At 42.3% G+C, this 144,179-nt stretch overlaps 2 protein-coding genes and 1 pseudogene across 3 annotated transcripts; 2 read left to right on the top strand and 1 right to left on the bottom strand.

The window, feature by feature from the left end:
- The first annotated feature begins 37,697 nt into the window (after nucleotides 1–37,697).
- On the top strand, nucleotides 37,698–43,113 carry SPMIP9 (sperm microtubule inner protein 9). Its single transcript, XM_045883740.2, has 3 exons — nucleotides 37,698–37,724; nucleotides 38,446–38,538; nucleotides 41,370–43,113. Exons 1-3 carry the CDS (start codon nucleotides 37,698–37,700, stop codon nucleotides 41,796–41,798), a joined length of 549 nt encoding a protein of 182 aa, XP_045739696.1. The 3' UTR covers nucleotides 41,799–43,113.
- Nucleotides 43,114–62,374: 19,261 nt separating this feature from the next.
- On the bottom strand, nucleotides 62,375–131,104 carry EIF2AK3 (eukaryotic translation initiation factor 2 alpha kinase 3). Of its 2 annotated transcripts, none has more exons than XM_064572224.1 (17): nucleotides 130,348–131,104; nucleotides 118,803–118,932; nucleotides 96,597–96,791; nucleotides 92,789–92,919; nucleotides 90,941–91,175; nucleotides 89,344–89,506; nucleotides 88,213–88,353; nucleotides 87,166–87,288; nucleotides 85,369–85,589; nucleotides 84,910–85,022; nucleotides 80,972–81,094; nucleotides 78,350–78,499; nucleotides 76,539–77,316; nucleotides 72,789–72,956; nucleotides 67,913–68,014; nucleotides 65,028–65,090; nucleotides 62,375–63,575 (listed from the first exon to the last, which is right to left on the bottom strand). In XM_064572224.1, exons 1-17 carry the CDS (start codon nucleotides 130,650–130,652, stop codon nucleotides 63,375–63,377), a joined length of 3,342 nt encoding a protein of 1,113 aa, XP_064428294.1. In that variant the 5' UTR covers nucleotides 130,653–131,104; the 3' UTR covers nucleotides 62,375–63,374. The 2 variants fall into 2 exon arrangements, with proteins under 2 accessions (XP_064428294.1, XP_064428295.1); XM_064572225.1 differs by lacking the exon at nucleotides 130,348–131,104 and adding an exon at nucleotides 129,884–130,301.
- Nucleotides 131,105–138,398: 7,294 nt separating this feature from the next.
- LOC123850748 (eukaryotic translation initiation factor 4B-like) lies at nucleotides 138,399–142,389 on the top strand (annotated as a pseudogene).
- Nucleotides 142,390–144,179: the final 1,790 nt, after the last annotated feature.

Raw genomic sequence — 144,179 nt, 5'->3', positions numbered from 1 at the left:
AAACTTTCGCTACCCCATTTACACTTCCAGACAACTGTTGATGATTGATGACCATTTTAATCTGAAAATATACACACACACACCAGTTTAACAGAAAGGTTAGAAAATGAAGTGGAAAGAATTTCCCAGAAACTAGAACAAAAATACAAAATGAAAAATAGGAGAGGATAAGAAAATTCGAGCAGTAAGAAGGTCTAATGTCCAATAGTATGAATTCCAAAAATTGTCAAGAAAATGGAAGAAAGGTGTAAAGAAATAATACAAGAAAATGTCCCAGTTTTGAAGCCTCGGGGATCTAAATGACAAGGATCCCTTGAGCGGCCAGGACATTGGACAATAAATGGCCCACCAGGGCATCCCATCACAGAATTTTAGCATTAAGAATAGAAAGAATATTCCAAAAGATGATAGAGTAAAAGTTGGAAGTCACACACAAAGGATTGCATCAGACTGCAGTAATAACTGGTCAATAGGGGGAGATCCATAGAAGTGTCTTTCAAAATTCAGAGGGATAACCAAAAAAGGAGAAAGAAGCCAAGGACCCATTCATTGATGAATGGATAAATCAGTGGTATAGCGATACAAGGGAACCTTGTTCGGCAGTAAAAAGAAATGAAAGCGTTACATGCTACAACATGGATGAGCCTTGCAAGCATGATGCCCAAGAGCCAGTTACAATAGACCACATATTGTAGGATTCCATTTATAGGGGAGGGGAGATGAGGAGTGACTGCTAATGGATATGGAGTTTCTTTGGGGGAAATGAAAATGCTTTCCACTGGATTCTCAGGGCTATTCACTGTTCCAATTTGATCATTTGATTATTATACTCATTTGATCTACTCATTTGACCATTATAACTTTGTTGTTCTTCATGCTAAAATCTCTTGAAGAATCATCAGACTAAATGGAAGTGTCTCCTGGGATGGCTACACTTTATTATTAATAACACATCAGTTATCAGTTAGTCCCTTATTAGAGTTTAGCTGCCTGGTAGCATGTGAGAACCTCCCTGGCCCAAGCTGGCCAGTCAGGGATGCTCATACGTATTCACCTGTCCTTCAAAGGCCAATGATGAGTGGTGGGAAGGAGTCTTTTCAAGTGGCTGAGAAATGAGGTGGTAGGGAAGGCACGCAGCTCTCCCTGCAATGGAGGCAACAAAGAGGACAATGTTTCTTTTATCTGCACTTACAAAGACATTTGATTCATTTATCCACCCATTATTCTGTGGGCCACCAGCTGGATGCAGGTACTGTGCCAGAGGCAAGAATAGCGAGATGAATAAGCTATCAGCTGCCCCCGGGGAGCTCTTGATCTCTTGAGAAAAACAGGGGGATGCTTGAGACATGGTTCCTTGTATTTTTGCTCCTCCTATTTTTGCCAAACTTGGTCTATTCCAGTAAGAACTGATCACCCTTCCTCAACTCTACCCTTTTGGTGTCATTAAGTGAAAATGAAGGCAACTTCTTGTTTCATAGTAAAATCCATGGCATGGGGGCACCTGGGTGGCTCAGTCCGTTGGGCGTCTGCCTTCAGCTCGGGTCATGATCCCGGGGTCCTGGGATCGAGCCCCGCATCGGGCTCCTTGCTCAGCGGGGAGCCTGCTTCTCCTTCTCCCTCTGCCTGCTGCTCCCCCTGCTTCTGCTGTCAACTAAATAAATATAAAAAAAATTTTTTTTTAAATCCATGGCATGGCAGGATTACAGGGCTATGCTGCTGTGCCCCAAGAATGTCTGGGATGACTCATCCCAGCAGGCTGGCTGAGTCTGCATCAGTCAGCAAGTATTTATCAAGCTGCTTCTATGGGCTACGTTCATGGAACGAGACAGACGAGGTCCCTTCACTTCGGCTGGGGGAAGAGGGAGGTGAATTGGGGCTACTTTGGATAGAATGAGCAAGGGCAGGCCTCTCTCAAGGATGAGAATGAAACAGCCAGGCTATGAGGTGGAGAACAAGTATTTTCAACCACACTGCACCGGAGGCAGGCAGTATCAGTCCTGCTCCACAGGGGCGGGGGCCAGCTCCCAGAGGATGAGGTCGATCTTGGGTCCTGCGGCCTTTCGGCTGGCAAAATAGACTTTCAGCCCCACTCTCTCCCCGGCCAGCCTAGCCATTCTCTGTCTCCCAGCCCCGTGTCAGCTGGAGGTGAAACAGCAGAGGAACATGAAGTCAGACTGGCGAGGGAAAGAGACCCAAGTTGAATGTTAAGGGACAAGAAGGAAGTAGAGGTGGCCCCGAGGAACGGGATGGGGCTGTAAGCAGGGGTCTGCTTGCTTCTCTGCTGCTCACTCATCATCTTCCTGAAGCACCGTACCTCTCCAAAGAGTGGAGACGTATTCTTGCCCCAGGAGAAGGCTTGAATAAGACATTTTGCTGATTTGTGAACATTTGAGAAATGTGTGGGAATCTCCTCCACCCAGGCTGGCCAGCCAAGAATGCTTGTATCTCCTTACTCGTCCTTCAAAGGCCAACCTTCTATGACAGGTGGTAGAAACTAGTCTTTTCAGGTGGCCGAGGAGGGAGGAGGGAGGGAAACACACACCTCTCTCTGCACAGGAGGTAACAGATAGGATGGGCTCCCATGTTGTGCCTGCAAACACGAACGCACATTCATAAAAAGCTGGGCTTTCACAAAGCACGAGGCCCTCAGTCTGTCATCAGCCAGGCTGGGAAACTGGGATCCCACCTGAGCCATCCTTCTTCTTCTGGACACTTCACCAACTGGGCCTCTGAGAACCATAAATAAAGATCACTGCGAATGGCTTTTCTGTCTGACCCTTTAACCTGAAATAAAAATAAAGCTTGGAGAATGTAATCCTGACTCAAGTCTCCTTCATGGACTCCTCCTTCCCTTACCTGTTGACAGGTGCCTGCCAGACCTCACAGTTACCTTTGATTTAGCTGTAATGCCATCTCCACACTTAGCCAAGGTCTGCCCTATAATCCTTTCCAAAGCTTAAGTCAATTTATATGGTAACCTGAGAACCATTTCTTGCTTCCCGATGATGTCACTGTCTGTTAACACATACTGGAATGATCGCTAAACTCATGCTTAGGGCAACGGAACAGATCACTCTCGAAGCCCGAGCTGGGTTAAAACAAATGTTTGACGAATTTTCAAAATAAAAAAGAAGCTTCATTCCCACGTGCCTTTTTGTAAACTCCTACGATATTACAATGCTTCTTTTCAGAGAACTGAGAGTGGTTTTTCTGAATCAAAACTCGGCACCTGAGAAATTGACATGTATTTATGGAGGTAAAGTTGACAAATCTGAACCTGGAGCAGGGAATCACAGACATAATGATCAAAACCTCCAAATGAATTTTAAGCCACTTATTTTTTCCATTTGAGCTCTAGAATCAGTTTGCATTAATAGAAGTTAGCCCCAGCATTTGTTTGTTTGAGCACAGTTCTGGGTACAAAAGGGTTTAAGTTTCTTTGTTTCCAATTTATTCTGGGTCCTAGAGTGAAAAGTGTAACAATTTCTTTGTGTTAAAGGGTATCTGCTAACCATAGCAAAATTAGGACCATTTTGTCATAGGACAGATGGACTATATTGATTAAGTGGTGGACAGAGATTTGTGTTCGTGTACGTGTGTTCGCATTTTGCTTTGTTTTAAATGTACGAAAATGATTAAAGAGTCTTCGACTTTAAATTTTGTGAATACATCTATATCCAAAATACCAATGTTCTCCTTCCCTCCTGTATTACTTTCCTATTCCTGCTGTAGTAAGTTACTACAAACTTAGTGATTTAAAGCAATACAAATTTATTCTCTTACAGTGCAGGGAGTCAGAAATCTGAAATCAAGGTGTCACCAGGGCTGTGTTTCTTCCAGAGTTTTCAGGGGAAGAATCCGTTTCCTTGCCTCCCCCAGCTTCTAGTGGTCACCTGCTTTCCTAGGCTTGCGGTCCCTTCCCTCCACGTTCCAAACACATCACTCCAACCTCTGCTTCTGTTTTCGCTGCTTTTTCTGACTCTGACCCTCTACCCGTCCCCCTTCCAGGCAACCTTGTGATTCCTTTGGGCCTGCCCAAATAATCCAGGGTAATCTCCCATCTCAAGATCCTTAATTTAATCACACCTGGCAAAGCCCCCTTTACCATGTAAAGTAGCATATTCCCAAATCCCGGGGATTAGAACACCAGGCATCTTTGAAGGGGCATTATCCAGCCTACCACACCCACTTTTGCAAGTATTTCCAAACCAGGGAGCTGGAAGTCGGGCTTCCAGAAGGATAGCTGAGATGCAGATGAAAAGCTGTTTTTCCCCCTGGAGCGCCACTCCAGGAGAGAGCTTTCCTGTCCGCCCTGGACCCAAAGCCTTCTCAGCAACAGGTCATGGCTGCTCTCTGCGGGGTGGCCAAAAAGTCATTGGACTTGGTGGGGCTTTACATAAGACTCTTTAACCTCTCTGAGCGCAGTTTATTCATGTATACAAGGGAAATAACAACATACACTTCTCACGGTCTCAAGGGGTGAATGGGGCTGGTGCTAAAAGTGCGTCATAAACTATAGGACTTTGTAAGCAGTTACTCCAGCAGGACTCATTTTAAGGTATAAATACTGTAACCAAGAGGTCATTAGAGGAAAAAAAAGGCTTGAGATCCGGCGTTTCAAAACTTCATGACAGATATGACAGCTGGGGCTCATGTGGCTTCATCAGTCACACAGCTGGTCACCCAGGCACCCCTCAACTTTCTCTTTTTAGTGTTAGCATGGTATATATATTTGCATACTTTTAATTTATTGTATATTTATATTTAAAGTGGGTTTCTTATAGCCAACATCTATAAATAAAAGTTGCCTTTTATTCAGTCTGGTAGTCTCTGACTTTTAATTGTGATGTGTAGGGGTTTTCCTATATTTACATGTCAGACATTTAAAGTAGCTCTTTTGCCTGAAAGAAGGAATACCAATATACCATATATTGAGCAGAAGGGCTGGCCTTAAGTGGTATAAAAAAAATAAATAAAGGGGCACCTGGGTGGCTCAGTTTTTAAGCGTCTGCCTTTGGCTCAGGTCATGATCCCAGGGTCCTGGGATCAGGCCCCACAATGTGCTTCCTGTTCCACGGGAAGCCTGGTCTCCCTCTCCCACTCCCCCTGCTTGTGTTCCCTCTCTCGCTGTGTCTCTCTCTGTCAAAAGCAAATAAATAAATAAAATCTTTAAAAAATAAATTAAAAAAATAAATAAATAAACAAAATGTTTTCAAGAGCCATGTTTCATTCTTGGTGTATTTATTTCCTTGCATTTGTTCTTAAACTTAAATCAATGCAAAAACCACCAGGTTTTTTTTTTTTTATGATTTTATTTATTTATTTGAGAGAGAGAGAGAGAGAGGGAGAAGCAGACTCCCTGCTGAGCAAGGGGCCCAACATGAGGCTCGATCCCAGGACCCTGGGATCATGACCCGAGCTGAAGGCAGTCGCTTAACCAACTGAGCCACCCAGGCGCCCCAACCACCAGGTTTTTCAGTTTAGGTTCCTGGGCCCCACTCCCAAAGAGTCTGATTTGGGTCTGGGTCTAGTCCTGGAGGCTGTGCTTCATGACTCAAACTGCCCTGCTCTCTCTCTGCCATCCCGCGGTAACACCACCAAAGCAGGCAGCTCAGATCACAGCTGGAGGAATACTGCATAGAATGCAGCCAGACTCACTGGATGTACCATTCTTCTTTTGGGGGGGGGATTATCAACAATAGTGCACGATTGATTATGTTGGGATTTGCCTTCCCATTCCCAGCTGTGGGAAAGCATGAGCCAATTTCCTTTTAACTCAAGCCAATTTCCATTGACATAAGTTGAGCCCTTTAGGGAGGCAAATTAATTCCTCAGGGCTAGATCTCCATCCTTTAGCAGAACGTGTGTTACCCAGAAATGAAAGCGAAGAAGGAAGCTACTCAAATGAAATCTGAGTTATATGAAGACAAAAGGTTTTGATGATTTATTTAATTGCAACAATAAGAGCATATATATATCATGGAAGAGTATCCTGCATTTGCCAGTCATCTATTTTGAAATCTTCTGTTGTTGTTGTTGCTGCTGCTGGTGCTGGTGTTGGTGTTAGAGATTTTTTTGCTCCTGCTGATTTTCCCCTCTGGAGTGTTCCTTCCCACCTCTCCGCTATGATGGCTCACCTGAATCTTGCCCATTCTTCAGGTCCAGACCAAATAAGTCCTTTCCTACAATTCTGTCTCTTAGACTTAAGCTAGAGCTGATTATGAAGATTGGTCCTTTGGTAAACTGATTTTCAGCCTCTTGGTCTGCTGGGCCCATGACATTACAACAAATCCACTTTGGAAACCAGATGTCAAATGAGGTCCGTAAATTAGGGAAAGAAAGCATTGGTTCCCTGGGTGCTGGGATGGATCAGAGCAGGTGCGGAGAAGGAGCAACAGGTATGAAGGGAGAGTACCACTGAATGCAGAGCACTAAAGAGTAGAATTTTTTTCCCTGTGCTAGTAAACATGTATGTAAAGAAATTCAATATGCTTTTATCTAACATTCTAGCAGCAAAGAGTCATTTAGCCTCTCCCATACCAGAAGGTCTCTAACCTAGTCTCCGCCGATTTGGCACAGGAGTCAGGCACATGAGCGGACCTTGCTGTGAAAATCTGGGGCACCCAGAGGAGGCTTCTAGGGAAGGTGGCATAGGAGCTGGGTGCTCTCTAAAGGAAGAAGGGGCATTTTGGACGGGGACTTTTTTGGGGATGGATGGAAGCGGCAGATGAGGTTGCAAAGGTGGGAGGTTGGGTTGGGACCAGAACAAGAAGGTCCTTAGATATCAGAAGTCTGAGAGTCATAAGAAGCCTGGATCTTTCAGGTTGACAGTGGGACCACATCAACTCATCCTGGACCTTAGGGAACGGTCCAGAGACACAGACGCAATCTCTGGTATTGTATAGCAATTACATTTGCAGTTGATTTCTGTTGCTGTTGTTTTAATGCTCGTCGAGGTTCCTAGGCCATCTCCCCAATGATGGGCAGTGATCCGTGCACAAACCGAGCAGCACAAGAAGATAGATCACCCAGAGAAGGGGCTCTGTTTATCCACAAACACCTTGACAACTCGCCATGATGGAAAAGGAGACACAGGCAAAATGCCAGGTAGAATAGGCAACAGTCAAATTGGCAAATGCTTCCCTTACCTCTCTCAGCTTTGTTCTTTCCCTGGCTGTGTTTCTGCATTCTACCCAAATGATTCCAGTGAGGAGATATTTTCCAAGTATTGCTTTCTGCATGTGTTTATGTGCTGTCGAATATGATCTAGGCCCCAAGTGCCATCTAAAACGACGCCTGAGTCCTTTTTCATCCTCATGTAACTCCTATGTCTTAGAAATAATATAGCTGCTCAATATTCAATAGTAAAGGACTTCTTGTGGTGGTTGTTTGAATCTATGCCTGATGTTAGGATACTTCTCATGAAAATATAAAATAAGAAAGATTATGGAAGAGAAAACTAGCAGAATCGGTGTGTATTTTAAATATTGCACATTTTAAATATTGCTTGCATGTTTTTAAAACATTGGTTCAGATGATCAGTGAATTGCTTCTGATGATGATGATGATGATTTTAAGTAGACTCCACACCAAACATGGAGCTCGAACTCATGACCCTGTGATCAAGAGTTGCATGCTCTACCAACTGAGCCAACCAGGCGCTCCTGAATTATTTCTTTCAAAATGAAGTTGATAAATGAAGTATCATAAACTAACACAAGTACAGTATAGAAAACTTAGGAAATACTCAAATGTTGAAAGAAAAGAAATAATACATAGTTCCACCAATCTGATACATCTGTTGTTAACGTTTTCCTGATTTCCTTTCAGACTTTTTTTTTTACACACAGTTTTGACATCTTTCTTAAATAAGAAAATAAGCTTCTGTCAAAAGTGTCAGGGGAGCCCCTGGAATTTCTGAGAATTACTTTTTAAATGAGAGAAACACCCTTAGCCTGATGTCACCCAACTTCGGGATAGACCAATAGAAACATTTTGATATCCGAAGGCTTAAGATAAAAATGAATTTAGGCTGTTATTTCCTTAGCCAACACTGAGTCTGCATGGTGTTAGGAGCAAGGTAAGTTAAAAACTACCGAGTTCTCCAGCTGTCTGGGTGTAAAAGACAAGAAGGTGTGCTGAGTCAAAGCTCATGAGCGCTGGAATTCAGAAGTGTTCATTAGTTAAAGCCACTAGTTGACAGAGGATTTGAGTGAGAACAGGGACAATGACCAAATCTGGAAGACAAATGAATATTTTCAACTAAAAAAAAAAAAAACCGAGTATGTGGTTAATGCTCAAAGATCTAACAGGATTACATGCTGTAAGGACAGGACCAAATTGCCCCTTCAGGTAAACTTCCTTCAGCTTCTGGATAAAGTGAGGGGCAGGAGGATGTCTTAGGGGGGAGGAAACTGCCCTCAGAGGAACTCTGTTGCTTCTCGTGAAGAGGGAACAGTGTGGAAACAATGCAGCCCCATGATAAGTCATCAACTTTACTTCTCCCCCCAGCTACCCTGGACACGAATAATATTGCTCGTATTTATTAATGACAGCTGAAGTCCAGAGAGGTCCAGGAACGCCTGCGAGCCCACAGCCCAGAAAAGGTTGAAGCAGGGATTCAAACAGTCCTTTCTACTCTTGAAAAAAAAAGAAATGCCTCGTCTCTTTGAGTAAAGGGCTTGCACTGTTGGCCGGGCAGGAGAACTACCAATCACACTATCAGGTTCCCAAAAAAGCCCGTATCTACAAATCAAAGAGGAATATCGCCACGTCTTAGTCAGCTACATCTACAGTGAGTAGCTAATCAGTGTCACCTTCAGATCACAATGGCAAATATTTTATTTCATGATTGCCCAAGATAAGAAACAGAAACCTTGCGTTCTAGAGAGCCAGTGTCTTTGTCTGCAGGCACCTGCTTCTGAAGGATACTAGCGACCCCTCTGCTCATTTCCAGGATGTCTGATGTAGAAGATCAGGATAAAAGTACTTTGGGGCTTAGGCAAATTGGGGGAAAGATTCCTAGCATAGTAGCTCTGGTTCCACAGTGGTTTATCTCCGCCCTGGCTGATCACTTTGAAATTAATGGGGCCTCGGGGCCTTGCAGTTGGGGGGTGGCATAAAGATGCACAAAGAGAGAATTTCAAATTTTACTGCATTGCCAATGAATGGTATGAAGTCATAGGAGGGAAACAACAAAAAAGATAAGAAGCTTTAAGACGAGAAAAATCACTGGAGATCTTCAGGAGCCTTTCCCTCAGCCTCCCAAGTCAGATAAAAAGCCCTCTTTTGCATAACTGTGCTTATCTGTAGGATCTTCAATTTGTGGTAATATTCTTGGAATAAGGGACAAAGGGGCGGGCCGTAAAAGAAGGGTTAAACAAAATGCCGTTCCTTTAATTAGTATTATGATGATTATTTTCAATAGTACGGAGACATTGCATTGAGATTCTGGTACCAAAAAATTGAACCACATTTTAAAAAATTTAGAGAAACCTCCAAAAAACCCCACAACATGCTTCAGAGCGCACAGATCTCATGATATTTCAGAAAGCGCTGACTTCATCTTGAGCCTCTTAAAGTCTTGGGAAGAGCAGCTGACAATTCCAGGGCAGGCTCATTAAGGAACACAGAGGGTAGATTTTCAGGAGAGAGGAAGTGAGACGGGATGTCTGGGGAAAAGCAAACACTTCACACTTCAAGGTGGACTGAAATTTCTCTCTTGCCCTACCCCTCTTCTCCCATGACCCTTAAGATGCTTGATGCACCTTAGCTGAAGTACAGATCAAAGGGAGTCGGTGACTCTTGACACAAACTGAAACCATCCAGTTGTTTAATTATCTCTTGATGCAAACGGCCGGGTCTTGCTTTGCTTGTCCATCAAGGTAGGCAGGTGGTTGGTTAGTACCACGGCATTTATTTTCCGGGAGAGTTTTATGTTACCTAACAGTACAAAAGTGGGCCAATAATAGAAAATCGTGGATTTAATTATACATTCTGGAACGATTGAATTAATGACTCATTTTGGAACCAACAAAATATTTTTAAGCATATGAAATGTAGGCATTACACTTTAAAAAAAAAGATTTTATTTATTTATTGAACAGAGAGAGAGAGCACAAGCAGGGGGAGCGGCAAGCAGAGGGAGAGGGAGAAGCAGGCTCCCTGCCGAGCAGAGAGCCTGACATGGGGCTCAATCCCAGGACCCTGGGATCGTGACCTGAGCTAGAGGACCTGAATAGACATTTTTCTTTTCTTTTTTTTTTTTTTAAAGATTTTATTTATTTATTTGACACAGAGAGAGACAGCGAGAGAGGGAACACAAGCAGGGGGAGTGGGAAAGGGAGAAGCAGGCTTCCTGCCGAGCAGGGAGCCCGATGTGGGGCTCGATCCCAGGACCCTGAGATCATGACCTGAGCCGAAGGCAGTCGCTTAACCAACTGAGCCACCCAGGTGCCCCCTGAATAGACATTTTTCTAGAGAAGACATGCAGATGGCCAACAGACACATGAAAAAATGCTCAACATCACTCATCATCAGGGAGATACAAATTAAAACCACAATGAGATATCAGAATGGCTAAAACTAAAAAAGAAAAACAATAAATAACAAGTGTTGGCAAGGATGTGGAGAAAAAGGAACCCTCCTGCACCCTCCCTCCCTCCTGGTGGGAATGGGAACTGGCACAGCCACTCTGGAAAACAGTAGGGAGATTGCTCAAAAAATTAAAAATAGAGCTACCATATGATCCAGTCATTCCACTACTGGGTATTTACCCAAAGAAAATGAAAACACTAATTCAAAAAGGTATATGCTCCCCAAGGTTTATTGCAGCATTATTTACAATAGCCAAGATAGGACCAAATGTCCATCCATAGATGAGTGGATAAAGAAGAGATGGTATATATACAATGGAACATTATGCAATCATAAAAAGAATGAAGTCTTGCCATTTTCAACAACATGGATGGATCTAGAGGGTATGATGCTAAGCGAAAGAAGTCAGTCAGAGAAAGACAAACACTATATGATTTCACTCATGTGTGGAATTTCAAAAACAAAACAAATGAACAAAGAAAAAAAGACAAACAAAAAACCAGACTCTTAAATATACAGAACACACTGGTGGTCACCAGAAGGAAGGGTGGGGAATGGCTGAAATAGGTAAAGGGGATGAAGAGTACACTGATTTTTTTTTTTTTTTTTAGATTTTATTTATTTATTTGACAGAGAAAGACAGACACAGCGAGAGAGGGAACACAAGCAGGGGGAGTGGGAGAGGGAGAAGCAGGCTTCCCGCCAAGCAGGGAGCCCGATGCGGGACTCGATCCCAGGACCCCAGGATCATGGCCTGAGCCGAAGGCAGATGCTTAACGACTGAGCCACCCAGGCGCCCCAAGAGTACACTGATCTTGATGAACATTGAGAAATGTATAGAATTGTTGAATCATTATATTGTGCACTTGAAACTAAATATAACACTATGTTAATTATACTTGAATTAAAAAATTTACTGAGAAAAAAATAGAATCTGAGGCTAACTGAATGTTTAGGCTTAAAAAAAAGGTCTACAATTAAATTGTCAAATTCCTTACTCTAATATGAAACTAGAATATTCTCTAGTTCTGCTTGAGCATCCCCTTTCCCTCTGTCAGCTTCAAGTTTTAGGAACATGAGGAGTTTCAGTATAGGCAGCCCTATTTAAGGATAAAGTGAACATTTCCACTTGCGAGGGCGGGGAGGGTACTTTATAAACATGGGTCCAAGTCCAAATTGAGGCTAAAAAGGCAATGTGATAGCTGAAAAAGAGCGGACAGGCTACTTTCCAGCTGTGTGATCTTGGGTTTCAGTTTCCTTATCTGTAAAATTGGTGTTCTGATATATTCCGGGATTGTTGTGAGGATTAGTGATAAGACACATGGAGTAGGAAGCACATGATCACTTTCTTTTTTTTTTTTTTTAAGATTTTTATTTATTTATTTGACAGAGAGAGACACAGCGAGAGAGGGAACACGAGCAGGGGGAGTGGGAGAGGGAGAAGCAGGCTTCCCGCCGAGCAGGGAGCCCGATGCAGGGCTCGATCCCAGGACCCCGGGACCATGACCCGAGCTGAAGGCAGACGCCCAATGACTGAGCCACCCAGGTGCCCCACATGATCACTTTCTAAGTGACCTTGGGAAAATATTATAACAATGGTATATTAAAGTTGTGCCATATTATACCATATTATGGTTCACCAATTAGTACCCTAATTTTAAAATGCAAGTCCAGGGTGCCTGGGTGGCTCAGTTGGTTAAGCGACTGCCTTCGGCTCAGGTCATGATCCTGGAGTCCAGGGATCGAGTCCCACATCGGGCTCCCTGCTCAGCAGGGGGTCTGCTTCTCCCTCTGCCCTCTTCCCTCTTGGGCTCTCTGTCTCTCATTCTCTCTCTCTCAAATAAATAAATAAAATCTTTAAAAAAAAATGCAAGTCCAATAAATTTGAGAATCACAAGAGTTATGCTATCACATCAAATTTTGACCCACTAATGAGATATTATGCCAGAAGTGAAGTGTGTATGAAGCACTTTTAAATCCAAAGTCCCCTGCAAATAGTAGCCAGAAGAAATGACTGCATTGTCAACAGTTTGTACTTCTCTTAGAAAAATAGGTGTATAACCCATCCCAACTGCTCCCTCCAATGGATCTCATTTTTATAACCCTGGAACTGTAGCAATACTGAAAGTGTACTGCAGGAAATCTGCAAATCAGGTCAAAGGCAAGTTCAGATTGAAAATTAAAGGTCTTCACATTAGCTGCGGCATCGGTTCAGCCAAATGACGCAGCTACAATTTTGTTTATATTTTGTGAGATTGAAGGGTTTGTTATAATAACATTTGTTTGAAACGTAGAATATAAAGAAGAAAAAACTGCTCTGTGATTTAAAAAAAAAAAGGTTGATGGTGCCAGCTCACGAGACAATATACCGTGAGATGTGTGTCTGGAGAGGGAGAGACAGAGAGAGCAGAGAGAGGCCAATAGTTATAAAATGCAAGTCAGAGGAAGAACATGTGCTTCACAAAGGATTCTCCATTTGTAAATCCAAAAAGCAACTTATCACTGGAGTCAGTGGATGGGCCTCCAGGGCTTTGGAAACTCCTAAAAGGTGCAGGTATGAGTTCTTGCATGTAAATATCCACGTTTCTGGAGAAAGTGTCCATGGCTTTCATCTGATTATTAAAAAATAATAATAATAAAGAAATGTGGAGGGTAGGCAGTAACGGTTGCTTTAAATATTGAAACTTTATTTTATTTTTTATTTTTTTAAAGATTATAAAGATTTTATTTATTTGACAGAGAGAGAGATAGGGAGAGCAGGAACAGAAGCAGGGGGAGTGGGAGAGGGAGAAGCAGGTTTCCCGCGGAGCAGGGAGCCCGATGGGGGGCTCGATCCCAGGACCCTGGGATCATAACCTGAGCCTGAGGCAGACGCTTAATGACTGAGCCACCCAGGCACCGCTATTTTTTTAAAAGATTAAAAAAAATTTTTTTTAAGTAATCTCTACACCCAACATGGGGCTTGAACTCACAACCCTGAGATCAAGAGTCACACGCTCTATCAACTGAGCCAGCCAGGTGCCCCTCAATATTGAAATCTTAAAAACATTTCAAGCGAGTTTTGTTACCTATTTATGGGAAAGGTTAAAACTGATTGTAAATAGTCCTTGTATTATGGTTCATCAACAAACACCTTAATTTTAAATGCAACTCAAGGGAATTTGGGGACCATAAGAGTTGTGATTTCATATCATATTTGACCCACCCATTGGCTATAATGCTGTAAGTGAAAAAGAGAAAAATAACAAAAATAATGTAATAATGGTTTCCATTACTGCTGATGATCCGTAAGATGCTATATGCAGAACAAACACACTTTTTTCGGGCAGTGATACGGTAAAGTGATCAAGACCTAAAGAGCTGAGATGAAATCCTGCCTCTGTTACCGTTGTGATTCTGGACAGTGACTTGACCTTGCTAGGATAAGGGTTGCTGCTTTTCCTGGGAGAGTACTGTGAGGATTAAATAGGCATGCAGATGGATTCTTAGAACAGTTTCTGGCTCAGAGAAAATACTCACGATGTCTGCTGTGGTCCTGTAAAGCATCAGACAGGTAAAACCTCATGAGGACATCTCCCAGAGAAACAACGGGGCATTTTCCTATTAATATCCCCCATGAGCATCTGGGTCTGTGAAGCTGGGCCTTATTAGTTGTTTTAGGTTGAACAAATAAAATTCACTAAGTGGTATGTAAAATATAAGTGTCCCTGCCTGAGTGGGTACCCCCATCAGCAGTCTTGGAAATGTGCCTCTCAGCTGCATTACACCGGCTCCCGACCAACCAGCACAGAGCTGCTTATCTACGCCAGCTAGCAGAACCCCGTAACGGAACTGAATTCCACAGTGGTGTTGGAGGGCACAAAGCAGAGGGAAGTCACCTGAGTTTGACACTCAGTGTGACACTTCATTACCTTTGTAACTTAGGGCAACTTTCTTAACTCTTTGGGCCTCAATGTCCTCATTTGTAGGATGGGCGTGATAATGGGAGCTCTCCCCCTTAGTGCTGTCATGAGGGTGAAAGGAGGTAAGCCTTACAGGGTGTTTTGCACAGCGTCTGACACCTACTACATAGTGAATATTAAGTTGTGTGCGGTAAAAAGTGCTTACCGCATGTCTGGCCCCATGCTGAATTTTTAAATCTGAATTAGCTCTTGTAAAGTATCTCTGAGGTAGGTGCTAGTAATATCCCTATTTTATAGATGAGGAATCTGGGCATCAAGTGTTTGAAAACGTTGCCCAAGATCAAGTGGCTAGGGAAGGAGGAAGGCAGATTCGTCTCCAAGGATCCCCACCGTACCCACTGCCCTCTCGGGCAGGTCTTTGTTAGATCAGGAATCCTCCGTGCTTGCCCCTGGCCTTGAGCTTCCAAGTCCCTCCATGCTCAAGGTGGTGGGAAAGGAGAAGGGGGAGCAAATCCCTTGACCCGGAAAGCTGTCCCTAGATCACTCAGATCCCACAAAATGTACCAAATGGACACAAAACAGTGATGTCTTGGGTTTGTCTAGCATCTTCTATACGCGGGCACATAAAAATCTGTGCATAAGGTCTTTGCGTGTTGGAGGAACCTGGAGGAATGCAATGCTTTAAGCAGTGTTGGGGGGGGTGGCTGGAGAGGGGTCTGAGCACTCAAGGAAAAGGATCACCTGCAGCCTTTAGGGGCGGGCCTCTCTTCAAGGTATGGTTTGCCTAAGGCAGGGTCTGAAGGAAGTTTTAAAGAAGTTGCCTCATAATTGCAGGATGACTCCCCACCCTGTTCTGCAGCCACAGAGGCTCTGCTTTGCCTTTTTGGCCCAATCAGTGTCCTCGGCATTAACAGTAGGGGGCGTGGCCTTTGTGACACTCCCCAGCCCAGCGATCCTATCTCTCTGGCCATTAGAGGCAGTATCAGCGTAAATGCCTTCCTTCCAGGGAGCCCTTCCTTTGGCCACCTGCGTGGGCCTTGTCATTTTAATGAGATGGAGGCCCGGGTTGAAATAGCATTCCATTCTTTCTTTTTTTTTTTTTTAAAGATTTTATTTATTTATTCATGAGAGAGGGAGAGAGAGAGGCAGAGGGAGAAGCAGACTTCCCACAGAGCGGGGAGCCCGATGCGGGACTCGATCCCAGGACTCCGGGACCATGACCTGAGCCGAAGGCAGACGCTTAACCATCTGAGCCACCCAGGCGCCCCGAAATAGCATTCCATTCTATTAGCTGTTCACATCTCCCCGTCTTAAGAACTAGAAGAACATATACTTTTGCTGAGATAGATGTTCTGCACACCCACTGATGGCTTGAATCATGTTCAAGTTATTTTTCTGGAAATACGTACGGCAATAAACTTGATATTTCAGACTTCACAAGGGGTCAAAGGAAGCAAAGGGAATAGCAAGCACAAAGGACATCGGTGCAGCAAGAAGGTGGTAAAGTCTTCTTCAAATACTTGTAATATCGAAGCGTACATAATGGTGTCGTGGCTGTCTCTCCTTCCAGCCTCAGGGAGGGATTGGCTTTAAAGGATGTGAAGAACTGGCTGTATTCAAAAGCTGCCTAAGCTGTTAGAAGGAATTTTAGAAATCTTGGAATTCAAACGTTCACTCGGGCGTGTCACGCCATGTTAGACTGACCCTGGCCAATGCATGCTTGGGGAATAAACTAGGAAGAAAGTCAAGGTGGCAATATGCTAAAATCAGGGTATCAAATCAAATCAAGGTATCAGTTACCTCAGTGGGGAGGGATATTTGTGATCAGGAAGAACCTTGGAAGACTGCAGGGTTCTATTTCTTGACCTGGGTAGAGGTTATATCCATACAATGTGTTCAAATAATTCATTAGACAGTATGTATATCTCTTAAGCATTTTTCTTTATGTGGACTTTTTTACAATGACCAAAAAAGGAACATGTGACTCACACAAGCCTAGGCCTCCCTCTACTCTCTACCATTTCAGTGATCCTTGGCAGCACCATTGAAGATCTAAGACCTGAGCATTATTCTTCACTCGCTTTCCTTGCCTTTCCTTCTATGCCTCCATCCATCCCATCAGCAGCCCAGAAAGTTCTCTCCTCGCTCCAGGCCTCAGCACCTCCACTTCTCCCACACTGTCCAACTCCGCCAAGCCTTGCATGGATAGCTGGTCTCTTCTCATCCACTCATCCTCCCCATACAGGCAGTGAACTTATAAAAATACCTTCTATTTGAAATGATTATAGATTTACAGGAAGTTGTAAACATAGTAGAGAGGTCTCATGTGCGTCCGGTTGTCCCCAGTATTAACGTCTTCAGTAACTATATTGTACCATTAACACCAGGAAGGTGATATGGGTATAATCCACAGAGCTTATTTGGATTTTACCATCTTTTTTTTTTTTTTTAAGATTTTATTTATTTATTTACTTGACAGAGAAAGAGAGAGAGAACACAAGCAGGGGGAGCGGCAGGCAGAGGGAGAAGCAGGCTCCCTGCCAATGTGGGGCTCGATTCCAGGACCCTGGGATCATGACCTGAGCTGAAGGCAGACGCTTAACAACTGAGCCACCCAGGTGCCCCTGGATTTTACCAGCCTTGCTCTCATCTGTGTGTGGAGTATGCGTGTGTGAGTGGGCAGGTGGGTCTCTGTCCATGTAACTGTATCACGAGTGTAGAATCATGTAACCACACCACAATCAAGATACAGAACTGACCCGTCACCACAGACATCTTCCCCCTGCTTTCCCCTAAAGTTCTGCCCAGGCTTCTCCCCTTCACCTAGTGCCTAAGCCGTGGCAACCACAACTCTCTTCTCCATCTCTAGAATTTTGTCATTTTGAGAATGTCGTATGCATGGAATCATGCAGTATGTCACCTTCGAGACTGGCGTTTCTTTTTCACTCCGCATAATGCCCTGGAGATCCATTCGTGTCGCTGTGTGTATCGGTAGCTGGCTCCTTTCCATCGCTGATTAGTATTCTATGATACGAATGTAGAGTAATTTTTTTAAAAACAAAACCTGTGACTTCCATGTTCAAATAGGGCCTTCCCATTGCACTGGGACCAAACTCCACACTCCCTGCCCGGCGGGCCTGCTGCCTTGTCTCTGTCTTCTCTTGCTACCCTGCCCCTGCCCCTCACACACGCTGGCCTTCGGTCCCTCCTAAAACCCATCCAGCTTGTTTCTTCATGCCCCCCACTCCTCGGGTGACCTCCCCTACCTTCCTTGTCCTCCTGGTCCCTGCTATGTGTCACCGCCTCACACAGGCCTTCCCAGCACTCTCCTATATAAATGCTGCCATCCCCACCTTTTCTCGCTTATTTCTTCCTTTGCACTAATTACACCTGGTAACATTTTTTTTTCCTTGTTTACTTGTCTAATGTTTGTCACCCTGCTAGGAGCGTGGCCACAGTGTAACAAACTCTCACAAGGGAATGAATTGAATCAAGGAGTTGATTGGTCTCTGAAAGACAATGCTGATAATTAGTAATGTACTTGGCCTCAGATCCAATGGGAGTCCTGACAAGGGATACGCCCCACGCAGAGAAGACAGCCAGGTGTGAACACTAGGCAGCCAGAGGTGGGAGTTACGCTGCCACAAGGAACATCCAGGGACACCAGAAGGTGGAAGAGTAAAGGAAGGGTTCGCCCCTCGAGCCTTCAGAAGAGGGAGTGTGGCCCCGCAGACATCTTGCTTTTGGACTTCTAGCCTCTGGAACTGTGAGTGAGTACATTTCTGCTGTGTTAAGCCAACAAGTTCGTGGCAATTTGTTCTGGTGGGCTGAGGAAACTGTGAGACAGGGGACTGCCCACTGAAGGGAGTTTTAACTGCTCAGGCAACCACCGCCATATGTAGAAAGCTGGTTATGGCCAGAGGAATAAATTTGGCAGAGAGCTCTGAGAGAGAGGGTGGCCAGCTTAGGGGAGGGACAGAGGGTGACAGCACATGTCATGCATCCACCCATTAATAAGTGAAGCGGGCAGCCTCATTCTGCAAAGCTTATTGGAGAAAAGTAAAATTCTCTATGGAAATCAGGTGACTCATTACTAAAAATGGACTCAGTGTTTGTGAGGCAGTGGCCTAAAGTGGGGGTCATCAGGGCCTGAAGGAAGCCAGATACGGTTCAGCCCAGGGGAGGTGGAATGGGACCCCCCGGCAGAGGTGGGCCCACGCCAGCCGCGGAACTGCTCCCTCACCACATGGTTAAGGTTATTGCTGGGTCCTGCTGTGAGAAGAGAATGACTGACATGTATTTACTGAACACCTACTTAGAGGCAGGCTCGGGGGCAGCATGGACTATTGCGGAGACAAATGCTGTTCTCACCATGGGCTGGAGTTGGAGGCTGTGTGCTAATAAATCGCCAGCAGCATGATGTGTGGTAAACACCACGACAGAGGAAGTTCAGGTGTGTTAGGAACACAGTGGAGGCACCTAACCTGCTCTAGTAGGAGTCACGGAGGGCTTCCTGAAGGAAGTGACAAGCTGGAGAGGAGTTTGCTAGCTGGGTAAAGAGGAGGAGGGAGAGTGTACAGAGGCCTGGAGCCCAGAGATGGCTTGCCATGCCCAAGGGACCCCTTCAGTGCGATGTTGGAGGTGGGAGGCAGGGAGGGGTGACAGAGAGGTGGGCAGAGGCTACACCTAGAAGGACCCTGTGGACCAAGTGAAGAGGTTCAGTTTTATCCTAAGGGTAGTATGGAACACAGGGAGTTCTAATCCCAGGGCAAGGGTATGGAGAAAAATTTGAGGACTTGGTGATTAACTGGGTGGCTGTTGATTGTCTGGCTTGGCTGAAGTGTGACCTTCACAAAGATGAGAAAGAGAAGGTTTTGGGGGAGTGAAGCTCAATTTTTGACCTGATAAATTTAACAAGAATTTCAATTAATTGTATATGTAGGGTTTTTATTATTATTATTCAGTATAATTAACATAGAGTGTTATATTAGTTTCAGGTGCACAATATAATGATTCAAAAATTCTATACATTTCTCAGTGTTCATCAAGATCAGTGTACTCTTCATCCCCTTTATCTATTTCACCCATCCCCCACCCACCCCCCTCTCTGGCAACCCCCAGTTTGTTCTGTATATTTAAGAGTCTGGTTTTTTGTCTCTTTTTCTTTGTTTGTTCATTTGTTTTGTTTTTTAAATTCCACATGAGTGAAATAATATGGTATTTGTCTTTCTCTGACTGACTGCTTTCACTTAGCCTTATACCCTCTAGATCCATCCATGTTGTTGCAAATGGCAAGATTTCATTCCTTTTATGGCTGCATAATATTCCATTGTATATATACCATCTCTTCTTTATCCACTCATCTATGGGTGGACAGTTGGTCCTATCTTGGCTATTGTAAATAATGCTGCAATAAACCTTGGGGAGCATATACTTTTTTTTTTTTTTTTACGATTTTATTTTATTTATTTGACAGAGAGAGACACAGCAAGAGAGGGAACACAAGCAGGGGGAGTGGGAGAGGGAGAAGCAGGCTTCCCGCGGAGCAGGGAGCCCTATGCGGGGCTCGATCCCAGGATCCCAGGATCATGGCCTGAGCCGAAGGCAGACGCTTAACGACTGAGCCAGCCAGGCGCCCCAGCATATACTTTTTTGAATTAGTGTTTTCATTTTCTTTGGGTAAATACTTGGTAGTGAAATTACTAAGATCATATGGTGATTTTATTTTGAATTTTTTGAGGGACGTACACACTTTTCCACAGCAGCTGTGCCAGTTTGCATTCCTACCAACAGTGCAAGAGGGTTCCTTTTTCTCCACATCCTTGCCAGCACTTTTTCTTTATCATGATTTTGATTTTAGCCATTCTAACAGGTGTAAAGTGATATCTCATTGTGGTTTTACTTTGCATCTCCCTGATGATTAGTGATGCTGAACATTTTTTCATGTGTCTGTTGGCCATCTGCAAGTCTTCTTTGGGAAAATGGCTATTGAGGTCCTCTGTCCATTTTTAATCAGATTATTTGTCTTTATATATTTTGGATATTAATCCTGTATCAGATATATCACTTGCATAAACCCTTGGTGAAAAAAATTGTAGATGACACAAACAAATGGAAATATATTCTATGCTCATGGATTGGAAAAACCAATGTTGTTAAAATGTCCATACTACCCAAAGCAATCTACAGTTGTAATGCAATCTCTATCAAAATACCAACAGCATTTTTTACAGAACCAGAACAAATAATCTTAACATTCAAATGGAACCACAGAAGGCCCTGAATAGCTAAAGCAATCTTGAAAAAGAACAAAGCTATAGGTATCACAATCCCAGATTTCAAGATATACTATAAAGCTGGTACTGGCACAAAAATAGACATATAGATCAATGGAACAGAATAAATAATCCAGAAATAAACCCAGATTACATGGTCAATCAATCTTCTACAAAGGAGGCAAGAACATGCAATGGGAAAAAGTCTCTTCAAAAAATGGTGTTGGTAAAACCGGACAGCAACATGCAAAAGAATGAGACTAGACCACTTTCTTACACCATACACAAAAATAAACTCAAAATGGATTAAAGACCTAAATGTGAGCCATGAAACCATAAAAGTCCTAGAAGAGAACATAGGCAGGAATTTCTTTGATATTGCCATAGAAACATTTTTCTAGATATGTCTCCTCTGGCAAGAGAAACAAAAGCAAAATATGTAGGTTGTTTTTTTTTTAAATTCAATTAGCCAACATATAGTCCATTGTTAGCTTCAGATGTAGGGTTCAATAATTCATCAGTTGTGTATAGCACCCAGTGCTCATCACATCCTGCTTTCAGGATTTTCTCTTTATCTCTGAAATTTGCAAGCTTCACTATAATATGTCGGGGTGTCATAGCTTTAAAGATATTGATGTATGGTCCCTCCATCCCTACACTGTGGAGAGTTTTAATCAAGAAAGGATGCTGAATTTTGTCACATGCTCTTTCTGCATTAATTGAGAGGATCATATGGTTCTTGTCCTTTCTTTTATTGATGTGATGTATCACATTGATTGATTTGCGAATGTTGAACCACCCTTGCATCCCAGGAATAAATCCCACTTGGTCGTAGTGAATAATCCTTTGAATGTACTGTTGGATCCTACTGGATAGTATCTTAGTGAGAATTTTGGCCTCCATGTTCATCAGGGATATTGGTCTGTAATTCTCCTTTTTGGTGGGGTCTTTGTCTGGTTTTGGGATCAAGGTAATGCTGGCCTCATAGAACGAGTTTGGGAGTTTTCCTTCCCTTTCTGTTTTTTGAAACAGCTTCAGAAGAATAGGTATTAGTTCTTTAAATGTTTGGTAGAATTCCCGTGGAAAGCCATCCTACCCTGGACTCTTGTTTGTTGGAAGATTTTTGATTACTGCTTCAATTTCCTTGCTGGTTATGGGTCTGCTCAGGTTTTCTATTTCTTCCTGTTTCAGTTTTGGTAGTTTACAAGTTTCCAGGAAGGCATCCATTTCTTCCAGATTGCCTAATTTGTTGGAATATAGTTGCTTATAATATCTTCTTAAAATTGTATTTCCTTGGTGTTGGTCATGATCTCTCCTCTTTCATTCATGATTTTATTAATTTGGGTCCTTTCTCTTTTATTTATTTATTTATTTATTTATTTATTTATTTATTTAGATAAATCTGGCTAGGGGCTGATTGATCTTACTAATTCTTTCAAAGAACCAGCTTCTAGTTTAATTGACCTGTTCTACTGTTCTTTTGGTTTCTATTTCATTGGTTTCTGCTCTAATCTTTTTTCTCTTCTCCTGCTTGGTTTAGGCTTTATTTGCTGTTCTTTCTCCAGCTCCTTTAGATGTAAGGTTAGCTTGTCAACTATTGAAAGATATGAATTTAATGCCATTGAATTACCTGTAAAGTCCCTGTTTCTGTAGATTGTTCTGTTTCTTTCTGGTCTATGTTACTTTTGGGCCTCTCTTCAGTTACAGGATCCCCTTTAATATTACTCCTAGGGCTGGTTTAGTGATAACAAATTCTTTTACTTTTTTTTGTCCTGGAAGCTCTTTATCTCTCCTTCCATTCTGAATGACAGCCTTGATGGACAAAGTATTCTTGGCTGCATGTTTTTCTCATTTAGTACCCTGAATATATCATGCCAGTCCTTTCTGGCCTGCCAGGTCTCTGTGGATAGGCCTGCTGCCAGTCTAATGTTTCTACCATTGTAGATTAAGGAGCTCTTGCCTTAAGCTGCTTTCAGGATTTTCTCTTTATCTCTGAAATTTGGAAATTTCACTATTATATGTCAGGGTGTTGACCTATTTTTATTGATTTTGGGGGGGTTGTCTCTACCTCTTTCACTTGAATACCTGTTTCCTTCCCCAGATTAGGGCAGTTCTCAGTTATGATTTGCTCCAATATACCTTCTGCCCCTCTCTCTTTCTTCTTCCTCTGGGACCCCAATTATTCTAATATTGATTCACTTTATGGTATCACTGATTTCTCAAAGCCTCCCTTCATGGTCCATTAGTTGTTTTCCTCTCTTTTCCTCAGCTTCTTTCCTTTCCATCATCTTGTCTTCTATGTCACTGACTCTCTCTTCTTCCTCATTTACCCTACCTGTTAGAGCATCCAATTTAGACTGCATCTCAGTTAAGGCATTTTTTTTTTTAAGATTTTTTAATTATTTATTTGACAGAGAGAGATACAGTGAGAGAGGGAACACAAGCAGGGGGAGTGGGAGAGGGAGAAGGAGGCTTCCCGCAGAGCAGGGAGCCTGACATGGGGCTCAATCCCAGGACCCTGGGATCATGACCTGAGCCGAAGGCAGACGCTCAATGACTGAGCCACCCAGGCCCCCCTCAGTTAAGGCATTTTTAATTCTGGTCTGATTAGATTTTATTTCTGCATTAAGAGATTCTCTGGTGTCTTTTATGCTTTTTTCAAGCCCAGACAGTAACTTTATAATTGTTACCCTGAATTCCAGCTCTGACATTTCTCTTATATCCAAATTGATTAGATCTGTGGCAGAGGGTATTACCTCTGGTTCTTTCCTTTGTTGTGATTCCTCCTTCTAGTCATTTTGCCCAGAGAAGAATGGATTAATGAGAGAACAAAATCAAAAATATCAACCACAACCCAAGCAAAATATATACTGGACAAATCCAAAGAGGTCAGGAACCAAAAAAGAAAAGAAAAAGGGAAAAAAGAGAGAATATAATCTCCCAGGTTATAAACAGGGTGATCCACTTGGTCCTGGGTGTATTTGGTCTGTTTATTAGAAGACACTAAATCCCAAAATTGTAAAGAAAGCAAAACTTATATATATACAAAAATAAAATTGATTACAGTGAAAGGAAACCAAAAATGAAGAATACAATATATCTATAAAATGTAAATGTAAAAATGAAAGTTAAAAAAAAGGCTTAAAAACAAAGAGTTGATAAAGTAAGAAACCAGTTGAAAAAGAAAAAAGAAAAAAAAAAGAAAAGGAAAGTTTTAAACTGAAAGATAAAAGAATCGTGAGAAAAAACCTTTGAATTCTATATACTATTTTCCCCTAGTGCTGGAGTTTTGCAGTCCTGTGTGCTCTGTAAACTTGGTGTTCGCCTGTTGTTCCGACTGACCTGGGGAAGGGGCCTGCTGTGCTGATTCTCAGGTGTCTCTGCCTGGGTGGAGTTGCACCACCCCTTGCTAGGGGGCCAGCTCAGTGTAAGCTGTTTCTGGTTGCTCTGTATGGCTTTTGTTCCCTGAAGGCTTTCCACACCACTTTAGTGGATGAAAATAAAAATGGCCGCACCCTGATCTCCAGCCCTGGAGCTGAAAGATCACAGCCCCCTCTCTTCAGTAAACCCTCAGAGAAGGACAGTCTTCACTTTTGTGTGTGCCAAACTCTGCAGACTCCTGTGATGCCCACCCATGCCAATCCTCCCAGGGGAAGGCAGAGGGTCACTGTGTTTCTGCCCTTTGTGGGACACCCGCACGGAGAGGGGTCACCTGATTGTGCTGTGGTTCACGATTTATGGCAAACCAAGCTGAAAGCCCACTCTGGAGCTCACTCACTGTAGCCAGTTTTGCGGCTCCTGGGAACTCTGCTGGCTCAGGCACCCCCAGTGCTTTCTGTGACCCCAGGAATCCTGAGACCACACTGTCCCACCTAGGATTCTGCCCTGCTTTGCCACCTGAGCACCTTTCAGGCAGGGATATCTCTCACTGGAGCAGATTTCTAAAAGTTTCAATTTTGCACTCCAGGATATATCACTTTCTGGTAGCCGGCTTACAGAGGCTCCCTCCCCCGCTCCCTGTTTATCTTCCCATATATCCCCTCAGATTCACTTCTCCTCACCTTCTACCTTGCAGAAAGTGGTCGCTTTTCTATTTGTAGAATTCCAGCAATTCTTCTCTTACATCTCAGGTTGAAATCATAGGTGTTCAGAATGATTTGATAGTTACCAACCTAAATTCAAGGGACCAGATGAAATGAGGTCTCCTACTCTTCCACCATCTTGCCTCCCTCAAAAATATGTAGTTTAAAAAAAATATACAGGGTTGGAGGTTTTTTTTGGGGGGGATGGCTATCAGTGATTGTACTTTTACTGTGTACCAGGTGCTATATATATAATATATATATTTTTTCTAATGCATTCAACTACTCTATAAGGCAGGCATTCTTTTTTTTTAATTTTTTATTAAAATTCAATTTAATTAACATGTAGTGTATTATTAGTTTCAGAGGTAGAATTTAGTGATTCATCAGTTGTATATAACACCCAGAGCTCATTACATCAAGTGCCCTCCTTAATGCCCACCACCCAGTAACCCCATCCCCCACCCACCTCCCTTCCAGCAACCCTGTTTGTTTCCTATAGTTAAGAGTCTCTTATGGTTTGTCTCCCTCTCTGTTTTTGTCTTATTTTATTTTTCCTTCCCTTCATCCAAGTTCATCTGTTTTATTTCTTAAATTTCACATGTGAGGGAAATCATATGGTATTTGTCTTTCTCTGACTGACTTATTTTATTTAGCATAATACCCTCTAGTTCTATCCATGTCATTGCAAATGGCAAGATTTCATTCTTTTTGATGGCTGAGTAATATTCCGTTGTGTATGAAATCTTCTTCATCCATTCACCTGTCAATGGACATCTGGGCTCTTTTCATAGTTTGGCTATTGCGGACATTGCTGCTATAAACATTGGGGGGCATGTGCCCCTTTGAATCACTGTTTTTATCCTTTGGATAAATACCTAGTAGAGCGATTGCTGGGTTTAGGGTAGCTCTATTTTTAACTTTTTGAGGAACCTCCATACTGCTTTCCTGAGTGGTTGCAGCAGTTAAGGCAGACATTCTTATCTTCATTTTCTGTAAGAGGTTGCAGAGCTAAACAGCCTGCCCAGGAATCACACGCAGAAATGGTGGGGCAGCTGAGTTGAACCTAAATCTTCATTCCGTGCAGGGAGTCATGCTGCTTCCCAAACCACAACCATACTAGGCCTACTGTGAATCAAGTGTGTTCATGACTTATTTCTAATCATTTCTGTAGTTATACCTATGTGATTAGTTATGTCTATAAAACCCATCCCAGAAAGTAGAAAGGATAGGGCATGTCCTTTGTTCACTAATACATGCCCAATGCCAGGCATATATCAGGTGCTCAATAGATATTTGTAGAAAGGAAAGAATGAAGAGAGGGAGGGAGGATATAGTGAAGGTTCCGGGTATTGTTACACATAGGTGGTTAATTGGTTTTAACCAGTGAAACAGTCACATTCAAGGTTTTGGTAGGAAGAGTAGGGAAAAACAAAATTCTACCTGTATGTACTACATGTTACAAATGAATACAAATAGAAAATTTCTGGGAACTGAAGACAGGTTCTTTTATTTCACCAAGTTTTAAAACTTTTTATTTTTTCGTTACAAATTTTTGTATATTGCTCTGAGCTGTTTAATGTATGCTAATTAAGTGAATCAGTAAATGGCATGTATCTACACAATATGCCTTGAAGTCTTCTTATTTCTTGTCCTAATGTTGTTGTTTTTGGTGTTATGTCTCATATCGCTGGAATGTAACAGAGGTGACCACTTAAATCAAGGTTCATTTATTTTTAATTATTCTCTATACCAGGGGAATGGATTAGATATAGGGTCACTTGACTACTTGCAAAAATGCTTCACACAAAGATATAGTCAGTCATAATGGGATCCTGAAATACTTGCCTATGGGCAAAATACCACTAAGGTCTTCCTCAGTTGTCCCCAAAGTTCAGGGTACAAAAGAATTCCCCGAGAGTGAGTTTCACATGCTGATTCCCATGCCTGACTCCAGTCCCCCATCAAATTCTGATTTGTAAGATAGGCAGTGAGGTCTTGTTCTTAGCAATCACTTCAGGAGGTCCGAGGACCACACTTTAAGATCCACTAACTTATCTAGAAAGTGTTTGTAACCAGACAAGTCTTTCTCAACCTCACAGTGCCAGGTTGCATCATGAGGTGTGAAGGGGCTGACCTCAGATTGACTGGCCAATCTGTCAGCACGATTCCTAGGAAAGATGCTCCTCTCGGCACTTCATTCCAATGTGATGGCATGAAGGGAGATCCCCTTGCAGATTACGCTGCCAGTGCCAGGTCAGGCAGGGAGGGACAGAGGTGTGACTTACTGGTCACCTTGCCCTTTCAACATCTAAATGGCCCGACCCACCACTGACCCCAGACTCACGGCCCAAAAGGCATTTGAAAGAACTTAGGAAAGTTGACAGAGGTCCTAAGAGACAAAATAAGGGCTGCTAATATGTTGCTGTAACTGCTGGCAGAGTAAGGTCTCTAAGGGACAATATTCTTCTTCTAATTCTTTTGGGCAGAGAATCTTCACCATTACCACCTTCATCTTCATATCATCATCAACGATCACAATAACCAATAGTTACTGAGTACCCTTCTATAGAATGCATCTTAGATTTATGATGGGCAAGAGACCCTGGAGGTTATAAATTTCCATTCCATTTCCAGGCCTTTGGGTAAAAGCATTTTATCCAGCTATCTGCAAGGGTAACAAATCATTCTTTTGTATCTTCACAGAAATGGTTTCTCCTTCTCATGAACATGGACATCCTTCCATTTCAGCTCATCTGAAGATCTATTTATTTTTCTTTAAAGACGTACTAGTATTTCATAGTGTGGGTGGACCCATATCTATTTAATCAGCTCCTGCTGATATAGATTTAGCTTGTTGCAGGTATTTGTTATTTCAAGCAACGCCATAGTGAACATGTCATGCCTATCTTTGCACACGTGAGTGATCATTGATGTAAGGGCAACATCTAAAAGCGTAATTGCCAAAGGTCAGAAGGTACAGCCATTTAAATTTTTGGCAGGTACCTCCAATTGCCTTCGAAAAGATTATGGTAGCTTATACTCATAACAATAGTGAATGAGGAAGTGCCTGTTTTCCTCACACCAGGACTGCAAATTATATTTAAAACTTTTTTTGGTGCTCTGATAGATGGAAATTTCCTATGTTTGTTTGCATTCCTTTTGATTTGATTCCAATGATGTGTTTATTGGTCATTTGTGTGTTTTTGTTTTTGTTTTTTTAAGATTTTATTTATTTATTTGAGAGAGAGAGAATGAGAGACAGAGAGCATGAGAGGGAAGAGGGCAGAGGGAGAAGCAGACCCCCTGCTGAGCAGGGAGCCCGATGTGGGACTCGATCCCTGGACTCCAGGATCATGACCTGAGCCGAAGGCAGTCGCTTAACCAACTGAGCCACCCAGGCGCCCCATTTGTGTGTTTTAATTCTGAGAAATACCTGATCTTCTACTAAACATGTGAAAAAATTTTAAATTATTAAACAAGCTAATTTTTTTGAAATATGTCATTTTAAAAATAGTAAGCTTCATTTATTGAGAAAATGTATGATATGAGGCCACTGAGCACCTCATCCCTCACCTATATCACATATTTTGAGCCTTATTGTAATAAAATAGATAGAAGCTGATAATCTGGATGGATTTTTTAAAAAATGTTTTTGAGCATGACTGAAATAACAATACAATAAAACAAATTAAGAATTGTAGTTTGAGCTCTCTCCACCAGTCACCAGGCTAGATGTAGCCTAATGTCTTAGTATTGACTCTTCTTAACAATTCTTTGGTGTTGATAAGATTCTCATCCTCACTTCAATTGAGAATTCATCTCCCTTTCTATGGGAGAGATTAGAAAAACACAAAAATGAAGCAGCCAAAGATGAGGACAGTGACCCTTTCCGGGGCCTGACAAAGATTCTGCTTCTGACTGGGAAATGGCTCGCATGCTGAAACATTGGGATTTCCAGAGAGATGTCAATGACTTCCATCCAAAGACCATCAGGAATCTGCAGGGACTTGAACAAGTTGGGGTTCTGTCCAGTTGCAAAGAGGGAGGAGACACACAACGGGAAGCTGTTAGAAGAATTAGGTGTCAAAAAGTCTTTATTTCTAGGGTATTTGGAATGATTTGATGTTCTCTAGTTGTGTTCAAGGGACAAGACCAGCCTGGGGTCCTCCTACTATGCCGCCATCTTTCCCATATGCTTTCAAAAATTATTATAGGATTTGGGTTTGTATTTGGTGATTTGAGGGTGGGTTCAAGGAAGCGGGGCTTTGCTGTGGATTGGACATTTTCAGGAAGCAGGTGACTCTGTAATGGGGTATCTTAAGAAGTCCTGTCTATCATGCAGGAGGAATGAGTTCAGGCTTCAGAAGCAGTGGAGGCTCATTAGCCGGGGTAGGGCAGTGTTTGGTCATTTTTGGGTCTAGGACAATGCTCCTGGTTTGTGTGTGTTCAAACATAATTATCCAGTTGTCTTGCTTTTGTCATGATCCATCGTGATCACAGTGGTCTTGTCCAACATAGGTATTCTGTGAAATTGTTTATGTTCAACCGGAGAACACCATGTGCTCTCCGTATGGATGCCAGCCTCTAGATCTGCTTTTCACTGTCTTAAGGAATTCAGGACATTGTTTGAAATAAAGACCAGCCCCCAAATTCCGGCATATAGCATGCCCTCTTTAGAACCCCATCCTATTTCTCTCCAGGGGTGCAGAAGCCATATGGTCCAGTGATTGAAAACATGAACTCTGGCCTCAGGCAGCTGGGGCGAAAATCCTGCCTCTGTCACTTAATACCTGTGTGGAACCCTAAGCAATTCACTAATCCTTTCTGTGCCTCATTTCCCAAATGAGGATAGTAAGGAGGATCTATATGGTAGGGTTATGCTGGAGCTGTCGGGACAGAACCCAGCACAGAGGATGTGCTCTGTTGTTAACACTATCCCCAAATGTCCGGTCAATTCTCAAGTGCCTGGCTGGTGGTAGGAGCCTCCCACTGCTGTCATTTCTTCCCTGCCTTCTTCCTCCCTGTCTGTGCTGTGCCCTTCCCCCACACTGGTCTTCTTTAAAAAGTCCCCTTCATCATGTCCTGTTGAGCGGTATGCTCCACACTCGCTCTTGTTTATTGAGTGCATGCCCGGGGCCAGGCGCTGCGCTGAGCAGGGCATTTACAGTATTGTAGTCCATTCTCCTGCCAAGTAGGTGTTTTTAATCCCCATTTTACCACTTGAGAAGGAAACTGAGAAGATAATATAAGGAACTTGTGCAAGGACACCTGGTTTTAAGTGGCAGAGCTGGGTTCAAATGCAAAATCATCTGACTCTCAAACCCTTTGCTGTCTATACCCAGCCTCCCCTCTGAAAGTCCACACTCCTTAGCCCTGCATGGAAGGTGTTCAGTGTGTAGCCTGCGCCTGACCTTTAAAAAGCCCCTGAACAACCAAAGAACACTATTGGAGGGTTTAGCATTTATCAGCCTTGTCTGGCAGGCTCAGGAGAGGCCAAAGACAGTTCAAGTCTTTTGGGGAAGTAAAAAATGCATACCTAAATAAAGGCACGGAAATGGCATCAATTAAGTGACAAATCTCTGCCGGAGTGTTATAAATGTTCAGAGAGGAGGGATGTGGGTGAGCATGAGTGGGCAGAAAGTGGTTCCCACCAGAGGTCGAGGGTTGCCTGAACCTTCAGAGATGGGCCAGATTTGGACAAAAGGAGGTTCTTCATTTAAGACTTGATTTCGTCGCATCATCTCTGCCACATGTCTAGTCCCCTCTTACACCAGATGGCCCTCACTTCTGGACCCCCTACCTGTACTTGCTCTCTCTTTGGGCACTTCCTCCCTTCTCCCCCTCACCACTTTGTCAAGTTCTACATGGCAGGAACCTTGTGTTTTCCATCTTTTATTCTCACCCTGACAATGCCCGCTTCCTACTTCTACACCCGGGACACACGCAGCAACAGACGTACGCCTTGCTCACCTAAGGCCGCCAACGGTTGCATGTTGAACAAATGAAGCAGAAGACCCTACGGTCTTATCCCAGGTTAACAATTTCACAGGCTTTTTTGGTATCAGTTCTCGCATACTGTGCACATCTACCACCCATGTGCGCCCCAGGCCGGGGCCTGATTGGCTCTCTGCACTGGTACAAGTCCATGGAAGACTCTGGTCCTCACCTCCCTCCTCTATAAAGAGCTAGGGGTGGCCCGGTCATAGTTTCCTTGTAGGTGAGTTTAAGAATCATGGTAATTTCTGGTGAAGGTAGATTCTGGGCTTGGCTCCTTCTCCCAGAGTTTCCGACGCGGAAGGTTGTAGCAGCAATCTAGGTTTTAATATGTATCCAGGGGACTCTGAGGCAGGTGGTCCCTGGGCTGCACGAGGTGACCCAGCTATGGCTATGAATCTAGAATGGAAAATGTTGACAGACCCCGTGTTTGGGGCCGACAAAGGCATCTGTGTGAGGACAAACCCCTCTGAGGCACAAACAGGTCTTAATTTTCAGAGTTGTCCACTTGAAAGCTAATGACCCGGTTGTGTGAGTCCCCAGGGGAAATCTAGAAGAGTGAACCTGCAGGACAATCTAGCCTCCGGCCCCCTCTCCAAGATGAGGTCCTTCCGCTGGGCCCTCCTGCGGCCCTGAGCTGTAAGGCAGTGGCTGATTCTGATTAACCCCGAGGATCTGTTTTTGTTTGTTTGTTTGTTCTCCACGTGAAGGGGTGTCCATTTCTGTGGCCGGCCCTCCCAACTAAGGCACCCTGTTTGGGAAAGGCGACGTTTGCTAAGCCCTTTGGAGGCTCCTGGCTCCCGGAGAGGGATCGGTATCCCCATTGCTCTGGGAGGAGGCCTTTGTAGTGTCGACTTGCTGTTTGTGTTTCAGGCTCTAAGGGAAGGTTTGCTCCTAATTAAAGGCGTAAATGCTTTAATCCCTGGCCTGAGGGCTTCCCATAGCGCATTAGCCGTATTAGGAAGGAAATGGATTGTAATCCCTTTAATATAAGCCTGGAGGAACTCGAAGGCTTCTGGTTTGGGAAAAGAATTTCCTCCTGTGATTTAACAATGTTAACATGCCGAATTTGCATAGGCAGAAGCTTGGGGCCCAGCTTTCCCTCTAGAAAGAGCCAAGCCGATTCTCTCACAGAGGAATGAATGTTACAATAATTAAGCTCCTACAGCATACCAGACTCGATGCCAAGGCACTGTACATATTTTTCTCCTTTAGTTTTGTCATCCCACCCTGTCCATATGTATTTTGTCCATAAGGAAATGAAGGTAGAGAGGTGAATATTCTCACCGGAGGAAGGGGAGGAGGATCTCGGTGAGAGCCATTGGTGTGCCTTGTGCTTTGTATGGACTGCTTATGGACTGCTCTCCACGCAATGTTTTTCTGTGGGTGCTTTTAAACATTGACTTCACCCTAACCATGCTTTTAGAAACACACTCCTAGCAGTTTCTATTGCGCAATTTCGTTTGTCTTACCTACACAATCTGAACCCAACGCTTGTATTTAGGCTTAAAAAAAACACACACAAAAACCAAACAGGATTTGCTTTCTGGTTTATTTTTCATCCCTGACAAAATGTTGAAAAGATCCCCCTTGCGTGCTGCTAAAGGCGACAGCAAGAACCATGAGAAACTTAGCTGTGCTCCTTCAGAAAAAGAACACGGATCACCACGATAATTTAAACGCTGGTACATGATGGTTTTGCCAGGCTTCGGGCTGAGCTTACAAAAGTTCCTGACTATGCCGTAGTGCGGATGGAGGAAGTCTCGACGTTTCAGTTCTCAATGAAGAAATGAGGGCACTGAGGCTCTCGGAGTGGACCTGCCCACGACGTGTGGCCACGGGTGGCCCAGCTGAAGCCCTGCCAGGCTCCTGCAGTTTGTGGCATGGACACTGCTGCATTCGCTCTGAAGCCCAGAGGTTCTGCAGAAACCTGACCACGGCGAAATCGACAACACCGGAAACCAGAAAGAAGACTGAGTACGTGGACCCCTTCACCCTTTCCCTCCTGTGGCCGGATTTCCCTTCCTGCTGCCCTGGAGCACCCTTTTAGGGAGCCAGCAGAAAGTTCTTCAGGGCAACCTCGCACTGCGGGGCCATGTGGGAGGGAGGCTGTGCTCCCCAAATACCGCAAACCCTCTCTCTTAGCTTCAAATACCGCCTATATCACCAGCAATTCCAGAGTGTCCAGGGCTTTCTTCCCGGGGCTATAGATTCTCTTACCCAGGTGTGTACCCGCTTCTCCACCCGGAAGCCACGCAGGCCACACAGATGCCATATGGTGGTCTTACTCCCCAAGCTGGCTCCTCCGCCCGCATTTCCTACCTCACCAAAGAGCGACCGACCCCCAGTGGCTCATCCCAAAAATCTGGGAATCATCTTTGATACCTCTCTCTGTCTTGCCTCTGCCTCTGTCTTGCCCCTGCCGATTCCTGATAATGATTAAATTCTATAGAGTTTACTTCCAAAACGCCTCTTGAATCCACCCATATCTCCATATCGCTGCCATCTCCTCCAACCTGTCCCAGCCACCACCATCAGCCAGTGGCCCGATCGCCGGGATCTTGTCTCATCCTCCCCCCAGGCCATTGTCCACCAGTGATCTTTTTGATATGTTGCTTCATCCTTCTGCTTAAACTCTCCAGTACTTCCCGTTATTTTCAGGATAAAACCCACTGATCCTCCTGTACCCCGCTGGATGAACCACCCCCACCCCCAGCCTCACCTGGAGCCACACGTGCCCCTCTTATTCTGCGCTAGCAGAACAGCCTCTGTCTTCCACACAAGACTGAGCTCCCTTTAGCCCTACAGCAGTCACACAGACCGGAGCATGCTCCTGCCTCCCTAGGACTGAGGTAAAATGTCACTACTTGACACAAGTCTTCCTTCCCTCCAAGACCAGATCAGGTCCCTGCACCCCATTTCTCTTCCATGGCATTGTCACAGCTGTAATTAAAAACTCACTTGTATAAGATATTTATCTATCATCACCCTGTAACTTCACGAAGGCAGAGGTTACTGCTGGTTTTCCTCCCTACTCTGATTACGGGCCCTGTACCATGTCTGGCAGAGAGTGGAAACTCAGAAAATGTGGGTGAAGCCTGGCCTGAAGAACACCAACGACCATCACAGACACATCCGTTTGACTTTCTACATTCATTTCAGGTGGATATTACATACCCATTTTACAGATGATCATATTGACTTCTATTGAACTTACATGATTTACCCAAGGGCATGAAGATAGCAAGTATCAGGATTTAAAGTCAGGACTCCAAAATCTACTTGGTAATAGTTCCCTGAAAATATATCCTTGAGGCACAAAAATCACTTGTTTTAGCCCAACTGACCCTCCACTTTCAACTCCGTGGCCACTCTGTTCTTCATCCCATTCTTTGCCATTTCCTTCAGGATTATATTCACAAGCACTTCTTAAATCCCTGCATGTAAGTGACCACGCACTGAGCGATAAAAAAGTGACCAAGACCAAGTTCTTTACCTGAAAGATACCACAGTTTGTTAGAAGTAACCACTTTAGTTCTCCAACCTTGAATTTGTTGGAACTGCTTCAGCTGTAAGTTACATAAACTCAACTAACACTGGCTTCAGCAAGAAAAGGAATATATCGGCTCACATAAACTGCAAAGTCCGGATGTAGTTAAGCTTCAGGCATGGTTGTATCCAGGGGCTTAGTTAGTGTCCTCATGATGCAGTCACTCTCTGTCTTCATCTCTTGGGTCTTCTTTTCTCTACTGACTTTATTCGTGGCCAGGCTCCCCGCTTGGTGGCAAAAATGGCTTCAGACAGCTCCAGGCTCCCACAGTTCTTAGTGCCTACTATCACAGAAAGACAGAGACTCTGCCAGGAGCTGAGGGTGATGCTTATCAGCCCACTTCTGGTCATGAGCCTCTCCTTGCATCAATCACGGTGGCCTGGGGGATGGACTATTCTAGGGACAACACACTCATTTAGAGCTGGAGTAGGGTCAGTACCACACAAATCACATTTCTCCAAAGGGAAACTGGCATGCCCTTACAGAAAGGCGAAAGTCAGAGATTCCCAACACTCTTGCTCTTGGTTTCTTGCCCTCACCCACTCCTTTCCTGGGCCCCCCTCATTCCCCCTTGTTCCTGTCTTACAGGCTTTGCACTTGCTGACCTGTGCTGAGAAGCCCTGTCTTCCAGATCTTTCCATGACTGGTTCTTACACTTCAGTTCTCCACTCTAATGCCACCCTTTGCAAGAGGCCTTCTCGGACCTCCCTGAAGAGCCACTCAGTCATTCTCTCAGACTTCACTTTGTTTATTTGCTGGATCTAATGGAGCGGTTGAGCAATTATTACTTTGTTTACTCTGTGTTTTGCTCTCATCAGAATGTAAACTCTATGCAATCGGGGGGATTCCCAACTATTCTGTTCACTTGTTGAATCTGCACGGTTCAGAACAGCGTTCAACACGAAACAGTGCTCAATAAATATTGGTTGGATAAATGAAAGGAATCTGTGGTGGCATCTAGTGAGAGACCAAGGAGAGCTTCATGGAAGAGGTGGCCCTTAAAGAAAGTGAATAATTTTTATTGCGGTAAATATATATAACATAAAATTTTTACCATTTTAACCATTCAAAGTATACAATTTAGTGGTTTAAATATGTTTGCAATGTTGTGCAATCATCATCACCCATATCCTTTTCCAGAAAGTTTTCATCTTCTTAAAATGTTTCCCCTTTCCTCCCAGTCCCCTGGCACGGGGGGACTCTACTTTCTGTCTCTATGAACTTGATGAGCCTAGGTACCTCATGTAAGTGGAATCATACAATCTTTGTCCTTTATGGTCTTGCTTATTTCACTTTGCATATTTTCAAGGTTCATTCATGTTGTAGCATGTGCTACAATTTCTTTTTAAAACTGAATAATATTTGAACAAAGGAAAAAAAAAAAGACAAACCGAAAAAACAGACTCTTGACAATAGAGAACAAACTGCTGGTTACCAGAGGGGAGGCAGGTGGGGGATGGGGGAACTAGGTGATGGGGATTAAGGAGTGTACTTGCCAGTGATGAGCACTGAAAAATGTATAGAATTGTTGAATCACTATATTGTCCACCTGAAGCTAATATAACACAGTACGTTAGCCATACTGGAATTAGAAATTTTTTAAACTTTTTACAAAACAGAATTGTATTCCATCATATGTATACATCACATTTTGTGTATTCACTCACCTGTTGACGGATACTGGGGTTGTTTCCATCCCTTGGCCACTGTGAATACTGCTGCTGTGAACATGGTCGTACAAGTTTGTGTTCGAGTCCCTGCTTCCAGGTCTCTGGGGCACACACTCAAAGGAGGAATTGCAGGATCGTACAGCAATTCTGTGGTGATGTGTAATTTTTTGAGGAACCACCGTACTGTCTTCCAGAGCGGCCGCACCAATTTGCATTCCCACCAGCAGCACATGAGCACTCCAGTTTCTCCATATCCTCGTCGGCACTTATTTTATTTTTCATTTTTGGGATCATGGTCAGCCTCAAGGGTGTGAAAGAGGGTGCAATTCTGACAGACAGAGGAAGGACAAGCCAGCCTTTCAGGCAACAGAGGCCTGGAGGGGCTCCGGTGTGCAGTGGATTGAGTCGCCCGCGGTCTGATGTCAAAATCCATGTGGGGTTCTGTTTACCTCCCTCTCCTGGAAACGACCGATTCTGTAGAGTATTGGCAAGCCCCTGCCTCCCCGGCACCTTCCAATGCCACTGCCGGGGTTCCTGTTGGCTCAGGTGTTCTGGAAGCCAGCGGCTTGCCGTGGGAGGCTGGGCCAGGGACCTGAGCACTGCCGCACGGGAGGTGAGCCAGTCACCCATCACAATAACCAGGGACTGTGACCAAAGCAGCCTGCATCTCAAGGACAGGTGTGGCAGTGCGACAAAGTGGCGGGACTCTTCACGCAGTGGGGCACCTGGAGTGGGAAGGGCAGGAGCATCGTCATCCTCTTGGCAGAAGGAGGGGTAGGTGCTGTTTGCACTGAAGCTGGGTCCCAGCCCCAGGAGGGGAGCTGTCCATGCACAAAACGGAGGGGACATAGGGACTATTTGAGGTCTGGCAACTGCCGTGCTCGGCCACAGCGCACTGAATGGAGTGAGGCTCAGGGCGGTGTTCCGCGGGAATGGAGTGGAGAACCAGTCAAGAACTGGGAATTCAGATTGCTCCCCAGTGCCCAGCTGTGAGGCTCCCCACTAGGACTTCAGGGCTGGGGAGTGAGGGGCAGGATTGGACGTATCTGCTGCTATTGTTCAGCTGGGAAAGCAGAGCCTCACGACTTTCTTCACCTTGGATACTCCCATCCCCACTAGAAAACATGGTTGGTGCTTCTGAATCAGGGCGCCTCTAAGTCCTAAGCCCGCAGCCTGCTTCTCCAGGGCAGCTCAGAGCCCTGTTCAGTGGGACCCGAGTGTTGGAGTCAGCTCATCCTGGCTCTGGGAGCCCATTCTGTGTACATTTGCGCAACCCCACATTAGTGACATTATGTCGATAGCCTGAAATGGGCCGTGGTGGGAGCATTTACACCCCAGAAACTGGTAAATGCCACCAACCACTGCTTATTTATTTGCCTCATAAAGGTGGTTATTAAAGATTTACCAGCACACTCCCTGCCCTGCTTGAGAGGTGAATCTGATGTTCTCATCAGCTCTGATTCCTTCTGGGACCTGCTCCTGCCCCTTTGTCCCAGGACCCCTGTCCACCTGCCCATTGACCCTTGCTGCTGCCATCAACCCCTGATGACGGAGGGGCTGATGGCTTCTCATGGCCCGTGGTGGAAGCAGGGCTAACCAACCTGTCTGTGTCTAGGTTGTCTACTATGGCAGGTGTGGTGTACCCCAGACAGGTGAGTGTTGTGGGTTTCTGTCGCCTGTGACCACCTCAAGGTTGAGCAGCTTTAGCAGACAGGCCCAGGCACCTTGGGCTCCCTCTGGTTATCATTCTGGAATAATGTGTGTACGTGTGTGTGTGTAATAGGCAGAGGAAAGTAATGATGTATGGTTTTCTGGGGGCTCACTTATTTATTCAGCATGCATTTAATAGGCACCTGTGGTGTGTCAGGCCCTGTGCTGGGCTTCGAGCCTGCAGAGATGCCAAAGATTAGGTCCTAATCTAGTATACTTCATTAAATCAGTTACAATTACCATGGTAAGTGCTGTAGTGAGGGATGCAAAATGTGCTGTGAAAGCAGAGGAGAAAGAGTTTAATTTGGGGGAGGTGAATAGAAGGGTGGGATAGATGTTTTGGGGGAGAAATTTAATCTGGGTTTTGGAGGATGTGTAGGAGTTTGTCAGTCCATGAGGAGTACCACTAGCATTTCTAGCAGGAGATAAGAGCATGCGCATCTGTGAAAAGTGGAGTGTAGTGAGGCTGGAGTTCAGAAGGCATGGAGGAGAGTCAAGCAGGGTAAGATGGCAAAGGTCAGTAGAAGCCAGATCATGGGGCCTCTGAATGCCAGGCCCAAAAGTTGGTCTTGGTCCTATGGGCCATGAGAAGCCATCGAATGCCTTTAGGTGGAAGAATGGCAAGATGAGGTCTCTTGTTTTGTAATCTCCCTTGCCCTTCAGGCCCCTGTGGATTTAGACACATACAAAAGCTCCTACATGGTTGACTATCAACACTACGGGAAGCACAAATACTCCAGAGTCACACCACAAGAGGTAAGAAGTTATTTGGTCTTGTCTTCTGTTCAGTCGCCCACTGAAATCATCTTTACTTCATCTTTATTATGTGTGGATATTGGGGGCACTTATTTAGAACAATATCTGATGCCAGGAGAGCTAAAGAAGTCTTTTATGTGTGTGCTTTATGTGTACGTTTTATTTTTTTATTTTTTTTAAAAAAATTTATTGTTATGTTAATCACCATACATTACATCATTAGTTTTGATGTAGTGTTCCATGATTCATTGTTTGTGTATAACACCCAGTGCTCCATGCAGAACATGCTCTCTTTAATACCCATCACCAGGCTAACCCATCCTCCCACCCCCTCCCCTCTAGAACCCTCAGTTTGTTTGTCAGAGTCCATTTTCTCTCATGGTTCATCTCCCCCTCCGATTTGCACCCCCTTCATTCTTCCTCTCCTGCTATCTTCTTTCTTCTTCTTTTTTTTTTTTTTAAACATATATTGCATTATTTGTTTCAGAGGTACAGATCTGTGATTCAACAGTCTTGCACAATTCACAGCACTCACCATAGCACATACCCTCCCCAATGTCCATCACCCAGCCACCCCATCCCTCCCACCCCCCACCACTCCAACAACCCTCAGTTTGTTTCCTGAGATTAAGAATTCCTCATATCAGTGAGGTCATATGATACATGTCTTTCTCTGATTGACTTATTTCGCTCAGCATAACACCCTCCAGTTCCATCCACGTCGTTGCAAATGGCAAGATCTCATTCCTTTTGATGGCTGCATAATATTCCATTGTATATATATATATATCACATCTGCTTTATCCATTCATCTGTCAATGGACATCTTGGCTCTTTCCACAGTTTGGCTATTGTGGACATTGCTGCTATAAACATTGGGGTGCACGTGTGTGTACGTCTTAAAAGGTACATCAGCCCTAAGTCATGCACACAAGAGTGTAAATGATATACATTCACAGTTTAAATAACATTGACAAAACAAACACCAGTGTACCTGTTATCAGCCAGCTGAATGAAAACATAGCACATTAGAAGTACCCTAGAGCCCCCAGGGGACCCCTCGGTGCTCCCACTCCTCCTCCCACCTCCAGAGGTAGCCACTCTTCTGAATTTTGGGTTAATCATTCCCTTGGGGGTCTTTTAAAAAAACAGTTTTACTCTGTATGTATCCCTGTAAACTGTTGAGGTTTGCCTTTTTGAGCTCTGTTACACATTGGATCATACTATTTGTACTCTGTGACTTTTACTTTTTGCCAAACATTATGTTATTTATAATATATTATTCATTTTCTGCTGGTTGTATTACATTGCATGAATACGCCACCATATATTTGTCCCCTCTGCTGTTGGACATCTGGGTTTTTACTTGTCTGCTACTTCTCCTATTGTCCCATGCTGCAATGCGGATTACACAGCCTAAGGCGCAGGAGTCCCCGGCCCAGGAGGGGAATTGCTTGTCCCAGGGAACATCGCTATTGGCCAAAGTGGCTGCGTCACTGGAGCAGGGGACAGTCTGTTCTGTGGCTCTCCAACCTTGCCATCAACTTGGTATTGAAAGACTTTCCAATTTTGGCTAATTTGGTGGGTTTGAAAGAATATCTTCTTGTGCTCATAATTTTCAATTCACTGCTTATTAATGAGATTCAGCATCTTTTCATATGTTTATGGATATTTATTATTCTGTGAGATGGCTGTCATGTCTTTTGCCTGTGTTTTTATTTTTATTTTTATTTTTTTAATTTTATTTTTTAAGATTTTATTAATTTAAGGGCGCCTGGGTGGCTCAGTTGGTTAAGCGACTGCCTTCGGCTCAGGTCATGATCCTGGAGTCCCGGGATGGAGTCCCGCATCGGGCTCCCTGCTCGGCAGGGAGTCTGCTTCTCCTTCTGACCCTCCCCCCTCTCATGCTCTCTCTGTCTCATTCTCTCTCTCAAATAAATAAATAAAATCTTTAAAAAAAAGATTTTATTAATTTATTTGACAGAGAGAGAGAGACAGCAAGAGAGGGAACACAAGCAGGGGGAGTGGGAGAGGGAGAAGCAGGATTCCTGCGGAGCAGGGAGCCCGATGCAGGGCTCGATCCCAGGACCCTGGGATCATGACCTGAGCCCAAGGCAGACACCTAAAGACTGAGCCACCCAGGCGCCCCTTGCCCATGTTTTTATTGGGATGCTTGTCTTTTTCTTCTTAATTTGTAGGAGTTCTGTAAATAGACATGTTTCATTTGTCAGTTACAGAAATGGCAACACTCTTCACAGGCTGTGGTCTATCTTTTCACTCCTTTTCAGTGAATAGAAATTTTTACTTTAATATAGTTGGATGTACCAGTCTTTCCCTTTATCATTTGTCTTTTTAAAATCTTGTTCAAGAAATCCTTTCCTATCTCCACGTAGCTCCACTAAAAATAAGAAAATCTGTACAAACAAAGATGGAACAATTTCTGGGATATAGAATTTAACGGAAGCAAAATGCAGAGTGGGATCATAATGTGCATCAGTTGCATACAGGCCAGGCGGTGTAAAATTCATTGTGTGTTTATACAAACATAAGCTATATCTAGAAAGATAGAAAAAACGCTTACCTCGGTGGTTGCCTCTGGAGATGGGATCCAAGGGAGGAGGAGGGGTGGGAAAGAGACTGACTTTTCACTAGAAACCCTTTTCTACTATTTCAGTATTTCTCTGGGTTGTATATATCACCATTCAAAAACCAATTTAAATTTTTTTTAACTAAAGAGAAGTGTGCTCTGTCTTGGATGAGGCCAAAGAAGCTTGCTTGCTTCGCCTTTCACCTCTCTCAGCCATCCATTCCTGTGTGACTTATTTCCACAGCAAGCGAAGCTGGATGCCCAACTCCGGGACAAAGAATTTTATAGGGTCGTCCCCAGCTCCAAGCCCAGGCTAGAGGATGGATACCCCGCCTTCAGAAAACCCCACATGACCGCCAAAGACCTGGGACAGCCCGGCTTCTTCCCCGCGCAGGATCAGGACCGTGTGGCCGCAGCGGAGGACGAGGGCAGGTTCACCAGTATATGCCCTTCCGTGTACCCCGTTTCCCACGGCCTGTACCTGGCCCAGGGTGTCCCCAACCGGGTCCGCCAGAGCGCCGGCTTTCCGTGCCTCCTGGAGCCCGAGCTCCAGCCTGCGCCCGAGGAGGGCAAGGGCTACTTTCTGCTGCCTGGCTGCCTCTGTCCGTATCACCATGAAGTCAAGTTCCCCATCTTGAACCGATGGGGGCCCTTGATGCCATTTTACCAGTAGGAAGGGTGAGAGCGCCTTCAGGGGAGCCACGGACATCCCCCCTCCCCCAAGGAAGTCCGCGCTCGGCACTTGGAGAAGGGACAGGAGGACTGAAAATAAAACCCTGGGAAGACGTTCCAGCAGCACTGAGGGTGTTCTACCTTGTTCCCTGGCCTGTCCCGGGACAGCATCTGCACCCGCGCACCACCTGCCGAGGGGAGAGGCAGGGACGGCAGAGGGGAAGAGGGGAGGGGAGGGGAGGGGGGGAGAAGAGAGGGAGGACAACTGGTGTGTGTGGAGGCTGGAATGTGTGTGACGTCTCATGACAACGAAGAGTCCTGCTGGAAAGATTCTTGTTTTAGGCATTTAGTTACAAAACGGGACAAATCTCATTTCCCATAGTTGTCTGAACGTTGAGGGTGACTGTAAAATGCTGTTGGGTACCCTTCCCTCAGACACTTAGTTTGCTCACCACGCCCACCCCGTAGCCCATTTCCAGGGCATCATTTTAGACTTTCCTTCTTGCTCAGTGGAGCTTCTGTAACCATATCCACGTATGAGTGGGTTAGGAAGCAGGTAGAGCTGCCGAACTAGGAACTGAGGTGCAGTGGCTTGAACATCCTAGTTTCTCCCAGTCTAACAGTTTGGAGGTAGGCGGCCGAGGACGGTGGGGTGTCTCTCCTGTGGTTCCCATCTCTGCGTCCAAGGTGGCTGCCATAGACTAAACTGTGTCGCCCCCACCCCCCAGATTCATAGCTAACCCCCAGTGTGACTGTATTTGGAGACAGGGACTTCAGGGGGTAATTAAGGCCCAATGAGGTCATAAGGGTGGGAGCCTGTTCTGATAGGATTGGTGGTCTTCTAAATAGAGGAAGAGAAAGAGAGCTCTTTCTCTCCCTCTCTCTCAGCATGTACACACACACACACACACATACACACACACACACAGGAACAACCATGTGAGGCCACAGCGGGGAAGGCAGCCATCTGCAAGCTGGGAAGAGAAGTCTCACCAGAGACCAAACTCTGCCAGACCTTGATCGTGGACTTCCAGCCTCCACAACTGTGAGAAAATAAATTTCTGTTGTTGAAGCCTGCCGGCCTGTGGTATTTTGTTATGCTAGTCCAAGCTAAGAGAGTGACTCATTCAGTTATTGACATTTTCCCAGGAGCAGAAAGCAAGAAACGCCCAGAGGAATACAGGTGTCTTCCCTTTCAGGGGCACAGACAGATATGATATTCTTCTTCGCTACCAGTCCTGTCCTCTTGGCCAGAGCTCAGCACATGGTCCCACCAAACTACAAGGAAGGCTGGGAAATTCACCTTGGTCCTGGGTGGCCCTGTGCCCAGCAAAAAATGAGAAATTAGAAGAATAGAAGGAGAGGATTATTTGGATGGATGACTATTTTTGCCACAATACATGAGAAGGCTTTCCCGTTGGAATCATCCTATACACCATGCTTCCCTAGGGGATCTTGTTAAAATGCAGATTCTGAGTTGGTTGGTCTAGGCTGGGGGCAAGATTCTGCATTTCCAATAAGCTCCCAGGTGCGTGGTGCTGCTGGAAAGGAGACTGTACCTGAGTAATGAGGCTCTCTACACAATACTCTGCGTCTTCCTTTTCTCTTCACAAGTCATTACTTATAGGTCTAATTATTTTTAATGGCTGCCTGGTATTCCATTGAATTGATAGATCTTGATTTATTCAACTATTTCCTTATTGGGGGGCAGTCATGCTTTTCCAATTTCCTTCCTACAAATTATGCAGCAATAACAATTCATGAGCATATATCCTTACAAATGATGCTTTTATTTCTGCAAGACAGAGTCTTTTTTTTTTTTAAGATTATTTATTTATTTATTTATTTATTTGACAGAGAGAGATACAGTGAGAGCAGGATCACAAGCAGGGGGAGAGGGAGGGAGAGAAATAGGCTTCCCGTGGAGCGGGGAGCCCAATGCGGGGCTCGATCCCAGGACCCTGGGATCATGACCTGAGCCGAAGGCAGACGCTTAACGACTGAGGCACCCAGGCGCCCCATCTGCAAGACAGAGTCTTACGAGTGCTGGCTTTGTGCTGGGTCAAACGGGGTGGATGCTTGGTGCTAATAGATACCACCCGAACAGCCCCCTTCCTCCTTCCCATCTCCTCACCAGCACAGAGATATTATCAATCTTTTTTTGATTTTTGCCAATTTCATGAATAGAAAATGGTATCTCATCTCGGCTTTAATGTGCAATTACTTGGCCACTAGTGAGATACAAGATCTATTTTATCTCATTAGCCATTGGGTTTCTGAGTCGCATCTTTTTTTAAGATTTTATTTATTTGTTTGACAGATAGAGACACAGTAGGAGAGGGAACACAAGCAGGGGGGAGTAGGAGAGGGAGAAGCAGGCTTCCCGCCGAGCAGGGAGCCCGAAGCAGGGCTCGATCCCAGGACCCCGAGATCACAACCCGAGCCGAAGACAGACGCTCAACGACTGAGCCACCCAGGCACCCCTGAGTCACATCTTTTGCCCTGAATTATCTTTCTTCTTAGCAATTTATAGGGTTGTTTTTTTTTCACATGGCCATGTTAGCCCTTTATCTAGGACATGTTCCAAACATGTTCTGTCTTAACTTTTAAATATACAATTTAAAATATGTAATCTGAACATATTTTGTTCTAACATAAAATGCATACCTTCAGTAGAAAATGTTGCAAAGTGAAGAAGGTGTGAAGAAGGAAAAGAAATCACCTCAATCCCACTGCTCAGTCAAGAGACAGCTCCTGTTAACACTTTGATGCCCAGGCTGCCAGACAATGGTTAGATCCTTGGGCTGTTGAGCCAGACAAATCCGGGGTTCCACCCATGCCTCAGTTTACATCTTAGCAGCTGAGGGGTATTCTAGAAAGTTATTCCATGTCTCTGAACAGCAATGTCCTCATTAGTAGAAGCACTAATAACGCTCCTACCTTTTGAGTAAACACTGTTCTCACAGCATCTGAGATATAGTCAGTGTTCAGGGAGAACTTTTATAGGCGTTTTTACAGATCTCATACTGAAGATGTAATTTCAAATCCTGCTTGGTCTTTGTGGCATTAACTCTAAGCATTGTCACTCAACCTCAAACTTTATAAACATCCTTGCACGAACATACCATAATTACTATTGTTAGACATTCAAGTTGTTTCCAATTATGTATTTTTCTCTTGCAAGTTAGGCTACAGAATAAACTTTTTTTCTATAATTAGGGAGAAAAAGAAGCAAAGTTACTGTGTCAAGGTGTATGGATATATTCTCAATGAGTATTACCAACTCGTTTTCTAAACAGGTGTTATCTTTAATATTAAGGAATCATTTCTTAGGTGTGATGATGGGATTTTGGTTATGTTAGAGAGACTTCATTTTGAAATACTTACAGGAGAGATGATGTCTGAAATTTACTTTAAAATGCTGTAGCAAAGGGCGCCTGGGTGGCTCAGTCGGTTAAGCATCTGCCTTTGGCTCAGGTCGTGATCCCAGGGTCCTGGGATCAAGTCCTGCATGGGGTTCCCTGCTCAGTGGGGAGCCTGCTTCTCCCTCTCCCTCTGCTGCTCCCCCTGCTGTGCACTCTCTCTCTCTGCCAAATGAATAAATAAAATCTTTAATAACTAACTAAATAAATAAAATGATGTAGCAAAACAGTGTTATTAGAAAAAGGGAATAAGTAAAACAAGATCAGTGACAAAATAAAAGCTGTAGCTGGTGATGGGTGCACGGAAGTCCATTATACTACTCTCTCCACTTTTGTGTGTGTTTGAAATTTCCCATCATAGACATTAAAACAGGAAGGAAAGGAGGAAGAGAGGGAGGGAAAGGAAGAAAGGAAAGGAGGAAAAAAGAAAGATGCACCCCTTTAGACTACTGCTAGCCATTTATAAGCATGTCTAATTCACACTATCCTTGTCATCCTTCCTACTCTCAGTAAGAAAGAAAAAGAGAAAAGAAGAAGGAAGGAAGGAAGGAAGGAAGGAAGGAAGGAAGGAAGGAAAGGGAGGGAAGGAGGGAGGGACAGAGGGAGGGAGGAGAGAGAAAGAGAAAGTCTGTTAGTTGGATAGTATAGTCTCTGGTCCCTGGTGAAGTTAAATAATTTCACAAATGATCCTTATCTCTTCATCGCTTGTCAAATGCTTTCTTACCAGTGTGCATTCCCTTCTCCCTTACCTGTTACAATCCTTAGTGAATCTGTTTTATCCATAACACCTTCTACGATGTGTGTAAAAGAGTGTCTATGAGTGAAAGTTTACTACTTTTAAATAACATTTTTTCCAGTGCTGGGTCATGTGGATCAGCTGACAGTTTTGTTTTGTTTTGTTTTTTTAAAGATTTTATTTATTTATTTATTTGACAGAGAGAGAGAGAGACAACGAGAGAGGGAACACAAGCAGGGGGAGTGGGAGAGGGAGAAGCGGGCTTCCCGCCGAGCAGTGAGCCCGATGCGGGGCTTGATCCCAGGGCCCTGGGATCATGACCTGAGCCGAAGGCAGACGCTTAACGACTGAGCCACCCAGGGGACTCTCAGCTGACAGATTTAACACATAGTTACTTCCACAAAATGATTTAGTTGAGGTGAAAACATTCCTAACAATAGCTACCCTTTATAGAGCACTCATCCTATGCCAGGCTCTGTGCTGCACACATCACATGCATTATTTTGTTCTCACAAACTGATGAAGAAACAGAGGGTCAGGGAAGTTAAGTGCCCTCCCAAAGCCACATGTGGCAAAGCCAGAATGTGAATCCCAGATTTATCTGATTCTAACCCCAATGGTTCAGTCATTTTTAGAATGTTGCATGTCTTTTTTATTCTACATAAATGATGGAAAGCCCTTTAATATGATAGCTGTCTTGCTCCCTAATGTCCAAGTTTCCTGGATTAACCACCCCTTTGGGGGAAACAATGGCCCAACTAAGAAGATGGGTGGATTCAGAGCTCCCTCTGGATTCTGAATCCGAGGTGTTCAGGAAGTCATAACCCCCATCATAGACTCACAAAGGCTGCGACTCGCCGTGCTTAAGATCTGAAATGGGTCGGGGCACCTGGGTGGCTCAGTCGTTAAGCGTCTGCCTTCGGCTCGGGTCATGATCCCAGGGTCCTGGAATCGAGCCCCGCATCGGGCTCTCTGCTCGGCCGGCCGGGAGCCTGCTTCTCCCTCTCCCACTCCCCCTGCTGGTGTTCCCTCTCTAGCTGTCTCTCTCTCTCTCTGTCAAATAAATAAAATAAAATTAAAAAAAAAAATCTGAAATGGGTCACAGAGACAAGTCTGGACGGCTCCATGGGAGCCAAGGGACACAGCCGGAAGGCTAGCTGGGGCCTGGGCCCCTTGCAGCAGAGCACAGGGAGGGACTGGCTCCAGCCATGAGGATGAGTGGAGACCCCAACACGCTGCACTTGAGACGCTGGCCACCCAGTCCCACAGAGAGGCCTCAAGGTCCTGAGCTGGGTCTGGGCAAGAGCCACTGAAGTCCAGAGAGCCCGCCTCAGAAATCTCTCTCTTCGACTGGGCCCTCCATCAGTCCCTGCCTCAGCCAGCTTGCTCTGTCGGCATCCAGGAGCACCCCCTGCAGGCCCTCCCCATATCTCCCCACCCTCCCCACCCCCCGCCCCAGGGATCAGAAGGCAGATGTGATTATTCCTCATCTCCTGCATAACCTGGCTCTCTGGCCCTCCACGTGAGCACGACCCTTCCGACCCGGGCTCCCCACGCCTTCCCCATTGCCCACCTCTGGGCCTATGCACTTGCTGTTTCTTTCTGTCCGCTAGAAAACCCTTTCGTCTGCTTTCCCCCAGCTGAATTACTGTCTTCTTGGAAAAGCCTGTCTGGACCATCCCCTGTCCCTAAGTTTGCCATTCCTGTGAGTTCCCAAGTTCTGTCATTCCTACATCTCTCCGAGGGGTGCTGTAAGGATTACAGGACCCAACACCTCGGGCCTGGCAGAGAAGCTCAATACTTCCTAGAACTTTTTCATTTTAATTTTTATTGTCTTTAAAATTGTTACGGTTGTATTTGTGTCAGAGAGTCTTTTATTTCTCTTTGTTGCTCCTGGAAGCTGGCGTAGAGTAGAGGCTCAATAAATATTGAAGAAATGAAGGGGGTAGGGCTTTCTAAGGGGAAGCACAGCAATGAGGTGGCCCAGGCCTGACCTCCAGGCATTTTCTATGGCAGCTCTCCTAGCTCTTAGCCCGGCAGCTTCGGGCTCCCTGCAGGGTTGTGTGTCCACCTGGGGAAGCTCTCAGTACCCGGTGATGTCAGGTTACCTGAGTGACCTTCCTGAGGATGGCCCACAGCTTTGCCAACCGAATTCTACTCTTAACCAGATGGAGTCATCTTTGGGAAGACTGCCCGTCTGTGGGAACTCCAAATTGGGTTTGGGCCACCCCCTGTACGTTTCTAGTCTCAACTCTGGCCTAGTGCAATAAATGTATTTATTTATTTATTTTTAAATATATTTTTAAAGGATTTTATTTATTTATTTGAGAGAGAGGGAGAGAGAGCAGGAGCAGAGGGGAGGGGCAGAGGGAGAAGCAGGCTCCCTGCAGGGAGCCCGATGCGGACTCGATCCCAGGACACTGGGGTCATAACCTGAGCTGAAGGCAGATGCTTAACAGACTGAACCACCCAGGTGCCCCAGTATAACTGTGTTTAATCAGTAGATTCAGGAGAAGCCTGTTTTGGTCAGTGGACATTGTAATATTCTCAGAAGAAGATTCCTAGCTTCTTGTCCAGTTTATTCCTGGGGCGGAACATGGTTGCATGCCAGCAGCCACCCCATCTGTCTCCACTCCTCTTGCATTTTTTAAGGCCCCCTGAAACACCTCAACATGAGGGAGAAAGCACAGACTTTGGAGCAAGTGCCGTGGAGTGGACCCCTGGTGCCACCGGGCGTGCCAGCCCGAGTCGGGCTCAGCACAGACCTTATCTTATTAAAAACCTACCGTAAACGTGGAGTTAATACAGCTGCAACCCCATTTTATAGCTGAGAAAGCCGAGGGCTCAGGCGATTTGGCCAAATGTCACAGGATTTGGAGCTAGGCTTCTTCCGTGAAATCTCACTTCCATCAAAACCTTCAGTTTTATCATCTGTAAAAAGAGGGTAATTATGCTCATCTCATAAGGTACAAACAAGAATGTGCACGAATGAACTTAAAAAAAAAATTTTTTTTTAAGGTTAATAAAGTGCACCTTTCAATTAGTAACGTAAAAGACAAGGAGTTGACACCTGTTTTGTGGCACTTGCTTGTAGATTTGCCCCATTCCAGCACTGTGCCCCACCCCAGCGTGAAGTCATCCTGAAGGGTTGTTTTTGTCATTCCTTGGCCTGGGGAGGAGCCCCGATTCTGAGGCTGCAGAAACAGGATTGGGAGGCTCCCAGATAATGGTAGCAGCCCTTACATGTGTATATTCTTCAGAGTTTACAAAACACAGCCATAGATGGTATCTCCCTTCAATCTCATTTCATCTCCTGACACAGGAAATCTTACCCCCATTTCACAGAGGGGACAAGTAGCTAAGGCTGAGTGGGGGTGCAGACCCCAGGCTTGTACTGCCGTGTGCCTTTTCCAGATCAAGCAGCCATTCACCATTGATCCCTAGCTCTGAAAGAGTGCCTTGCATCTGAGCACCTTGGTAAAATGCTGATTCCTCAGCTCCACCAAGTCTGAATGGAGGGTCACTAGGTGTGGAGCCAACTCCAAAAATCTGTATTTTTATCCAGTTCATGTGGAGGTTGAGTCGCTGGTGCTCTGTGGATCACACTTTGAGAAGTGGCAGAAGAGGATGCGGAATTCTTGGAAGTCTCCGGGCAGACACCAGTAAATCGCTGCTGGCGATAAACATAACTGGGAGTGGGTGTGGGAGGGGTGGACATGTGGGCTGGGGGTAGATCAGAGTAGGTGTGCATGTTGAAATATCTCAAGAATGTTTGGGCCAAGTACCATGCCAGAATGTGTTCATTAATTTCCAAACATTGAAAAAATAATATATATTTATTTATATAAATATATATTTATATAAACTTTGGCCCAAATAAAATATATTCCACTTATGTGAAGTACCTAAAGTATTCAAACCCACGGAGAGATGGTAGAAGGGTGGTTGCCCACGGCTGGAGAGGGGATGGGAGGCACAAAGTGAATGTACTTACTGCTACTGAACTATACACTTAAAAATGGGTGGAATAGGGATGCCTGGGTGGCTCAGTCAGTTAAACATCTGCCTTCAACTCAGGTCATGATCCCACGGTCCTGGATCGAGCCCCGCACCAGGTTCCTGCTCAGAGGGGAGCCTGCTTCTCCCTCTCCGTCTGCCTGCCGCGTGCGCTCTCTCTTTCTCTGTCAAATAAATAAATAAAATCTTTTAAAAATGGGTGAAATAGTAAGTTTTAGGTTATGTGTATATTTTATCACAATACATACATATATATACATATGAAAGGGAGCTTCTCTAAGTATGACCTAAAACCTGGGAACTATCAATTTAAAAAAAACAAATGCATTGCCTACATAATAATCAAAATTTCTGCATGGAAAAATTACCAGACACAAAATCGAAAGGCAAAGAACAAACTGGGAAAATATTTCCAATACAAACGACAAAAGCATCTGAGTCCCTTATCTGCCAAGAAGAAAAAGACCAACGATGCAGGGGGAAAAAAAACCTTACTTTTTAATTCAATCATTTGCTCTTTTGGCAAATATTTGTTTAACACATATGTACCCGACACCATTCTAAGCGACGGGAATGTAGCAAAAAATAAATAAATAAGCATGATATTAAGATGAGGAGAATCAATACCAGTTGGGGGAAATGACAATAAACTAAACCAGGAAAGTATATAATGTGCTGGAAAGTAACTAGTGATATGCAGAAAAGGAGGGCGGGCCTGGAGGGCGAGACAGCTGTCCTGAGGGGCACAGGTTAAGTGGTTCTCGGAGCAGGGCTCACTGTGAAGGTGATATTTGAGCAAAGCCCCGAGGGGGAGAGAGATCTTCTCACGGTGATGAGTGGGGCCAAATGACCAGGAGAGACCCCAAAGCGTCAGGCCTGGGAGGCCGTGAGGGCAACAGAATGAGGTCAGGGAAGTCACAGCGTGCTGCACAATGGTCTACAGACGGGTGAGCAGGTGCAAAGGCTCTTAGTCTTCTTTTACAGGAGATGGGACCGCTGGAAGGGAATGAGCAAAGGGACTACATAACCCAATTTTTAGAGTTTTTTTGTTGTTGTTGTTTTTTGTTTGTTTTTAAAGATTTTATTTATTTATCTGAGACAGAGAGAATGAGAGAGACAGAGAGCACATGAGAGGGGGGAGGGTCAGAGGGAGAAGCAGGCTCCCTGCCGAGCAGGGAGCCCGATGCGGGACTCGATCCAGGGACTCCAGGATCATGACCTGAGCTGAAGGCAGTGGCTTAACCAACTGAGCCACCCAGGCGCCCGGGTTTTTATTTTTTTAAAGGTTTTTATTTATTCATTTGAATGGGTGTGAGCAAGTGAGAGAGAGAATGCGGGGGGGGGAGGTTCAGAGAGAGAGGGAGAAGCAGACTCCCCGCTTTCCCACATGGGGCTCGATCCCAGTACCCTGGGATCACTACCTGAGCCGAAGGCAGATGCTTAACTGACTGAACCACCTAGGCGCCCCCCGATTTTTAGGTTTAAAGACAGACTTTGGCCACTGGATTATGAAAAGACTGAGAGGGACGAAGGCAGAGGCGGAGAAGTGGATTAGGATAATCCAGGCAGGAGGTGCTGGTCATTGGGGCCAGAGCATCAGCTGGGGAGATAGTAAGTGGTTGGCTTTGGGACGCCTTTGAAGGGACAGCCAGTGGAATTTATTAACAGATTGGCTGGGGGGCACATGAGAGAAAGAGAGGCGTCAAGATGACTCCGTGTTTTGGGCTTGTGAGAGTGGAAAGGTGAGCTGCTTTTCTTTGAATGGGGAGATGATGATAGTTGAAATGGGTTTTGGGGGAAGATCAGTTTGGACCCGGCAGCATTAAGTTAGAAATGCCTCTAGGACATCCAAGTGCAGATTTGCCGAGACAGCTGGCTACACAGGAGAGGTCAGGACCAGCTGGTGATAGAAACTGGGCAGTTAAGAGTCTATGGGTGGTATTGAAAACCAGGAGACCCGACACCATTGCCAGGGTGTGGAAGTGGTCCAAGGACTGAGGTCTGGGGCCTGTCAAGGTTGAGAAGTCAGGGAGATGGGGAGGAGCTGCGAGGTGGGAGGAAAATCAGGTGGAAACCAGGTGAGGAGAGGTATCAGGGTGGGGGAGCCATCACAGGATCGGTGGGGTCAGCTGCTGCTGTAGGGTCAGGAGGCAAGAGCCCTGAGGATTCCTGCTGGATGCAGCAAGGGTATTGATGACCTGGCAAGGAGCCTCGGGTGGGGGAAGAAGGCTGGCAAGAGAGAATGAGACAGAAGAAATGAAAGCACTGACTATAGAGAACTGCTGAAAAGCTTTGTGGTAAAGGGCGGTAGGGGGGAGGGGAGCAGAACAATGGGCAAGGACATGGAAAGTTCACAGAAAAAGAAATACATGTGGCTTCTAAACATAGGGAAAGATGCTGTACTTCATAATCAAATAAACCAAATCAAATAAACCGAGATGTCATTTTATACCTATTAGATTAGGAGAAGTTAAAAAGTTTATATTGTTGGAAGGGCAGAGAAGCCAACCATCATCCCTTGTTTTAGGACTTCAAATTAGCACAGCCTTTCTGGTTGGCAAAAATGTACTTTCGCTTCCACCCAGTAATTCTACTCCTTGGAATGTCCCAATGCATAAAGTCACACAGATATTCAATGACTATGTACAGGTATATTCACATTATTATTTATAACATTTATAATAAAACCCTGGAAGAAATCCAGATGTCCATCACCGAGCCCCACTGTGCAGCATTCATTAATGGAACACGAGCAGCTGTATGTAGATGCGGCAGGATCGTTCTGGACCAGTAAACAAGGAAAGCAAGGGTATATGATCTCCCATTTGTGACGAAAGGGGATACCCATATACACGCCTGTGCAAGTCGGGGAGACTTCTAGGAACATACACAAGAAAACAGGGATGACCCTGGAAGGGTGGACCAGGGTTCAAAGGTGGAGACATATCTTACTTCCTATCCTTTTGCACTGTTGGAAATTTTGCCCACGAACATGTACTGTATTAAGAATTCACTTTAAAATAAAAACTTCGGGCGCCTGGGTGGCTCAGTTCGTTAAGCGACTGCCTTCGGCTCAGGTCACGATCCTGGAGTCCCGGGATCGAGTCCCGCATCGGGCTCCCTGCTCAGCAGGGAGTCTGCTTCTCCCTCTGACCCTCCTCCCTCTCATGCTCTCTCTATCTCATTCTCTCTCTCAAATAAATAAATAAAATCTTAAAAAAATAAAATAAAATAAAATAAAAACTTCTACAATGGGGTCATATCATGTAGAGTCGGAGGGGACTTTCAGGTGATCTAGCCCAGTGGTTCCCATAGCCCAAGTCCACGGTCGGGCTGTGTTGGAATCACCTGGGGGCTGTGAAGACGCAGAGCTGAAGTGCGGAGTCGCATCTCGTGGTCCCGTCTGGTGACGTGGATAATAGCTCCTGAGGCCATTGTGAAACACAGGCAGGAGAATGCGGTGGGCACCGTGCTCACCACAGGGTACAGTTCCCTGGAGACACTGAGGGCCTTACAAGTGTCAAACCCTGCTCTGGGGGCTGGTTATCAGTAAGAAGAGACCGTTGACAAAACAATATAACAGCCTGCATTAACCGTTTTACAGAAGATAACTAAAGCCCTTAAAAGCCCTAGGAGGGCAGGCACTATTCCTGTCCCCATTTTATAGATGAGAAAACAGAGGCATAGAAAAGTCACAAGCTAATGAGTGCCTAAGCCAGCAGTCTAGCTCTTAAGGTTATAAACGTAATGAAAAGAGAAAAGAAAAGGATTCGGACAGAGTGGAAGAGCACGTCTGGTACGGTGGTCCGAGCAGACCTCCCCGCGACCTGCTAGACAGGAGAAGCTCTGCGGGCTGAGAGACTCGTGGCAAACACGAGGCCATCTGATGAAGATGGCTGGGTGCACTCACGGGACAGGAAGAAGGCCAGTGTGACTGGCTGTGCCGATTGTCAAGGACAGACTGAGGGAATATCTGATCACCTTAAAGCAGCCTTTCTCTCCTGGTATGATTACTTCTTTAGGTGGCAGTCCTGTTCTTTAGGAAATTCTTCCTTGGGCTGAGCTTTACTGATTTCTCCCAATAGCTATTTTCTCTTCTGTATCAAGAGAACCTCTATTTAAATTAAAAGAGAGAGAGAGAGAACTCCTAAGTTTTTTAGTTGGGCCATGGCCACCTAGGTGAAAGACTACATTTCGCAGCTTCCCTTGCATAAAAATGAGGCCATCTAAGTTTCAGCCAAGGGGCCATCAGCAGAAGTGATGTGTGCATCTTCCCTTCCTCCAACCTGTAGCTTAGACAGATTGTGAGCCAGATGAGCCCTGTGGGTGGGAAGACCAGAGAAAAGGAGGCTGGATGCCTGAGTGGTACACAGCAGTCATATCAGCTCTGGAATGTCTCATGAGAGAAAAACAAACCACCGGTGGTTCTCAACCTTGACTGAACATTAGACTCACCTGGAGGAGCTTTAAAAATATATTCATTGGGGCGCCTGGGTGGCTCAATCGTTAAGCATCAGCTTTCGGCTCAGGTCATGATCTCAGGGTCCTGGGATCGAGCCCCGCATTGGGCTCCCTGCTTGACGGGAGGTCTGCGTCTCCCTCTCCCACTCCCTCTGCTTGTGTTCCCTCTCTCGCTGTGTCTCCTTCTCTCAAATAAATAAATAAAATCTTTTTAAAAAATATTTATTGCCTGTCCCCTCCTCCTCCATTTGATTTAATCGGTCTGAGGAATAGCTTGAGCATTAGATATTTTTAAAAGTTCCCAGCCACAGATGAGAACCAATGGTTTATGGCATTGTTGATTTGGGTTGGTAAACCTGTATCCTAACTAGTCCTCGCTAGGATGGGTTTTGGCTCTTAAAAAGCTGTGCCCAGGGGACAGTCACATTGCTCTTGCTGGACAGTTCTTCAAATCTGAAGTCAGATGACACTCCTCTTCCTAATGTCATCTTGTTCTGCCCTTCATTGGGCTGAGGGCTGATCAGGAGGAGAGTCAGACTGTATTCCTGAGATCTAATCTAGGAAGCAGGGGTTTTGGAGGAGGGGAGGGTTTGTGTGCACAGAGGGAGGAGAGAAGAGGTGACAAGCAGAGAAGCTGAGAACTAGGCAGCTTGAGGGAAGGCCAGGGGTCCGGTCATTATTCCTGAGCAGGGTGAGCACAGGGTGGTTATTCAGAGTTAAGGCTTGGCTGGTCAGCTGGTGGAGGGCCTTGTATGCCAAGCTCATGAATTTGACTTTTAAACTAAGGATGACCAGGAACCTTCAGAGGAGAGTAAGCAGGGAATAAATCGCATGGCCAGATTTGTGCTGTAAAACATTTTGTCCTATCAGTGTGAAAATCGGAGGTGGGGTGGGCAGTTTTGAGGTGCAGGGAAAGGTGATATATAGATGAATGCAACCTACTTGAGCCTGAAGTTTTACTAGACATGTTGTCGATTGACTTTAAGCTTTAATTGTCCTAGAGTTCTGACTGAATGCCCTGGTACTGTTTCTAGGCTGGTTCTCCCCCAACCTGCGCTGGCCCAGATTTTAGGGATCTGGAGGAGGGTTATAGGTCCCTCTAGAATAGCCCCTGCCCCTCAGGAATTGCCCCGGAGATACTAGCAGAATGACTCATGGCCCTACTGCTTTTTGTCTTGTTGGTGCCACCCAGAGTTCCAGCATGTTCTCTCAGCAATCTGGCTTGGGCTAGGCTACAGGAGAAGGTTGAAGCATAGCTAAGACCTCGCACACACTTCACCGCAAGTATTAGTGTGCATATGGATCACTTGGGGCTCCTGCTGAAATGTGGATTCTGACCGAGCAAGTCTGGGGTGGAACCTGAGATTCTGCATTTCTGCTGATGTTCCCAGTCCAGCAGCCACACAAGGCCCCACACAAAGCCTGCTCTTCTCAGCCTTAACTGCACCTGGGAATCACCTGGGAGCTTTAACAACTCCCAATACGTGGGCCCCACACCCAGTGGTTATGAGTTATAGGGCTGGAGTGTAGCCTAGCTAACAGCATTTTTTTTTAGAGGACCCAGCTTTTTAAAACTTCTGTCAAGATCGAGAAGAGGTGCTTTAGAATCACCTAGGGAGCTTTTTAAAATGTAGGTTCTAGGGTAACCATTACAGTTTAGTAAGCGCTGCTGGAGATACTGCTGCAGGTGAATGATACACTTGGAAGCTTCCCCCTAGGAAGATGCCTGAGGGCAGGGATTCCGGAGAAAAGGTTGTGGGGGGGAGGGGGCTGATTCTCAGAATTAGCAAGTGCCCCATTGGACCCCAGCCTTCTACAGCAGCAGGGCAACAAGGAGTAAATCACTTTTAAAGAAATAATCCCTTTACTTGCCTTTCCCACTAAGGTTAATATATCGGTGTGATTATTTCTGTAGAACAGACCCCAGAAGTAAAAGAAGAAGCTGCATGAAGAAGAATTAGCTTTCAGATTAAGACAGACACCGACCAAAAAAGTCATTGAAATGCATCCCAAGTAAATCTTTTTGCCATCTAGTATTGGAGAAACGAGATCCCGTTGTGGCTTTCATTGGTATTTCGCTGATGAGTAGCGAGGTTGAGTTCTTTTCATTCATTCATTCATTTAAACATATTTACGACTCACCTCTGATTTGCCTGATTATACCCATCGGGGGTAAATCTTTACACTTCGTAACCCCCAGTTGCCTCCTCTATAAAATGGGGGCGGTCACATCTCCCAGGGTCGTTGTGAGGCTTAGGTGCGACTTCATGAAAGTGCAGTGCGGGCTACAGGACTGGCTCTGCAGCAGGCGGCCCAGAGCCCCGGGCGCAGCCGCTCAGCTGGGGGGCGGCGGCGGGCAGCCGTCACCGACCGGCGGAGGACCCGCGGCTGCCGCCACCACCTCGGGCTCCCGCGCAGCCTCTGCCCCGCCGCACGCCTCCCCTCCCCACCGCGCTCGTGCCCAGCCCGCGCTCCCGCAGCGGCCCCACGAAGGGACCCCAAACCCGGAGCCCTCGCGGGGGGACGAGGAGCCCCAGCCTTCCCTCGGTGTCTCGTCGCCCCCACGTGGCCAGTGTGAGCGCCTCCTCCTCCTCCCGGGGCCGGTTCCGCCCCGACCTTTCCAGGCGCCGCTCCCGGCTGCGCGCGAGCCAGACGCCGGGCCCCAGCCTGAGAATCCCGGGCGCATCCGCATAGCTTTGATCTCCAAACCCCCTGGCCACACTGCGCCCCGGCTCCCCGCGGAGGCAATCGAGGGTAGACTCGCAGGCTGCCCTGTTGACCGGCAGCTTGGGGTCAAAGTCCTGGAAGAAAGCAGGAATTAGCAAACACTAGCCCCTCGCCTGGCCCCACAGGCAGCCCCAAACTGCTCAGGATAACAAAGGACGCTCCTTGGTTGCTTTAATAATAACCCCACGTTCACAGCTGCATCACACGTTATCCCCACGTGATCAAATGCCAGCCTCTCTAGTCCTTGTCACATGCATATTCAGTATCTACATTTCTGTGCAATGGTTTATCTTTCCTTCTTCATCTCCTGTTTCCTTCTTTTCTGCTCCTTGAGTACCCAACAGTAATAGCCAGCGGTTCTTTCTGTATCTTTCCCTCGGGGCTTATCATCATAGAATTGCATATATGCACATATTTGTGTGACTCTAACCCATACTGTCGTTTGGTCCTCGCAATAAGTCTTGCCCAAATATGCCCATTTTGCAAGTCAGGAAACTGTGGTCATGATTTCATTTACCTATTTACTGAGTGCTTACTACTTGCCAGGTGTTTTTTGTGTTGTTTTTTTTTTTTAAGATTTTATTTATTTGACAGAGAGAGACACAGCGAGAGAGGGAACACAAGCAGGGGGACGGGGAGAGGGAGAAACAGGCTTCCCGAGGAGCAGGGAGCCTGATGCGATGTCCAGGACCCGGGATCACTACCCCAGCCGAAGGCAGATGCTTAACGACTTGAGCCACCCAGGTGCCCCTACTTACCAGGTTCTGTGATAAACGTTGTATCTTTTACCTGAATCTTCACCACCTGTTATTTGCAGTTGAGGAAACTGAGAGCGCAAGGAAAATTGTAAACAAGTAAATAGTAATGTGGCCAACAGTGATGCCAAAGCCAGGTGAGGTCTTGTCACCTGTCACTCCTCCAAATGCCCTCTGGATTGAAGGGAACTCAGCGAGGTGGAATTGTTATGCTAAGAAGGTGGTGGGATGATGAGGGCATTATTACAAGCTCCCTCCTGTGTTACTCTAGTTATTTTGATAATTGCCTTCCTTCCTTACATGCAAAACAGCAATGAGAAGATCTGAGTTGCGGAGGTCCTGGTAGAATTAAACGAGACCATGTTAAATCCTTCTACACTATAGACCGGGATACAAAGATGAGATCAATGAACATACTGTAAATGCTGTTTATTGGTTTCCTTTTTCTTGTCTTGTTAATTTAATATTATTAATCCCTAAAATAGTGCATCAGATGGAAGAAGTCAAACAATACTGAAATGAAGTGAATTGAGGTGAATAATCTCCCCCAGCCCCCTCCCCCAACTCCAGTCTCCTGAAGTTAACCAGCGTGGCATTGGGTAGGGTGTGGGTACTTCTACACTTTCTGCCTTCAGAAGGACTTCATTTAGACAGATATAGAGGTTGTTGCATTTGGTAGCAGTTGTACTGGTCACATCCCTCTGCCACTTGCAGATTTGTCATTTATCTGCTTAATAGACAGTTTATGATTCCACTTATGCTGCTGACTTGTCTGCATAATACCCATAGTATGACTCTATCCTTACTTACGTAGCCATGACCCTGAGTGTTTCTTCAAACGGAGACAGAACATCCTTCCCCTGCATTGCTTCTCGGTATCAGACCCTCTCCCTGCCTCTGGGCAAGTGTGTGACCTTTCTGGAGAGTGAACATTTTCCCAGGGTCCTCCTGGAGGCCCCCGAGCTCTGTGCCAGCAAACGACACCGTCCCTTCTCCTCTTCCCACCCACACTCTTGCTGCTAGCAGGACAGGAACTGATCCCAAAGTTGCCGTCACCCTGACAATGTTCTGTGGGTGCTCTTTAAAAGCTCGTGTTATTTCATACAGAGGCAGATAGGGAGCCATGCACTGAAGCATCCCCTTTGGAGAAATCCTTCACGACGCAACATTACAGCCCAGTGGCACAGGGTCCTCCTCTGGGCTGTTGGGCCAGCACCACGGTAATGGCGTCTTTCAGCTCCCACTGCCCTGGCCCGGGGCCTCTTACTCTCGCTGGATAAAGGCCTCCTGCCTGGGTCTCTGTCTCCAGCTAATTCCCCCTCCAGTCAACCCTGGTCCTCACTTGCCACAGTGATATGGGTGATCTTCGAATAGCCTGATGTCCTTTTTCAGCTCAGCCACTTTCAGTGGCTTCCCATTTCCTCCAGGATAAAGCCCCAGCTTTCGACCACAGAGTCCTGGGAAACTCGTCATTTTTCAAAGGGCACCTCTGTCCCCAAACCACACCCTCGTTCTTCTGGATTCTATCCAAGTTCTGGCATCCGAAATCGGGGAGCCAGCTTCTCCTTCACCTATGTTCAGTCAATTCTAGGGTCCTGGCCTTTCTGCCTCAAAAATGATCCTCAAATTCATCTATTCTCCCCACTCTCACTACTGAGAACTCTCTTCCTCATTCCTCCCCTTCCCCACAAGCCTTCCCCTGGGCTGTTCTTGCTGCCTTCCCATCTTTTTAGTGCGCCCCAGCATGCAGAGGACCAGAGCAGGAAGCCACTCTGCTGCTCAGAAGAGGGGGTGCTCAAGGGAGGGCTTAGGGATGCCAAGACTGTTGGGAGCAGTCGGGCACATACTGCCCCGTGTTTATTGTTTTAAGTCACTGTCCACTTGAATTTGAAAGCGACCTATGACAAAAGCATTATGAGACGTAGTGGGGTTGAATTTGATCATATCTGGTATGTTCTTGTCAGTCACATGTGGATACATGCTTTGTTGTTCTCATAATGTGTTGTCTGTTTGGAGGAGGGGAATACCTTTACAGGTTAAAGAATGTGGTTGGTTTTTTTTATCCCAGACCGCAACTATTTCTTGAGGGGGGGAAAAGGTGAAAACGAGCCCCCTGGTGGCAGCTTCTGCAGTTGCATGGGTAGAATCTGGAGAGGGAAGTCTAAAGCAGGGCCTCCTAAATCTAGTTATGGAAAGAGCAAATGTCCCCAGAGGTGGACCAGAAAACATCCAGCGTTTCTGCTTAGCCCTTGACTTTTCCAGGAGTAGGACCGAGTCACTCTACGGCCCGTGGTTAGGTTGGAAACTTGTTCTGTCTCCCACTTTCTTGTAGAAATAGAATTGCTTTGGGTGCAAATGCATCCAGAGAAAAGTCATCTGTGAGAAACAATACGGAAAAAAGAAAACCACCCCCAACATCATAAATGTCTGCTTTTCAGTCTACTACTGGGAGGCAGAGGGCAGAATAGGTAGCTGGTTTTCGAGGTTCTCACAGTCCTCCTGACCTCAGGACCAGCACTCCCTTCAGTACTGGCGGAGCCTGGAACCTGGAAGATGTGCGTGTGCTCCCTCCTGGCACCGTGTCAGTAGGTGTGCGTGGCTCTCCCACCGCAATCCGTCCCCTGCAGGCCCGGTTGGAGGTGGTGGATGCCTTGCCCTCCAGGGACAGCTGGGGAAGGAGCTAAAGGGGGCCCCATGGTGCCAAGTGTCCCAGCCTGTTGCTCCTCTCATTTAAATGGAAGCATAAGGCCCCCTTCCTTTAGGAAACTTCTAGGATGTGAGACTTCCGGTTTTCGCATTAGGATTGTTCAACCGTCTTTTACCCGTTTTTGCCAAAAAGTTATTGCAGTCATGGGGACATTTCTTTCCCTTTTCATTTGGCCACCTCCTGAGGGTTGCAGCTGTGCCAGCCACAGCGTACATTCTCCGAATTCAACTCCACGGCCTTGTCATCAAGCACCAAGCTTTAGGCTAGATGCTGTTGGGATGACAGAAGGTGCGCCCCTACCCTCTAGGGCCTTGGCTATTAAGAAGGCTGATGTGCACCAGAGGACTGGCTCATCTGCAGCCTGACAATGCTAAGTGCTGGAGGGAGAGGCAAGTGTGGGGGCAGGGGGCTCGGAAAAGTGCCATAAAAGCAACAGCTTGAAGGGAGAGGTAGGGTGTGGCGTCAGGAGAAAGGGTTCTTGGTGAGGATGCAGCAGACGCTGTCCTGGCGATGCTGAGGACTTGCTGGGTCCCGCTGGCCCAGCCCCTACACTTCCCAGGCCTACTTTCCTACAGCTAGCCAGCAAAGGCACACGCAGAATTCAAATGACAGAAGGCCTGGGCGCCTGGGTGGCTCAGTCGGTGAAAGTTAAGGGGCTGACTCTTGGTTTCAGCTCAGGTGGTTATCTCAGGAGTTGTGGGATCGAGTCCCACACTGGGCTCCAGGCTCAGTGGGGAGTCTGCTTGAGATTGTCTCTCTCTTCTCCCTCTGCCCTCCCCCCCGCTCACATTCTCTCTAAAATAAAATAAATAAATCTTAAAAAGAAAAGGTCCAATTCTGTCATAAAAGAAATGTGCAAATCCTTAGCTTGGTACAAGGGAGTAGGCAAAACCCTGACTGGAAACTGGAATACCTGCATTTGGGTCCTGGTTCCGCTCTGGCTTTGTGGTCCTGGGCACATCGTAGCATCCTTTCTGGGACCCGAGTTTCACCAGAAGGAGAAGGGCAATAATGATGCCTGCCATGGCCAGCTCTCGGCGTGGTGACGGAAAGGGTCTACAGCTGGGACTGAGTGGCGTGCTGGGAAGAGATCAATAGGATGCCTTCCCCGGATGAAGAGGAAAGGGGTAAGGGGTCGGACGAGGCCGACCAAGAGATGAAGAAGAGAGAGGGAGATGGGCTGGCCGGGAGCCAAGCGGAACCCCGGAAGGAAGACCACATCCAAGCTGCACTGTGCAGTAGAGAGCACAAATACCTGTGACATGCTTTTCCAGCTTACACACTGCTCATAACTTCGGGGGCAGACATTACTTGTGTGTAAAATGGAAGCAATCACGCATTTTCCGCCCTGACAGGTTGTGTCGGGTTGGTGAGTGCCTCGTCCGCCCAGCAGGCCCCGCGCCTCCCCAGGGGACGTGCCAGACACACTGGGACCAGCACAGCCGGCACTGCCCCAGTCCTGGGCTCTGCAAGGTCTCCCTTCAGGGCGGGGTCCTCCTTCTGTCTCCGGTCCCCGGCACGGAGTAGGCATCGGGCGAATGCCACCTGGTTATGAGTCCGGTGACTTTTGAAAAAGACTTGGTTTTGTCACGTCTTTGGGAAAGAACAGAGAAGACACACCTGCTTGGAATAGGTTAGCAAAAGTTTTCTTGCAAGTAGGGTTATGACCCTTCCTAGACCCGTGATCCCATTTTATAAATTTGAAAAACTACCATTTGGGGCTAATTCCCCAAAATAAGAGTCAACTATAAATAATTTTTTGAAGTTTTATTAAATCACTTAGACTTGAAAGAAGTCACAATACTTAACACACTTAAGTGCGTTCTGTACACCACCAACCCAAATGGATTGAGTTCAGAATTTTTATAAATAAAAAATAAACATATTTACACTGAAAAATAAAAACATGTTAGCAAGTTAGATGATGAAACTGTTATCTAGAATCAGTTTTGGGGAAGTACCAACCTACAGGATTACACATAAAACATTTAAGATTTCATTATGTTTAAAAGTCCATAATTGAAGAAGTTAGTTGTAATATATGATTCATGTCTTACTACAGCTTTTTACTTCCCCAAACCAGAACTTTTGGCCAATTTACACAAAAAGCTTCATTTTCCCTTTATTGGAGGTAAAAGTACAAAAAAGCTCTTAAACTCTCCCTAGAACCATCTAAGGAATAAAGCTATGTAATGCTACAAATAACACTATAAAACTAGCTATGGACATAAACCATTATACAATTTGTGCTACTCGTCCTCCAAAATAGTGTGGATTCTTTCTTCATTTACACACCAGGACAAAAATGGAGTCAGCTTTTTTTGGAAATTAGTTTCAAAATCATCATCTTGTCTCTAGAAAGCATATTTCTAGAATACAGTTACCACACTGTAGGAACTCTCTTCTGTACTATAAAAATATTTCCCTTTTAATTCTCTCTTTATATTTTAGGGATTGTTTCTACCTCCCCAGGCAAAGGTGAGGGCTGTCAAGCTTGGCCAGCCAGTGTCAAGAGACCACTGAAGAGAAAGGACCACATATGATTTACGGATAGCCCTCTCCTGGAGTTTAGCAGTATAGAGTTGGCTCAAATTAGGTTATGTCCCTAAATCCAGTTTAAATACGACTTACAAAAAGTCGTCCCAAATAAAATTGAGCAAAGAAAAAAGTGTTCAAGTTCACAATTTTGGAGAGCCACATTCCTAAAAGGCTATTCTGGGTCACCTGTTAGGAGTGCAAATATAAGTGAAGGCTAACTGCTTGGCAAAGGGCTCCAGGAGTTGCTGGAATGTCTTGAATGTTTTGTTCCCGATGAACTCATGGAGCGAGACCTCTGTCTGAGTACTGTTTTTCCGGGAAGCCCCAAGTCTTCAAATACAGCATTTTCAATGATGGTGGTGGCCTCAGGCCGTTCCATGGGGGATGGAGAGAGCATGTCTTGAACCATCACATACTGAAATATAATAATCATTTTGAAATGAAGGGCCAGGTTTAGACCAAGAAACAGTCCACTAAATCAGGAGTCAGAAAAGTTTTTCTGTAAATATATTAAGTTTGCGGGCCAGTTTCTGATGCAACTTCTCAACGTTGCCATTGAAGTACAAAAGCAGCCATAGACAGTAAGTAAATAAATGGGTACGGCTGTGTCCCAATAAAACTTTATTACAAAATTAGACAGCAGGCTGCATTTGGCCTATAGGACATAATTTGCCAACCCCTGTCCATTTTGTGGTAATTGGTTCTTTTCTAACATATAATAAAGGGTCTTAAGTCATATCCTTGAAACACAGACATAATCTGACTTTAAAAATGATTCCATTTTATAATTGCATGTGAATGTACAATTATCTCAATAAAAATTTCAATTAAAAATAATCATGCCAGAGATCAGTACCTAATCCCTTTTCTTGATTTTTTTTTGAGCCCTTCTTAATGTAACATATATTCTTATAAGCCACCCTGGAAACTGATTCATCAGTTTTGCAAAATATATAACAAAGTAATTTTTAGTAAAACGTATTTCATTTTAGCTTAATGTATCTCTATATTATAAAGAACTTTTTTAAAAAAAAATTTATTTTAAGTAGGCTCCACACCCAATGTGGGGCTTGAATTCACAACCCTAAGATCAAGAGTCGCACACTCTATCGACTGAGCCAGCCTATAAAGTTCATTTTTTAATGCAGTCCTTCATTATAACTTACAATACTGACGGGTAAATTTAGACTTTTCCCAATTTGGTAATTAAAAGACAGTCTAACTTACTTCAATTTAATTATTTAAGAAAATTCAAGATGTATCCATGTGTAAATTTTAAAATGATGTTTGTGGACCAAACATATTATGGAATAAAAATGACAAAAGTAACAAAAACAAACTTCCAAGGCTCATTACACACAACTTTTATCATCAGGACCAGCTTAGTTTTTCCTTCCTACTCTTCTGAGCAATTTTACTGTGTCACTCACTCTGAGTGCTTTAACTCCAATCAATGGAAATTAGTGACACCCTGCCCCCTTTTTAAAGAAAGGAGCCAGTGTTTAAGATCCCTCCCAAATTCACTAAAATAAAGAAATTAGTGGCACAGTCACAGCAGTAGCTCTATTGCCCCGAGTGTGCCAGGAGTTCAGCCTTTCTGAAGGGGAAGGAGGCGAGCACGTACAACCGGAAGTCACCCGGCGAGGACCACAGAAAACCTGGCCAAAGACCCCGCCCAGGACCCCGGCCCGAGTTCCCTCCCGTCTGTGATTTTAACAAGTTGTGTGCTCTTGGGATCAGGTCCCTTTCCTCTCTACACCTCTGGCTTCCTCATCTGTAAAATGGGAAACTGGTGAATTAACTGTGAAGGACCCTTTCAGTTCTAAATTTGATTCTCCAGAAAATAAAAGATTAGAATTATACAAACCTCACGAGGATATTTCTGAGTAAATAGTGGTGGAAATTTGAGATTTCTTACATCAGTTAAGATCTAAAAAGAAAGAAAAGTGTTACTTGCTTTTAAATGTTTTGATATATGGATCCATTTATTTAAATGTATTTTTTTGATACTCTAATGAAGTGACGAAGAAGAAGGGTTGAATATTAAACAGATGGAAAACTTATCAACAGCTTTTCCTGACCTGATAATCTACACTGAAGTACTTCATGAGCACAGATCTACATGCCATCAAATTATCAAAATCTAGAAAACAATTCAGATATAATTATGCTTTTATTGTACATATTATACTGACATCTGGATTATAACTGAGAATGATTGATTTGTGTAAAAAATAACTCATTCATGAGTATACATTTGTGCCCTTAAGTGGGCAACTTTTTCTATTAGTATCTAGCCTCTGTATTTGATATGAAAGAGTATATTCTTTCTTCCTCTCTCTTTTTTTTTAAATAATCTCTATGCCCAACCTGGGGCTCAAACTCATGATCCCAAGATCAAGAGTCACATGCTCTTCTGACTGAACCAGCCAGGCACCCCTCTTCTTCTTCTTTTTCTTCTTTTTTGAGTGGGAAAAAAAAAAAAAAAAAAAAAAACCAACAAAACAAAACCAAAAAAGTCACTCAAGTCAATTGTGCTAATTACTGAGTATATAACTAAGCTTTTGAAAGTTCATTAGGAAATTTTCATACATATTATCACTCTCTTTATGTTCCAGAAGAGACAATACTTAAAGCATATAAATACACGAGATTCTCAGAGATAAAATACTGAATCCTAAAAAGAATGAAATGTTATAAAAAGGAACAATCTTGGACATTAAAAACTGGATTGTCAAAATACAAAATTAGGAAATTGGAATAACAAATTAAGGAAGTCTTGCAAAAAACAATACACAAAGAGACAAACCAATGGGAAGTAGGAGAAAAAAAGATTAGGCATTTATAGGATTAAGTCAGGAGGTTCAGAAAAAGAAAGTGGAGAAGAATTTATCAAAAACTAACACAAGAAATTTGCTAGAGGGGCGCCTGGGTGGCTCAGCTGGTTAAGCGTCTGCCTTCGGCTCAGGTCATGATCCCAGGGTCCTGGGATCGAGCCCCGCATCGGGCTCCCTGCTCCGCAGGAAGCCTGCTTCTCCCTCTCCCACTCCCCCTGCTCGTGTTCCCTCTCTCACTGTGTCTCTCTCTCTCAAATAAATAAATAAAATCTTTAAAAAAAAAAAAAAAGAAAGAAAGAAATTTGCTAGAACTGAGAATCACATCTTCTAACTGAAAGGACCTACCAGTTTAAGTACAATAAATGGCGGGGGGGAGAGGATCAATGAAAGGGCTAAATGTCATAACAGCACTGATAAAGGGAGAGCCCTAAGAGCTTCCAAAAAGGAAAATAAAACAGTTCCAAAGATCTCATGTCAAAGAATGAGGCACCAGCATTTCAGCAGCCTGAGTCGGGGGAGGAGCAGAGGGAGAGGGAGCAGCAGACTCCCTGCTGAGCAGGGAGCCCCATGCAGGACTTGATCCCAGAACCCTGGGATCATGACCTGAGCTGAAGGCAGATGCTTAACCAACTGAGCCACCCAGGCGCCCCTCTATGTTTGATTTTCTGAGTAACAGTAGAACTGTTTCCACAGTGGCTGCACCATTTTACATTCCTACCAGCAATGTACGGGGCTTCCAATTTTCTACATCCTTGCCAACACTTGTTATTTTCTGTTTTGTTTTGTTTATTATGGCTGTCCTAAACGCTATGAAGTAGTATCTCACTGTGGTTTTGATGTGTATTTCTCTAATGAATAATGATGTTATGCTTACTGGCCATTTGTGTATCTTCTTTGGAGAAATGTCTATTCAAGTCCTTTGCTCATTTTTTAATTGGGTTGTCTTTTTGTTGAGTCATAATAGTTCTTTGTATGTTCTGGATTACTAGAGCTTTATCAGATATATGGTTCACAAATATTTTCTCCCATTCTGTAGGTTGTATTTTTACTTTCTTGATAGGGTTCTCTGATGTAACTATATAAATTTTGATGCCATATGATTCTGATTCTTTACATATATTGGACCTGTTTCATATCCTTCTAGAAGCTTTTAGAATGTTCTGCTAGTCATTCAGGTTTTTAAATTTTCTTCCTTTTTTCCCATTTATTGTACAGAGTACTTGGTACGTCCTTTTGGTTAGGAACATCTGAGCCTTTTGGTTCTATGTGAGAACTACATCCTCTTCTACTATGGACAGAAGTCAACAGATAAGAAGTAAAATTGATATAGAAATGGCATGATAAGGGCATAAACTTTGTAAATATGGAGGTATGTACCTGGGACAATGGTTACAAATGCTGAGGGTGACAACCTATGAACGATGGGGAAAAATGTGACTGGCCTCCTTTTAAAGACTTCCAGTAGTCGTCCTTAAAAGCCATGGTCATGGTTTATTTTGAGAGGAAAAAAACACTAACTATGCTTATTTGCCAGTTTTTAAGTGTATGAGTGTATGGGCACTTGCCCTCTAGAAAATTCTTTTCTGATCAACTATCCAACCGTGTCACTCCCTCTCCATCCCCATTACCCTGCCGTCCCCCTCGCTTTGCAAGTATTACAAATTTACTGAGTGCAGGATATTGTTATGATATTGTTACAACAACAAGGAACATACAAGAAATTTTTGAAGACTGAGCTTGAGATGGAAGCAAATAGTCTACAAATCCTCCCTGTAATGCTCACGTTAACTTTTCTATTTGCAGTGAACTGCTCTGCTGGCATTAAGGGTAATTTATTCTTCTTTTAAAATGCTTTCTTACGTAAATTTAAGAGTATTTTCTTTTTCCACCTTTTTCGAGTAGGGGGGGAACTTACCCTGACTCTCTCCATCTGAGTGCCGAATGGGTACAGCAATTCAAACAGAATGAGGCCTAGAGAAAAGATGTCCACTTTATGAGAGTAGTTGTTTCCATGAATCTGAAATACCAATATAAAGAAGAAATCTTAGAAAAAAATTAACAGAGATCATAAAACTGGTAACCCGGCATTAGTGAATCCCAAAATTAACCTAGTCACTTCCTGGTCTAGAGGTAACTGTCCGGGTAAAAACGTTAGCAAAGAGTTAATGATCTCTGCAGCCTCTTTTCTTTAACTCACTACAGAAGAGTAATTAAACTACTCAGCATTACAGAAGGAAAGCCCAGGTACTGCTCGGAGATATGCATCAGTAAAAAAGGCCCCGCAGAAACCTGGAGCCTTGCAATGCTAAAAAAGTTTGTGGGAGCCAGTCAAAGCAGCTCAACTACCCCCGAGGTGAAGATTTTCAAAGCCAACACTATCTAAAGCAGATCTCTCATTTCTAATCATCTTAGACCTCACCCATTTTTATGAGAAAATCTTCATTACTCCAAACCACTAATCAACTGCGGTTAGCCCTCATTAACGCACTTAATTATGGACTGCTTTGCATTCTTAGTTGTATTTTACATGTGTCTATTTCTTATTGTTCACCACTAGATTATGAAGTCCTGGAGGGAAGGAACTGCCTCTTTGGTGTTCCCATCATCCGGCACTGGGCTAAGTATAGAGAAGGCCCTCAATAAAAACTTATTTGTCCAAATGAACAGAGGAATTGCAGCCCAACTACTCTATTAAACAAAGCCTCATTCAAATTAAAAGTGACCTCCTGGGACTCAGCAGAACCCTTTTATTTGTGAAAATTACCCTAGGCACATATTTGGCAAATGTTAGAGAAGAGCATCACTTTGAAACCGCTCCATAGAGGCATTTTTTTTTTCCTTTAAGATTTTATTTATTTATTTGACAGAGAGAGACACAGCGAGAGAGGGAACACAAGCAGGGGGAGTGGGAGTGGGAGAAGCAGGCTCCCCGCTGAGCAGGGAGCCCGATGCAGGGCTTGATCCCAGGACTCTGGGATCATGACCTGAGCCGAAGGCAGTGGAAGGCAGACGCTTAACCAACTGAGCCACCCAGGTGTCCCAAAATATATTTTAAAACAATGTCTTAGTACAGCTTCTGAAGCTCGGGTAAGACAATTCATACAAAGTATTCTGAGAGACTTTTAAAGGGACGTTTTATAAAGTGACAATTTCTATATTCTTATATATATATAAGAATGTAGAAAAATACAGAAGAATAACAAGCAAATTATTAAGAGAATTATGGCTGTCCATTTTTAACTACCATATTTTCACTACTGTGCGCTGTCAAGGGCAAAATTTCTCCAGCTATCCTTGATTTCCAGTATCTTCAACAACAACAAACATAGTATCACTTATGAACAAACATAGTTATCACTTATCACAGATCTCTCCCTTTCTCAGATGGCAACCCTTTCCTCCAACAAACACGCACCCACGTGTGTGCACGTGCGCGCACACACGTCAGCCGCAAGCCGTGATATAGTGAACACAGCAGTGTGTGGGGTGGCCAAGACCACCTAGTGTTTATGTTTTCGCTGACATTCACATTCACTCATCCACCAAACGTTTCTGCACACCTGCTGAATTCTAGCACCATTGCAGGTGTTGGGGATAAAGCAAAACAAGAGAAAAGCTAGGTCTCCTGATAGCTTATATTTTAGAGGGGAGGAAAAAACAATTTCAGAGAGTTAAAAATGCTGTGAAAAAAAATAAACAGTATAATGGGATCAATCCGGACTGGGAGTGGAGGGAGAGTCCTCTATTTCAAAGGGTGTTTGGGGCGGGGTGTGGGGGGCTGGGGGGGAGGGGCTCCCCACCTTCTCTCCTAAGCACCCAGATAGGAGTCCTTTTATTTAGTCATTCCCATTTTGTTTTCATAATACTTAAAAGTGTGAAGGTATACTCCCAGCCTCTTGAATAATTCCGAAAAAATAAAATAATGCTAAAAGCATTTTAGTATTAATTCTGATACATGCCTATGTAGAAAAATTGGAAAATACAAAAAAGTCCAAAATATTCAAAGCCCTCCACACAGAAGCAGTGGCTGCTGACATTTTCTGGCTCTTCCTTCTGATCTTTTTTCCTATGGATATGAGCATGTATTTACAGTATTTTCATATTTCATAGAGTTTTAATTTCCTCTTTCACCAAGTCCTGGCCACATCGTTTGACTGGAATGATTGAATTACTCAGGCCAATGGATTTCTTTTCCTCCTTAAGCCAGTTTGGATACCTTTGGTTGTGAATGATCAACTATGTATAACAATAGTCTCTTATAAATTAAAATCTCTGCTACATGTATCCTTGCTAATTTCTAAAGTTATTTGTGTTTTTTCCCTTTAAATAGATTTGCTAGAGAGATTATCTTTTTTATTTAAAACTCTAAAAATCTACCATCATGTTGTGACTTTATTGTTCCACTATTATCAGTTCTGGTATCAGTTCTTATTCGCGTTCAATTTGTAGCTCTTCTGCCTTTGAGGCAGAATACTGAATCATTTACACAGTAATGTGCTCATATAATGAAGGGCGTTCAAATAAAATAGAAGTTTGATAACTTCCTATGAATTTCCCTATTTTTCATTTCTTTCATTGTTTTCTTAATGCTTTGCATGAGCAGTTTTACCTTATTATCCACCAAACATTATTTAGGGAGGGTGTTTTAAATTTCCAGCTATCCAAAACACAAGCAAAACAAATAAAAACCCAAAATCAAATCACTATTATCTTTTTTTACTGCCTTGTGTTCACAGAAAGACATTTACAATGTCTGTTTTCAAATACACTCATGTTTCCTTGTGGTCTTAGAAGTTTGAAATCAAAGTAGATCTTATTTTAATTAGTTCATCAATAAATGTTCAAAGGCTAACTATATCTAAGGGCTAATATATATTTCATTTAGCTTCCCCCCCTTTTTTTAAAAGATTTTATTTATTTATTTGACAGAGAGAGAGACAGTGAGAGAGGGAACACAAGCAGGTGGAGTGGGAGAGGGAGAAGTAGGCTTCCTGCGGAGCAGGGAGCCGGCCATGGGTTTCGATCCCACAGGACCTGAGCCGAAGGCAGCCGCTTAACGACTGAGCCATCCAGGCGCCCCAGGGCAAATAACTTTTAAGAAACTATCACTTACAGGGGCGCCTGGGTAGCTCAGTCATTAAGCGTCTGCCTTCGGCTCAGGTCATGATCCCAGGGTCCTGGGATCAAGCCCCGCATCGGGCTCTCTGCTCGAGGGGAGCCTGCTTCACCCTCTTCCACTCCCCCTGCTTGTGTTCCCTCTCTCGCTGTCTCTTTCTCTGTCAAAATAAATAAATAAAATCTTTAAAAAAAAAAAAAGAAACTATCACTTACTGAGTTTTGATGCACTAACAAAGACGAATATGCACAATTACCTGAGGATGCTATTAAATATTCTTCCCTTTCCAACTATCTGTGCAAGGTCAGAATTTCTTCATTTACTTTAGCCAAAATAACATATCAACAGATTAAATGCAAAGGCAGATATGAGAATCTCTTTTTGTTGTTTTAAGTAGGCTCCATGCCCAGTGTGGAGCCCAATGTGGGGCCTGAACTCATGACCCTGAGATCAAGACCTGAGCTGAGATCAGAGTCAGATGCTTACCTGACTGAGCCAACCAGGCCCCCAGAGAATCTAGCTCTTTAAAATAAGATATTAAAGAGATTTGCAAAAATGTAAACAAATGTCACTCGTCTTGCTAATTTGTTTTTATTCTGCAGAATATTTTTCATAAAAATACCTTTAAGATGTGATAGGTTTAATATTGCTATTTTTAATACATAAAATTTTGGGGCACCTGGGTGGCTCAGTCGTTAAGTGTCTGCCTCGGCTCACGTCATGATCTCAGGGTCCTGGGATCAGGTCATGATCTCAGGGCCCTGGGATTGAGCCCCAGATTGGGCTCCCTGCTCCGTGGGAAGCCTGCTTCTCCCTCCCCCACTCCCCCCTGCTTGTGTTCCCTCTCTTGCTGTCTCTCTTTCTGTCAATAAATAAGTAAAATCTTTAAAATAAATAAATAAATAAATAAATAAATAAATAAATAAATAAATAAATAAAATTTTTATAAATTTCTCTATTTTATCCTCTAATACAGCAAATATTGATAGATAAAATCCCATAAGAAAAACTCTTGGGTTCTCAATCATGTTTACAAGTATAAACAGGTATTGAGACCAAAAAGTTTGAGAACCACTGATGTAGAAGCATATATAAGCTTGTGAGTATCATTAGCTGGGCTGGGCATGCTTCTCTGATGCTCCCAGGATGCCCTGTTCCAATCACTCTTTCAGGCTGTCCTGTTTACAGTGCTTTTCCTTTGGAGACTGAGTATCCCCACAACGCAACATATTCCAGACCATCTACCTCTCTTTCCTGCCATGGTGCATTCTAGAAGTTGCTTGTGAATTACTGGAACGAGCAGCTCAGTAAAGGACCTCTGGCTCTAGCTGGCTCTGAAACAAGTTTTTACATAGTGTACAAAAGAAGGACTGGAGTTAAATTTGGGAGAGAGGCATTCAAAGTCTTCTTCTAAATTTCTGGTTGCTGTCAGGTTCTGGCTCAGGGGTGAGTGCATGTTTTATGCACTATGTTTTTCTTAATCCATCCCCAATTCAGGTTGTAGAAATTGTACCCTGGCTGTGTTGCCTGTGAACACTACTACCAGTTTTCGTAATTTTCAGATTTTATCTTATTCTAAGAAGAATGTGGATGGAGATTCATGGGGCATATCTAGCTTGCAGCCATGCTAACTAAAAAATCCATTGTTAATTCAGAAGGAAAAGAAAAAACTTGCCTGCTCTGGGCTCATATACAGCTTGGTCCCCACTTGTCCTGTGTGTCTGGCATATGCTGGCATTGGGGTCAGAACCATCTGCTCTTCCTCATCCTGGTCCATTTCAGTCACTAATCCAAAGTCTCCAACCTTGACCACATCGTCCACTGTAAAGAATATGTTGGAAGGCTGCAAAAAGTAAGACAGACAAAAGCATAATAGGTGTGCATGGAGAAGGAGAGAAAGTGAAGAAAATAATTTAAATAACTACAGAAGAGAAGTAGAAGAAACTAGATATTCTCAAGCATTAAACAGACTAATAAGAAAATAAAAGCAATCCTTCAAAGCTAAGCAAGTACTGTTAGAGTAAGGAAAAGGGAAGGGTAGCAAAGGGAGTGAGCATTTATTGAACATCTATTTAAACTCTTAGAGAATCACATTCTCTAGCGCCCAGTCCTCAATCTCAGTATTCTATATACTCTCCTTTGGCAAGCTTTTTATGTTTATGACTGAAGCCACGATAATAATAGTAGTAATAACAGGAAATGCATATAGAGCACTGGCAATGTGCCAGGAGTTGTTCTAAGCAGTTTACTACTATTAACTCATGTAATACTTACAACCCTATTAGTCCTCTTAGACCCTCATTTTATAGATGTGAAAACTGAGGCCCAGAGAAGTTAAGTGCCCAAGGGTATCCGCCTAGCAAGTGGTAGAGCTGAATTCAAACCCAAGCGGTCTGGCTCCATAAGAAAAAGACTTCTGGTTCACGGCTGCAGGACCAGCATTCAGGACAGTCCTTGCCCTAGGGTAGCTCATCGCTTCTATTTGATGAATGAATGAAATAAGCTGGCCTTTCGTTTGTGTCTGAGAGGGGGAAGTAGGCTACCAAGGAGAATAAGAGCTCTTCACTACAACCTTGTGCTGCTCTTCTAATACCCGGACGCTTGCATGTACTCCTAGACCTCTGTCCCCAGTTCTAAACTCTCATATGTAACTGTTTATAGGACACATCCAACCAGATGTCTCATGGGCTCCTCAAACTTGCCTGTGTGAATTATATCATCTTTCCTTCAGCACCTACTCTAACCGTGGCTAACATAACCACCATTAGGAGCCCTTAAAATAAGGAAAAAGGAAGCCATTTAGCTCATGAAACTGAATTTCATCAGGTTTCAAATACTGCCAGGCATAAAGCATTTTATTCCCGAACTCCAAAATACTATTCTACAATGCTGACTTTGAAGTAATTAAGTTATTGCATATAACCAAAGTCTATAGTAATAACCTCCTGCTCTCCCACAGATGACCTTATGTGAGAGACAACAGACCGCGATGCCTTAAATTTCACATCTCCTCCTCTCCCCTACCTTCTGGTGTCAGCTGTTATTTACTAAACACCATAATAGATTTTTGGGGGGGCGGGGGGTTCTCCAGCATCTATCCCCTGTGCTTCCATCAGAAATACCTTGACTTGACTTTGGGGACTCCCTTTTTCCCAACTGTGCAGCAACCCCGTGGTTCAGGTGGACGTTGTCCTGAGGTTACATCCAGAGGTTGTAGAAGTCAATCAGCACGATTCCATCCCCTGGCCAGGAGACTGATTTAGGGACGGATAGGTGTCCTTGGCTTAGTAATTAGAAGGAAACCCAGGACTCCTTATCAGTATTGGGAGAAAGAGATAGTTTTCTCCCATGCTCTTTTCTCCCCACGCCTATCTATCCAACCACCTCTAAAGACTTATAACCTGTAGCCCTGAGAATTGCTGGCAGCTATCCTGGGACAGTGAGGGAGAGCATGCCTGAAAATGGAAACAAGAAATGGCGATGGGGCAGTGGGCAAATTCTGGGTACATCACTTGATCCTAGATAAAGCTTTCCCTGAATCTTGGACACTTCAGTTACATGGGCCAATAAATTTCCTTTGGGCTGCAAATAAAAGACTATTCAAAATAAAATGATAGGAGCATACAGAATGTGTCAAGCATTGTGCTAAGGAAATAACAGGTGAATAAAACAGGCAGGGAAACCAGAGGATAAATAATACAAATGTGATGAGAATTCAAATGAGAAATACCAGGCTCTGTGAGGACCCACTGTATTTAAGGAACTGCAAAAAGCCCAGCGTGAAGCCCAGCTAGAGGGAAGAGAAGAGACTGGAAGGAAGTCTGGAGAATCGGGGGCTGGAAAGTGCCAATGACAAAAACTGAGTAAGGAATAAAAGGGGGGGGGGTGGCCAGAAGGTTTAACATGAAGCTCAGAGACTTGGGTCAGAATGAACAGAATGCAGAGCTGTTTAAACTGGGAATAGAAATCTTGGGAGGTAATTTTTCTGGCATCCTAGAAATCTTTAAAAACAATATATCCTTATAAAGGAATCAAACTTTTTGATTTCTAGAAAAACTTAGGGGAAATTAATTTTCTTCCTGGAATTTTTTTGGTACATAGACAAACACATAAAAAAATCTTTAGACAATACTGTAGCATCTAACAAATATTCACTAATATCTCATTAACATTACAAAATCAGAAGGATACTCATTATTAATGAAAACATAATTACATTGCCTTTCAACTTGGCATTTTGTGTGTATAGTAAGAGCTAAGTACAAAAAGAATGTGTATATCAGTTAATTGTTTCTCACCAAATGATAAAGGTTTACTATATTCAAATAGCCAGCCCTCTCAAGTTAGTATCTGGCTTCTCCTTTCCAACCAAAAGAAATCATCTCTGAACTTTTCCTTCAGTGCAGAATAATTCCTGGTAGTCAGTTTGGGCCCACATCAAAATCACTGAAGCACAGCGATTATATATAATTCAATAACAATTACTTTGGAAAATAGGAACGAATTCTAATTCTTATCCCCCTTATTCCAAACTCTTACAATATATTCAAGGACTAAAACATGTACTGCTGATATGAGAAGAAAATAACTTGTCCAAGTAGTTACTTTGGTGCCTGAAACAAAAGTTTTTGGCTACACAAAAACAAAACTGAAAATACTTCAAATCAATAATTAAAGCCACTTCCGTCAGAAAAGTACTTATATATTCACTATACATTTACTGATGATCACTATGAGCATATGAAATACAGCAGAAATTAGTCAAGTAAGAGTTCCATATACTTATTTCAGAAACACATACGTAGGATATATTGAGTATTTTAGTAAGAATCTTATATAATTTAGCGTATCACATTGCCACAATATTCAATATTGTATATACTGAAAACAGAATCAAAGGCTTTAAAGCTGCAAATAACCTGGCTAACTATTTGCTTTCTTTCTCCATCCAGCTTCTCACGGCCTTCCCCAGAGCCTAAATCGTTCAGGAATCAATTCAGAGCTGGCTAATGAAGCAAACTATGTGTCTCCTTCCACTTGGGTCCCTTTCACCATGCTACTTGGGGCCCTCGAGAACTTATGTCAGGGTTACCCAAAGCCATAGGAAAAACAGGGTATATCTGCTCATGGTGGATTTGTCTTTTTAGCCAGAGGACCGGGAATACTTTTTACAGTAAAATGAACATAAACACATCACAGAAGAGAAGACTTGCTCTGCCTGAAGTTTTCAAACCATGAGACTTCTTTCTGTAGCAGGTTTCTCGGGCTACTTCCCCAAGCCTCTGCTCCCCTCTCTGATTGATAACCTTTCCTCTCCTTTGCTCTTCAGGGCACTTCAGTTAAAATCTGACAAGTACCGAAAATACTGCTCTCAATCACAGCAGGTCAGACCGAAACCCTTGGGTGAGGTTCCACGAATACAGACCTTGAGGTCCCTGTGCATGAGCCCTTTACTGTGCAGAAACTCTACGGCCTCTGCGATCTGCAGGAAGATGTGCAGACACACACTCCTCTCTCTCTCCTCTATGGTACATCGGCTGTTCATCCAGTCTTTGAGGTTTTCCTTTCTGCAGAGCTGCATCTGAATGTAAAGATATACCTTTGGGGAACTGGGCTGGAGTTTTTCTGCAGTGTTTTTAGTGAGATCTAAACTTAAAGTGGTCGGTCTTGGAGGAGAAACAGAGAAAGTAGGTTTAGAAGAAGATTTGTTACTGGAATGCTTGAAAGCAGTTAGTTTATTAGCACAATGGTTGCCAATATGCAGTCGCTTCGTTCTGAGCTCTTCTTTACTGGACGCGTTATCACAGCCAGAATCTTCAAATACTATAGAAGAGGATGTTCTCTCCCTTGACCTTTCATAAAGAGAAGCTCCAGAAGGACAAAGTTCAAAGGAGTGCCCCTCATCATTGCCATCCATAGTACCATCTTCCACATCGCATTCCGTAAGACAACTGTCTTGGAGGTTGCATGCTGCATCCATGGACTCACTGGTATCTCCACGGTCCGTTCCTGAAAATTCCAGTGGAGAGAACTGACTCTCAGATGAACTCATCTGGCCACAGGAAATCCCTACTGAAAAAGACCTCCTTTGTGAAGAAGGAGCTATGATTTCAATATGTTCCTTTGTAGAGAAAGGATCCATTCTGCGTATTTTAACCGATGGTGCATCCATTGGACTAGGAGAACTGAGTGGCCAGTCTGTGCTAAAAGTGGGAGAGATACAAAGGAAAGAGAGGGAATATGTGCTGATTAAATGATCTGAAGCACAGTCTTCATTTTAAAAGCTTCATCTATAAGAAAGCAGGTACCGAATGACAAACAACACACAGATGAAATAAAAGCATGCTATATGAGACAAAGAACGTTATATTCCATCCATTTCTTCTAAAAAATTTCAATTGGAAAGCTTAATTTTAGACTTGAAACAGTTACCTGGGACTGTCATGCCAGAGCAGCCAGGGCCTTTATGCAAAACACAAAGCACCGAGGAACTGCCACGGACAAGGCTGCTGAGTGGCCATGGTTCGCGAGCCCTTGTCCAAATTAGGGCAGCAGCTCACAGGGCCCTGCGCCATGGGGCCACCTCACTTGGTCCTTCTGTGGTTTGGCTATTGACTGTGTCTATAAGTGTCATCTTAACATGTTACTTCACGTGGATCTAGGGCTGTGTTTGGTACTTTTCGGTAGGAATTTTACTGGTAAATGGTCTATATGCAGCCTGCTTCCTCTTTGTTCTCATTTACTCATTTTTAAAAGAGCCTTCCTTCCTGTAGCAGAGCATACTTAATATGGGAATTATCTTCAGGTTGCCCAAGTTTAAGTATTTTTAACTGCAAATAGCTTTAAACTAGTTTAATAGTCTTAAAGGAACTGTAAACTGTTAACTACCGAGAAACTGAAAATCTAAAATAAAAAAGTGGTAATGAAAGCAGACAAAACCTCTTAAAAAGTTTAGAAAAGCCACCATAAATCCCTTAGCAATTTACAATTCATACAGCCCTATCTACAAATAATTTTTAAAATTCATATTCTAAAAAATAAACTTTTCTTTCTTTTTTTAAATAAACTTTTTAATAAGTGGCTAGAGAATGTTCCAAAACATGACAGAGAACAGCATTTTTTTCCTAAAATAAACAAGCAAAATTCATCTCTAGTTATAGAAATGATATTTTATTCACATAAGCAAAAAACCAGCCTAAAAGTACTAGATTTTAAGTCTATGTCTAACCAAGTTACCTTTCATCTTTCAGCCAAATTTCATCCATTTTTTCTTGCCACTTCTCTGGTGGTGCTTCCAACCAAGCATTGAAATATCTAACAATCCCTGGGTGGTCAAGCTTGGCTAAGGCTTTAACTTCTCGCATTACCTTTTCCCGAGCCAACTCCCTAAAATACAGAGACAAAGACAATACTGAAGGTTGCTTTTACCTGAAAAAGTAATCATATCTCTAGTGAGAAATAAGAAAATAAAATTCTCTCTTGAATCTAAAATTAGAAACAGATGAGTTAGCCCTAGTGGTACAATTCTAAAAAGCCACACGGTAGGTTTTGTAGTTTAAAAAATACATGTATTTAGGGTTTTTTTTTCCTTCTAAATATAAGTGCTACGAACACATTGCCTCATTCAAACAAAGCTTTCCTGGACGACTAAAAATGAATGACTACAGATCGTTACAGTTATAAAGACTGCTTAATGTTAAATCAATAAGAGGATGAATAGGTGTACGTGAAGTATTTGGAAAACAGCTCAGGATGGCAGCTCAGAAGGATGGAGAACGACCCTACTGGTACATATGTAATTGGCACATATTACCATCCAAAAAACCTGTATTAGCATGTTTGTTTGTTTAAAGCAAGCCTCAAATACTGACTATCACAGGCAATGAAGTTTAATTAGAAAAGCATCTGGATTTGATTTTCTGCTTTCACAGCTTTTCTGGTAGATCTAATCTCACATTTCTAGGGATCCCACTAACTATTCTCTATACCACCTCCAAGTGCTTTTCCTTGAGCCTTTGTCAGGCCATTTTGTGTAGCTGGCCATCCCCCGCCTACACATCTGTCTACTGAGCGACAGGCTACTCTTGAATACCCAGCACAAATGTCACCACCTCCAAAAAGCTTGCCTTCCTTGATTTCAGTTACATCTGCACTTTTTCATGAGAAGCTATTTACTAATCTACGCCACCAGGTCACAACCTTCCTTGCATTGTAGTTATTTGAGTATATATGCAAAAGCCTCAAAGAGTTATTGGTTCTTGGGGGCAGAAGCTTTGCTTAATTTCATATCCTATGTGGTGCCTTGCACATATATTTAAACTACTCAAAAATTATATACCAAGGAAAAGAATTAGTCCCAAGGAAAAGAATTAGTACACAAATCCATCCCAATCTTGTGTCCCTAACTGTTGGACAGAATGTTTAAGCAGTTACAAGGACAACAGAGCAATTCGTACACATTTAATCAAGACTCAGTAGGAGCTTACAGGCGCCTCGGTGGCTCAGTCAGTTAAGCGTCTGCTTTCGGCTCAGGTCATGATCAGGGTCCTGAGATCGAGTCCCGCACTGGGCTCCCTGCTTAGTGGGGAGTCTGCTTCTCTCTCTCCCTCTGCCCCCACCCCCACCGCTGCTCCTGCACGCTCTCTCTCTCACTCTCTCTCAAATAAATAAATAAAAAGTCTTAAAAATAAAAGAATCAAGGGGCGCCTGGGTGGCTCAGTTGGTTAAGCCACTGCCTTAGGCTCAGGTCATGATCCTGGAGTCCCAGGATCGAGTCCCGCATCGGGCTCCCTGCTTGGTGGGGAGTCTGCTTCTCCCTCTGACCCTCCCCCCTCTCATGCTCTCTGTCTCTCATTCTCTCTCTAATAAATAAATAAAATCTTTAAAAAAATAAAAAAATAAATAAAAAATAAAAGAATCAATAGGAGCTTGAGTCATGATCCCAGGGTCCTGGGATCGAGTCCCATATCGGGCTCCTTGCTCAGTGGGGAGCCTGCTTCTCCTTCTGCCTGCCACTTCCCCTGCATGTGCTTTCTCTCTCTCTGACAAGTAAATAAATAAAATATTAAAAAAAAATAAACTAGATGGAAAAGAAGGCATTACTCAAAGCCCATCATCTTAAGCATGACACTGTTCTGAGTTAGAAATGCTACTTCTGGGAATCTATCCTATGGAAACAGATGTGGTCAAAAATTTATATAAAAGATGGACACTGCAAAGTTGTTTTTAACTGCACCAAATACGAAACCCAAATGTTTAACAATAAGAAACAGTTAAACAAAATATTTCCCATGTATCAACTGGACTAATACCCAGCCATAAAATACTTCGTTTATTTTAGCATTTATTCTCTTAATAACATGGAAAATGCCAAGGATACAATAAAGGAAGCAACAGATTAAACTGTATTGTATTGGTAACTATGCTACTAACTAGGTAAATTTATGATCAGAAAAAAAAATCAAAGGAAATACCCAAAAATGGTAATAGTGAGCATTATTGGGAAGAGAAGACACAGATGATTTTTGTTTTACTACTTTTCCCTGTTTTCCACAATATATAGATTATTCTTAAATGGTGCTATGTAGTAAATATGATTGTCACCATAATCCACTGCGGAAAAGTCCTGAGTGTTTAAGAATCAAAAACAGGGGCAGATTTTTTTAAGTTGAGGCAAAGCAATCTAAATAGATCACCCCTTTTCGACGGGTGGTTATCTGGTGGCACTTAGAAGCTAAGATTCAGAAGGTCAGAAACTCTCTTCTATAGGATGGACGGAGTATAGCAAGAAGGACATATTGCCTATGAGATGAGCAATATGGCACTAGTTGCAAGCCCACTAACAATGCCCTCCCTTACCTGTTGGGGAGGCGAATTCTCTTGATAGCATAATTGCAGTCATCTACTTTGTTTCTGGCTTCAAAGACGACTCCAAACCCGCCACGACCCATGCACTGAACTGGTTCAAAATCTGTTAGATAGCTTAAAAAAAAAAAAAAAAAGGAAATTTAATAAGGCAATAGTTCAATCTTACTTTATGATGTATAAAAAGTACATAAACTCAGTGAGTCTCAGAGAACTTATTTTAATAGAGATTATAGTTTAAATTTGACTACTAGTATTCTTTGTTCTAATTTTTTCCTAGGAAATTTATAAAAAATAAACAAGTTTCTGTTTAATTGGGAATTGCTTGTTAATCACTTGTTCTTACAGCAACTGTACTACTGATCTAACCTGTCCAGAACTTTCCATCACCTACCAAAATATTCTATCCTTCGTTCTCTAAACTTTTGCCTCCTGTGGCATTCTGCACTCAGTTAGAAAAACATAGCTTAGGGGCATCTGGGTGGCTCAGCCAGTTAAGCATCCTGCTCTTGGCTTTGGCTCAGGTCCTGATCTCAGGGTCCTGGAATCAAGCCCAAGTCAGGCTCCACATTCAGTGGGGAGTCTGCTTGAGGATTCTCTCTCTCCTTTTCCCTCTGCCCATTCCCCCCGCCCTCCACCACGTGCACTCTTTCTCTTTCTCAAATAAATAAATCTAAAAAAAAAAAAAGAAAAAAAAATAGCTTAATCTTATGTCAGTGCCTGTAAATTTTATGGAAAAAAATGTAATCAATCCTATTAAGTATTTATTTATTTTTTTTTAGCCAGAAATCTTTCTAGGAGCCAAAGTTGTGTGAAATTGGCTGGGTTGCCTCATGAGTCAGTATGCTCATCACCAGAGGAATTCACACAGAAGCTGACCCCGCATCTGTGACTTACAGGCTGACCTGCACATTGTAGCCTCGTCTCCCTTATGCGCCTGACTTCTTTGCTCTGCACTCTAGATTTCAGCTGACTTGCACCAGGCTCTCTTGCAACTTTGGGGCTTTTGCTTCTGCTATTTACTCTACTGAGACGGCCTACTTCTTTGTACTTAATGAAACTGTTTTCCCTTCATTCTGCTCATCTCGCCACCACTGTGGAGCCTTCCTAGACCCCTGTCTTAAGTTCTCATAGCACTTTGCACATAGCTTTTTGGACTATTTAAACATAATCTCAATATTTCGCGGGTATCTGTATGCAGCTCACTCTCCCCACTGCCACTGCATTGTGGGGGCCTTGAATGCAGGAAAGCATTCTTGCTTCTTTTTGTATTTCCAGAGCTTGCGCTTACCTGGCAAATAGAAGGTCTAACAAATCTCCATCAAATAATATATGAAAAAATAAATGAATGCATGCATGCTATGGAAGTCGTTCTTTCAGCCATATGGGGGAGAGTTGAATTCGATTATCTTTACTGTCTCTCATAAGGCTAAGTTTATTACTTTATGATTTGCACACTCATATTAATTTAGTAGTTGGCTTAGCTGGGTAGAGCATTGGAGTTGAGGAGAGGCAATCGATCCCAATCCTCCATGGGCCAATTACCTTCACAGAGAATGAAGAACAATAATCTGTATCCCTAAAAACAGCCAGTCAAGGCACTTTGGTACAGAGCCATCTCCCCAACTACAAAGCTCATGACATTCACATCCTACTCCTGCAGGGCCAAATGCATTATTGTCCTATATTAAAGAAAATGAGTATGTCGTCTGAAGAGATATCTTACATATGATTATAGACTCTGTAAAATTTAAGAATCATCTTGCCTTAAGGTCCCAAATGACAAATGACAAAGTTGAGACTTGAATTCATGACTGAACCCAGGGCTCAGGTTCTTCACAATGCCTACAATATAGTAGGCATTCAATAAACATTAGGTATTATTATAGAGCCTCCCGGATTTGAAAAACAATCAGCTGTACTCGCCATATTGAATAAAGTGAAAGGAAAATTAAATCTAATTCAGTTTCAGAGTATATTATTCCAGTTCTCTTCACAACAGCCTTATAGATGTATGTTTATTCACTCTACCCTACTCTTCCCTGTCTTTACCTAATTCTTCCTTACTCATAATTTAAGGTTCAATGAAAATGTGACCTCATTTATGATGCCCTCTTGAATCATCACAACCAGTGACTGAGTCACTTATAGTTCATGGCTTTTTCCTTAGCTGTTTGTTTTGCCCAGTATTATCTTCCCTCATAGACTTTAAGCCCCTCCAGAATAGGCCCAGTCTTTTTATTTCTCCCAAAGCCAGAAATACTGTCCTGTGCTCGGTTGTTCAGAGTAAATGTTGAATGAACCATGAATGGCTTTGGTGGTGGATTACCTCGTGAGATTTGTCAGGTCTCTAGTTCTCTCCCTTTCTCTGCCTGCTCCCATATTAGTCAGTATCTTTATCAGAAGGGTACTAAAGCCTTTGCCATTTCTTAGTCACCTAGTAAATTCGGCTTTGGGAAACTTGTAGCTAAAACAAACTGATTACAGTCAATTCTCAATCTGTGATAATACAGTATGAATGCAGCTTAGATAAATTAGGTCTACACATCATGCAAGTATCACACATTTTTGCTGTAATTTTCAATCTTTTCTGTCATAAAACCATTACCCTAGATATTAAGCAGTAAGGTTCTGTATCTCTTCCTTGTCCCCATATCACCAAGTGCTAAGTATGATATCAAAACAAATGGAAAATGTAGCAATAAATCATGTAATATGAAGAATGAACCACAGAACCACTTCCTGTACCACAGAGCATAAAAACCTGTACGCCTGACAGATGCTAACAGATTCTCTACTTTTATTTTACCTTCAAATTATTTGAATTGCCTACTTTTTAGGTGACTCACCTCCCTCTTCTTTTTTTTTTTTTTTTTAAGATTTTATTTATTTATTTGAGAGAGAGAGAATGACAGACAGAGAGCATGAGAGGGAGGAGGGTCAGAGGGAGAAGCAGACTCCCTGCCGAGCAGGGAGCCCGATGCGGGACTCGATCCCGGGACTCCAGGATCATGACCTGAGCCGAAGGCAGTCGCTTAACCAACTGAGCCACCCAGGCGCCCTCACCTCCCTCTTCTACTTTTAAAATTACCTACTGGTGTATTTCCCCTCATTTTTCTACTTCTTATTCCAGACAGAATAAAGATGAAATAAATAATTGAAGATTAAGTTAACATATAGAGATTAATATCATACTCTAATAACACAATAATAATCCGGTACTGGTAATGCCAAGCCCAGGACACAGTAGACCCTCAATAACAAAGTTGTCTGAATAAGAACTTTTTTTTTTTTTTTAAGATTTTATTTGTGGGCGCCTGGGTGGTTCAGTTGGTTAAGCGACTGCCTTCGGCTCAGGTCATGATCCTGGAGTCCTGGGATCGAGTCCCACATCGGGCTCTCTGCTTGGCAGGGAGTCTGCTTCTCCCTCTGACCCTCCTCCCTCTCATGCTCTCTGTCTCTCATTCTGTCTCAAATAAACAAATAAAATCTTTAAAAAAAAAAAAAGATTTTATTTGTTTATTTGACAGAGAGACAGTGAGAGGGGGAACACAGCAGGGGGAGTGGGAGAGGGAGAAGCAGGCTTCCCGCTGAACAGGGAGCCCGATGTGGGACTCGATCCCAGGACCCTGGGATCATGACCTGAGCCGAAGGCTGATGCTTAACGACTGAGCCACCCAGGCGCCCCTGAATAAGAACTTAATTTTGAACTTCTGTAACACTATCTTTATCCTTTTTAGGGCACATACCACTTTGGATAAATTTAAGTTACTTGAGGGTTAAGTCTATATTTTATTTCCCTGGATATCGATACATTAAAGAAAAAGTTAAACAAGATCTTAGTTTAGAGGTCATTTCTTCCTTGATTCAAACAGTTGCCACCAGAAGCTGCGGCACCCACATACATACTTTATATATGACAAGACTCTTACCGTGATACATATCCAGAATTTATAATGTCATTCCAGCTACTGTCCTTAGCTTCTCCACTGACAGAATCATATTTACTTTCAGTTTGACACTGAGTTTCAGATTCCTTCCTTTGCTGATAAGGTGGGGGGGGGAGAAAAATCACTGTCAAAGCTGAACTGAAGTTAGCTAACAATCTTAAGCTATAAAATAACATTTAAAAAATAAGCAATATGGACAAAAAGAAAAGTATTCTAAGAACACAGAATACAGCATTTCCCTTTCCATGGGAAGTGAAATGGGATGGGTGAAGGCCAGATGGGAACAAGTTGAGGAGTGAAGGGGTGGTAAGTCAGGAGAGATGAGAGGATGGGCAACAATGACTTCATGGTGAAACTTAAGTAAATGTCCCCTTAGCCCCCACCACACACACACTTTCTCCCAACATTCTGAAATACATTAGATTCTAAAAAATGTCTTACTCTGTGAGGATGAGGATGGAAAAGTCTACGCACAATAAAAGTTGTTGCTATGATACAAAACAGAATAGTTCCAACTATTTCTTTCCACCAGTGTAAGAGGAGAACAGGATCCTTTTTGCGAATGTTCTTGCTGTAACTTGGGTTCTCGAGAAATCGGACTGTGATCTGTGTGCTCCGTTTGCTCCTCTCCCTCTTGTAGTATGGTAGATAATAACCATTATCTTCAAAAACAGACATTAAAAGATTTTTTTTTTAAAGATAAACCAATACAGGTCCACTTTTAATTGTTAAAAATTATCTATTTTCCTATCACTTCTATTACTAATTCCTTTTATTAAAGTTTCATCACTTCTTTAACACTTTTCAATAGCCTCATTATCCTATTTTTTCTTTTTTCCTACACAAACATATTTTCCTTTATTCCATAAGCATCACAGATTTTCTTTTTACTGAATAATAAAACTAGAAAAAAACCTTAAGGGCCACCCTATTTATTACCTCTTTATTTTTTTTTTAAAGATTTTATTATTTATTTGACAGAGACACAGCGAGAGAGGGAACACAAGCAGGGGGAGTGGGAGAGGGAGAAGTAGGCTTCCCGCCAAGCAGGGACCCCGATGCGGGGCTCGATCCCAGGACCCTAGGATCATGACCTGAGCCGAAGGCAGACGCTTAACGACTGAGCCACCCAGGCGCCCCTTATTACCTCTTTAATAATCCAATTCTTTAAATGCAAGAAAGCCACCCAGGCGCCCCTTATTACCTCTTTAATAATCCAATTCTTTAAATGCAAGAAAGAACTAGTACTCAATCTTCCTTCAAGGTTTTTAAGGTTTTACTCTCATTTGGCTTCAATAAAATACAAATTTTACCATAAATTATTCTTGGCAAACTCAGAAGAAAACATCTCCAACAGTCTCCTTGGTTCATTTCAAGCTGTCAAAAGGAGGTTGTCCTAGAAAGCAGCCTGCCTGTTTGGCTTCTATTTTGTACCATGTGGACCGACTACACAATTCTCTCTTACCTTGTATTTTGATCAGAATCAGACAAAGACTGTTGCTTCTAGGTTAGAGCCCTCTGTTTTTGTCAATTTAAATTTTACAATAACTTCCCAGTGCTAGCATCTAGGGTGAATGGTGAGGAGTCTGTTTTTGTCTCATGCAGATTTGACAATTTTTTTTATATCTAACTATTCAAAGTCCTTTCATATCTGAATACATCCTAACTTTAAATACCCAGGCATGTATTTCCTGTCAAATTTCACCTACTCTTGACTTTTGCACTAATTTCCCTTGTTGGAGGACAAAATTAAAATCCCCTCATTCTATAGCATTTTCATAACCTATTTTCTTCATTATATAGGCTGATATTATATAGATTTTATTAAATAGGCTGATAACTAAATGAAAGCTAATCACAAGAATTAATGCTTACTGAACACTTACTATTTGCCAGACACAGTGCTAGTTAAGACTGTATGTGCATTATCTCATTTAGACCTCATAACAACCCAATAAATAAATATCAGGATTACTATCCTTGCTTTACAGATGAAGGAACCAAGATGCAGTTAAATTAGGTGTGCCCAACCTAGTGTGGCAAAACTGAGATTTGAACCCTGGCAATCTAACTTTGGAACTTGCACCTTTGGCCACCATTCATACTATTCCTCCAAAGATATTTTCTACCTTCCAAAAACTACCTTTCATTTGAATTCTACTAATTAATTTCAAATTAATAAATAAACTAAAAGGAAAAATAAAACAGTATTTTCAATACAAGCTTCATCACACTTACCATATGGGTATTGCAAGATGGAAAGGGCGCCATTACTGTACTCTTCATGAGAAAACTTATCATTACTAAGACATTTGTCAAATTCATCAGACCCTACCAAGACAGGAGTTCTGGAAGGAGAATCTAAAAGAAAATGGTAAAATCTTAACTGTTGAGACTTTAGTGAAAATGCATGTACCTCATTAATTCAAAAAATAGATATTCAACCACAGTTCTGTTTAAATATGTTAAGTAAATGGCTTAAGGTTCTTCCCCCTTGAAAAACAGTCTTGTAAAGAAGATGAGTCATTTAAACAAGTAATTAAAATAGGATGTGACATATGTGATAAAAAACACATACAAGTCACGGAAAGATAACTGAAGGAAGTAGGTGGCCTACTATTTGAATTCAACTCATTTAAATGTCTCAAAGAATATGATGTAATAACCAGATAATGTTTCATAAATATTCTTTAAAAAATTTTTTTTTATTAGAGAATAATAGAGAGAGAGAGAGAGAGAGAGAGAGAGCACATGAGCAAGCACAGGGGGGATGGGCAGAGGGAGAGGGAGAGAGAGAATCTCAGGCAGGCTCCATGTCCAGCAAAGAGCTCAACGTGGGGCTCGATCCTACGACCCTGAGATCATGACCCAAGCCGAAATCAAGAGTTGGCCGTTCAATCAACTGAGCCACACAGGTGCCCCTGTTTCATAAATATTCTTAATATGTTAAGAGTTAAATGATACTTAGGTATAGTCAGTGAATGGTAAAGAGTGTATCTAGGTTGTCTAGAGAAATATTTTATTAACACTGATTTCTTTAGGAGCAGCTGCTGTTTCAATGAAATCATGCTGTAAATGATAATTAAAATTCACTGACGTCTGAAATACCTTCCTAGTTTGTCAGAAAATAAAGAGTACATAACAGCTCTAATCTCTGTGGTATTCAATACTAGGACAAAGACAGAATCAGGCCTCTGCAGTCAAATGCTCTACCACTGAGCTATACCCCCAGAATAAGGCCTCTGAACACCTCAATAATAGTACAAAAGTTCATGATTCACTTACGAATTAAGGGTTTCCATTTGATTGTTGGCAAAGGCATAATTGCATGCTCATTATTGACAGATTCCAAGGCCTTGGGACTTGTAGGAAACTTTTCTGAAATTCTGACTGATGACTGCAGATACAGCTGACCTCTGTACATTCCTGAGTCAACGAGAACACTGTCAATTAGGTTTAGAATCAAGTACCAATGATTTTTTTCAAAAAGGTTCATTTTGATTTAATACAATTAGATTTATTTGTTATTTCTTCACGTGCTACATAACTCTTTCCAAAGAAGAATCAAGCCTGAAGTACTTGAATGCAACCTAAAGGTTATTTCACAAAAACAGGAAAGGAAAGTTATACACGAGTTAAGCTGTTTCTCACTGAACAATAACTGTCAGTAATTACTGGAACACTTCCAGTAGGAAAGTTCAAAGAAAAGAAATCACTGCACACTTATAAAACTGACAGCTTAGAAGAAGTAACTTTCTTTTTAAGGAAACCAAAACACCTGTAATTCCAGAGATACTGCTAACACGCCAGTTAAATACTATCATAATACATGTGTGACATGTTATTCTTCCAAATTCTTGCATTTCATTGAGATTGAGGGGTGGGTGGCACATTGATAGAGCTTAAAGAATTTTATGAGTATTTGACCACCAACACTAGTGCAAATAATGAGACTCAAAAGTTTGCAAATTTTATTTTGTAAAGGCCTCCAATTGCCCAGAAGCACACAAGAATTTTATTACTATTTTTCAGATAAGTTGTAAAGATACATAGAAAAAAATAAACATACACTTTAAGAGGGGGGGCAAATTGACATAGATGCAAATACAAATGTAGAAAGTTTTAGAATCTGAGGATAATTTACAGCATGCTGTATGATGGTAACATTTCCAAGCCTTTCTAATAGGGTCTCAGAGGAAAAGAATATGCCATAGTAATTGAAAGTTTCAGAATTGAATAAATGGAAAAAAACAGCAGGAATGGAAACCAAAGTATAAATCTTAAGGGCAATCTAAGGCAGGGAATGTTTTTAGGAATTAAAACTGCTATAGGCATACCAGAGGCAGAAAGGAACAACGTAGGAATAAAACTTAAATGTCCATATGTCCTATCACTAGATACGAGACATCTACTCACCTAGGTAAACGCTATTTTCCGTGGCTCCTCGAGCAGCTTCTACAATGTCTTCTTCATCTTCTAACACTTCATTGTTAGATGCATAACTTGTATCATCAAAAAGACTGATGGGAATGACTTTTCCATCCTTAACCAACCAAGCAGATGCAATGGGAGTACAAAACTAAACAAAAATAGAAAAGAAATTTTACATAATTTCAAGCAGTACTTATGTAAATCAACTCCTAAAATGACATTTAAAAATCACAAATTAAAAAAATTTTTCCACCTTTACAAGTATAATTGACAAATAAAAATGTATATATTTACAGCATACAATGCCATATTTTGACACATATATACATTATGAAATGATTAGCACAATCAAGCACCTGGATGGCTCAGTTAGTTAAGCGTCTGCCTTTGGATAAGGTCACGATCCCAGGGTCCTGGGATCGAGCCCCGCATCAGGCTCCCTGCTCAGTGGGGAGTCTGCTTCTCCCTCTCCCTCTGCCCCTCCCCCTGCTTGTGCTCCCTTGCTCTCTCTCTCTGTCAAATAAATAAATAAAATCTTAAAAAAAAAAGATCTACCCTCATTTCACGTGTATGCATATCAATTATCATGCTGTACACCTCAAATATATATAGTTTTTATTTATCAATTATACCTCAACAGACAAGAAAAAAATTTTTTTTCAAGATCTACCCTTGGGGCACCTAGGTGGCTCAGCTGGTTAAATGTCCATCTGACTCTTGATCTCAACTTAGGTCTTGATCTCAGGGTTGTGAGTTCAAGCCCTGCATTGAGATCTACTCTCAGCAAATTTCAAGTATACAATATAGTATTATTAACTATAGTCACCACACTGTACATTACATTTCCAGAACTTATTCACCCTGCATAACTGAAATCTTGTACCCTTTGACCAACATCTCTCCATTTCTCCTACTCCCCAGCCCCTGGCAACAAGCATTCCACTCTCTGTTCTGTGAGTTCAACTTTTTAAAATTCCACATGTAAGTAAGACCATGCACTTTTTATCTTTCTGTGCCTGGCTTATTTCATTTAGCATAATGTCCTCCAGGTTCATCCATGTTTTAGCAAATGACAGCATTTCCCTCATTATGGTTGGATAATATTCCACTGCGTACATATACACACCCCATTTTCTTTATCCATTCATTTACTGATGGACACTTAGGCTCCTTCTATATCTTGGCTACTGTGAATAATGATGCACTGAACATGGCAGTGCAGATATCTCCTCGAGATACTAATTTCACTTCCTTTGACTGTCTTCCCAGAAACAGGATGGCTGGATCATAGGGTAGTTCTCTTTTTAATTTTTCGAAAGCACCTCCATACTGTTTTCCACAGTGGCTGCACCACTTCACATCCCCACCAGCAGGGCACAAAGATACAAACATCCTCACCAGCACTTGTTTTCTGTAGTCTTTTTCAGAAGAGCCACTCTAGCAGGTGTGGAGCCACACATATCTTAAAGCATAGAGAACAGGCTGAGAATCCAAAATGACAGTTATTTCCCTCAACCCAATAAGTCTGGTCAAACTGGGAAAGGAAAAAACGTATTTATAAATGCTCAGTGGTTTCAGGTACCTGGTATTCCCATTCCAGATGTCCTCCCTTCTTGCTAAACGCCATAACCTTCCAGTCAGCAACTGAGACCTTTATCACTGTGTCCATCATGGCGGCTTCCTGTTCTTCCACATCTGAAATAATTTTAGACCCTTCTTTGCTCCCTCTGGGCTTTAAGGTGCTTTCAATAAATCCGGCTCTAGTTTCCATGTCTGGAATATACCGAAGTTCAAAGTGGCCAACACTGAAATTCCACCTTAAATTTACAAAGGTTTGTTTTAGAAATTTACACTTAAGTAAAGGGACCAAATAATAAAGAACCATTCTAGATTCAAGAAGCAAACACTAAAATTTTGTGATGAGAAAAAGAACTCAACATAATTTTCTGGAAGTGTTCCACTGGTTTATGCCACAAGAGGGCATCACTTTGTTCTGGTCCTTTATAAACAATGGTTCTACCTTGTAAACCAACAATGGCTATGGGACAGATTTTCCCTCAAAAATTAACAAATGTTCACATTTCCAAATCAGGACGATTTTCTCCAGACACATCAAAGTTACCTTAAATTAAGGGCAGCAGCAATCTGCTTTCTTTATTAAAGTCTGGGCACATTTCATTCAAGTGCAGATAAATTAATACATCACAGTAAACCAATGGTACACAGCAAGTTGAATGCATCAATTTTATATTTATATGAAAACATAGCCCTGAAAGGCAATGTGACCCAGCGTACCAAGGCTGAAGGCCATACCACCTCAGCTCCAATCTGAGATCTCTCCTGAGATCTGGCAAGTCATCGAACCTTTCCTGAGTTTCAGTGTCCTCATCCATAAAGTGGCAATAATAATGTTTCCTCTATAATCAATATATAGAAAAATCACTTAACTATTGACAGTATAATGACTTGTCACTTAGATATAAAGTGGTTTAATAATTCTGATGTCTATTAAAAAAATATACTTAAGGAACATGGATCTTAGACCCCAGACTCTTCCTATTCCGGTAACTCAAAATTCTGTTAAGTTGGACATCTGTTCCTATTGGTGGCTGGACACCCAGCGGACACTCAAATACTTAAGGAGACAAAATCCCATCAGGATAAAGAAGGTCAGGTTGCCAGCAGATGCAAAGCCCTATTCATAGTCCAGTGAACACAGAAATATTTTCTTAACTGAGTTTGAGAAAACAGGAAAGGAAACTGAATTATATTGCATCAGATTAGACAAAATCTGAAAGTCTGGTTCATTTTCAAAAGATAAAGATGAGATCTCCAATGATTTTTACTATAGGCAAGTTAAAATTTAAAAAAGGTTTAAAAAAAACCAAGCATGTGATTTAGGATCAGCACATGTCATCTCATCATCTTACTTTTTAATCACATATTTAAATGTAAAAATTACATAAAGAATTCTTTATTTGAAAAGGGAAACAAAAAGGCATTTGACAAAATAAATTATACTTTAAGAAAATAGACTAAAACATATTTTAAAATTGGGGTTGTCAAACACACTGTGAAATTACTTACTAGAGAGAACTACAGAGTCAGAAATGCAAGTTGAAATAAAGCACATTAACTTTGTCTTAAGAGTGCTCTGCATTCAAAGAAATTCGATCAGTGAGGTTTGCTATAGTCATCGTATGGGCCTTTTCCCGGTTACCACCTCCAGAGCCTATGGTGGGAGTTTTCAATTTGGGATTTGTTGATAATCATGAGACCATTTTTAATTTAGGGCCTAAGTTTCTCTTAAAAGAGTTGTATGTCTTTAGGACAAGAAAATAGTTCAGGAAATCTCCATAAAGAAAAATCTGATAAATTTGGGTTTTGCTGAACCTGTAATTATCAACAGCAGCATTCTCTGAATACATACTTCTCGTTGCCACTGCGAGGTCCGACAGCTCTAACAGTTTTCTGCGAGCGTTGCAGAAGCAGGATGTCTTCTTGTTCCATATCATCATTATCCCATTGGCGACAACCCAAAGCTGAACAGATGTACCTCACCTGAAAAGACAGATATAAATTTTGTGAAGAATACAGGTTATAGGAGATCAGAGACATTAAAAGAATCAATATAATTTATAAAAAATTGAGCTCTCTAAGTATTAAGAAGCATCAGTTAAACTATCAACTCCTAAAATGAGTTATTTAGAACCATAAAGGAAACAATAAATATTTTGTTCAGGGAATGATTTTAAGGATTTAGGAAATTTTAGTTTTATTTGGGGGGTTTCCATGGAATACACGAAAAGAAACAGATAACCAGTTGTGACCTCCTAGCAATAATATCATTAATAAAATTCCAGGTGAATTAAAAAAAAATTAGCCTCAGAGTTTCCATTTGATGGAAGTATTAGGTTTTTAAAGACTTAAACCTTTCCTAATAGCTATAGTATTTAAAAGTGCCTCCTTCAAAGAGCCAAGATGTCCATCAACAGATGAATGGATAAAGAAGATGTGGTATATATACACAATGGAATATTATGCAGCCATCAAAAAATGAAATCTTGCCATTTGCAGCAACGTGGGTGGAACTAGAGGGTATTATGCTAAGCTAAATAAGTCAATCAGAGAAAGACAAGTATCATATGATCTCACTGACATGAGGAATTCTTAATCTCAGGAAACAAACTGAGGGTTGCTGGAGTGGTGGCGGGGGGAGGGATGGGGTGGCTGGGTGATGGACATTGGGGAGGGTATGTGCTATGGTGAGCACTGTGAATTGTGTAAGACTGATGAATCACAGACCTGTACCTCTGAAACAAATAATACATTATATGTTAAAAAAAAAAAAAGATAGTAGGAAGGGAAAAATGAAGGGGGGGGAATCGGAGGGGGAGATGAACCATGAGAGACTATGGACTCTGAGAAACAAACTGAGGGTTCTAGAGGGGAGGGGGGGTGGAGGGATGGGTTAGCCTGGTGATGGGTATTAAGGAGGGCATGCATTGAATGGAGCTCTGGGTGTTATATGCGAACAATGAATCATGGATCACTACGTCAAAAACTAATGATGTAATGTATGGTGATTAACATAACATAACCAAATAAAATTTTTTTTAAAAGTGCCTCCTTCAAATCTTCATTAGAAAGAAAAAGGACTCAGCATGGTCTGAACCTAAATCCTCACAGAGAGTAGCACACCCGGGAGAATACCAGAGTTTTGTGGCAGCACATCAAATCAGAGAGCCGGACGATTGGGTTCAATCTCACTGTTTTACGGGTGAGAATACTGAAGGCAACTGAGGATCTATCTCCCTGCCTCCTCAGTACAATGTGGATGCGGGCAGTGGGGAAGGCCGAGAAACACCCGCAAGAGCAAGACGGGGCTATGGGCCTAACACTCAGATAAGGAATCATTAACGTTTGAAAAACTCAAGGGTCAAAAGATCATTTTTCTACTCTTCCTTGTTTTATTCTTAACTCTCTATATAAAATATTCACATATCAAGGTTAAGGGATTAAAATAAAAGATTTTTTTAATCGTTTATTTTATTTTATTGTTTTTATTTTTAAAAGATTTTTTTAAATTTTATTATGTTATGTTAATCACCATACATTACATCATTAGTTTTTGATGTAGTGTTCCATGATTCATTGTTTTCGTATAACACCCAGTGCTCCATGCAGTACATGCCCTCCTTAATACCCGTCATCAGGCTAACCCATCCCTCCACCCCCCCTCCCCTCTAGAACCCTCAGTTTGTTTCTCAGAGTCCATAGTCTCTCATGGTTCATCTCCTCCTCTGATTCCCCCCCTTCATTTTTCCCTTCCTACTATCTTCTTCTTCTTCTTTTTTTTTTTTTTAACTTATAATGTATTATTTGTTTCAGAGGTACAGGTCTGTGATTCAACAGTCTTACACAATTCACAGCACTCACCATAGCACATACCTTCTCCAATACCCATCACCCAGCCACCCCATTCCTCCCACCCCGCACCACTCCAGCAATCCTCAGTTTGTTTCCTGAGATTAAGAATTCCTCATATCGGGGCGCCTGGGTGGCTCAGTTGTTAAGCATCTGCCGTCGGCTCAGGTCATGATCCCGGGGTCCTGGGATCAAGCCCCGCTTCGGGCTCCCTGCTCGGGGGAAACCTGCTTCTCTCTCTCCCACCCCCTCTGCTTGTGTTCCCTCTCTCGCTGTGTCTCTCTCTATCAAATAAATAAATAAAATCTTAAAAAAAAAAAAAAAGAATTCCTCATATTAGGGGCACCTGGGTGGCTCAGTCATTAAGCATCTGCCTTCAGCTCAGGTCATGGTCCCAGGGTCCTGGGATTGAGCCCCGCATCGGGTTCCCTGCTCGGCAGGAAGCCTGCTTCTCCCTCTCCTACTCCCCCAACTTGTATTCCTGCTGTCGCTATCTCACTCTGTCAAATAAATAAATAAAATCTTAAAAAAAAAAAAAAGAATTCCTCATATCAGTGAGATCATATGATACATGTCTTCCTGATTTTGCTTAGCATAAGACCCTCTAATTGCAAATGACAAGATTTCGGGCTTTTTGATGGCTATAAAGAACTTATCAAACTCAACACCCAAAGAACAAATAATCCAATCAAGAAATGGGCAGAAGACATGAACAAACATTTTTCCAAAGAAGACATCCAAATGGCCAACAGACACACAAAAAAGTGTTCAACATCACTTGGCAGGGTAATCCAAATCAAAACCTCAATGAGATACCACCTCACATCAGTCAGAATGGCTAAAATTAACAAGTCAGGAAACGACAGATGTTGGTGAGGATGCAGAGAAAGGGGACTGCTCTTACACTGTTGGTGGGAATGCAAGCTGGTGCAGCCACTCTAGAAAAACAGTATGGAGGTTCCTCAAAAAGTTGAAAATAGAGCTACCATACGATCCAGCAATTGCACTACTGGGTATTTACCCCAAAGATACAAATGTAGGGATCCAAAGGGATACGTGCACCCCAATGTTTATAGCAGCAATGTCCACAATAGCCAAACTATGGAAAGAGCCACGATGTCCATCACCAGATGAATGAATAAAATAAAAGATTTTTACCTTTCTACAAAGGATGTTTTTAATTAATTATTCCTAGTAAGAGATTTATAGTATAAGACCCAATCTTAGGAGCACATTATGATTATATCCTAAAAACTAACATTAGAGAAAATCTAGGTCTTAATAGTATGACTTTACCATCAGACAGACCTAAGTCAAATCTAACCTCAGACGTTTCTGAACTTTTTAAAGTCTCAGTTTTCTCATCTGTAAAATGAGTACAACTTTCCTCTTGGATTACAGGATCAAACTAGATAAATAAATTAGTAGCAATTATTCTTATCGGGATTATTATTAATATTTGGAGGAGTCCTCATCTGTCCAAATGGAAACAAAAATGTGTGACCTTTAGGAATACTGTGACGATTTCAAAATAATGTATGTAAAACGCAACTGACACACACTAGACCTTATTTATTAATTCTCTTCCTCCTGCTATTCCTGGCTCTGCTGTTCATTCTGTTGTCTTGGATACATTTAGTTTTCTTAATATTTTGCCCTTTCTACTTCATAGTTCTTTTATTAAAACAAACGATATCCTTGAGGGACAAATAATAATAAACTTCAACCAGTAATAGTATAACTTAATAAATTATTTCTTCCATCCCTATTTATTCTGATTTCTCCCCAAATAATTCAACATTTTCACTCACCTTTCCACTGTATGCACTGAGTCCATATGTTGTGAGAGACTTTCCTCCAACCAAAACAACATCATCTCCAAATTTATAAGAAGATTCGAGAAGTGATTCAACTGTAAAAGGAACTGTTTCCATGCTCTCACGGTCCCGGTCCCACTGGAAGAGGTCTCCATCCAGAGAAGGGATGATCATCTTATTCCCAAATACCTAAAACAAAAGCTAACTTTTAAAGGGATAATCACTTTAGTATCTAAGAGCTGGAGTCTTGAGCCTGACATTCTCCAGCCTCCTTCTGAACAGTATGTGAAATGGTACAGTTCATCAACCAAAAAACAATTTAAAACAACTGGCCAGTCTCTCCTGGGGCCTACATATAATATTCTAGTATGGTTTTTCTCAAACTCTGTTTGCTATGGGTGTCCCATAATGATAAGTGAGCTGCCAAAAGAAAGTTTTGTGATCAAGTCAGTTCAAGAAGAGGTTATTACAGTTGTTCTTATAGCAATTACTATGCTAATGTACAGGGGCACCTGGGTGGCTCAGTTGGTTAAGTGTCTGACTCTTGATTTCAGCTCAGGTCATGATCTCAGGGTTGTGAGATGAAGCCTCACATCAGGCTCTGCTTTGGGCATGGATTCCGCTGAAGATTCTCTCTCTCCCTCTCCTTCTGCCCCTCCCTTCCCAGCCTCCCCCGTGCTCTATTAAAAAAAAAGCTAATGTGCAATATGATTTTCTAGTAAAGGGACAGTATATGCAGTATCTTCCAGACCTATTTTATCCAGGGCAATTACTGTCACAGGCTCAGATCCATGGAACACAGGTTGATTCAAGCAGTATCCCATCCTTTACTTACTTTCTCAAACCTGCTATGCGCCACAAACCTGGGAACAACGTTTACTGATTTTAGGCTCAAAGTTGTCCTTCCTTCTTTTATCAATGTGTATTGAGGGCCTACTATGTGCGGGCATGAGTATGCTGCTTGGGAGAGACCAGTGAGCAGAGCAAAACCAAACCAAACCAAACCAAAATAACTGCCCTGTGGAGTTCAAACTCTGGTGTCGGGAGACAAACAACATAATGAATAATCACAGAGTATGTGAAGTGATAAATACCACAGGGAAAAAAGGAACACAATAAAGTGGGACTAGAAAATGTGCGTAGGGGAGGGGAGGGGACTGCCAACAGGGAGCTCAGGGTAGGCCCTGCTGAGAAAGTAACATCTGAGCAAAACCTGAACTTGGGGGGGGTTAACCATGCTTATATCTGTGGAACAGCCTTTGCAAAGACCTTAAGGTGCAAGAATGCCCTTCACGTTGGAGGAAGCACAGGAACACGAACAAGCTATAGAGGCAAGGGTGGAGGCATTCTCCATGCAAGAGATGATGATGGCTCCAATTAGGATGACAGCACTGGAGGTGTTGTAGGCAATCAGATTTGGGATATAACAGGAAGGCAAAGCCAACAGGATTTCATGGAGGACTCCCTGTGTAGTATAAGCAAAAGAAAAGAGTTCAGGGTAACTCTAAAGTTTTTGGCCATGAACATCTTGTTTCTTGAGGAAGAGTTATTAGTGCATGGCTTTGTGACGCTGACCTTTTGGTATTTAAAAATATATACATCTTGACTTACTTCAGCTAATAACACAACTATTTTCCTGACCAGGCTCAAAACCTTGGAAAAAGGGAATATAAAGAAGTATGAGTTTAATAAACAAAAAAACAAGGGGTGCCTGGGTGGCTCAGTCAAAGTCTGGCTCTTGATTTTGGCTCAGGTCATGATCTCAGGGTTGTGAGATCGAGCCCCATGTCCAGCTCTGGCTCTGGGCTCAGCAGGGTGTCTGCTTGAGATTCTCTCCCTCACCCTCTGCCCCTTTCCTGCCCCTATCAAAATAAATAAATAAATCTTAAAAAAAAAAAAAAAAGTCCAAATATTGATCTTAACTTTTTTTTTTAAAGATTTTATTTATTTATTTGACAGAGAGAGAGAGACAGCAAGAGAGGGAACACAAGCAGGGAGAGTGGGAGAGGGAGAACCTGGCTTCCCACGGAGCAGGGAGCCTGATGCAGGGCTCGATCCCAGGACCCTGGGATCATGACCTGAGCCAAAGGCAGATGCTTAACAACTGAGCCACCCATGCGCCCTGATCTTAACTTTTTTTATAGCAAAATTTCTCTATGTACTTCTTTGTTCCTCAAGTAGAATCCTATCTTTAGGGCACCTGGGTGGCTCAGACGGTTAAGCGTCTGCCTTCGGCTCAGGTCATGATCCCAGGGTCCTGGGATCGAGTCCCGCATCAGGCTCCCTGCTCCTTGGGAGCCTGCTTCTCTCTCTCTCTCTCTCTCTCTCTCTCTGTCTCTCATGAATAAATAAATAAAATCTTTAAAAAAAAAAAAAAAAAAGAATCCTATCTTTAAAGGGATATTTACCTGAAAACGCCCACATAGTCACTACAAGCGCTCACACAATCCTCCCTTCCCTCTAGCTTGGCCCCTATACCTTGGAATTCTCAAGAGCTGGTAGAAAACCATTCTTCTCATCTACTTCTTTCATGTTCTAGTTCAAATCCCTATATCTCCTGCCTGAACTATTATAACAGCCTCTTTACAGTTCTGAACTGGCAATTTCCTCAATCTAAACTCTACGTATCTTCTAGATTAATCTCTGAGTCAGAGTTAAGCTTGTTATGACATTATTCAAAAATCTTCAACAGTTCTCAATTATCTTCTTATTAAAGACGCCAAATCCTAAATCTGACACTCAAAGTCCTCTAAACGTGACCTCAAACAACCTTTTCTTCCTTGTCTTCCACTTTTGGGCAGAAATAGGGCATCACCCCTTACACGTGATATTTAACGTTACTGTTACTGTTCAGTGATATCATTGTCAATGTCACTTCTTCTCCCTGAAACACCCTCCAGTACCAACACTGCCCACTGAAATCCCATCTGGCCTTCAAGTGGGCCTCACTTATGCTTTTGCTTTGAAGTCCAAGAAAATTTTAGCAGTGTAAGATTGCTGACAAAGATCTTCCCATTCCTTAACACTGTACTTTACCTTTTGCTGTAACTATAAACTGAGATAGCATTACATTCTCAAAAACTGTTTACTGTACCTCTAAAAAATATTTACCACATACACTAACATTTCTACATTTCTGTTTCTACAATGTTTATACAGTGGCTGTAAAAGCAATGCACCCAGACCTAGTGCCTAGGTTTTGTTTTCCAATTCTACTGCCCACTGAAGGAATCAAGGCTCCTCAGAGAAATGTCTAATTCCAGAGCTGGAGCAGGGGAGGGACAGGATGAGACTTTAACATCTTATTATTCTAGAGAGTAAGGATGTGCACAGAAAAGATAGAAGTACACCACTGAGCAAATCTGGAACAGCTTAAGTACCAAAATAATTAAGTACTGAAGGGAAAAAAAAAAAGAATTCATGAGTGCATACTGATAATAAATAGATAAATAATACATGGGGGAGAAGGGAAGGCTCTTACTACAATAAAATGCCAAGTGTCTACTAGTAAATATGAAGGGAGGGGTAAGGTTGGAAAAATTAAAATTTTGCAACCATCATAGTAAAGACTACATCAAGCAAAAATCAGCAATGGTGTTAAATCGAGGAAGGTGGAAATTTTGACAAGGAGTAGGATATTTGCACGGTCTTAAAGGGTCTACCCATGGACTGCTTATTAGTTACAAGAAACTAAAAACAGAAGCAAACAAAAAAACCCAGTAATTACATAGTGGAGAATTTAGATAATACCTTGACCAGATGATCAAAATTAACATCACCAATGAGGGACAGATGTGACACCCTGAGAGAGGGCACTTCCCCTGTGCAGGATTCTAAGCCAAGAATGAACAACCTAGATCTAATCACCAGGAAACACTGGACAAGCACACAGTGTAACTTCTCTTTTCTTTTTCTTTTTTTTGAGAGAGAGCAGGTGCACACAGGAATGTGTGCGCACATGTGGGGGGCGGGGGCGGGTGGAATGGGCAGAGGGAGAGGGAGAGAGAGAATCTTAAGCAGACTCCACACCCAGCACTGAGCTTGTTGCAGGGCTCGAACTCACAACCCTGATACCACGATCTGAGCTGAAAGCAAGAGTTGGACACTTATTCCACTGAGTCACCCAGGTTCCCTGAAATGAAGAAATTTCTACTTTTTTAAATAAAAGGGCAGAGAGACCGTATTCTTCAGAATGTCGGCATCATAAAAGACACAGTCTGTGGGAAAATGTAGATTAAAAGAGCCTAACAAGACAAATAAATGTACTACCTGACCCTAAACCAGAGGGTGTACTGGAGGTAAAGGACACTATAAAAGATATCATGGCATCCTTTACGGATATTGTGGGTTTGGTTCCAGACCACCTCAATAAAACAAGGCAAATTAATTTTTGGTTTCTCAGTGCCTGTAAAAGTTACATTTATGCTATATTGTAGTCTGTTAAATGTGCACTAGCATTTGTCTACATTCTATTTGTATTTGTAGCATTCTGTCTACAAAATAATGTACATACCTGAATTAAAAAATATTTTATTGCTAAAAAAAATGCTGTCATCTGAGCTTTCAGCTAGTCACAATCACTGATCACAGATCACCTTAACAAATACAATGAAAAAGTCTGAAATATCGTGAGAATTACCAGTGGTGACACAGAGACGTGAAGTGAGCAAATGCTGTTGGAAAAATGGTGCCAACAGACTTGCTCGATGCAGGGTTGCCACAAACCCTCAATTTCTAAAAATGCAGTATCTGCAAAACATAGTAAAACGAGGTACACCTGTTCGAGATCAACTGCAATATATGATAAAACTGCAATATGGACGGCAGATTAAAGTATCAATATAAACTTACGAAGTTGAGAACTATGTAGTGATTATGTAGCAGAATATCTCTATTAGGAATACACACTGAAGCATTTGGGAGTACAGGGCCATGATGGATGGATAGCTGATTTATCTCCAAATGTTTTAGGGAAAAAAAAATGTGTAGGAGAGGTTGGGGGAAAGAAAAAGAAAGAGAGACAACTCAAATGATAAAGCAAACAAGGTTTGGGGTAGGTTAATCTTGGTATATAAAGATTGGTCTTTTTTTTTTTTATATCATTTCTATTTGTGCAACCTTGTGTAGTTTGAAATTATTTCCAAATAAGAGGTTGAAAAGAAAAGAAAAAGGCTCAAGAGCCTTACAGGAGCTCTGTAATTCAACTCAGAAGGCCATAGCATTAAAACAAAAGTTTGTCATAATTTTGGGAATTTATTTATTTTTTTATTATGTTCTATTAGTCACCACACAGTACATGATTAGTTTCTGATGTAGTGTTCCATGATTCATTGTTTGTGTATAACACCCAGTGCTCCATTCAATACGTGCCCTCCTGAATACCGATCACCGGGCTAACCCATCCCCTCACCCCGCTCCCCTCTAAAACCCTCTGTTTCCCAGAGTCCATAGTCTCTAATGGTTCATCTCCCCCTCCGATTTCCCCCCCTTCATTTTCCCCTTCCTTCTCCTAATGTCCTCCATGCTATTCCTTATGTTCCACAAATAAGTGAAACCATATGATAATTGACTTTTTCTAATTCTGGGTATTTAAAGATCACTATTATTCTTTATTGAAAAAACATTTGGGGGTTTTTAATAAACTCTCAAATGGCATCAGTATACCGCCTCTTATTACCTTAGAGTTTTCACATCACTATCTTATTCTTTGCTTTCTTATTTTATTTTTTTTTAATTAAAACTTTTCTTTTTATCTTTTGTAGAATGTCCAACTTGAAACTGTCATTAAGAACAGAGTTAGGTCATTAGTAAACATACCCTAGGAAAACAATATGTAGCCAATATGATCTCCCATTTTGAGTTACATATCAGTTAGAAAATCAAGTATTTACTGCTTTCTACCTTTCATATTATGTTAGGTATTCTTTATTATTTTTTTTTTAAGATTTTATTTATTTATTTGACAGAGAGAGAGATAGCGAGAGAAGGAACACAAGCAGGGGGAGTGGGAGGAGAAGCAGGCCTCCCGCTGAGCAGGGAGCCCGATGTGGGATTCAATCCCAGGACCCTGGGATCATGACCCGAGCTGAAGGCAGACGCTTAACGACTGAGCCACCCAGGCGCCCAGGTATTCTTTATTTTATTCACTAAAACAGTAAATTCAAATTATGATAGAGTTAAAAAAACAGGTATTTCAGTCATCTGGTCATATCAACAGTAGTACTAGTTAAGTACAAACAAGGAAAGCAGGTGTGATCACTAAAAGAAAGAGGAAGAGGGGTTAGAGGGTCTGTAGTAAACAGATAACATTTATTTTGACTTGTTTCCTCTTCCATTAACCACCTCTTTTCTCCTAAAGTAGTAACAGATCCTTAAGAAACAGAATGACTCCTAAGTGCTGCAAAAAAACCCCAAAAACTAAAAAACAAAATACTGTCAAACTAATATGGACTAAAATTCATCTCTGCTTTAAAATTAATCTATATGCCTCCAAATGTAAAAGAAAACAAACTTTTCCACAATAAAAATAAGCTTTAGTGCTCGCTTCAGCAGCACATATACTAAAAAAAAATTATACACGTACATACATACATAATATGTGGTTTAAACAACCAAGAAGATTTGACATGATGGACCATATTGAGAAAAGTTGCCTTGTTTTAAAAGTGAAATCTTCAACAGCATGAACTCAGCGAGAAAAGTGCAAAACCCAAAACAACAAAAAAAGCATTATGATTCAATACTTAATCATCATGTCGTATTTCTGCATTCTGATTTTAAAAGCTCACTTTGAAATAGCTGCTCTTCGCTAATTGGCTGCTTATGAGTCATCCCCACGGCTGCTAACCTTGCACCAATCTTTGTGAAGTCTTTCAGGCAGCGTATGTGAAAGCAGATGGTGCTTTTCCTTGAGAACCACAAGAAATGCTATATGCATGCAGTTCAGGTAGTGAGATGACATCAGCCCTCACCAGAGCATTACCTCACCCGCCCAGCACAGGAATGAGTCACTCGGAGAGTCAGCTGCAAATCTCTTGGTAGAAAAAATGTAGGTTATGGTGATGCGATGCATTTTCACATTCCACTGATTCGTCTCTGTGAGCAGCTGTTTGTTCTGATTCGCTGCTCTGCCTCTCAGACTAATTGCGTGACTTGCTTCCTCTATCAGTCATTTTTTTAAAAATATAAATTGTTGTTATTTTATGCGGTTTTTTTTCCTCCTCCATTTGTTTATTTCCTGTTCATAATTTTAAAATAAAAGGTTTTCACATTGGTTGGCAAACTCAGGGCCAAAGAGCCAATCAAGATCTTTATCCATGCAATCACAAAGCAGTCTGGTAAAATAATTCAATTTCTATTTCTGAACAAAACCTAAATTGCATAATGAATACCAGTGGCACATGTAATCAGGGAGCGCTATTTGAAATTAGAATGTGAATATAAGAATTCTATTGCCAAATGACAGAAGGAACTTCAACTGAGAAAATGTAGGATGTGCTACTACTAAAATAAATATAACCAGCAATAAAAACAAAAATTCTTCTAACTGTATAAAATATATTTTTTAAATTTGGTTCTTCCTTCTTTTTCTATGTACCCCCACCCCCACCATTGACACGTATACTTTTTGGGGTATATTCAACTTTATTTTAACTTATTCTGAACATTTTGAAACATATAAAGTATAAAGAGACTAAGAAAACCTCATGAATCTATCATTCAGTTTCAACAATTATTAAATTTTGCTAATTGTTTCATCTGTCCTCCATCCACCCACAACATATATTTGTTTACTAGCATGTTTTAAAGTAAATCCCAGACACCATGCCATTTCACCTATAAATACTTCAGTATTCATTGCTGAAAAATAACTACCATGCTAATATCACATCTAACAGAATTGAGAGTAATTCCTTAAAATCATCTAATATTTAAACTTCCCTGGGGCGCCTGGATGGCTCAGTTGGTTAAGCGACTGCCTTCAGCTCAGGTCATGATCCCAGGGCCCTGGGATCGAGCCCTGCGTCGGGCTCCCTGCTCTGCGGGAAGCCTGCTTCTCCCTCTCCCACTCCCCCTGCTTGAGTCCCTCTCACGCTGTCTCTCTCTCTCTCTGTGTGTCAATTAAATAGATAAATAAAATCTTAAAAATAAAATAAAATAAACTTCCCTGATTGTCTCAAAGATATACAATTGGCTTGTTCCAACAAGGAATTCAAACTCCACATATTACATTTGATTCTTTTTTCCCCCATAGGAGCCCCTTTATTTCCTTTTTCACGCACTGATTTGCTTGAGAAACCAGATTATTATTTATCCTATAGAATGTCCCACAGTCTGTTTTGCATGTCATTTAACTTGTTCCTTTATCCCCTGTGCTTTCTGAAAAGTGTGTGATTAAACCTGGAGCTTTGATCTGATGCAGGTTTGGTTTTCTTATAAGACTACTTCATAGGTGGCGCTACATACTTCCTATTACATTGAAGGCCAGTAAGCTACAGTTTACAAGCCAAACCTGACCCACTGCTTTCTTTTTTTTTTCTTTTTTGAGACTGTTGAATCACAGACCTGTACCCATTGCCTGTTTTTATAGGTAAAGGCTTCTAGGGCCACAGTCACACCCATTTATTTATGTATTGTCTATGACTGCTTTTCCCCACAACTACATAGACCATCTGGCCCACAAAGCCCAAGATATTTACTGTCTAGCCCTTTACAGAAAAAGTTTGCCAACCCCTGTGCTATGTCATATTTGTTACTATTAATTAGTAGATTTGGGGGAGTCAGCCTGATCTCTCCATTTTAAAGTGTTCCATCAACTTTTCATAACTGATGACCTATTATTTCAATAAAGGGAATAAAACAATGACTCTAATTCTATATTCTTCCTGCATTTATTAGTGAGAGTTTTTCTATAAATAAGAACTTTCCCTCCTGTAGCTTTGGAAGCTAGATTTGCATACACTGTTATTTTCTCAGTAGTGACTTAAGACATTAAACCCTTTCAAATCCAAAGAGTTGCATCCAACCAGGAAAGAGGGAAAAAGAACACGCTGGCCCTGAGAGCTACAAAAGCCAAGTCCCAAGTACAAGCTAAGAAGCAATAAAGTTAAAAGGAGGGCAGGGAAGGGAGTTATAAAAAGCGTGTGGAGGGGCGCCTGGGTGGCTCAGTTGGTTAAGCGACTGCCTTCGGCTCAGGTCATGATCCTGGAGTCCCGGGATCGAGTCCCGCATCGGGCTCCCTGCTCAGCAGGGAGTCTGCTTCTCCCTCTGACCCTCCCCCCTCTTGTGATCTCTCTCATTCTCTCTCTCTCAAATAAATAAATAAAATCTTTAAAAAAAAAAAAGCGTGTGGTAAGACTCAGACTTGTCAATAGTACAGATAAGGAAGAATGAACACAGACTATAAGGGAAAGGACAGAAAAAAACTATTCTAGAATATTCACTAAAGGGGCACACAATCTCTGTCCCACCTCAAGAACTCCAAGCATTTCTAGAATAACACAATAGTTGATGCTTCCAACGATGATCTCAAAGAATAAAAAGATAAAATTCACGAACACTGGGAAGATGTAAAATACAAGAAAAACATTCCATTGGAAGTGTTAAATTGTTGGCTTTTTTATTATGTGGAAATCCCCTTTTCCCTGAACAATTACTTTCCTGGCCATGCTAGCTGTTTTGCTAACATGGGGAAACAGCAGGCATCCAACGTATGAAATGGAGCCGTGTGCACAGGGTGATGAGCGCACCTCATCCTGCCTCATTCCTGGGTCCCTGACTCTGCATGCCACTTGCTATGTGACCTTGGACAAAAACTAACATTACAGCGTTTTACAAAACTCCCCACATTAACTTACTGTACTTGATCCTCAAATTCAGTCTCCATGGCTATTTTTTTTTTAAAGATTTTATTTATTTATTTGAGAGAGACAGAAAGAGAGCTAGCACAAGTGGAGAGAAGGGGCAGAGGGAGAGGGAGAAGCAGAGTCCCCGCTGAGTGTGGAGCCCAACACGGGGCTCAATCCCAGGATCCTGAGATCAGGACCTGAGCCAAAGTCAGACACTTAACTGACTGAGCCACCCAGGCGCCCCTCCACGGCTATTTTAAAAGGTGTGTCTTTTTGGTCCCCAGACTACTGATGTTTCTACCACTCTGGGGATCCATAGGCCTCCTGCTTTTCTCCACTCCTATACCTATTGCCCCAGCTCTTGACAGTCAAAACAGAAAGGGATTTTGACATTCTCTGGCATTAAACTAAGACCAAAGGAGGATTTAGGAGTGACTTAGGAACAGGTACAGAGAGGAAGAACAGGAGTGTGTTTACATATGATGAGTTCTGAGTGACTGAGAGCTCTCCAGGCAGAGATGTTAAGGAGGCATTTGCCTGTACAGGTCTGCGCTGAAGAGAAAAATGAGAATTACTGCTGCCATAGGAACAGAGACACAATCCCCTTGAAAGAGAATCGGGTGAGAAGGCGACCTACACCCAAACTTCTAGAACTCTAACATTTAAAAATTCCAGGAAAGTTGGTAAGTAAGAGAAAAAAGTGCTTCAAGAGATTGGTTTTAGTAGAATTTTAGGAATTTTCCTATTTTCTTCCAGGTTTCCCCAACTGCTAGTTGGTGTTTATAAATACTTCCACAGTTAGCGATAACTGGCTTGTAATACAAATGCCTCACTGAGACAACCATTTGCTTTATCAGAGTCTCATGGAAAGTCTCAAAGCAAAAAAGAATGTCGAGAAACCCTTTCCATTCTGACTGTGGAGGAATCTCTCCCACTTAAAATCCTTCATTGGTTTCCGATGGCTCAGGATAAAATCCAAAATGCTCAACACAGCTTGCCAGGCCCTGTATCAGCTGGCCCCGGCCTCCCTCAATAGGCTCACCTCTCCTGCTATCCCCCAGCCCTCACTCTTATTGCCATCCTCCGATAATTCCCACCGCAAGGCCTCCACACAGACCATCACCTCTCCCAGAGCAGTCTTTCCCTGCGGCTCTACCCATCTCTTGCCTGGGCAGCTCCTTCTCCTCATGGGATCTCAGTTGTAAACATCGTCTCTTCTGAGAAGGCTTCTCTGGCCTCCTATCTAGGTGGGTCAGGCCTCCTTGCTAAATCTCTTAGTTCAACCCTTCCATGTGGCCGCTTCCACAACTCAACTACATTATTTACACTGTAATTATTCTGTATCTGTGTTCCCAGCTGGCTCCACATGATGCCACATGAGTTCCACGAGGGCAAGGATCTCATGTATCTTGGGCACTGCTGTACCCCAGTGCACAGTCCTGCCAGACTCCCACCCCATTAAAGAGGAGTTCCGTTTGGGATGTGTTCAGTTCAGGTACCTCTGACTCTCCCACTAGGGATGTTTAAGAGGCATTAAATGCTCACAATATGCTGAGCAGCAAGCTAAGTCTGCTCATGATGTCTTTCAGCAATTATTCTGGATAAAGCACATTAAGAATTATAATTATTATTATAGAAAACACAAATACATGGGTAAGTACTGATGTATTTCAAAAAGCATGAAGCACTGTTGTTTAAGATACTGAATGAAGCCACTCTGGCCAGAACACAGGAGAGAGGAGGAGAGAGGATGGGGGACAGGCCCAGAGCTCAAAGCCTGGCCAGCTCTTGTAAGACCCAGCAGGGAATGGTAAGCAAGTTGAACCTTATTTTACACGTAGTAGGGAACCATTGGAGGGCTTTAGGCAGAGGAGGAACAGGTTGATGTATTCTTTTAACATCATTCAGATGGCAGCATGGACAGTGATGACAGCAGACAATAGACAAAACAGGGGAGCAACTGGGAGGCCTGTGCAGTGGTCCAAGGGAGGTGGTAGGACCTTGCATCACGAGGAGCAATGGTGCTGGAGAGCGTAAATGGATTAATGGTATGTTTTGGAGGAAGAGCAAAGGGACTTGTTAATGGAGCAGCCTGGAAGACAAGGATATGAAAGGAACTCAAGGATGACTTGTAGGTTTCAGCTAAGCCACAGGGAAGACTGAGGTTGAGGTGGCAGATACTAATTTGATGTGACTTTTAGACCTTCCTCTGCGTATAGATGTGAAGCCAGCCTTCAGCTCTACCAGCACAGATGTGTATTTGGGGTGTCAACAGTGCCCAGGTTCTGTTTAAATCCAAGAGCCCAGAGATCATAATGTATTAACCAGCAACCTTTTTAGGAACATAAAGGTTGTTTCTAAATTTTAAAATTATGAATAACACTATGATGACATCTTTTGTATTTCAGATTCTTTCTTTATGAAAGACTGTCGGAAAAGGAACTCTTGGGAATTTTCCCCCAATGTATGGATTTTTTTAAAATTGTAATTTGAAATAATTTTAGGCTGACAGAAAAGTTGTAAAAATAGTGCAAATAGTTTCTATAAATCTTTCATCTAGCTTCCCCTAATGTTACCATCTTGAAATTTAGAAATTGGAAGAATGCCATTAACTAAATTATAGACTGTATTCGAATTTCACAAGTATTTTCATTAATGTCCTTTTTCTGCTCAGGATCCAGTCTAGGTTTACATATTGTATTATCATATTTTTCTGTTTCCTTCAATCTGTGACAGTTCCTCAGTCTTGCTTTGTTGTTCAAAGCCTTAGACCTTAAGGCTTTTGAAGAGCACTAGTCAGGTATTTTGTAGAATGTCCCTAAATGTGATTTTGCCCAGTGGTTTTTCGTGATTAGATTGAGGTTATACATTTTTGGCAAGAAAACCACAGGAGTGATGTTGTGCCCTCCTCAGTGCATTATATCTGATAAGTCTTATTTTTGTTGATGTTAACCTTGATCACTTGGTTAAGGAGATGTCTGGGGTCTGCCAAGTTTCCCCACTGTACAATAACTATTTTTCCCTTGTAATGAATAAATATTTGGATGATGCGAGATTTTTTAAGACTATGCAAAAACAAAACAACAACAAAAAAAGCATGAAGCATCAGAAAGAGGGCAAGGGCTAAGTCCAAAGATCTAGGGTTGAGTCTTGGCTTTATTACATCAGACAGATCTCTGACACATTTTGAGCCCCAATTTTGTCATCTGAAAAACAGGGGCTAATAAGAATATTTATTTTATGGGGCACCTGGGTGGCTCAGTAGGTTAAGTGTCTGACTCTTGATTTCGGCTCAGGTTACGATCTCAGAGTCTGGAGATCAAGCCTTGAGTTGGGCTCCATGCTGGGCGTGGAACTTGCTTAGGATCCCCCCCCCCACACTCACGTGCACTCTCTCTCTAAAACAAACAAAAAACATTAAAACATTTTTTTGTTTGTTTGTTTGTTTGTTTTTTAGATTTTTTTTTAAATTTATTTATTCATGAGAGACAGAGAGAGAGAGAGAGGCAGAGGGAGAAGCAGGCTCCCAAGGAGCAGGAAGCCCGATGCGGGACTCGATCCCAGGACCCTGAGATCATGACCTGAGCTGAAGGCAGACGCTTAACCATCTGAGCCACCCAGGCGCCCCCAAACATTAAAACATTTAAAAAGAATATTTTACAAGGTTATGTGAGGATTAAATAAGAATGGGTTTGGTATCACTTTACACACTATAAAGTACTTATCAAACAGAAGTTGTTATGTATATGTAATGCTACTTTGAACCTCTAATGAAATTCATGTGTATATGCATATATATGCATACTTATTAAAGAAAAATGTTCAAAACAAAAATATAAACTCTTCATCTGAGTAGTTATAAATTCATCATGAACCTTCCTTTATTCTCTATAAGGTAACTTCAGAAAGTAACTATGGTTCATGAACACCAAATTTCAAAAATTGCAAAAAAGCTTTTAGAATTTAAATAGCTTCTCCAAAAGTAAATTCAAGAAGAAAGCAGAAAGCTTAACTATGCCGTATCAATTATTTCTTTCCCAACCTGGATTTATAACACCCATTTAAAAACAAAGCCTCGGGCGCGTGGGTGGCTCAGTTGGTTAAGCGACTGCCTTCGGCTCAGGTCATGATCCTGGAGTCCCGGGATCGAGTCCCATATCGGGCTCCTTGCTCAGCAGGGGGTCTGCTTCTCCCTCTGACCCTCCCCCCTCTCATGTGCTCTCTCTATCTCATTCTCTCTCTCAAATAAATAAATAAAATCTTTAAAAAAACAAAACAAAACAAAACAAAGCCTCAAAGCCAAATACAGATGAATCCAGTGTAAGAATTAAATACATCAAACTGTTACCAGTCTTGATTTACCAGAAATCTCTATCAACCCTAAAATTCTCCTTTATCATATAGAAGTTCTGTACTTTATTGATCACAAAGATGAACAATATTAAAGTTAACAGGCATAGTTTTGTATATTTTATTTCTTTAAAAATGATACACTGTGTATGGGACATAAAATGGTAACTTAAACAAAAACCAGTAAGTGACTAGATGACAAGATGCCAGAATTGGCTATTGGTGATGTTAAGAGAAAAAAAAAGTTCCAGCACTGTGCTAAGGAAAAACTTTATTTCCCTGAAAACCCTGAAATTACCATGATGGGGAGAATAAAGAAAGCTTTTTTGCTGAAAATAAAGTGTTCCTAGGAATCATACCTCACAGACTAAGGAAGGGGGCCTGGTTAACAACTCCTTAGATGATCTAACATGAGGGATTATAAGATCTTCCAGTAGATCTGGCTATTAGAGAAGGCATCCCATGTGACCTGCTTAACAGGAAATGTAGACTTTTTTTTTAGTTTTTTATTTTTTATAAAGGAAATGCTGAAGAAAAAACAAATCCTGAAGCAATTTGGTTATTTATTGTCATCAAAGATTGTGAATTAACACCCGAGAACAGTGAGATGCCAAGGAGATAGTAACTATTTCATTCTTTCTTTCCTCAACCTATAATCAACCTATAGAACAAAATACCTCAAGGAAAACTATCAGACTAACTTTTAAGCATACTTTTCACATTCATGATGAAAACACAGATTTTAGCAACTTCTCTCCCTTATTTAGATCATTATACATTCATGAAGTAGATAATACACATGCGAAGTCAATTTCCTAAAAAATAAGGTCAAATCAATTTCTCAGTTGGCAACATGCATGCTAGAGTAAACTGGTTTAGTTCACAGCAACGCTTTCAGCCATGCTAAGGAATTAATAAAACAAAATGAAATCAAAGCACTGTTTCATTTCTTATAATTAAAAGAAAAGCAATTAACCTAAGCAATTATTTACATATTGCCTTGCTACGTGACTCAAACGACACGACTTTTCCAAATAAATCGCAACATTCAATGACAGATCCAGGCTCAAAATGTGCTGGTTTATGTACAAATGAAAAAAACGCAAAATGACCAGACATCTTTCGGTGTAAATTAGAGAATCTTTAAGAGAGATTATGGATCTTCTCTTAATAAAAGCACTACTGTGAGGGTCTACTGATGAACTTTGTGAACAAATCACGTTAACCATTAAGAGTATACCCTTTTCAAAGGATCCCCCCACCTATGAAGGCCCTTCTCAATGAATGGAGTCTGATGAGGGGTGAGGAGGAGGCTGGAAAGCTCTAGCATCATAGTTGTCTGTTTCTGCACCTGTCTGAAACAGAAAGGCGGTGTCCCTTGGGGAGAAACATGCCGAAAATAAAACAAAACCCCAAACTCTAACTATAGTCTTATAGTAGAGTTGTTTGTTCTTTTTAAGAGGGGGGAGAAAAAGGCATTTTAACAGAAAACTGAAACAAAAAACAGATATGGTATCTCTAAATAAAGAAAAGGTACAGGTATCATCTAAGGACAAACCAGTTATATGTATACAATTATAACATGCACTCTAAATAAAGATAAGGAAGGTCTCTGTGTGTTTGTGAATGTGCGCTCCAAAGCACAAAAAGGTAGATAGTTCAAGGATATTATATCTACTTAGGTTTGAAGTGTGATCCAAATGTCACCCAGAGACCCCAAAGAAAAAGTATGCTAATATGTCACAAAACAAAATTTTAAGACAACCAATGAGAGATGCCCGGGTGCCTCATTCGGTTAAACGTCTGCCTTTGGCTCAGGTCATGATTCTGGGGTCCTGGTGAGCCCAAAGTCAGGCTCCTTGCTCAGCGGGGAGTCTGCTTTTCCCTCTGCCCCTCCTCCTGTTGGTGCGTGCACTCTAGCTCTCTCTCTCAAATAAATAAATAAAATCTTAAAAAAAAAAAAATAAGACAACCAATGAAGAACCACAGCCGAATCTCCTCAGCCCTTTTCAAGGTTTAATCTGCATATAAATTACCAGAGGAAAGCAAATCAGATTTCACCTCAGGTGGTCTTTTCGAAAATTAAAAACAAAATTCTTAGCTACTACTATGTAAGTATTATATTAGGCTTAGAACCTAGGGCACACTTGCATCACACACACACACACAGGGTTTTAGCTCGGTTTATCACTATTCTTTTGAGGAAGTTTGTAACTACCTAGTCAAGAGCAAAGAGTGGCAAATCAGATCTGTGTCCCAAGACACCTCAACCTCCCTACAGCATACCAGTCTAAATATAATGTAAAACACTTGTTTAATGGAACTGTCAGTCTCTCTTATCCTCTAGGAATTTATTTTTTCATTGACATAATCAAAACACCACTAAAGCAACATAATATACTATTTTATATGCCTTTTGGACCAGAGAAGGTTAAGGACGATATCAGAGCAGGCCAGGAGGCAATAATATATGCACCTAATAGTAATTTCTAATGAATTTGTGCTTTATTTTTTAAAGAATCTTTAAATGTAGTTAAAAAAAAAAAAGTGGGGGGGGGAATTGAAAACTCTAGATAATTTATGTGTTTCATGTATCTGACGGTACCTGATTCCTGAAGTTACAACAATCTTTAAGATTTAGTGCAATCCCATAATTTTACAGAGAAGGAAATTAAAGCTCTATTCAAGTGAAGAATTTAGCCAGGCCATCTAGTCAGTTAATGGAAGAATCCTGACTAGAACTCAAGTCCCTGAATCCCAGCCCCTCCTCCACACTCCCACACATTGTTTTTTTTTTTTTTTTTTTAAAGATTTTATTTATTTATTTGAGAGAGTGAATGAGATAGAGCATGAGAGGGTGGAGGGTCAGAGGGAGAAGCAGACTCCCTGCCGAACAGGGAGCCCGATGCGGGACTCGATCCCGGGACTCCAGGATCATGACCTGAGCCGAAGGCAGTCGCTTAACCAACTGAGCCACCCAGGCGCCCTCACAATCCCACACATTGTAAGAAGTTCCTGTGATTCATCACCAATTCCTCTATCATTAATAAGTTAATTTTTTTTTAAGATTTTATTTATTTGAGAGAGAAAGAGAGAGAGAGTGAGAGAGCACGAGCAGGGGCGGGGGAGAGGGAGAAGCAGGCTCCCTGCTGAACCCAGGACTGGATTCCAGGACCCAGAGATCATGACCTGAGCCAAAGGCAGACGCCCAATTGACTGAGCCACCCAGGCACCCCAGTAACTTAAAAAATTTTATATAGTCAGGGTGCCTGGCTGGATCCTTTGGTAGAGTACGCAACTCTCAATCTCCAGGTCATGAGTTCAAGCCCCATTGGGGGGTAGAGATTACTTAATAAATAAAAGTTTAAAAAAATTATTATACAGTCTATCAAATCCTCTTCATTAGATTAATAAGTAGCTTTACTAATTGCTCCACAGGAAATACAACTTCCCTGGCCTTCTAGGTTTTATCTGTTTCATCTTCATACCACTCCTGATGAAAATGTGGAGAAAGCAACATTCTAATACAGGATCCCCACAGGGACCCATGGATCTACCTACAGTCACTGGGTGGCTTCGGCTTTACCTCTGTACCAAACGCTGGGCTTCAGACAGAGAAAATTAACTATTTCTCACAAAAAGTTAGGTACCTTCATAAAATACTGTATCAGATGCATTTAAAAAGGTATTATAAGTCTATGCATCATATTCAGGGCATTTCAAATAGCAGTTTTTGATCCTCTTTCTGTGGTTTTTTTTTTTTAAGATTTTATTTATTTATTTGAGAGAGAGAGAACGAGCAGGGAGGAGGCACAGAGGGAGAGAGAGAAGCAGACTCCCTGCTGAGCAGGGAACCCAACGCGGGGCTCGATCCCAGCACCCTGGGATCATGACCTGAGCCGAAGGCAGACACTTAACCGACTGAGCCACCCACGTGTCCTTTCTGTGGCATTTTGTCCAACTTCTGAACACAACTTATAGATGTTGAGCAACACACACCTTGCAGAGGAATAGATGACTCAAGCTCACAATACATTCCTTTGTATCTTACAAATATTCTTATATTTCTATCACATACTAGATCAGCAATTCTCAAACTGTGGTCTGTAGATGCTTTTAGAGGTACAGAGAGTCAAAAAGTTTTGCCACTAAGGTGTTATTTGCTTTCTTACTGTGGTGATATTTGCACTGAGGGTATAAAAGCAACGGTGACTAGAGGCGCCTGGGTGGCTCAGGTGGTTAAGCATCTGACTCCTGACCTCAGCTCAGGTCTTGATCTCAGGTCTTGAGTTCAAGCCCGGGAACTAGGCTCCATGCTCTACTAAAAAGAAAAGAAAAGAAAAGAAAAGAAAAGAAAAGAAAAAAGAAAAAGCAATGGTGACTAAAACTGCTAGTGCCTTAGCACGAAAATTAAGAGAATCAAGCACCAAACGAGCAGTCATTGTATTCTTCACTGGCACACGCTCACAGCAAGAAGAAAAAGAAAAAAAGAAAAAAAGAAGAGGAAGAGAGAAAAGCTTCACTCAGGAATGTTCTGATGAAGCAACAGAAAGCACTAATTTCATTCTTTCTGGGACCTGAGTACACATCTTTTTACGCTTCTAGCGTAACTACGGAGGAAGTACACACCAGCACCTCTGCCACATACCGAATGAAACACGTCTTGAGGAAAAGAACTTGTGATCGAGTTGTGAACTGTCTGTTCACAGAGCTCTGTTTCTACTTAAAAAACTGAGGGGAAAAAGATGCTTATGAGACTTGGGTATCTGTCAAACATTTTCTCAAAAATACACAAAGTGAACCTCTCACCTCAAGGAAAACAACTGATCATATTTGTGGTAAAATTCAAGTTTTCAAGTGAAAATCAGGTTTTGGAAAATCTCTCTCTACCAATGGGAGCTCAACAGTTTCCCAATACTTAAAGACTTTTCTGATGAGATCAGTGGCGATAATAGCAAATTTGATTTTTAAAATATTCTATCAAGAAATAGGTCAACACCTGGAAGATCTGTATAACTCATTGAATCAACATTTGTCAAATGATGTTAGAACATCATGCATGAGTAAAAAAGGCAAGACAGACATGGATGTTGATGTAACAGAGGACAAAATGTTCACTGATATGGTTTCAGATTCTACAGTGCAACTAACCTTTAAGAAACTTCCACTTGTTTTGGTATAGTATCAAAAAAGAATGACCCAATCATCTGAAAAGTCTTCTAAAATACATCTCCCTTTTCTAACTACGTATATGTATGTGTCTGGATTTTCTTCTTCATATAGCTCAACCAAAACAACAATGCAACTCACTGAATGCAGAAGCAGATATGAAAACTGTTTTCTTCTATTAAACCAGAAATTAAAGAGATTTATAAAAATACAAAACAATGCCACCCCTCTTCTCACTAAAATATTTTTAAACTAGAAAATATTCTTCATAAAAATATGTTTTTATGCTATCATCAATGGGTTCATTTTTTAAATGATTTAATAACAAGTCTTTAAAATTTCTTTTTTAATTTCTAACATGGTTTAAGTCTAGATAGACATAACCCATGGAAAAAGTTCTTTGGAACTCTCCACAATTTTTAAGAATGTAAAGGGTCATGGGACAATACAGTTTGAGACCTGCTATAGTAGATGAGCAGTCTGAGTTTGTAATGAGGAGGTGCACCCACGATGGGGTGATGGCCCCAGAGCAGGCAGAATGGAGTACAGTCAGGCAAGCCTGGGTTCAATCCCAGCTTTATCATCTAGCTGGTCTATCATCTCAAGCAGGTAACTTCTCAGAGCTTCAGTTTCCTCTTCTATAAAATGACACCAACACATCAACCTCAGGAAGATGTTTATGAGGCTTACACTGTGTGTAAAGTACATAAGGTGTATATTACAACCCCGGAAACAGTGTTGTTTCAAGAAATGGTCTCAAGAACCTGGGGCAGCCGTAAAGTCTAGTAAATCTGTCACGTTATCTCAGATGGTCAATATCTAGATTTTTTATTTTTTTCCATAAAATAGAAAATGAAAATCTAGATAATGCGAAGAGGCTTCAGGATTCTTCTCCTGCAATGGAAGGTGGCCAGTGAGCTTGTCATTTATTGTGTAAGAGTGACACAATGAAACTTGGCGAATATACTTGAGATTCAACATTTCACAAGTATTCTATCCAAAGGGTCTAGAGTTTGCAGTGGGTGGGAAGGAGGGCACTTAAAACAAGAGAGCCCTAATAAACCACAGAAAATGGTATGGACTAGGGACAATGAGAAAGTTGAATTGTACTTAAAAAAATGGCTAACATAATTTAAACACACTCAATAGCACTCGGGATATTACAACTATTTGCATCTACTTTGTCATAACATGCAATTTATCTTTCGTTCATGTGTCTATTTTATTGCAAACACACACCTGCTTTGTACCACCACGACACACCATATCATTACCTCAGATGTAAACAGCTCACAATCTTCTGATTTTGCTGATCATCTTTTTATGTCTAGTTTAAAAAATAAAGCAAAACATGCAAACCCAAGCATAATCCCAGCAGAACACAAATCAATGAATGTTTAGCTTGAGTAGTAATTCATTTGAATAGTATACCTGATTCAAATTTATTAATGTAATTTACAATAAAATTGCTATTTATATTAATAATTCCAAAAAACAGAAGTTCAGTATTCTTGACAGATATAACAGCAAACTGTACTGTTTGATAAATAGTATGCACTGTGAAAGCTTAGTCAGGGCTTAGCCCACACAAATGTGGAGACTGGGCAGTGCTATTTCCCTAAGCACCTCCCTGGGTGCTTCAGGAAAGTGTCCAGGCTGGGTTTATAGAAGAGCAGATAGGGCACTGGTTGCAGTATCCCCATCAGAAAATTCCATCACCACAAATCAGGTCATTCTTAAGCCCCTCATGTTAGGTTTTGTCTTTTTCAAATTTGATACCAGCTGGAAAGCTTTTTGTTTTGTTTTGTTTTTAAGTAGGCTCTACACCCAGCATGGGGCTTGAACTCATGACCCTGCAATCAAGATCTGAGCTGAGATCAAGAGTCGGGACACTTCACTGACTGAGCCACCCAGGTGCCCCTAGAAAGCTTTCTGAAAGGGAACAATTGATGATGAAAGAAAAAAAAAGAGCACCCGGAGAGATTGTCCCAGAGGAACAGACTGGTTAGATAGAAGGCTGAGGGTATTCTGGAAAACAGAGGTGATAGCTTCCATGTCAGCAGTCATAACTCAACAGAGGGCCTTACTTTAAATGACTTAAACTAGAGAATAAAGCTCTAGAATAGGACAGAAACTTCATCTATCAGAGTCAAGACAAAAGGCGAGAAAAATTAACTTCTCTCATTTAACCTGCCCCCAACCTCAACAAAGTAGGCAGTGTCCTTACTTATTGATGAGGACACTAAAGCTCTGAGGAGCTAAGTTGCTGCCCAAGTCTTGGAGTCATGTGTCACAGGAGTTTTTGTTTTTGCAAATAATCAAATTTGTCTAAAATTACATTCTAAGAAAATTTCATGTTTACAATTAGGATGTATGCTTGAGGGAAAATGCAGGGAATAATTTATAGGATTTTGCAGTATATATTTCAAACTATTAAGATTAAGTTACTATATTTGTTTTTTTATTCCTAGGCACCTTGTGATAATAATAAAGGGGAAGAAATGATGATCATGTTATAGCTTAGATAATGAGCTATATTGTATTGATACAGCAGATAGTATTGTCAGTTACTCATGTATACAATGAACTCATTTAATGTTCAAAACAATCCTAAGAAGTAGGTGACATTAGCCACTCGTTTTAAAGGAGGGGAACTGAGGAACAGAAAAGTTAAGTAGTTGCTGGAAGGGGACATAGTTTGTAAAAGGCAGACAGGCCTCGCACCTAGGCCATCGGGCTCTGAGCCCCAGCTCTATAAGCAAATGCATACTACTAGTATCAGCAATTGTTCATTATAGCTGTTTCCAATCAACATTTAATAGAAAATTCTTACCTCTGGTTTGCTGAGGCTGGATGAAACCAAGGAACCGGATCCCACGTCCAAATCCCACTGTTTTTTACCATGATTCTCAGGATCCAAGGCAGCAATTCGCCCATCTAAAGTGCTGATAATCACTAATGATCTATAAATTTAAAAATTAATAAGACAAAGTTTAAAAAGTATTTACAATATCGGGCACTTACTGCATACACTGCAAAGAAAACCAGGCCATCCCCAGACCTCTGTCTGCTGGGGGAGGAGGGCCCACCTCCTCACAAGACTTGCAGTCTTGCTATCTCTATCTGGCTAAAGCCCACCAAGACCATTGCAATTTGCCTTTTATCTGTTTATGTCACTTATGAAAAGCCCCAGACTCCTAGGTCACCCCTCATTCTCACACTGTAATCCCCACATGGAATTCAACATTCCCAGTGCCGTCCTCTTCTTCCCTTCCCAAATCCCTGAAAGCCTTAACCCTGAAACACAGTATTCCCTGAATGTCTACTTGCCTTCTTGCTTGAGTAGAAACCTGGCTCTTCCTGAGACCATCACTTCTGAAGCAAAGAGAATTCTTTGCTCCAAAACCCTTAACCACTGGGCCCCGTAACAGGGTGGGGATGCTCCTTGCACCTCATTGCTGTTTCCTGACTACTTTCTTTCTCTCCTCTCTAAAAATCCTCAGGATCAGATTGCTCCACCCACTACCCCTCCTAGTAATTGGCTACTGACCCTTGGGTCACTAGCCTCACTCCTTGAGGATTTCAGCTCCTGGTTTAACTGTCACTATTAACACGTTCTTTGGGTTTTCATTATCTGTTTACCCTGCCTCATCCACTGCCATGGTGAGATCCTAGCCCTTGGCATTACCAATCACCACAACTCCCCCGCCCCACTGAAATTTCAAGCATTCCAGCCCCTGCCACCAACCCCTTTCTGGCCCATTTCCTTTGCTTCCCTCACTCCCACTAATCTATGACCCCACCTGAGCATACAAGCCATTGATCCTGTCACTTTTACCCTAAGCTTCACCAACATTAGGCCCTCATTTTTTTCTTATTGAGTTTAAATCCCATAATCCTTCATTTTGAGTACTTCCTGGCCCCTCACACATCACAAGTGCCTAGCAGAACTCCAACCCTAGTTAAATCCAATGCTCTGCATTTTCTCACTCTCGCTTCTGTGCAGTTGAATGTGGCCAAAGAAAAACATAATCATGCTGACTGGACTCACTTTAATCATGACCACCAATGTGAAAAAAGCTATTAATGATGCTCCACCATCACGGCATACTTCCCTGGTCTATCTACTCACTCACTGGCCTAGGTTAAACTATGTTATTTCTCCTTTCTCCTCAACTTCCAACACAAGCTCCTCCAAGCTCATTCATCTCAGGGATAATCAAAAGAAATCCCACCATCACGCCTCTCTTTATCACCACCTGGATTGTGAATTCTACCTTCCCTCCTATTACTGCAGGTGAATTGTTCATGGTCCCATGCACTACCAACACTTCTGCTTAGACAACAGATCCCTTTCTGCCAGTCCTCACATTTCTCCTCTTGCTCTCACATCAATTATTCCCCCTCTACCAGAGCATTCCTCTCACCGTTCACACCTGCTATTATTTCCCCCAACCTAAAAACCAAACCAGTTGAACAAAATGAGCCATTCTACCCCCTCTAAGCTTCCAATCCACTCTGCCTGCCTCTGGATCAAAACTCGTTGAAAGAGTTCTTATACATTCTGTCTCCAAGTCCTTTCCCCTTCTGTCTTGAACTATTTCTAATCAAGATGTTGTCTCTGCCACTTCACTTGAAAGGTTCTTGTTGGGGTCATCGACGACCTTCCTATTGAAAAATCCCATGGTCAGGTCCCAGTTCACTTGACCTTCTAGCAGCACCTGACCAGTGACATCTCCTGCCCTTCATGAGACACACTCTTCATGTGGCTTCCAGGACACATGAATTTTTTTTTTCCTTAGTTGTAGGCTACTCTTTCTCAGTTTCATTTTCTGGTTCTTCCTCATCTCTTCTATCTCTCAAAGTGTTCTCTACTTACATGTACTTTTTTTTGATGGTCTCATCCAGTCTCATAGCTTAAAATACCATCTATATGCTGGCAACTCTCAAATTTGTATCTCTCCCTGAACTCTGGACTTATATACCTAACTGCCTACTAGACTTATATGGTAAATGACTTCTCCAATTATTCAAACACATCATGATTTTCCCTCAGGGCCTCTGCAGCTACTGTTCCTTCTGCCTGGAACATATCCTCCCAAATATATAACAGGCCCTCAATAAATATTTCTTGAATGAAAGAATGTGTTATACAGTTGTTCTATGAATTTGTTAGGTATATTGGTCTGCTTCAAAGACCATGCAAATTCCAAGTACACATATTTATGTTCCACTTTGAGATTATAAAATACAACTTTTATCTTTTCTATTTCATTTGCAGTACAAGGTATACAAATTCATAGTGAAGCTGTAAGTTGACCAAGACAAAGCAGTTCAATAAACTCATTTGAAACCTTTCAAAGAACTTAATTGTTTATCAAATGAATAAATTTATCAAGTGAATAAATACAATTGTTAATTTAGTTCCCAAACTATACACTAATTCTAATTTTGAATTTTTCAAATGGTAACTCTTAGTCTAATTTGTGAAAATAAAGATTTTTGACACATAACAAACTCTAGTAATTTTAGATAACTAACCAAAAGAAAAGGAACAACTCAACTCCCCTCCCCACACATTACTCTGCTTTCTAAAGAGATGTATCAGGAACTAGGGGAGAAGACGGATACTGTATGGAAGAAAGTTATTTTATAATGAAGGGTATAAAAAATTCATATCTTAGATGTGCCAATTTACAAATAAAAGCAACAGAATCTAATTAAGTTAATGATCGAAGGTTCAGAGCCAAGTTAACTCTTTCCTAGTACCATTATAGAAATGTCTAATTATTCTGTTTGGTAATCATTAACCACAAATAAATGGCTAAATGAAAATTACTCTAATTGGAACAAAACTTAGTATAAGCAAGCAGTGTTAACCCATGAAAAATTAAGTAGACCCCTGCAACACTTGAGATACTATTTTTTGTTTTTAATTCAGAATGAACATTGTTTTTCACCCTAGACGTTCTACTTATAAAAAAAAAACAACCTGTAATTTTTTGAGTATGTAGGTATTTGGGCTAGAGGTATGCAGAGAATGGTAAAACTCTAGGTCTCATCTTCAAAACAAAGAAAAACCCAACAATAAAACATGCATATGTGTCTTATGTGTATATAAAAACACATTTTAATAAGTCACTTGGAGTTTAATGTTTAACTATTCTTTCACTGACAACTTATCATATAGGGTGCATTTAACTGAGTCAAGGATTCTGTTTTTTTAAACAAGATAGTTTCAGATTTTGTACAATATCTAGAGAATAAGTGTAAATTTGAGTAATAATTAAAAGAAATACAAACATGTGGGCAGGAACAATTAAGTATATTATTCTCTTAACTGCTTTTGATACTTAATGTAATCTGGTTTTTAGATTTGAATGGGGTACCCTTAATTATTTTAACCCTCTTAATGGGAAAAACAGTAAATCCCCTATAACTCTGTCAGGCATTTAAAAAAACAAAACAAAACAAAACAAAAAAAACCCCTTCACTTTCTTGTCTGCTACAAGCTAGCCATAATATTCACTGTGGGCTCCTTCCCAAGCATGTTTCTGGAAGGAAGTACCCCTTCTGCTGTGGCTGAAATTGAGCAGCACTACAGGGCACAAAAGAGATGCTACAATTTAGACTATTATGTCTAATCACATTCTAAGAGAGAGATGCTCATGGACATACTATTGATTGAGAAAAGCATCAAGCAGATAGATAATGCTAAATGCAGGGATAAACAGAGGACAGCAATAAGTGTTTAGAACAACACCAATCAGAGATGAAAAATGAATTCCCCCCTCCCCAAATAGGGAGACTATAAGGCCATTTTATCTCCCCACAATCCATTCGCTCTATTTTCAGGTTTCTATGAACAAGATGAAAAGCCCTTTACTTATTCAAGAATTGAAGGGACTGCAGAGGCAGCATTTCCAGTGGAAAGAACTAGAGCATTTTTTTTTTCTTTTTAAGAACTGGAGCTCTGAAGTCAGACCTGTGTTCACATCCCCATGACTCTGCACTTGTTCTGCTCACAGCTTCATTCCACTTGCTTTCTCACAGGTAAGACATGACTACTTCCCTGGGTCAGCATAACTCAAACTTGCCTGATCATAAAAATTATCTGGAGTGCTTGTTAAAAGCCAGTAAACATTCATGGGTCCCATCCCCATAAGGGGCTTGGGAGCTAGAGCTTGACAATACCCCAGTTGAGTCTTGCAATAAGACCAGGTTGGCAAATACTGACTTAGCTCAAAGGGCTGTTTCCTTAGAGTAAAAAAATAATCTATTACCTGGATGAAGAAGGCCTATTGGCCAACTCTGCCAATAAACTCTTTAGAAACTCCTATCTCTCACTTACACCTTGCTCTAGTTTACAGAGGCATTTGTTCGGATGATTCAACAGCAAGCGCTGTTCTCTTACGCATGACCCAATTCTTCGAAGCTATTCTCAAGAAGGTTTTCAACAATCTCCTCCTGCCAGATCTATTCTCCTCATCAAGTCTGTCCCGCAGCAGCGCTGAAAAAGTGGCCGGCTCCTCATTCTGGACCTTCTCCTTTCCCCGGCTTCTATAAGGCCACTTCCCTTCACCCCATAATTCCTAGTGCTCTCAATCTCCAGGAAGCAGGCCATGGAGTTCTGGCTTCAGCCAATGCCCACAGCTTTGACTTTACCTGTAACATGACAGCTCCCAAACCTATTCGGTGTTTACAGTCCACTGTCTCTCTCCCTGCTCTAGTTCTGCATTTTCAGCAGGGCATGCTTGTTACCCCCAGTGTGTTCAGATAAATCTCCTCTCCCACATCCTTTTCCATCTACCCTGTCACTTAACATTTGCATCAGACAACAAGTCTACCTTCTCCTTCACGCTCTACATTTAGACAACAGTCAGTTACTATTGATTCTATTTCTGAAGCTTTTGAATCTTTTCCTTCTTCTTCATTACCACTGCCCTTGTCCTAGAACCAATTCTCACTTCTCATCAGAACACCTTCAGAATCCTTTCAGACATATTTTCCTGCCTCAGGTCTCTGTCCCCTCTGCAGTTCCAATAGTTTTGTTTCTATAATAGAGATCTGATAAACTTCTGAAGCTTCCTGTGCTCACAGAATAAGGTCCACACTGCTTCGTATAGCACACAGAGCCTTTCATAATCAGGCATAATCCCCCACCCCACTGCCACACACACCCACACACCCCCACACACACACCCACACACACCCACACACACGTTTCTTAACTTTTCAACAAAGTTCCATTTAATTTATTATCTCACATCTTAAATTATTTCATTTGCCCCATAAACATTATTTCTAATGAACTCCCCCATTTTTAGAGGAAATATTTAATACCAATCAAAATAGTGAAGATTTCTGAAAAGATATAGCTAAGATTACTATATTAAGTTTGATACAATTCTAGTTCAAAGTCAGGAAACTTGACTGTTTAGCCTTCTCCTCATTGGATATCCAATTCCATTCAGTTATTTAAAAATACTGACAATCTCATGGATCCCCATTTTTACCTTTGCAGATCCATAGATGTCCAGGAGCCCTGGCTTGGGAATCACTGCTCTGGGCTCTGCAGCCTAGACCTGCCTTGACACTTGACATTCAAGGACTCACTCACTTGATACTTCCATTGTCTTTACTCTCAAACTACTCCTATGTCACTCACTATCCATTCTAGTGTAGTTAATTCTTTAACACAATGATCTCCCTGTCAGACTTGGGGCTCAAGGGCTAGCTCAGCTGCCCATTTATCTACTCGTGAAATGCAATAAATGTTTGTTGAATGAAACACCTTAGTAGGGCAGACACTATGGTACATATAAAACAAAAACAAAACAGAAGCTGAGAAAGATGTGAAAATATGTGACTTGCCTCAGTCATGCACTAAGTAAGAGGTTTTGGACAGAAGCATGAATTTAGGTTTTTAAACTCAATCATTCTGTTAACAGTACGTTTTCATTAAGTAGCAACTACTATATTACTATAATGTGCAGCTTTTATTCATTCCAGAAATCTCATCAAGATGCCATTTATCCTGTTACTGCTCTGATTTGCCCTCAACTGAGCAGAAATAACCTTATGCCAATGAAGATCCTATTTTAAAAAACTGTTTGCTCTCACTTAAGTCACCCAGAATACCTGCCTATTTACAATTAAGTTTATCAGAGTCTGAGAAGTAGATGCTGAATTCTTTCATACAATAATTCTAAAGGAGGCTTACCACCTGTAGAAATTTCCCATGTGAGAGAGAAGCAGGTGACAGGAGAACACTGTATCGAGTGAACAGTTTCTACATTAACAACTGCTTATTTTTAAATTGCACATTTTCTTTCTTTGGGGAGAGGGGAGGAGAGGAAAAAACTCTACAAAATTAAAAATGTGATTTGGTTAAATCTGCTTTTTTTTTTTTTAAAGATTATTTATTTATTTATTTGACAGAGAGAGAGACACAGAGAGAGAGAGAACACAAGCAGGGGGAGTGGGAGAGGGAGAAGCAGGCTTCCCGCCGACCAGGGAGCCCGATGCGGGCTCGATCCCAGGACCCTGGGATCATGACCTGAGCCGAAGGCAGACGCCTAACGACTGAGCCACCCAGGCGCCCCTTAAATCTGCTTTTTGATGTAGCCAGAATCCTCCACCTAAACACATGCTCTTATTCAAGAAAGCATATGTTCTTGTTCAAAACCAAACTAGTACTAATTGGACTATACTTCTTAGTCCTCACCTACTAAGTAAATCTTCAAATCAAACTTCCTTTATTTAAACATATCACAAGACTAGCCCTGCCCCAAATCAAAACAAACATGTCAAAAATTACCAACTATATTTTATAACTTTGACATATCAGCTACACCTTAAAGAAATACCATTTAAGTTTTCAATGTTATAGACATGAGTGACATATATCCTTTATCAGATTAAAACATTTTTGGACACACTTTTTCTACTTTGTTCTAGGAAACATTTTTAATCAAAATGGTCATTTACAAACAGAACAGGGTGAAAAAATAAAAAATAAAATTAATTTCCCCCCTCACATTTAGTTCTGTAACTTACAAGTTCTCCTCTTTGTATTTTAAAATATTTTGTAGTAAAAATGTTCAGGAACTTCTCTCTTACAAACAGAGGAAAAAATCAGATGGAGTTCTCAAGCAGTATTTAGGAAATGAAGAGGCATGTCGGAGCTACAGCTCACAGCAGCTAATGAAGACCCAGTCCCTTTCCGCAAAATGCCTAGGTGTGTAAAGGCTTCGGAGTTCAAATAAAGAACAGTTTCTTCAATAGAAACTTCAAAAGTTTCTCACATATCATATCTAGAGCCCAGGTGTCAACTAAACTAAAAAGACAATTGTAGACAGGAAGGATAATTCATTACTTGCTTAAAGTATGTTTATTTTGGCTTACAACTTGTCTTGAAAGTTATGCATAAATTCTTCTTTAAATATGATTTCTAGTTAACTTTAAAAGTCTGGTGTCAGAAAAGTGAGCAGTGTTGGGACCAGATGACTGAGTTCCCTTTCAACACTGTATGCTGAGATTCTATTATTCAATAGGTATATTAGCGGGGAAAAAAAAAAGCTTAACTATGAATCTGAAAATCTGAGGATGACCAGATTCCGTACCACGATTCACATCCAATCAGTTTGTGAAAGGATAGACAGGAGAGAGAAATAAAAAATGAAATCATCTCACATTTGCAAAATATTTTCATGTTATCTCATTAAATACAAAGAATTCAGTTTACAGGTGACAAATTAAAGAAGCACCACAGATTAACATCCAACTTAGTAATACTGTTGTTAGCGGGGAATTAGAGGCAGGGGAGGAAGGCAGAAATATGCTACAAATTAGTGTGACAGTTAAGATAAAATTAGTTCTTTACAACTCTTGAGGTCATTAGAGGCCGTCACTATGAAGATGCCCATCCCATCCCCAAAACCCCAAGTAACATTTAGCAATTTGCCCATTTGTGCTGGAGTCAGGAAACTGGTAACTCATAACTATGCCAATGTGCACAAAATCTAGCAATGAGGCGAGATTGCAACTTTCCTCCCAGCTTTCCTTAGCGAGCATCCCATTTAAATTTCAACTAAATGTAATGTTTAACAGAAGCACTAACAAGGCTGCTATCAGAAAAACAAGTTTATTTTAGCTACTTTTTAAAGAAAAAAAGTTTATTCACTCATTCACATGTTCTTGAGATGTAGAGTAAGCAGTTAGGATAAAACCAATGAAAACTCCATCAAGGGAAGAAAAATGAACCAGAGTCTCATACTGCTTCCTGGGCATCAAAAGACAACATGCAAAAATAGCGACCTTAATTTCCCATCTCCCCCTTTTTAAAAGTTTTGCAAGTACCATAGCTCTTCACAGCTGTTTGTGATAAACGCTTGGTTAATTCAAATCTGTTCCCCTAATCCTCCTCCTTTAAACAAACAGGATATTGGTCTGTTATTATGGAACACTGATATTCCCTGGTTTTTCACTTTTTTAAAGAGCACTTAGGAAGAAGTTTTATAAACGTTGCATACTGATCTTCTGTTGACTCAATCAATTTACTTATCCAAGGCTTCTCAAACTTTCCACACTATCTCAAGCTACCTGGCACACCCCTAAACACGGTCTATCTCTTCCTAGAGAATTCTGTTAGCCAAAGATCACTTACTCTCTGCCAGGCCCAACTCTTCTATTTTCACTCTCCTTTCTGAGAAGGAAGTGATCCTCCTGTTTGCCAAGGAGATCCTCTTCAACTACCTCCACTCCCTCCTCTATTCCTTTCTTTTTCAACCTGTCTATACAGGCTCCTTCCTCTGAATGTATAAACTTGCCTGCTGTCAGGAGTCGGTCCGAAGAGTGCCAGAAGGAGGGAGTGGGGCTTTAAAAGGATGAATCCTTACTGTCTTGCAATCTGAGCACTCTCTGCTGTTTGACTTAAATTCTTTACATGCGCTCACCACCAAATTCCTCCTCATTGTTCTCAGCCCTCACCCTACACCTCCATCCCAGCCAGCTGGATTTCTGTTTCCTCTGCTGGCTCATCTTCTCAAAAATATAAGGCATTTGTTGAGGTCTTCTTCTGAGCCTCCTCTTTCTCACACCTTCACCTCTTTACCCTGATCTCTCTCCAACTACAATCATTTCTACCTGCCTCCCAAATCTCTCCCTCTGGATGGACTGCCTGCACCTCCAAGTCACCCTGTCCAACAACAAGCCCTTTACCTTTTCTTCCCTGCTCTCCTCAATTTCCCCACTTTCCCATGTGTGTTCCCATCTTCTGACCATCCCATCTCAATCTGTGGACGGGGGTACCACAGGAGGAATCAATTCATTTGCCAGGAACCAAGATTCTCCCTCAAATCTCTCAAATCTCTCCCCTCTGTGCTATACCCACTTAACAACAAACTGTAATCAGACCTGGCTTTCAAGATACCCTATACAACACTTCTGAAACAATAACTCTCAAACTGTCATGTGCATGGGAATCATCTGGTAATCCTGTCAAAATGCATATACTCCTTCAGTGGATCTGGGTGGTGCCAGATTCTGCTTTCTAACACATCCCAGGTGATGAAGATGCTACTAGTGTTAGACTCGACATATACAATCTGGTCCCAGCCTATTGTTCTAGCCTCATCTTCCACAACTCCCTGCCCAGCACACATGTGCATGTTTGTATCTCCCTCGTACACACAGACAGACAGACACACACACACACACACACAGGTATACAAACAAAAATGTTCCCTAAACATACTTTCCAGCTTCTGTGCCTCTTGCTGTTTCCTCAAGTCCAGTGTCTGCTCATCATGATCCTACTCACATTTCACAAACCAACTCATTCTGCCACAGCCTTCTCTTACCTTTTTACCTACTTCACCCCCATACCCCCACCCACTGAACACCACAAAAACCTTGGGACAGTCAGGGCACTTCATTTGCACTGCTTCTGCTCTGTAATATCATTATGGGTCTCTTCATTCAATCCTCACTGCTAGGCAACACCCTCCTCCCGGAAGACAGGGACTATCTGCCTAACCTTTGTTAACCCCAGGGCAGCCTGTGGGTTGTAAGTGCCAATAAATACCTGCGGTGGTGGATCTGTACTCTAAGAAAAATGAAACATCTCACTTTACTTCAAGTAACTTACTTTGAGCAGGTGCTTCAGAAACTTAAGATAAACAAAAACACTCTTCCAGGAAAATTAATCCATCAGCAAAATCTATCAAAATATTGTCAAATATGTGCTACTTAAAGGAAAAAAAAATCTATACATAAACATTCATATGGTGCCTAGAAAATTTTAGTACTTATCCAGTTTTAGTAGTCTGCAAGTATATAGATCAAGGTTCTGATATTTAGCTGAAAATTAAATCTAACTTGTTAGGATCTAGTAATTGCTACATTATAAGCTTACAATACTTTCTAATCCAGATTCTAGCCCTCTCTGGTTTAATTTGCGTAATGCTCCTTCTATCACTCCATTTGTTAGATGAGACATCACTTTCTCCCCAGTTGTGCTGAGATCAGCTGCCTGCAAAATACTTTACCATTAAAATACCTTACATTTGTGTCCAGGTTTTGAAAAGTATTTAAAAACCTGTACCTTGCAGTAACATTTTTAAGGAGGCTAAGCAAATCAACCAAGACAACCCTATTTTAAATGTTTACGTATTGTAAGCCCTCTAAATATCAAAGAACTGCCAAAATGCAAGACCTACCCGCAGCTCTTAAACTTTAGTGTGTTCAAGACCTGCCTGGAGTGCTTGTTAAACTTGCAGATTCCAGGTTCTTGCCCCAAGAAAGTCTAATTCAGTACAACTGGGGTAGGGCCTAAAAACTGTACAGTTAACCAGCATCCCCAGGTGATTCTGATGCAGATGTTCTGCAGGTCTCAGTTCGAGAAATACTGACCTCACCCCTGGTCCAGGGGCCACTACAGGGTTGTGTTGAAAGGGAAATGTAGAAATGTCATTGTAAAGTTCTTTTCCCAAACAGCTGTCAACCCAGCAGGGATATGGGATGACTCATGGAAGAAAAAGGGGAGGGAGTCCTTGCAGCGCGAATAAAGTTCGAAAACAAAAAAAGAGGGAAAGTGACGTTTCTTTCCCACCTCTGCGCTCCATTCTCTGATCATCCCCCAGACACCTTCGAGGATGCTGCTTTTGCCTGCGAACAAGGACCGGAGAAAAGGCCCGTCGCTGGCCAGGGGGATGGGAGCACGGCCCCGCGCTCGCTCCCGGGTCACCAGTTCTCCATCCTCTGAGAGAGACCACAGCCGAGGGGGAACCCCGGACCTCCGATCCTCCGCGGCACACGTGCCGTAAACAAGTGGCCTCCGGGGTCGCCGGCCCCGGCGCTCAGCCTGCGCCCCTCACCTGCCGCGCGGCCGTAGCTCGGCCTCGTCGTCGGGTTCCGGGTCCCGCGGCTCCTGCTCCGTAGCGGCCGCCGGCACAGCTTCGGCGTCCTCCACGGTCACTTCGGCCGTAGCCACGGCCCCGGCCGCCGGCACGCGCGCTGCAGAAGTGGGAGCGGCCGCTGCGCCCAGGCCAAACACCGCCTCCGCCTTCGGCGCGGGGAGGTCCGGGGCTCGCCCCGCGGCCACCGTGCCCGCCGCCAGTCCCAGCAGCAGCAGCAGCAGCAGCGCCCGCGCGAGCGGCCCCGGGCGGGTGGCGCGCTCCATCAGCGTCCTGCCCCGCGTGCGGGCATGGAGGTGCAGACGCCGGCGCCTGCCTCTCCCGCTGCTGGAAGCGCCCGACCAGGACGAGGACGCGCTAGGCACCCAGCCGCCGGCCCGACGGTCTGGACAGCCGAGCGGAGCTCCACCGGCCACGTCTTAGCCCGGCCTCCGCCACCGCCACCTGAGTGACAGCCTCCCTCAGTCATCGCCCATTGAACAAACTTTCCGCGCGTCTCCCCCCTGATTGGCTGCGGCCACCGTCACTCAGGAGACCCAGGCTGGTCCTCTTGGAGAAGGTGGGCTTTCGGATGTCAACATCACGCCTGCCAATCAAATCGTACTGCCCTCTCCCGAGGCCCAGCCCTCTTCCGGACGCGGTTACCAGTGAAAATCGCCCCTCTCCGCAATCCTCTCACCTGATTGGTAGGCGCCGCAGTACCGGAATACATTTTCCCGGAGCAGATTGGCCATCGCTGCGATTGGCCTCGCCCCTCAAAAAAATGAGGCGCTAGAGAAGAGTTGGAAGATCATTGGTAGAAGTGGATGCCCCTCCAAAGGTCTGAGGTAACTTCTTCTTGATTGGTTGGAAGCAGCACTCAATACGTGGCCGATTCTGACTGTGGAGGTGGATTGTCCCAAGTGAAAGCAAGGGTGGGAGGCGAGTCCCTGGTGGCGGGGAGGCGGCCGACCTTAAAGGAGCTGCCACTGTGGTTCTTCTAAAGCCTGCTGTCTTTGGAAAGGCAAAAGCGAAGCAGGAAAAATAAGTGACGGTACAGGAGGTGTGGTCCCCCGAAGTGGAAGGGACAGGGCGGGCTCAGGAGAGTATCCTGCTTGTGGCCATGCTGGTGCTGAAATTATAGCCCGCTAGAGATGCCGGTGACCTCCAGAGGATCCAGTCTACCTGACACGCTCCCTTCCTCGTTATAAAGGAGAGGGAGCCCAGGCCCAGTGCATTGCCCTCACTTGTCTAAAGTCACACACCTAGCCCTTACGGCTCCGTGACTTTATCCAAGCCTTCCGACCCTGGTCTGGCATGCTTTGTACCTCACTATAGGGCTATGACGAAAAAAGATAAAACTGCAAAAGGCCAAACTGCAGAAAATTTGAATGTTCAACTAAGGCATTGAAACTTTTCATACAACAGTTAAAGAGACCCTGAAAATTTTTGAGCAGGTGAATGAAAGGGTAAAATGTGTCCATCGGCAGTGTATTCAAAAGAGTAACACCAAAGATGAGGAAGCTAGCTGGGAGGCTATTGCCTCATCAAAACTGAAGGTTTTTTTCTAATTTCTTCCGTCCAAAAGCAAAACAAACAAAAAGCCCCACTTCCTGCTCCACCTCCTGACCACATTCCCTGCTCTTCAGTACAGCAAAACTCTCCAGTGTTCTAAACTCCTTGTCTTCAATTCCTCTTCTCTCCCTCTCAAACACACTACAGTCGGGCTTTCAAGCTCACAATTCCACCAGAACTGCTCTCACTGAGGCCGCCATTGCTAAAAAGACAATTCTGTCTTCATCTGATCAGCTATATTTAACCCAGTAACTCTTCCCTGCCAAAACACTTTTCACTGGTTTTCCTGCCCCATAGGCCAGGTCATAACCCTCATTAGGTGTCATTTTAACTGAATCACCTTAAAGGCCTTATCTCCAAATACAGTTACAGTCAGAGGTACTCAGGGAGTAAGGACTTCATAGGAATTTGGAAATGGCGGAGGGTACACAATTCAGCCCCTAACACCCAGATATCTTCACTTCTTTCAAGGCTCTGTTACCTTCCCAGTGAAGCCTCTCCTGACCACCCTTTTTAAAATTGAAACATCTCCCACAGATCACTTCCTAAACTCCTCCCCTGCTTTATTTCTCTCCTTAGACTTTAAAATACTGTAATATATATATCTGTTTTGTTTATTGTCTGTCCCCTTCTACTCCTATATAAGTTCTAATGAGGATTTGCTCATCGATATATTCCTAAATAGAGCCTAAAACAAAGCAAGGTGTTTAGTATTTGATAAATATTTGTTGAATGAATGAATGAATTCATTCATTCAACAGGACAGAATGGAAAGAGACAGATGGAAAGGGAGATTGTAGTTGCTGTAGATCCAAGGGGTTGATTAAGGAAGCAAGATCCCAGAGTATCCAGGAAAGCAGAGGCATGCCGTCCATGTTGAAAGTTGAAGAAGTGCCCCTAAAGAATAACTTACTTTGAAAGAAAAAATAGGTGAGAGAGTTCAAACTAGCTGATCATGATTTACTCAGTAAAATAGAAAATAAGATTTCCTGCCAAAGTGATATTTAGTAGATAATATAAGAAAGGTGTCAAAAAAATTAACAGGAGCTGAAAAATGATTGTTGACTATTTGTAATGGCCCATTTGAAATTAGCTAGTGTGTATAGGTTAGTGAACCTAGTCTTCATGTTTTTTTAACTTTTTCAAAAAATGATCATGGCATGAACTGTAATCTGAGCTAATGAATTAGGAGTCTGCTTGCCACCTACAATTGATGTGGAAGTTTTGTTTATTCATTTATTCATTACCATTTAGCAAGTACCATGGGAATAAGGTTGTGAACAAAACAGGCATGATCCCTGCCCTTCTGAAGCTTAACATTTCTCTAGTTAAGGAGACCGACACTACTTTAATAATCACACATATACTTATATTATGAAAACAAAGTAAATGCCATGAGGAAAAGGCACAGACAGAAGAGCTCAGTGGTGGAAAATGTCAGTAAGGACAGTCACAGTTTATACTCAGAAAAAAACACGTGAATATTTCCATTTTGGAAAAAGAAGAGTCATAATCATGAGTCAGGTTCAGCTGACTAGGAAAAGAACTTGAAGGGGTGAAGAGAGAACCTGCCAGTTTGGGGACAGCATGGAGAGTCATGGTGGCTGCATGGGAACCCTGGACTATGAGTGTGAGTTCCTCAGGGAAGTGTAAGAGTAGCTGGAACCAGGCAGGATAGCTGATCAATGAACCTGAGCCAGGAAAAGAAGCTGATGCTTAGGTATCTGAGCCAGGGTTGCCAAGTTTAGAATTCAAATTCTAAAACTGAGCATGGTCTAGAAGATGAGCAAAAGAGGTCAGTGATTTCGAATCATAGGCTCAGACTATTAGCAGAGAAAGTCTGTACCTGGTGCTGCCTGAATTTGCCCTCTGTCAAGAGCTTTCCTCAAAGCCCCAGTAAGGGACTTCTGCTTACCTTTCACAGGCCAAGAGCATGTCAAATAGTCATCCAGAGCTAAAAAGGAAGCATACTGCCACTCTGAACAAAACTAGGGTTCTGCTGGTGAGGATGAAGGAGAGAATTTGTAATCCACACTATTGCAGTTTAATACATGTACCTATAGAAAGTGCCTGCTTGGATAAGTTTCAACAGATGTATACACCAGCCAAGGTAACAGAACATTCCCGCCATGCTGAGAGCTTCCTTGTATCTCCTCATAGGTCCTTCTTCCACCCCAGGGCCCGGGTAATCACTGATCTGTCTTCTGTCACAATAGATTTTCTAGAATTTTTAATGTAATTGTACAGTACATACTCTTTGTGTCTGGTTTCTTTCACTAATATAATGTTTTAAAATTCATCCATGTTCTTACATGTAGCAACACTTTCTTCATTTTTATTGCTGAGTCGAATTCCATTGCCTGTTGGTATACATTGAGATACTTCTAATTTGGGGCTATTGAAGATAAAGCTGCTATGAAACTGCATATACAAGTCTCTATGTAAGTGTAGGTTTTTATTTCTCTTGAGTAAACCCTAGAAGTGGAATTATTGGCTCATGTGGTTGATGTATGTTAAATTTATATGAATCTGCCAAACAGTATTTGTGCTCTGCCTAGATCAGTCAATCCCCACGTGAAGGTTGTGAGGGTATAAATTTCTGTTGTTTTAAGCCATTGCATTTGGGGATGGTTTCTTACACAGCATTATTATGGCAATAGTCAACTGATACAGCACTGTATATTTTACTGTGGTGGCAAACTCTGTTGGGTGCCCACCCATATAAATTCTTCCCTTTGTAAATGCTTTGACTTGCAATATCACTAAAAAAGACATAAATGTCCAATAAGCCAAACCATGTTCCAAAGTGGTTTCATTTTATACCCCTACCAGTGGCATATGAGAGTTCTAGTTCTTTCATATCGTCAACAACATTTGATATTGTTAGTCTTTTAATTTTTGTTTTTCTAGTGAGTATGTGGTGGTATTTCTTTGTGGTTTTGGTTTGCATTTCCGTGATGACTAATGATTTTGAGATTCCTTCGATGTGCTTGTGTAACATTTATACATATATGGAACTCATACCCTTCACCTGGGGGGTTGGTCTAGCAAGAACATGTCTTTTTTTTTTTTTTTTTTTGAGAGAGAGAGAGGAGGGGCAAAGGGAGAGAGAAAAGAGAGAATCTTTTTTTTTAAGATTTCATTCATTCATTCATTCATTCATTCATTCATTTAAAGAGAGAGCAAGCAGGAGGAGGGGAGAGAAAGAGGGCGAGAGAGTCTCAAGCAGGCTGTACACTCAGCACAGAGCCTGATGTGGGGCTCAATCCCATGATCCTGAGATCAGGACCTGAGCCAAAAGCAAGAATTGGACACTTAACCAACTGAGCCACCCAGGCGCCCATGGAACACATCTTCCTTAAGGCAATGGCAGAAACAGAAGAAAGATGAGTGGAAATTTACAGGGCCTATTAAAACCTGGAGTCAGAACGGCAGCGCTGTCACTTCCATTCACATTCCGTTGACTAAGTGAGCATTTGACCAGGCCCAACATCAACGAAGCAGGAAAATATGCCTTGCCACTAGTGAGAGAAACTTCAAAGTCACATGACGAAGGATGTGGGCATAGGATTTCAGAGAGCAAAAATCCAATCTAGCACAAGTGCTATGAGAGTAATCAATTATATCTGTGCCTGAGTCTAGCATGAACAATTCGCCTCAAAGCAGTACACACAATGAGATCGCTCCATGTCTATTGGAACAGCTCTTTGAAAAAAAAAAAAGGAGCAAGTGCTGTTGAGGATGTGGAGCAGTTGGAACTTTCATACATTGTTGGTCCAAATGCAAAATGGTAAAACTATTTTGGAAACATTTTGGCCACTTTTTATACAATTAGACATACACTAACCATATGACCTCACAATCCCATTCCTAGGGTTTTACCCAAGAGAAATGAAAACATATGTTCCCATAAAGACCTATATGTGAATGTTTATAGCAGCTTCTCTCATAATTGCCCAAACTGGAAACACTGATGTCTATCAACTAGTGAATGAATAAACAAATGGATGTATAGCCACGTGATGGAATACTACTTAGCGATAAAGAATTGCACCACACGTACATATTTCAAACCCCTGCTTTTATATGTCTGCTAACATCCCTGTGGCCAAAGTACGCCACACAACCAAGTCCAAAGTGAAAGGGCAGGGAAGTGGAGCCATCACAGCAAGAGGCCATGGCTATAGTGGGGATGTGTATTGCTACCACAGGGGAGAGAAGATTTGTGACCAGGCTTTAGTCCACCACACCCATGGTGAGTATTTGTTCCCTTATCTGAGTGACTGAGTCTAAAGAAATGCCTTGAGGCTTCACCAGGGTAGTAACTGATAATTATCAACTTCTGAATTTACATAGTTGGGTCTAGTCCTGGACAGATACAGATGATCCTTTCTGGTCCCCTTGGAGATCTCTCTAACAGTGGGATCTACAGGCATGTATGCATAAATGCATGAACAAATCCCTACGTACATGCCCACACACGTGCTATGTATGTGTGTGTACGTGTCCAGTTATATGTGGTCTTCCTCCAAAAGAAGTTGAGTCTCAGAGATTTTCAGAGGCCAAACTCTTAAGTAGAAAAAGGATTTTTCCTAACTGCTCTATAAATTGCAAAGAATCCTATTTCATAATGATATCAAGATTTTACATTATGCTGAGAGATATCAGTGCCTTTTCTTCAATCTTACCTTTTCATGATCAAATGCCTGTGGGCCTGGCAAGAACAGGAAAGCAGCGAGCATTCCCTTAAATGCATGAAGACCCTTGCACTGGAAAATTCTTACTCAAGGCCTTCATTGCTTTTATTTTCTATCTGAAGGAAAGGGAGGGGTAGTTTTATATGTAATTCTTCCAATTTAAGGCAAAAGAGAGACATTAATCAGCACTAATTTTGGAATGCCAAGTGTGCTCTGGGACAATCTGTGTGCTCATGTGGTTGATGTATGTTAAATTTATATTTACTAATATAATATTAGTGTGCTCTGGGACAATCTGCTTCTTCCTGAATCTCACAGTGTCTGCTGTGGTCATTTGTCCCAGACACCCTTCTGTCACTTGCACCAGGGACTTTCTTGGGTCACTTACACCAAGCTCTTTGGTAGCTTGGTTCTATTTTTCTATAATGTTATGCCTCTTTTTTCTATAGAGAATATTTATACAAATTTACATATAAAAAAAAAAGTCTAGGGACACCCGGGTAGCTCAGTCGGTTAAACATCTGCCTTTGGCTCAGGTCACGATCCCGGGATCCTGGGATCGAGCCCCACATTGGGCTCCCTGCTGAATGGGGTGCCTGCTTCTCCCTCTCCCTCTGCCCCTCCCCCTGCTTGTGCTCGCTCTCTGTCTCTCTCTCAAATAAATAGAAAATCTTTAAAAAAAATCTAAGCAACCAGGTAGCAATGAGTAAACACAAATGCAAAGTATCACTTTATATCACTAATCATAGATGAAATCATTTCTCTCCTGGGGCCACCAATATATTCTTTATGGTCAGCAAGTACAGAATAAAATATTTTTAATTTTGTGTTTTTATTTGGATGATAATTTTTTTTAAGATTTATTTTATTTATTTTAGAGAGAGGGGAGGGACGGAGGGAGACAGGCAGTCTCACGACCCTGAGATCATGACCTGAGCCGAAACCAAAAGTTGTATGCTTAACTGACCACGCCACCCAGGTGCCCCTGGATGATAATTTTTTTAATAAAAATTAAATATAATTATTGACTCATCTGGCTAAACTTCTTAGATATTCAGGCTTAAGCTTGCATTTGTGTTTATTGAATTAGCACCAAGAAATACTATTTTGATTTTCATAAACAACAGAGAAAAAATAAGCTGCATATTTATATATGAAAGATTCATTCCTGTCAAAAAACAAAAGACATGGTGTCCTCTGAGAGCGAGTGTTCTACATGGTTCAAATAAAGAAAAGTGGTGGGAGAATCAAATCCTCACACCACACATAATTTTATAAGGGGGCCAGACTGAAGACTGTATCTTAGCTGTCAGTATTTGAACAACTGCTTCCAGCTCTGATGTAAGAGCTGGTTTTAGACCAAATATCTCACTGAGAATGACGGTAAATTAGATTTTTTTAAAAAACAAAACTTCAAAGGTATCAGAGAGCAACCAAGTCATCTAGAATTCAAAGGGCTAAGAATAAGAAAGAAAGAAAATATAATGAGATCAGGGTAACATTCTCCATCATTCCCTGCCTGAGACATTTGCTGAATTATAAGCAAAAAAGTGCAGGGACTAGAACCCAAGCAGAGAAGTACCTCTCAGGGAGCTTTGAGGAGTCTCAGGGCTACCAGAACAAAATGTGGAGTTCAAGGCTAGAAAGAGAGCCAGGATTGGAAGGGTTCGCATCCCAGAGAAAAGAGAATTATTGAAAAGTGAGCTGATATTCCAACTCCTTTTCCCACCAAGGCATTTGCTGATTCCTTAGCCATGCACCATGCAGGTAAGAGATCAGAAGCCCAAGCAGAAAGAGGCAGATAACAGGCTGACGAGTGAAACAGTTTCATTGGGCTGGAGAGTCAAAAAGTGGAAGTGAAGGCCCAGCAAGGAGTTGGAGCTCTGAAAAACACCTCCAGTTGAGACTCTAGACACACAACAAAGGGAAATAAGGACAAAGCGGAAACAAATTTGCCTTAAAAAAAAGTGTCAAAATATTGTATTCCCTAATTGGATTAGGGTGACCTGCCCCTACTCTTTCTGCCAGAAGAAAGTTAAATTATCTCCGGAGAAGGAAAGCATTATATAGAACTTCTACAATTATTCATACAGAGTGTTTAGCATTTACACAAAAACCTACAAATTATGTCAACAAACAGAACCAAGTGACAGAAAATCATAAGAAAAACACAGAAATAGATCAGATCCACAGGAAATTGAGATATCGAAGATATCAGACACAGGCTATAAAATAATTATGATTAATATCCTAAGTGCATTTGCTTCCTCCATGTCATTTCAGGGTTTGATAAATAGTTCATTTCTTTTTTTTTTTTTTTTAAGATGTTATTTATTTATTTGACAGAGAGAGACACAGCAAGAGAGGGAACACAAGCAGGGGGAGTGGGAGAGGGAGAAGCAGGCTTCCTGCCGAGCAGGGAGCCCGATGCGGGGCTCGATCCCAGGGCCCTGAGATCATGACCTGAGCCGAAGGCAGACGCTTAACGACTGAGCCACCCAGGCGCCCCAATAGTTCATTTCTTTTTTAGCACTGAGTAATATTCCATTCTCTGGATGGACCCCAGTTTATTTATCCGTTCACCCACGGCAGGACATCCTGGTAGCTTCCCGGTTTTGGCAATCATGAATACAGCTGAATACTTGCATGTGCAAGTTCTTGTGTGGACATAAGCTTTGAATTCCATTGGGTAAAAGGTAAGAGTTTATTTAGTTTTGTAAGAAGCCAGCAAAGCGTCTTCCGAAGAGCCTACACCATTTGCATTCCCACCAGCAATGATCTAGAGTTTCTGTTGTTCCACATCCTTGCCAGAATTTGGTATCATCAGTGTTTCGGACTTCCGCTGCTGTAATAGATGTGTAGGGGTATCTTGTTTTGATTTGCATTTCCCTAATGACACATAATTTGAGCATGTTTTTATATGCTTATTTGCTTTCTCTATATAGCAAATAGGTGTTTGTTCAGGTCTTTTGCCTATTTTTTTTATTGAATTGTTCTTTATTTTAATTGTTGAGTTTTAGGAGTCCTTTGCATATTTTGGATAATAGTCCTTTATCAGATACATCTTTTGCAAATATTTTCTCCCAGTCGGTGGTAAAGTCAACTTTAAGGTAAGAAAGATTACTAGAAATGCAGGGGGAACATTTTATAATCATAAATGGGTCAGTCGCTCTCTTTCTGTCCCAACATGGCAGCCCCAGCAAAAAGAAGAATAAGAAGGGGGAGACTATCTTCCTAACAGACTTTCTGGTTGAGAATGGGATACTGGTGGAGGAAGCACCTAAGTCCCTGAACCAGTCATCTGGGCTGATGAAACAGATAACCTGGAAGGAGATGTTTCAGCCACTTGGCACAGTACTGATGACCATGTGTATAGGACTCCTCCAGTTGACCATTCTATCCTGCCTCTGCTCCATGGGCTGCTCAGGAACCCAATATTGAGCAGACCTATCTTCCCAAATTGCCACCCTCACTGCTTTTCTAGGGAACGTGCCCTGTGCTGTGACAGAAGACGTTAAGGAATTCTTTGGACGATTAAATATCAGTGCAGTACATTTACCACGTGAACCCAGCAACCCAGAGAGGATGAAAGATTTGGGTTATGCTAAGTTTGAGGACCTGAGTTGGAATTCCTTGCTCAGTGCCCTGAGCCTCAAATGAGGAGTCTCTAGGCAACAGGAGAATCTGAGTGGACCTTGCTGCTCAAACACAGGATAAAAGCAGGAATGATCGTTTTTCTGGTGGAGATAAAAATCAGGATTCTGACAAAACAGATGTACACTGGAGGGCCCATCTTGAGACAGACAGCTTTGATGACTACCTGCCTAGAAGAGGCGATGATAGCTTTGGAGACAAGTGCCAGATTGTTATGATTCTGGCCAATATCATAATGGGCATTGGGATGTGGTACCATGATGGCCCACAATAGGATATGGATTGATACGGGGGCTGGGATCACTGTGATGACTGAAGTAGCCGAGACTATGACAGAGGTTATGATTCTAGCGTAGGCAGTGGCAGAAGAGCATTTGGTAGTGGGTACCACTGGGATGATGTCTATAGAGGAGGAAGAGACCACTATGAAGACAGATATGACAGAAGAGATGATTGGTCATGGAGCTCTAGAGATGATTACTCTCAGGATGATTAGAGGCATGATGATAGAGGTGCCCCCAACAAACCGAGTCTAAAGCCTTGGAATACTTCCAGGGAGGATAGTTCCTCTGCTAGCACATCACAGCCCATTTGAGCAGCCTGTCTATGGAAAGGCAAAGCCTGATGACACAGGTGCTAGAGAAGGAGAAGTAGAAGAGTAGCTACAGAAGGGACAGGGGAAAGAAGGAACAGAAGAGTGTCAGCTGGATGAAGCAAAACTAGAATGTCAGCCTCGAAAGAGATTCTAAGCTGGCAAAATAAAGAAACTCAAGAAACGGAACAGTTGAAGACAGGAAGTGAGTCATCACAGGCTGGGACCTCAGCCCCACCAGGCAGAAGTGCACCAAGGAGAGAGCATGAGAAGTCTCTAGAAAATGAAACACTCAATTAAGAGGAAGACTGTCACTCTCCAACTTCTAAACCTCCCAAACCTGAACAGTGTCTAAAGGTAATGCCAGCTCCTCTACCAAAGCAGAATGCTTGGGTGCAGCGAAGTTCTAGCCCTCCTGTTGGATCTCAGAGCTCAGACACAGAGCAGCATCCCCCTACAAGGGGTGGGGTAGTTCCTGCTCAACGTCTGAGAAAGGACCAGCAGGGAAAGATGAAAATTCAGTGTGTGGGATGAATGCCCAAAAGGTCAAAGTGGGAACTCCAGCTGTAGTTCAGGAGATGAGGGAAGAAAGACCACTGGAAGGAGTCACATAGGAAAGATGGCAAAAGAGGTCAAGTCCCCTGATCTGAACCCGAGACAGAGAACCTGAAGAAGACCTGGCCTCCAAGTTCAGTTCCCAGTTCGGTTCCGCAAGTAGGCATGCTGCTGTCTCCTTTGATAGTGGAGATGGCACCGAGGGAAAAGATTACATGGAATAGATCTCTACATCCTGTGCTTCCTCCTGGTCTCACCACCCTGGAACATTCAAGAGCAAATCAAAACTCTATCCAGAAAAGATAAATTAAAACTCACCGTCTCCTGGGGAGAAAAAAAAAAAAAAAAAGAAAGGGGATCAATCTACTAGGATGATTTAATAGTTCTGGGACTGGGGATTTTCTGGAACTTGTTTTAAAACAGAAAGTCCTATGCATACTGGGATATGTTTGTCACCTTTTACAGTGGCAAAAGACCAGGGAGCCTGGATGTCAAACTAAGCAAAGTCTTCCTTGCAGTCTCTGGTTTGCTGCATCTCCTACCCTTCCACCAACACAGCTTCAGCTCTGCTCACAGGCACAGGAGGTGCCTGCCTGCCACCTCCCCTCTGCAGCCACATGGCCAGTACATCTACCATCCCGGTAGTCAGATTCCATCTTTCTCAAGGATTTTGTATTCAGAAGAGGGAGAAAGTACAGCCTTTTACTGCTCAAAAAAACAAAACAAAACAAAACAAAAACCAAAAAGTGTGAAGGAAACAAATATATAGATACATATTTCTGTATCTCTGTCTCTATATCTCTGGAAGAAGAAAACTGGTCACAGGGTTGCCTCTGGGAAAACAAACAGAGTGGCCAAGGCATGAAGGTGAGAGGATAGGAGGGAGAATTTTTCCTTTTTTAGCTTATTTATTTATTTATTCACATACCATTCACCTGTTTAAAGTGTACAATTCAGTGGTTTCTAATATATTGACAGATTTGTGCAACCAGGAGTGAGACTTTTAAATATAAAAAAGTCTTTTGTATCTTTTGGATCAGGAACCATGATAGTATATCAATAACTACAATTGAAATTAGTTAATTAATTAATAAAAACAAAAAAGTTGCTATTACCCTTGTGGTCTGTCACATAATCTGTAAGGAGCACATAAACTGACTTCAGTATTTTCTCCTTGTTTCATATATTCATTCAATTTTCTTTTTTTTTTCTAAAGATTTTTTTTATTTATTTGAGGGAGAGAAAGCACCAGCAGGGGTGGAGGGAGAGGGAGAAGCAGACTCCCTGCCGAGCAGGGAACCTGATGTGGGACTCCGTCCCAGAACCCCAGTATCATGACCAGAGCCAAAGGCAGACTCTTAACCGACTGAGCCACGTAGGCACCCCATTCATTCAATTTTCAACACGTATTTTAAATTCCTAGGCTGTGGCCAACCCCATAGGCACTGAGATTGCATACTCAGAAAGAAATCTTGTCCTCAGGAGCATATAATGTTCATTTTATATGTTCCTGGCAAAATTGGTATCCCTATGGAGGAGCAGCTGATCTATATCTCCTTTTGCATTCTGCACCCCTCAGTAGTTGGGGACACACATTTGGTGCTTATGGGATACATGCAATGAAAAATAAAATAGGGTGCAAGACATACCCCAAACAAAAGGACTCCTCAATGTTTTAATGAAAACATTCATTGGGTAACTTTTGTTGCCAGCAATTAGAGAATGGAGGGAAGCTCCTCTAAAGACTGGGTTCCAGGTTTACCCCCTCTTACCTCTCCAGCGACCTGTCTCTTACAGAGCATTGATTTCAGAATAGCACTCAGTCAACCTTTTCAGGTGCTTGTCACCAAGCATGGATAGCACCATATACAGTGAGTGATCATACATTTGGTCTCATAACTCCCTCCAACTTGGCACAAGTTAGAGCATTTTCTTTTTTTTTTTTAATTTTATTATGTTATGTTAGTCACCATACAATACATCATTAGTTTTTGATAAGTTAGAGCATTTTCAAAAAGGTGTTTATATTCATCTTCAATGTTCTTTCTTAATTCACTCTAATTTGTTGTGGTGAATCTATGTTACCTGTGGGGTTTTTTGTTGTTGTTTGTTTTTGTTTTTCTAGAGAGAGAGAGGCCGGGTGGGGGGCAGAGGGAAAGGAAGAGAGAGAGAGAATCTCAAGTAGGCTCCACCCCCAGCACAGAGCCCAACTCGGGGCTTGATCTCACAACCCTGAGATCATGACCTGAGCTGAAATTAAGTATCAGACACTTAACCAACTGAGCCACCCAGGCGCCCCTACCTGTATATTTTTTAAGTTAAAAATAAGTTAAAACTTAAGGCCTCTACAAGAACCTTCCTTGACTCCTTCACCTCCCCATGGTAGTTTTGGTTCCTTAAAACCTATACTCACCTCTAGCACAGCACTTACTATAAGGCATTTTAATCACCTGTTTAATTACCTAGGTCCCCTTTAGACTGTGATTTCCTCAGGGCAGGTGCTGTGCCTTTCATAAGTGGATCTCTAGGGTTTTGCATGGAGACTAGTGCACAGAGGCTTTCATCTTTCTACCTCCCCTAACCGTCCTGCTTTTCACACCCAACTCAGTCAACAACTAACACCACTCCTAGTCTCAAGGAGCCCAAAGAAGACTTCTTGTCTTCAATTGGCTGACATGTATAAGCCCTGAGAACCCATGTGCAATGAATATGAGAAAATGAGGATTCCAGACAGACTTGAT

Source organism: Mirounga angustirostris, unplaced genomic scaffold (assembly GCF_029215605.1).
Source record: "Mirounga angustirostris isolate CCGP_5_RB_7025 unplaced genomic scaffold, mMirAng1.0.hap1 SCAF_10, whole genome shotgun sequence".
Taxonomy (NCBI): Eukaryota; Metazoa; Chordata; class Mammalia; order Carnivora; family Phocidae; genus Mirounga; species Mirounga angustirostris.
This window is presented reverse-complemented; position numbering and strand designations above follow the sequence as displayed.

What these genes read in the sequence shown, in the direction of transcription:
- SPMIP9 (XM_045883740.2), top strand. Translation starts at nt 37,698, where the DNA reads ATGGCAGGTGTGGTGTACCCCAGACAG. An exon ending in GTGTGGTGTACCCCAGACAG is followed by an intron (nt 37,725 to 38,445) that starts GTGAGTGTTGTG and finishes CTTGCCCTTCAG; the next exon opens with GCCCCTGTGGATTTAGACAC. An exon ending in CCAGAGTCACACCACAAGAG is followed by an intron (nt 38,539 to 41,369) that starts GTAAGAAGTTAT and finishes TTATTTCCACAG; the next exon opens with CAAGCGAAGCTGGATGCCCA.
- EIF2AK3 (XM_064572224.1), bottom strand. Translation starts at nt 130,652, where the DNA reads ATGGAGCGCGCCACCCGCCCGGGGCCGCTCGCGCGGGCGCTGCTGCTG. An exon ending in ATCTGGAATGGGAATACCAG is followed by an intron (nt 89,507 to 90,940) that starts GTACCTGAAACC and finishes ATTTTTGTTTAG; the next exon opens with TTTTGTACTCCCATTGCATC. An exon ending in AATTCTGGATATGTATCACG is followed by an intron (nt 81,095 to 84,909) that starts GTAAGAGTCTTG and finishes TTTTTTTTTAAG; the next exon opens with CTATCTAACAGATTTTGAAC.